Below are 144,179 nucleotides of genomic sequence, written 5' to 3' on the forward strand. Positions count from 1 at the left end.
GTGATACACGTGACATTTCGGTGTATTTTCAGTGTAATTCGGATTACACTAAGTTAACACTGAAACCCACGGTGGAAACGGATCCGCCAGGGCAATTTTTATTAAACTGAATATTCTGTGGGTATATCGTTCGTTTCAAAATTATTTATCTGGACATGAAGTTTATTTTTATAAACAATTTAGTAGTATTATGGTCATAGGATAAATGATTCTAAAAGAATGAAAATTTATTTTTTCTAATAAATTCAATTCTCCTAATTTTGTTACAGGATATTCTTCATTTGTCGACAATGAATAATTTTACCCGGCTTTGCGAGACGTAAAACATTTCAATAACCTCAAATTATGGGCATTTAACGTTTCTTTATGATACTGAAGTTAGCAGACGCTTAATAATTTTTGGATTTTTTTAAAAATGATAAATTATAGAAAAAAAGTATTCGAAAAAATTGCACCTATGGTTTTTTTAATTTTCTACATGTGCGTATTTTGAATCCAAAGAAATGAGTTATTTATTCAAAAGGAAAAAATTATAATACTTTTGGAATCTGATGTGATATTATAACTTATAAAGTTAAATTAATAAATCATAAATTTTATATATACTGTAACATGAGGAAAATTCGACATCGACCCGTGGTTTGAAAATTATTTGAATTAATAAATAATTATCCGGTGAGCAAATTTTAGTGACCTCTAGCATCGAAAATTCCGACTGTGACCGAGCAAACGATCCAACGCATTGATTGTCACGGGAGATCCGGGAGAGACGCCGTACTAAACGGCCACGTTTTTTTTGTATTTGAACAATTCGACTCCGACCAATTTCGATCCCGACGATTGAACAACGCGATTTACGACTAAAACGACCAATCCGAGTTTTGATCAACGACTAGTTAAATTAATTGATCACGACAATTAATTTCGACCGACAATAACCGACTCCGTGAACAAGTGAACAAGCCGAAGCCTCGGCCCGAAAACTGAACAACGTGTTCTAGTGAATTTAGTAGTGAACAAGTGAACCGCGTTCGTGTAATAATTATTAATTAATAATTAATTACGCGTAAAAATTATATGATCGTGCAATTTAACGTGTTACCGAAATAAAATATTATTTTATATTTTATTTTATTTCAATCGAGTAATTCTGAGAATCACGGATTATCTGTGTCTCATTCGCAACAGCAGTCTTGTCACCTCGACGTGTAAGAATACTCTGACGTCATTCGTCAAGTATTTCGTTAATACTTCCGCTGTATGTGTGTCTCCGGACAATAAACGTATTTTATTTTATTTCGATAACCGACTGTGTTTTCTCTGAGCAATGAACTGAATTGTGTTTCGATCAACTACGATTTTTTTTTTATAGTTTCGTTTATATCGAGTCAAGCCGACAACGGCATTTATATTTTTTTGTAACCGATAATAATTTTGTGATACCGATCAATTATTTTGTGTTCAATATACGACTAATTATTTTGTGTTAATTCTGATTAATTATTTATCGTAATCTTAAGTGCCTGACCTTTCCCCGATCCGCCACCCTGAGTCGACATTTTTGATAATTGTTTATTTGGTGATTATAAAATCACCTGGCGCCCAACTTAATTATTTTTGAACAAGGTAGCCAAAAACAGTAAGTGTATTCGGACTTCACTCCGGTAGATCCCCGGTGGTGAAAAACCCGTTACATACAAAAAAAATATATTTGAAAAAATATTAAATAAATGTTTTATTATTACTACTTCAACATGTTTTATTTTTATTTCGAGATTATGTTTTCTTTCTCAATTTAACTGTTAAAAAAAAAAAAAAATTCCAAATGATAAATTTTTCTTTTTTATTATTTATATAAGTTCTACTTTCTTAAGAAAATATATTTTACTCCATTGACTTCTAATTATTATTTTATATTTAAAGAAATTCTACATTACCGACTCATTCATTTTACGATAGTTGTATTAGAATTTATGTACGGAGGGTAGAGGTACCTCTACCCTCCATAAATTTATGTTAACAGAACTTGTATAATTTACTCTATAGTATCTGATTTTTTCTTTCTGGTAGTAGTATAAATTATAAAATAAAAATTACGATAGTCTATTGTAAAAATTATTATTAAAAACTTATAGTCCAGCGTTACAATACTATATAATAAAAATTACGATAGTTGAATCGTAAAAAATCCGTGAATTTTATAAAAACAATTAATTTAAAATTGAACTGATTTGTTATATTTTAAAATAAAAGTATTTTTTATTTTACATTAATGTATAATTAAACATTAGTTTTAAAATGAGTTTTTTATTTTTTTAATCTAAAATGAATTGTTTTAAGATAAAATCTACATTTCTTTTGAACTAAATGTTTTCAAATCTTCAAATAAATTAATTTTTACTTGGAGTAAGTTAAATGTGACTCCGTTTAATAACTCGATGTACCGAAATGAATCGATATCGACTACATTCGAGAGAACGATGTTTTTAGAATGAGTTGGTATCTTCTGAAACCAAGAGCTAAATTTTCTTGAGCCAACTAAGTTATTTTCTTGTTCGGAGAAACTAAAAACATTTAAAGCAAAAATTTGTATTTTTAAATCAAGATTAAATTTCTTTATTGGAGAGTTTTATATATTTTAATTAAAAAAAAAAATTTTTTACCAAGAGAAATTTTTTTCAAACAAGAAAATAGGATATTTTAATTTAAGAATTTATTTTTGGAAACGATTTTTTTCTTGACCCAAGAATTCCTTTTTTTCTGTGTGTGATAAATGTGGATCAAGACAAATAATTTTTCTTCTGTTTCTAAATATTTTCCGGTAATGATATAAGCTCAATTTCGAGAAATTTTTAAAAATAAAAGAATCAAATGCAAAACAGAAGGTATTCGTGTTTATTAGTCTAATATTTCTATTGTTTTTTTGATCAGGTTTACTTTAAATTGTCTGGTAAGTGTTTTCAAAAAATTATCCTTATGCATGTATTAATAAATAATAATTTCGACAATCTGATAACTATTTATTGAATAATATGTAAATTATTAGTTATTAATTAACTACTATTTATAGTAGGGCGAAAACACATAATCATGCCGAAATAGTATTAAAAATATATGATAATTTAGTTAATATTTGTTTATTTGTAGTATACGTTCTTATACTTCATATCGATCATATCTTCTTACATTACGATAACTTAAGCTTAATTTTATTATATCTAATAGAATTATTACTATCACTATTAAATAATATTCGATTAATTTGTCGGATATCCCTCGCAGATTTGAATCACGGTGGAAACACGGTGGGTTTGTTGCATTTTACCACTGTGATTACGCGGTGTATCCACCGTGATTCCACGGTGGCTTGACCACTGTGTATACACGGTGTTTCCACTGTGATTACGCAGTGGATACACCGTGGAACCACGGTGGTGAAATAGCACAAAGCCACCGTGGAATCATGGTGGATACACCGCGTAATCACAGTAGAAACACCGTGTATACACAGTGGTCAAGCCACCGTGGAATCACGGTGGATACACCGCGTAATCACAGTGTTTCCACCGTGATTCAAATCTGCGAGGGTATTTTTTTTATCACTTTTCAACCATATTAAAAAAAAACATTTATTATTATTTTTATTACCAAAATAATATTTACAAATGATTATTAATCATGGTTAAAATAAAGCACTTGATTCGTGCTCTTGCATTTTCCGGCAGTCGACGAACTTGTGGTTGTAAGTTTTGTAAAAACCGGTTTATTTCATTTCTAATAGGTAAAAGAGTGTTTCGAGTACGAGCAGTCATCACTCTACGTTCAGTTTTTCGTCTTCCACAATTAGACTGTTGTCGTTCTTTCTCATTTGTTTTTTGTTGTTGTCCATTATTTTCAACAATCGTATTGAATACAAACTGGTTATGTAAATCGATTTCTTCATTAACAACGTCAGCATTATCAATTTCTAAGATTTCTTCTGCATTTTTTTCTCGCCCTCCTTGTTCTTCTTCCAAACTCTCATCATGGTAGTTCTCATCAATTGTTTCAATTATAACTTCATCCGTAATGTCATTTTCTAAAAGTGCTTCGTCATCTTCATTCGTCTCTTTTGTCAGCGTCAACAATTCTTCTAAGTTATGATTAAGTGTTTCAGGTTGTTGTTCATTTACAATGTTCACGATTCGATTTTGCATTTTACGTTTGCGTCCTCGTTTACATTTCTGCAATACCACCATCGATTGATCATCATTATTATCTATTTTTTCACGTTTTTGCGGTTTGACATTATTCACATGTGTATTATTCGTTTCAGGAAAATCAATTTTTATTAATAAACCCGGTGGAATACTTTCTAAACTTGATACAGGAATAGGTTTACCTAAATTTGAAATATTACCCGCAAATGGTAGTATAACTTTTTTAACATTCGTCGCATGAACATTAGTTAATGGTGTTATATTATTAGCAATTGTTATCGGTTGTATTTGGTTAGGTTGGATTTGTGTGAATTTCCATAAATCACAATTATTTGATGCCGGTGGTAATGGTAATTTACGTAATACACGGTTATCAATCATCATTTGTGGTGATGGTTGTAATGATGGTGGTGGTGGTTTTGGAATAGTAATTAACGTAGGTCGTTTAGATTTACCACGTTTTTTAGCTAATGGCATAGGTTTATTCGCGATAAACGGTTTTTTACTAGATACTATGGATGCCTCTTTTTTTTTTTTACGTTTATCACTATCAGCAAGCACACATTCACTGTTTAAATGACCTGGATTTTCATTAATTAATTCACTTGCTGACGATTGCTTAATTTTTTGATCCATATAATCCCCAGAGTCAATAGGCATTGTTATTTCTTCAAAATCTTTAATAGTGGGTACAGCATCACATGGTCCGATTTTTTGAAATGATTGACCAGATAAAAAATGCTTTGAGCACAATACAAGTTTACGAATTTGATTAGGTGACATTCTTAATAAATCTTCACGACCCAAAAATTGACACCATCTTAAACAACGACCTATCTCATAAGCAGGAAACGGATGAAATTTGTATTTTTCTACACGGTTCATTGGGTCAGAACGAGATCGCCCGCATGCTGCACATGCCTGGCTTTCTAATACTTCTGGTGGTAATGGTTCAAATTTCTTTATTTTCTCACTAGTTGGTTTGATTATATTGGCAGGTGGTAATTCAACAACTAATTCATAGTCTATCGAATCAGGATTACGGATCACCGGTACGGCATTATCGATAAGACGATTACGGTAACCCGGTAAAAATTGTGATTTTATAAAATGATGAGAACAAATATAACAATATAAAATTTCTTTCCGTGTCAAACGATAATAAGAATCAATTCCAACGAAATCTAGCCATTTGAGACAGCGAAATTCTTCACCTGGAAAATGATGAAACGTTGTGCCATCATAATCCGGGTCTGGCGGATCTTTACGATACCTTCCACACAATACACAAGTAATATTATATAAACTTTGTTTAGGATCGTATATAGTCGGTACAGCGGTACAATTTAAACGATCCAAATATTCATTGAGAAAGTCTTTTTCTTGAAAGTGTTTAGAACACACCATACGTTGAAGTAATTGTTTTTTTGTTAATTTATAAAGATCTTCACGGCCACAAAATTCAAGCCACTTTTTGCAACGATCATCATAATTTACAGGAAAACCAAAAAACATATATTCTTCTTCTCGGTTATTTGGATTCATCCGAGAACGCCCACATACCACACATGGATGAGGCATTTTTTAATGACTTTATGTATACTCCATATTTACGGTGCATCAGTCATGAGTTTTTGAAATCTATCGAAAAGAAAAGAAACAAGTACAGGAATTAGTAAATATATTTTTTTGTACATATGTATATGGGTCATTCCATATCAATTCAACGACATTGCGACGGTGACCCTCTTAAATTTTTTTGATTATTTAATATGTTTTCATGCATGTAGACAGAAGTCTTCAGCTAAATTTTTAGCTCTTTATCTCCACCCACTCCGGAGTTATCATTTTTGCTCAAAAATGATATATTTTTTACTATAGTTATGATAATCTCACTTTATGGGGGGTCATTTTTTTTATTTTCAACGCTCTTTCTGGAAAAAAATTTCAAAACTGAAAAAAAAAATTTTTTTATACTTTTTCAGTCACTTGTAGTCAAAAAGTAGTTTTTCGTTGAATGGGACACGTTTGATTTTTTTCAAAAAAATTAAAAAAATTCTATGTTGGAAATCAAAATTTTTGAACCACCACCCAAGATGGGCATCAAATAACTTCGAGTAAAAAAAATTAAGAAAACAATTTTTTTATGTAATTTTGGTTTATTTTTCTTTTAAGATCACGTGATTTCTTCAGATATATATCTAGTCTAGATATAAATTGACAAAAGTAACATCAAATCATGCAATTTTCCAAAATAAATTTTTCTAATGAATATAGGTAATTTTATATAATACTGTAAGACGGACGGTGGTGATAGAAAGGTCTAACTAAGAGTTTAAAATAATTTGAACTCTTGTAATAGTGAAAATTGGCATATTTTTGTTAATTTAATACTATAAAGGTGTACAATTGCTCACCTCACACTAGGCTTGTTCAGAAACACACTCTGAAAGAGAAAATATTCAACTCCTGTGTTCAGAAATATCCTCTGGTCGAACCAGAGATGCGATTTAACATTACAAAGGTACTAATCACACCTAGATGGGTAATTTTTCACCTCCAGAGTGTATTTCTGAACACGCCCACTTTGTTGCAAGTAGTTTGAAGGGTATCCGTCTTCCCTTGCTAGTATAGTGTTTGACTGAAGCCCGATACACAGTTTTACGCCGGCGCGTACTAGTTAGAGATGTAGTCTAAGGCAAGAGTGTGTTAACATAGCCTTACTGACGAGTCCGTTAACGTACTCAGGACGAAACTACAAAAATCATGCAAGTAGGCATATACTTTGAGTTATGGTGGTTGATTTATGAGTCAATACACTGAATGACAAGTAATATATGTAAAATAGTGCAGTGTAGCACGGAACAAGTGCATAGTATAAGGATAGCCAGTGAAAAACAAGCATTGTCCAAAAAACGGGTAATTACCCGGAGATTGGCAGCACTGTTCTGGTATTATTTCGGTATTTTCAAAACCGCGAGGGATTTGAATCGTTTCTTTCAATCAGGGGAGACACGGTCGTGTCTTGCACTAACAAGGAAACATTTCCAGATGTCCCCCTCCGATTTCGATATAACTGATATGTTATTCTCCGTCGAAATCTAAGAGACACGTATTTTTTTTTTTATTATCGGCAGAAAAACCTATTTAGGAGGTAAAGCCACCCGTCAAAGTTTAGGCTCCAAAGGGGTGTTTTGCAAGTTTTGCAGACTTGCAGTTTGAATAATCGAATGGGAACAACGGCATCGTTTTCAGGGTAAAAAATGATGATAAGTTCCATTGGTGTTATAATAAAAGAATAAATAGAACAAAAGTTATAAGGGTTGAAATTTACAAAACTTTTATTAAAAAAAAACTTTTCGATGAATTTAACTAAACCAACGGCGATCGAAAGAGGAAAAAAAAGTAGAGGGTACGACTTTTTGGGTTTTTTCGAAAAATCAAGTTTAGGGGATGATAAACCCTTAAGTCCATCTACATTGACCGACAAAAAAGTAACAATATTTTTATGAGCTTTGGTTTTAATTCGTCCAAAATTATTTTTTCTTATATTTTTAACGGTGGAGGCATCATAATATAGTTATTTTCGATAAGTATGCGGAACGGTAGGGATTCTGACAGCTTGTCACACAAGATTAAATGGAGACGGATTAAATGTACGTATATGTTGAAGTCGTTTACAAGATTCGACTGTCACAAAGATTTTTAAGTCGTGTAGGAATGTACAGAAAGATAGAGAGAGAGAAAAGTTACTTTTTGATACAAGTTAGAGGAAAGTTAACTAAACTATAGATTGCCAGAAATCGTATAGTTTGCGCCATCTGCATGTTGCTCGAAAATCCAACTTTCGCGGTTGATATGACAAAAATATTATTTTTTAATATTTTACCTACCTCTTTACTTTAAATTCCAGACTTGATTGCTTGCATCAGGATGTCAAGGATCGTAGGTATTAACATATCTTAATTTCAAGGTACATTTATAATTTTTAACTTCCCGCCACGAAAATCGATGATTTTCAAAAAGTTCGGGAAGTTATTGTTTTCACCCCGATTTTCGAAGATCGAGTTTTCACCAGATGCCGACGTTTTAAGGTCCTAGGAAGCTATTCTGACTATTTTCAGAATGATGTCCAAGTGTCTGTTTGTATGTATGTATATATATGTGTGTGTGCGGCTGTGTGTGTGTGGATGTGAAAGCTTTATAACTTTTTAACTAATGAACCGATTTCGATGGTTAAAATAGCAATCAAAAGAGCTTGTTGACCATCAACTTTCCTAAAAATTTCAGATCATTTGATCAAGTAGACTCGAAAATATTTGCAAACTACGAAAAAAAATTTGTTTCTTTAGTTTTTTGTTTATTTCTTAGAAACGAGTCAAACGATCGACTTCAAAATCAAATCAGCTCTCGAACTTTATAAAACGCGTCTATCGCCGCCTTAACCATTTCAATCGGTTAATTTGTTCGAGACATATCGTTGGAAAAAAAAATGGTGAAAAACGGGTTTTTCGAAATATTTTTGAAACGACGGCTGAACCGATCGATTTCAAATTTTTATCGGCTCTAGAATTCAAAAAAACGCGTCGATTACCGCCTCAAACGTCTAAATCGGTTTATTAGTTCAAAAGATATCGGCGCTGAAAAGTTAAAAAAATAATAAAAAATGGTGTTTTTTCAGGATAAATCAAAATATAACGTACTAAAAACATACCAACTCTTCCTCTTTATAGTCTTCTTCAATCATAATATAATGTCATCTAACTTGTTGTTTAGTTTAAATCATATTATCAGCGAAAAATTGAAAAAACAGTTTTTAAAATTTTTCTCGGATATTTCATATATTATTGCTCTGACCTAAGTTAAAACTTATTTAAATCTTGATTTTGATCACTGACATTGATTTCTGCCTCAATACATTTATTTCATTAAACATAATCGGGAATAAAAATTTAAAAACCGCTTCTTCATTAATGATTTTCGATTCTTAACTTTTCAAACTCTAGCATAGAACGTAACTTGTTAGAGCTTGAAAAGCTCATAAAAAAATGATTGCATGTAATAGCATATTCGAGCTCGAAAACAGCGAGAAGTTTTGGGGCTGGCCCGCAGGGCCAACCGATGCCCAGATTTTTTTTCAGTTTTGAAATTTTTGTTTAGAAAGAGCGTTGAAAATAAAAAAAAATTACCCCCCATGAAGTGAGATTATCATAATTGTAGGCAAAGATATATCATTTTTAAGCAAAAATGATAACTCCGTAATGGGTGGAGATATTAAGCTAAAAATTTAGCTGAAGACTTCTTCACTGAGAGAAATCCCAGTAGTTGCCACAACTAAAAAGAGATAAATATTTTAATTAAGTTGGTGCAACAAATTTAAATAGTTATTATAACTATTTATTGATTAGATGACTTTAAAAAAATAGTTGAAGTAACTAAAATTTTTTTCTTATTTATTTTTAGTTATTGCTAATTTAAAAGTCTAGTAGTCACAATAAAAATTAAGTAGTAAAATCAACTATTATTAGGAGCTAAATCTAACTAATAACAGTTTGTAGCAATAACTATATTTTCTTAACTATTTTCAAATAGTTGATTCAACGATTTTTTTATTTGTCTCCGTATATCACTATAATTTTGCTGTTGATGCAACAATTTTTAGATAGTAGTGGTAAAACATTTTATATAGTTGTAACCAACCATTTTTATTTAGTTGGTGTGACAAATTTGAATAGTTATGATAACTATTCATTGTTCAGATGACTTTAAGAAAATAGTTGAAGTAACTAAAATTACTTTGTTATTTATTTTTAGTTACCCGATGAAAAAAGATTTTATACAATTGTATAGAATTATATATCAATTATATATGGACTATATATAATTATATATAGACTATATATAATTGGATAGAACGTTTGGCCCGATCAAATTGTATACAATTTGGATAGAAATTGTATACAAATCTATACAAATTGTATACAATTCTATATAATTATATACAATTCTACATATTGCAATTATATAGAATTGTATATAATTATATAGAATTGTATATAATTTGTATAAAATTGTATATAATTATATAGACTTGTATAGAATTGTATACAATTTCTATATACACTTATCCAAAAAATTAAAGGAACAAGAAAATTTTATAAATTTTTTAGTGATTTTTGGAAGGCCGTATTGTAACGGGGTAAAAAATTGAATTTACCGCGTTCAAATTTAATTTAAATAAAATCTATTGTTCGCACTGTCGGTATAGTTGAACACCACCCAGGGTTATCCGGGTAGGTTGCGACTAGTCGACCGGGGAGTGGAAATTGGAGGCTCGTCTGTCAGTCCCCAATTAGAATTAAGTAGGAGTGTCGGAAGTCCGAAGATTCCCGAAGCCACGCGGGGGGTAGGATATTATAATCGGGAAGACGGAAGCGAGACGACACTTGTTACCGGAACGACCACACGGAGAGACGCAGAAAATTGAGTTCAACGGACGCCATTTCAATTATAAAGGTAATTAATTAATTTTGGGACTTGGTACATAGTGTGGAACCAAGCGATAAATTGTTCAAATTTATTAACAATTACCAGGCAGATAGCCGGTAATTATTTTGAAAGATTACTGATTTTAATTGAAAAGCAGGTGAAGGAGAGAACGCGAGTTTTGACGAGAGAAAGAGAGTGAGGAGACAAAGACCGGACAAAGCGAGACGGAAACACTGAGGAGAAGACAAAAGAATTACATAAGGACCCAGGACCAGATACCAGACGAAAACGACGAGGACAGAAAACAGCGGAAAATTAATTTGCGTACAGGTATTTATATAAATTTATTCCAGGCCGAAAGCCGGAAAAATTTATTAAATATTTAGTCATATATCAGGTATCGTCGCGTCGAAATTAATCTGGGAAATAAAAATTAAGAAATTGGCTAGAATCAAAATATATAAATTAATTAAATTAATTGACTCCAGGCAGGTTGCCGGAGCTATCGCGTAGGAAAATATTTCCAGGCAGTTCGCCGGAAATATTCTAGAACTTTCCAGGTAGATCGTGTAACCCACGCACCGGAAGTTATCGGGTCTAGTCCATATTCTAGTCGAGAAAATTATTAATTAATTATTGAAGTAAATTATCCAAAATAAAACAGACTTAAGAAAATTACATTTATTAAAATAAAAGAATGTCTCGGGAAAATTGAGGATAAATTCTGTCGTCAAGGTCACCGGTCGTGACAAGTAAAATTTTTAATTAAGAAAATTAATATAAATAAAATAATTAATGAAATAAATAAATGAATTGAGTGAAGTAAATAAATAGATAAACGGGAAAAGGAAATTTAGGAAATTAACGCGTGAATAAAATAGTTAAAGACTGGAGGAAGGAGATAAGAGTAAAAGTTGAGAAAAGGTGACCGACTCATAAAATTATTAGAACGGAAAATAAAATATGTAAAAGAATTAAGGGAGGAATTAAAACCAGATAATTAATTAATTGAATTAATCTCTAAAATTTAAATATTTAATTAATTAATTATTTATTAAAGTGTAAAAGTTGTGGTGGGAGAACTAGTCTATGGCGGGAAGCCAATTGGTTAGAAAATATATAAAATTGTGTGTGTGTAGATTATAGTCCAGGGGACTGAGTAAATGAGTGTGTGAGTTAAAGAAATAAATAATTGCGGGTTAATTATTATTGTTATATTGAGAGAGTGTGTGTTAAAGCCAAAGGTAACGGCTATATTTTATTATTGCGGGTTATTAAATTTGGTTAAATAAATATTGCGGGTCATTAATAAAATATGGTTTATATAATAAGGTTTAAAATAAAGGGTTTATAATAAAGATTTAAAATAAAAGGTTTATAATAAAAGGTTTAAAATAAAAGGTTTATATAAAAGGTTAAAATAAAAAGGGTTATAATAAAGGATAAAATAAAAAGGTTTATATAAAATAAGGTTTATAAAAGGTTATAAGGTTTATTAAGATATATAGTTATAAGGTTTAAAAGGTTTATAAGGTACAAAGGTTATAAGAGAAAAAGTTAAAAGGGTTAATTAAATAAAAGGTATAAAAGTGAAACGTCAAACTATATTAATTTATTTATAAATTATCCTTCCTCATCCTTCTCTTACAATTAAATAAAAATTACACCGACCCTGACGATCAAAGATCCGGCTCTGGGAGGCCGTTATTACTTCCAGTGGCGCCCTTAGTAAGGACGACCAGAGTAACAGCTTAGCCCTGTTATATTTGGCGCCCAACTTTTGAAAAACCCCGTAATTAATTGTAAGAGTGGTTGAGGAAATAATTTATGAATAAAAGTCGCGTGATAAGCAAATGGTAAATAAGTGTGGCGTGGACACTAGTAAATTTTAAAGTAGTGTGGCGTGGAGATTGAAAAAAAATTATTTTGGAAAATAAATTTGTCAAAAAAATTTTTTGAAAAACGGTAAATTTTGAATTAAATTTTTATTGATAAAATTGGGTGGAAAAATAATTGAAAGTAATGATAAATTTTGAAGGTAAATAAATTGTTGAAAATATTAAGACTGATTATTGTGATTAAACTAAAATTAATTATCATAAAATAAATCATAAGTAAATAATTTATTAGTACTAATTACAATTATTTCACTAAAATAAAATTTATACATAAAATAATTTTACACGAAAAATAAAATCGAGTAAAATAAAATCGGCTTAAAATTTACCGGACGCGTCAATATTCTATAAATAGAATAATCCTCAAAACTTAAGACTGAAAAATAAAAAGATTAAAATTTAGTCACATTTAATATTGTAAACACAAAGACTAAATTTTACTTGGACATAAAATATCACAAACAAAAAAAAAAATTAAGTTTTCTGTCGAGAATAAAACTTAAAATAAATTTTTCAACAAATTTGGTTGTGTGATAAATTATTATTATTATTATTACAAATATTCTAACGAATAAATTATAAATGGTAATTATGTTCGATCAAGTAGAAGATCTTGAAATGGCAGAAGCACGTAGATTGTCAGCAGGTAGGGGACATAACCGCTTGACAACCACGTCTACTCCTGGTGCACCATTAAGATTATCAACAGTCACAACAGTAACCACGTCAACCAGAACAACGCCAACAGTAACTACAACCACTAGCATGGTTACAAATTCAATATTACCAAATTCATTATCACTGGATCTACCACCACCGTATCCAGTACCAACAAATACGTTACCAGGTAGCCACGGGATGATCGGAGCCGCTGATGGATGGAATTTTCCACCCAGAACGCAGGCTGGAGATCCCCGTAGGCTGTTACCTGAACAGGATGGAGCTATTAATAGTCAATTGGATTTTGCTGGCAGTCTTAATCACCTACAAGACAATATACCACCAGATATGCAGCGAATATTTCACCGAATGGACAGCAGCACTCAACAATTACGTCAACTGTCATCCAATCAGAGAAATATCAACGGCGAGAATGCTGCTACAATTAATCAATTGTCCCAGATGATGGTAGAACTTTTGGATCGTCAACGAGAAATGGAAAACAGATTTGTTTCACGGGAAAATTCATGGCGGTCAAACTCACCAGTGGACTGGAGAGCAGCTGAACTCCAGCTGAATAATGCAAACATTGGCCCGGTGGGTCAACGTTTGGCGAGGGGGGAGTGCCCAGCTGCTCATAGACCTCAGAGCTTGGGTCCCCAACAACATCTACACCAGCCACAAGCGCAGCAAGATAATCACCGTGATTCTAATGGCCAGAATGTACCAGTTGCAGACCGTATTAACTATCTACAAGAACAATTACGTCAGCTACAGATGGGACAACAAGGCCGGATTCCAGTGCCTAATAACGATCATCAAGGAGGACGGGCAGGGAGTTACTCCCAGGCAGAAGGTCGTTTTCACGATTTGCCGGGAGTACCCGCTCAGAACCCGGTATTTCAACCGAATCCAGGCAGATATCAAGATGACAGACGGTGGAAAGACATTCTGCATAGTCTGAAAATGGGAAATTTACATTTTCCTCAAGAAAACATGACCGTCAATGATTTCCTGTACGCTGCCGAGGCTAGAGCTCACCGAGAAGGCTGGTCCGAATGGGATTTACTCAAAGCGATGAGTTATATACTCCAAGGAGCTGCAGCCCGATGGTTCGATGCTAACTACTTACGGTGGGAAAATTACATCCAATTTAAAACGGAATTCAGAAAAGCTTTTGGCAGCTCGGCTACTGACCACCAAATCATCATGGAGGTCAGCAAGATGCGGATGAAACCTGGGGAAAATGTGACGGAGTTTGTACTAAAGATCCAACAGAAGTATCAGGCAATGCAGATACCACCACCAGTGCCAGAACAAGTCGCTTCCATCCGTAATCATCTGACAGATGAATTACGAACTCTAGTATTTGCCAGATCAGTTTACACATATGAAGATCTGCTAAATGCTTTGCACGAGGCCACCCGGTGTATAGAAGAGGCTCAACAACCTGCTACTGCCGTGAACAAAACCGTGAAGTTCCAAGATAAAACTAGATTCGGTATAATACAATCTCCAGTAGATGAGGTGATATACGAAGACGATGAATTGGAACCTTCGAGATGCAATTTGATGGTTGCACCACCACAGACAACATATAACAACAAATATGGCGTGCCAATGAGGAATAATAATAATTATTATCGACCTCAAAATTACCAATACAACAACAGACAACAACAATTCAGACCTCGGTTGAATCAAGAGCCAGGGAGGTTATCCGGCTTCAATCAAAACCCAGCAGTTGCTCCAAGATATAACAGACCATGTTACAACTGCGGAGTTCCAGGACACACGTTCGAGGTATGTCAAAATCCCAGACAGGAAGTCTGCAATATTTGCTATGAAGTTGGACACACTCGTGATAACTGCAATTTAGTAGTTTATGCTAATGATAATGTACCAACTACTCCAACTTCATCTGACAGTCAATCTCCAGCCCGTCAGGAGAATAACAAAGTACCTGCAGACAATCGAAAAAACGATTAAAACCTGGACCGAATTCCCCGTCGGCTCAGGATAATTTTGGAGTAACTAAGGGGTTAAATAAACCTGAACAAGATATTACAAATAGCCGGTTGGTAATTGGGCAGGCAGGTTCGCCGCCCTATTCTCAACCAGGCAGTGAATCTCAACCCGTTAGCCGGTCTGAGGCTTTGCAGGCAGGTTTGCCGCAAAGTTCTCAACCAGGCAGTGAATCTCAACCCGTTAGCCGGTCTGAGATTGGGCAGGCAGGTTCGCCGCCCTATTCTCAACCAGGCAGAGCATCTCTACCTGAAAGCCGGAATGTAGTGTCGCAGGCAGGTACGCCGCAACATTTCATTCCAGGCAGGAAAATACAGCTGGCTACCATGTCCGTGAACACGATTTACGTCGAAGATATTATTAAATTTACTCAAGCAAACCTGTCAAGTGATTCTATAGAAATCATTAATCAAGTAATTAAATTTTTAGAAGATCCAAATTGTACTGTGGAGGATCTCGATCAACCAGATGAAAATATTAATATTTATTCAATTACATCTATTGAAGAATCAGATGACGATGAACCTGAAACTCAATGGGAGGATGAATTTCAACCTGGATTGGAACCAGAAGATCTCGAGCTTAATGTATCTTCACCGCGTTCTCTGGAACTAGGCAGTTCTGTTCGCCAGTCTTCAGACTCGCAGGTAGTAGATACAGTGACAACATCTACATCCCGAGAAGCTTTCATTCCTAGAATCCTTCAAAATAAACCATTGTCAGCTGCTCAAAAATATCGTCTGGCTGAAAGAAAAATTTTTGTACACGGTCCAGGTCCACAACCACCAGAAATTACAGCAAGAATACCAGTATCGCTCTGGATTTTTGGTATAAAATTAAATGGTATCCTGGATACTGGCAGCGAGAGGTCCTATATTAATGCCAAAGTATATGAAGACATCAAGGAGTATGCTTCGGGCGATTTAAGACCTGACGAGACTCAAAAACGGGGTGTTTTACTTGCTAATCACACTCTGTGTAAAAGCCTCGGAGGTGCTCCATTTATTATTCAGATAGGATCAGTCGCTGGTGAACAATATCTGAGTGTACTTGAAGACCTTGGACATTCCGTAGTCCTAGGAATGGATTTTGCTTTACAATTTGGAGTCATCATAAATAGCAAAGAGAGAACTTGGCAGTTCAGTGGACATCCTGAAATACATCAATTTGAGCTAATCTTATGTAAAGAAAATTCGTCGAGGTGTTCATCAATGACAACTGATGAAGAATCAGACTTCAGAAATTTTATCAAACTTGAAATGAAAAAATTTGAAGCGATGCCGAATCAAGGACTTACTAACATCCTCGAGCACGAGATTGTCTTGAGACCTGATGCTAGACCAGTCAGAATTAAACCGTATAGACGAAGTCCTGTGATAAATGAAGAATTAAACAGGCAGATCGACGAATTACTTGAAAAGAAATTTATAAGACCAAGTTACAGTGTGTGGTCATGTTCACCGGTCATGGTAGCCAAACCCAACAACACCTGGAGATTTTGTGTAGATTATCGGCCTATTAATCGAGTTACAATACCACCAGCTCACCCGTTACCTAATATGCTACGCATATTGAGCGCATTACACGGTGCAGTCTATATAAGTACTATGGATTTAAAAGAAGCTTTCCATCAGATCCGCATGGCAATTGCGTCGATTCCTCTCACCGCTTTTTCTGTGGAAGGACGAGGGCAATTCGAATGGTTACGGATGCCGTATGGATTAGTCGGTGCTCCTAGTACTTTCCAAAAAGCTATGGACGAGCTGAAGGAAAGATTCCATAAAATTCTAGTCGACCGAGAATTACCGATGAAGTGGGCTGATCAAGTTTTCGCATACTTGGATGACTGGATAGTCATCAGTGAAACCATAGAAGAACACAAAAGAATTCTAAGTTTGGTGTTTGAAGTCTTCAGAGATGCTGGGTTACTCATAAATCCAGATAAGTGTAAATTTTGTCGACCTGAAGTTAAATTCTTGGGATTTATAGTAAATAAAGATGGTTTACACACTGATCCAGACAAAATAGCTCCAATAATAAATTACCCACGGCCAACTAATAGAAAACAGCTACGCAGTTTCCTTGGATTAGTCAACTGGTATCATAGACATCTACAGGACGTCGCAAAGGCTCAGGGTCCTTTAAACAAATTGACTGGAGTCAACACGGAGTGGAAGTGGGGAGACATAGAAGAAGAATCGTTCCAGAATTTAAAACGGGCGTTAATTGATGCTCAGCCGTTATCAGTACCTAAAGTGGGACTCCCGTATTATCTATACACAGATGCCTGTGATACGGGACTGGGAGCATTTTTAGTACAGCGAGATCCAGAGACCCAGAAGGAATTTCTGTTAATATGTCTTAGTCGTCAACTAAAAGGTGCTGAGACTCGCTATACTACAACTGAAAAAGAGTGTCTAGCTGTCGTCTGGGCGGTTCGAAAATTACGTTGCTATCTTGAAGGCACCCCTTTCACTGTCATCACAGACCATGCTGCGTTAAAATGGTTGCATTCACTGAGAGACCCTAATGGCCGATTAGCCCGTTGGGCAATGGAGTTATTATCACATCAAATAACCATTGAACACCGAAAAGGGACAGAAAATGAAGGTCCTGATGCACTGTCTCGAATTTATGAAGATCAAGTTCCAGAAGATTGGCTGGAAATTAAAGAACAACTCGGATCGGATAATTGTCTACATTTACAAGTCTCAAACTGGTATACTGTAAAATTTAACAACGTGCGACGCAATCCAGGGCGGTATCCGGATTGGCGCATTGTTGAAGATAAACTTGAATATTATCGTCCAGACCCGTTAAAATCAATCGTTGGAGATGACAGCGCGTGGAAAACTGTTTTACGAGATCCTGAAATCCATCAAATACTCCAAAAACATCATGAAGACCCAGATGCTGCGCATCTAGGGAGGGAAAAAATGTATGAACGTTTGAAAGTTCAATTTTATTGGCCCGGTATGTACCACGACGTTGAAAGTTACGTGGAAGCTTGTGAAATTTGTAAACAAGCTAAATACAAGCAATCATCATCTAAAGCTCCATTTCAAACCCGACAACCGATAAGACCTTGGGCTATTGTCGCGGCAGACGTAACTGGACCTTTCACTCGATCCAGAAAAGGTCACCAGTATATTCTAGTCATACAAGATTTGTACACTAGATTCATTGAACTATATCCATTACGTCGACATACCGGAGCTGCTGTTTTGGAAGCTTTCAAACGTACATTTTCTTTGAGGTCTTACCCGCTGTTCCTGGTAACAGACAATGGCAGGGAGTTTATCAATGAGACCGTACAAGAATATTTAAAATCTGTTGGAGTAAAATTTACACCGTTGGCTGTCGCACATCCACAAGCCAATCCAGTGGAAAGGATAAATCGTACTCTAAAACCGATGATAAGAGCATACATTAATAAAGACCAAACCAGATGGGATGACCATCTAGGTGAATTTCAACTGGCCTACAACAGCTCTTATCATGCGGCATTAAAATTGTCTCCATATTTCCTGGTACATGGACAGGAACCCAGGCTGTCCGATAAACTGACAGAGCTGGAGATGGAAGATTTTCTTCCTGACAATGAAGAATGGAAACAGCGCGTCCAACGATTAGACGAACTCCGTCATAAAGTTGAGAGTATAATGCGGGCTGAAAATGAAAGACAATCTAACAATAAAAATTTAGAACTTAAGATACCGGAAGTAAATTTAGGCGATAAGGTTTTCTATCCTAATCGTAAATTAAGTAGTAAAAGCCAAAAATATAGCGCAAGCTTGGGCATGAAATATCTCGGGCCGGTAACAATCAGTAAAATCATAAGTCCACTCGTCGTAGAGCTTAAAAATGACTCCGGTAAATCTCTTGGTACACATTACATACCTGACTTAAAAATACCGCGTCGTAGTAGTCGTTTAGCTGTAAAAAGTTTCTCAATAAATTAAGCAACGATCTAAACCCGAACATATGACTAACCCGTTTATATTTCAGATGGAACATCGGAGACGTAGATCTCGAGAGGGAGTTCGGGGTTATACCGAGATGACCCGGAGAAATTACCGGCAGAACACGTGGGCAGGCAGACCCTATGGACCTCCAGGTAGGCATCCACATCGCCGTGTAGTAACTAGTTTACGAGGTCGATTGTGGACACCGGAGGAACAATCACCGGGGGCACCACGCCAGTCTGCACTCCAGCGACTAGGCCCAGTGGTGTCGGGGGACCGACCACCTGTCCCCAGCCGCCCCGTGGAAGCCGAGGAAGCGGTGGCGAGTCCGTCGACGAGCAAGACCAACTGCTCAGTTAGTTGCACCACAGCTAAGGAACCCACTCATCAGGGTGCTGCAAGCTTACCAACATCAGCAGCGATGAGTGTGGTTAAGCCAACCTCGACTGAAACATCTGGACCTATTCGCCATGTAGCGACGCAGACCCCAGTAGTGCTCAGTGTCGAAGAGAGACGTCGGTCGAAAAATGTTAAACGTAAAGAACAACGGAAGGCCAAGCTGGCAAAGATTTTGGAACTGCCAGACGAGTCAATTATGAAGGAAGGCCTGAAGAAGCTGTCACTCCACTCTGAGTCGACCTGGCAGGTGGCGAAATGGAGAAGAGAGGGAGTGGATATTCCTGACGTATTAATGTCATCACGTCCATCCAAGGCCGAGGAGGGTATCCAGAGTACCCCCTCTTTAGCAGCCGAGTCAACATCTTCAAGACCCTTGGAAAATCCAGCTCCTATGGTAGTCGACCGGTCATCTGTCACGATTGCACCTGTCAGGCCTGCTGTAACACCTTGGCAGGATGAGGCAAGGGCTTTATCCCCGACAGCAGCTTCAACATCATCAGTAATTCCATCATCTGAGCCAGCAAAACCAAAATCAGCTAAAAATAAAGTGGCTAGACCATCTAAGCCAACGCCAGCGGTTCCATCAACGTCAAAGCCGTCTACATCATCCGCATCAACATCGGCATCAACATCGGCATCAACATCGGCCAAAATAACAAAACCAGCAGTAGCCAAGGGCCTAGCCGGCCGACGAGTCTTAACCCGACCCGTCGACCAGGCTGGTGGTTCCGCAGCTCAAGCGACTGGCCCCGAGAAGAAGAAAAAGAAGCCGAAGAAAAAGAAGCGAGGACCGAATGGGCCCCATATGGCTCATATGGATTGGGTCGAGCCAGAGAACTGGGAACGTGCCCGGTACGGCAGAGGGTACATGTCCGCGGACTCTGGATGTGAGGAGGAAACGCCAGCATTTGACGACAGGGGCATAGGTTGATGAAGAGTTCCTGGAGTTACAGGTCAACTCAGATGATGACCTAGTCTTCAATGACCCCGATAAAGATATGGACCTGTAAAAGTTCCTTAATAAAAAGTTCATTTTCTATTTGGTAAAATCATATTAACATCATTCGTTCCAGTTGTTGTTCCTGTATCCTCGGACGACGAGCATCTGCAATTTTCACCCACCGGGCGACAGTCTGGCAGGGGGGAGTGTAACGGGGTAAAAAATTGAATTTACCGCGTTCAAATTTAATTTAAATAAAATCTATTGTTCGCACTGTCGGTATAGTTGAACACCACCCAGGGTTATCCGGGTAGGTTGCGACTAGTCGACCGGGGAGTGGAAATTGGAGGCTCGTCTGTCAGTCCCCAATTAGAATTAAGTAGGAGTGTCGGAAGTCCGAAGATTCCCGAAGCCACGCGGGGGGTAGGATATTATAATCGGGAAGACGGAAGCGAGACGACACTTGTTACCGGAACGACCACACGGAGAGACGCAGAAAATTGAGTTCAACGGACGCCATTTCAATTATAAAGGTAATTAATTAATTTTGGGACTTGGTACATAGTGTGGAACCAAGCGATAAATTGTTCAAATTTATTAACAATTACCAGGCAGATAGCCGGTAATTATTTTGAAAGATTACTGATTTTAATTGAAAAGCAGGTGAAGGAGAGAACGCGAGTTTTGACGAGAGAAAGAGAGTGAGGAGACAAAGACCGGACAAAGCGAGACGGAAACACTGAGGAGAAGACAAAAGAATTACATAAGGACCCAGGACCAGATACCAGACGAAAACGACGAGGACAGAAAACAGCGGAAAATTAATTTGCGTACAGGTATTTATATAAATTTATTCCAGGCCGAAAGCCGGAAAAATTTATTAAATATTTAGTCATATATCAGGTATCGTCGCGTCGAAATTAATCTGGGAAATAAAAATTAAGAAATTGGCTAGAATCAAAATATATAAATTAATTAAATTAATTGACTCCAGGCAGGTTGCCGGAGCTATCGCGTAGGAAAATATTTCCAGGCAGTTCGCCGGAAATATTCTAGAACTTTCCAGGTAGATCGTGTAACCCACGCACCGGAAGTTATCGGGTCTAGTCCATATTCTAGTCGAGAAAATTATTAATTAATTATTGAAGTAAATTATCCAAAATAAAACAGACTTAAGAAAATTACATTTATTAAAATAAAAGAATGTCTCGGGAAAATTGAGGATAAATTCTGTCGTCAAGGTCACCGGTCGTGACAAGTAAAATTTTTAATTAAGAAAATTAATATAAATAAAATAATTAATGAAATAAATAAATGAATTGAGTGAAGTAAATAAATAGATAAACGGGAAAAGGAAATTTAGGAAATTAACGCGTGAATAAAATAGTTAAAGACTGGAGGAAGGAGATAAGAGTAAAAGTTGAGAAAAGGTGACCGACTCATAAAATTATTAGAACGGAAAATAAAATATGTAAAAGAATTAAGGGAGGAATTAAAACCAGATAATTAATTAATTGAATTAATCTCTAAAATTTAAATATTTAATTAATTAATTATTTATTAAAGTGTAAAAGTTGTGGTGGGAGAACTAGTCTATGGCGGGAAGCCAATTGGTTAGAAAATATATAAAATTGTGTGTGTGTAGATTATAGTCCAGGGGACTGAGTAAATGAGTGTGTGAGTTAAAGAAATAAATAATTGCGGGTTAATTATTATTGTTATATTGAGAGAGTGTGTGTTAAAGCCAAAGGTAACGGCTATATTTTATTATTGCGGGTTATTAAATTTGGTTAAATAAATATTGCGGGTCATTAATAAAATATGGTTTATATAATAAGGTTTAAAATAAAGGGTTTATAATAAAGATTTAAAATAAAAGGTTTATAATAAAAGGTTTAAAATAAAAGGTTTATATAAAAGGTTAAAATAAAAAGGGTTATAATAAAGGATAAAATAAAAAGGTTTATATAAAATAAGGTTTATAAAAGGTTATAAGGTTTATTAAGATATATAGTTATAAGGTTTAAAAGGTTTATAAGGTACAAAGGTTATAAGAGAAAAAGTTAAAAGGGTTAATTAAATAAAAGGTATAAAAGTGAAACGTCAAACTATATTAATTTATTTATAAATTATCCTTCCTCATCCTTCTCTTACAATTAAATAAAAATTACACCGACCCTGACGATCAAAGATCCGGCTCTGGGAGGCCGTTATTACTTCCAGTGGCGCCCTTAGTAAGGACGACCAGAGTAACAGCTTAGCCCTGTTATAGTATTTTGGTGAAAAATGATCGCATCGAAAAAACAAAAAAAGCAAATTGAAGCTTGAAATCTCTAGTTTGAAGATCTTCCAGCAAAATATTTTTTTGAGCCACGGTTTTTACGGAATCATAAGAAAAAAGTCGAGACAAAATTTTTCTAAATTTTTTAGTTTTGTTTTTTAGGTCTACGGGGCCGGGAAAAATTTTTTCAAAAAAACGAATTCATAGCTCGTTTAGGAAATTTATTCAGCCACAATTTGCTTTTTTTTGTTTCTCTGTACGACAATTTGCTGCTGAGATATCAGCCTTTAAATGAAAAAGGAGCCTTTTGTCTTTGATTATTGATATCTCAGCAAGTAATGGTCACACAGTAATTTAAAGGGCAGTTTAATAAACTTGAATAAATTCCCTACAAGCTACATTTTCGATTTTTTCAAAAAAAAATTTTTTTTCATCCTTGATATCCATTTGAAAAACCCACAAAAAATGACCATTTTCTGGTTTTTTAGTCAACTCATCGCTACTCTGCAAATATTGATAAAAAAAATAATGTTGCCAGGTAATTTTATAGCTAAATGTACCCCCAAAAACCCTGGAAATTTTCAGATTGATCCATTGAACCGTTTGTCCGGTCCGATTGCTCAAAGTTTTGCAAAACAATTAAAGGAACAAGTTTTGTTCCTTAAATTGTGTAATCATTACCAAAATGAAAAAATTAATTTTTTTCGGATTTTCTTTCATTTTTGCGTTAGTTATTCAGTAAATGTAAGGTCAAGAGGAAAAAAAAAAATTTTTTTCCGAAAAACGAAAAAAAAAAATAACCCCCCGAATGAAACGTAAAAAAAAAAAATGTAAAAAAATTCTTGTTTGGTCTCGTTTTTTGGAAATTTTTTTTTTTCCTCTTGACCCTACATTTACTGAATAACTAACGCAAAAATGAAAGAAAATCCGAAAAAAATTAATTTTTTCATTTTGGTAATGATTACACAATTTAAGGAACAAAACTTGTTCCTTTAATTGTTTTGCAAAACTTTGAGCAATCGGACCAGACAAACGGTTCAATGGATCAATCTGAAAATTTCCAGGGTTTTTAGGGGTTCACTAAGCTGTAAAATTACCGGGCAACATTATTTTTTTTATCAATATTTGCTGAGTAGCGATGAGTTGACTAAAAAACCAGAAAATGGTCATTTTTTGTGGGTTTTTCAAATGGATATCAAGGATGAAAAAAAATTTTTTTTTGAAAAAATCGAAAATGTAGCTTGTAGGGAATTTATTCAAGTTTATTAAACTGCCCTTTAAATTACTGTGTGACCATTACTTGCTGAGATATCAATAATCAAAGACAAAAGGCTCCTTTTTCATTTAAAGGCTGATATCTCAGCAGCAAATTGTCGTACAGAGAAACAAAAAAAAGCAAATTGTGGCTGAATAAATTTCCTAAACGAGCTATGAATTCGTTTTTTTGAAAAAATTTTTCCCGGCCCCGTAGACCTAAAAAACAAAACTAAAAAATTTAGAAAAATTTTGTTTCGACTTTTTTCTTATGATTCCGCAAAAACCGTGGCTCAAAAAAATATTTTGCTGGAAGATCTTCATACTAGAGATTTCAAGCTTCAATTTGCTTTTTTTTATTTTTTCGATGCGATCATTTTTCACCAAAATACGGCCTTCCAAAAATCACTAAAAAATTTATAAAATTTTCTTGTTCCTTTAATTTTTTGGATAAGTGTAGTTGTATACAATTTCTATATAGTTGTATACAATTGGATCGGGCCATTTTTTGTATATAATTTTATACAATTGTATAAAATCTTTTTTCATCGGGTATCGCTACAATAAAAGTTTAGTAGTCACAACAAATACTAACTAGTTGAATCAAATATCATTTGGTACTTAATCAAACTAAAATCGGAACTTAGAAAAAATTTCGGTGTCAAAATAATACATTCTTCGATATGATCTACATTTAAATCGTTAAATTTGCGTTAGAAAAGTGTTTCTTTAACTTCCCACTAAGAAAATCGACGATTTTCTAAAAATGCGGGAAGTTATTGTTTTCACCCCGATTTTCGAAAATCGAGTGTGTGTGTGTGTGTAAACTCTTTGTAACTTTTTAACTTATGAATCGATTTGGATGGTTAAGGCGGCAATCGAAAGAGTTTGTTGGCCGTCAACTTTTGTGAACATTTCAGATCATTTGATCAAGTAGACTCGAAAATATTGGCGAATTACGAAAAAAAAAAATTTTATTTTTTTTATTTTTTAGTGATTCTTCAGAAACGACTTGAAAGATCGATTCCAAAATCTAATCAGCTCTAGAATTTGATAAAACGCGTCGATTGCCGCCTTAGCCATCTCAATCGGTTAATTTGTTCGAGAGATATCGTGGGAAAAGAAATGGTAAAAAACAGTTATTTGCGAATTTCTTTGAGACAACTCAACCAAACAATTCCAAAATCTGATCAGTTTTAGAGTTTATAAAGACGCGTTGATTGCCACCTCAACCATCAAAATCGGTTCATTTGTCTAAGAAGTATCGTGGAAAGAAGAAATGGTGAAAAACAGTTTTTTGCATATATCTTTGAAATAACTGAACCAAATGATTTTGAAATCTGAGCAGCTTTAGACTTCATCAAAACGGGTTGATTGCCACTTCAAACATAAAAATCAGATCATTTTTCAAAGAAATATCGTGGGAGAAAAAAATGCTAAAAATCGGTTTTTCCAAATATCTTTGAAACGACTGAACCAATCGATTTAAAATTTCAATCAGCTCTACAATTCAACAAAACGCGTCGATTGCAACATTAAACGCTAGAATCGGTTGATTAGTTGAAAAGACATCGGCGTCGAAATGTTTAAAACATAACATTTTATATTTTATTGCTCTGATCTGCGTCAAAACTCATGTAAATCTCAATTTTTATTACTGAAATTGATTTCTACCTCAATTTATTTATTTTATTGAACATAATCGGGACTAAAAATTTAAAAACCGCATGTTTATTAATGATTTTCGATTCTTAAATTCTCAAACTTTAACATAAAACGTAACTTGTTAGAACTTAAAAGGCTTTTAAAAAACAATTGCATGTAAAAGCATTTTCGAGCTCGAAAATGTAGTCACACTAATGTTTTCGAGCTTTTTGAGCTCGTAAACAGCGGGAAGTTTTGGGGCTTGCCCGCAGGGCCAACCGACGCCCAGATTTTTTTTTTTTTTTTCGAGCACCGAAATCTTTTCAGTCTCGAAACCCAAAATTTTTCTAAGTCTGAAAAGTCTAGATTGTTCCAAGTTCCTGAGCCCAAAATTTATAGGACAAAAAAATTTGACTAAAATTTGTGTATGTCAGTCGATTCGGAGTTTCGTGACATAAATTTCTGTTGCATAATCAAAACATATTTTTTTTTGGCGTGATATGTGAATTTTTTGAAGTCCTGAAGTTGAATTTGTGAGCGAAAACAATGGTTGCCGTAATGAAATTAATTTTGTTGTAACCAAGTGAGTACTTGTAGGCTTGGCTTATAAGTTCAGTAAGGTCGATGGCTACTCATTGGCCACGTGGCGTAGCGGTACATCGTCGGTCTTGAGTGCGTAGGGTACTAGGTTCGAATCCTTGTTACGCTGAGAGAAAAAATAGGTTTTCGGAACTAGGAAAACGTAGTAAAAAAAAGTGTGTGTGTCAGCTCCGACGCACGATTGGAGTTTACTCCTTCAGATCGACTGTCTAAATAGGCACAGAATTAAAGGCTTACTAGACTAAGAGAAAGGTTAATACCATATCAAATGGTAAATAAACGAATCAATGAAGATACCTAAATAATGTATTTTTATTCTATTTTAGTCTAATCGAGAAGTTGACTTCCTGCGAAAAATAGTTACAGGTCTCCTAAAAATATAGTTGATAGCTTAAACGATCCGGGCTGGCGTCTAGAAAAAGACGTTTTTTGGATTTTTTTTGGAAAAATAAAATTACAATTGTTATGAACAAAAAACCGTTAAAAAAATTAGCTGTCCAGTTTTTTGGCAAAATCTCAAAAAGTATAATTGATAGCTCAAATATTAAAAAAGTTTCTGAAAGAGCAGAAAATTTTAGTAAAAAAGTTCTTGACTCCTCGAATTGTAACTCCAATATTGATAATTTTAATTTAAGATTGAAAATCAGCTTTTGCGCGGCAGTCTCGGCATGCGTGCGCCGCCACTCTAGTGAGCGTAGTTTTTAAATAATTTTTTTTTATCATTCATGCGATATAAGTGTTATCTTAGCGCACGCTCTTTTGTTCGCCGAATAGTTGCCCATTCAACTGTTTCCACGACATTTGTGTGCGTTATACGACTATCTGCGTTTGCAATTTTCTTGCCATTTGTTTATAATTTTTTTATAAACAAATGGATTAATTAAACATTTTTAAAAAATTTTTTTTCACCATATTGTTACCGTAAGGAAATAATGATTTAAAAAAAAAAATATTCTGAAAATCAATATCTTATTGTTTATAATCGTTTTTTTCATATTTTGATTATTTAAATAAATCATTAAGAAATTGTTTTTTTTTTAATCATAATTTGCATTTCTAAATATAATGGCAAAAAAAAAATTTTTTTTATCAACAATTTATTCATTTGTATGTTTAACAATTTTTTTTTTTATTTTAATTTCTTTCTAGAACATAAAAAAATTACAAAAACAGCAACCTGCAACAATATGGCAAATAAAAATTTTTTCAATTTTTTAAAAAACATCTGGATTTTGGAGTACGACAAAGTCCAAGCACTGACTCAATTTGTCAACAAACAAATTGCTGTGACTTTGCAACTATTGCCGATACAGTTTTCGACCTTCGAGTCGTTTTTATACAGTATGAGTTAAGCTTTCTTATAAATTTTAAACCTAACGTTTATCTGTAATAGTTCTCTAACAACACGCATTTATTTATAAAAATTATAAATGCGTTTTAAAGAAAAATTTTTTTTTTTTTAAATTATTATTTCTTTACGCTAACAATATGGTGAACAAAAATTTTCCAAAAATATTTAATTAATCCATTTGTTTGTAAAAAGATTATAAAGTTTATAAAATGGCATTTTAAAAAAATTTGAAAATCATATAATGCCTAACAAGAATATGAAATCAGTAATAGCTTAAAATTAAAAAAAACACTTGAGAATACAAAACAATAATGCTCACTGTGCGTATCATGAGAGTACGACTGATATCCCTGATTAAAAAAAATGATTAAAAATGATTTCACACGTTAAATGTCCATAAGAGACAGGATTAGAAATGATTTGAAGGATTAAAAAGTATTTAAAATGATTAAAAAACAAATCATTTTAAATACTTTTTAATCATTTTTTTTAATCAGGGATACTATATATATATATTTATCATTTCAAGACGCCGTAGAGTATATAATTAGACTGTGCCAAATGAAATCGATATTTTTTTTTTCGGTCCCATACGAAAATTAGGCTGTCTCACTAAAAAAAAAAATCCTGAAAAAATTTCAGCTCGATATGGCTATTTTTCAGTTAGCGCTCGCGTAAATAAGAATTTTCTAATAAAATTGTTTTTTATCCCAACTTAATATTTTACAACTCATTAAATATAGATGATTAAAAAATGGCCAAGGTGCTATTTTGTAGGGAATTCAATTCTCTACAAAAGGAACTTTTGATCGAATGAAAAACATCAGCCAATTTTTTTTTGCAGCCATTTGAACCTAATTTTTTTTCAAAATTTACATTTATATTTACTATTAAACGCTTAGAAAACTATGTTGCTATGGATGAAACTTATTAAATTCGATTTCTCTAGGAACCTTTATGATCCCAAGGAATAGTTTTCATACTTAAAGTAATAAAACTAACATCAAACTATTGATATTATCGATATTTCTAACAAGACTTTTTCTTCGTTTTGACATTTTTCGCATTTAATCTTTCTAGTGATTTTTTTCTGCATTATAATATCGTTCGTAATTGTGATTTTGAGATTCTCATACTGCTTATCAAAAATTATTACTTTATTGATAAAAACGTACATTGTTTATAATAATAAAATACCCATAAAAATGTAAACAAAGGAAAAAGTGATGTTCTAATTATGCAGAAAAGTTTTTATCGATTCTGTTACTAGTTTTTAAGAGCTTATGATTTGTCAAGAGAACCTATTGCAAACAATCTGAAAGTTGCCTACAATGAGCAGCAACAACTTGTAGTAGAAATTATTTAATTTATCCCTTTATTGATTAATTAACTTATTAATTAATTAGTTTGGAGCAAGCACAGTTTATATTCGTAATAGGGTCTCCTGACATATCATAAACTCTTAAAAACTAGTAACAGAATTGAAAGAAAATTTTCTGCACATTAGAACATCAATTTTTTCATTAATTGAATTTTTATGGGTATTTTATTATTATAAACAATGTACGTTTTTATCAATAAAGTAATAATTTTTGATAAGCAGTATGAGAATCTCAAAATCACAATTACGAACGATATTCTAATGCAGAAAAAAATCACTAGAAAGATTAAATGCGAAAAATGTCAAAACGAAGAAAAAGTCTTGTTAGAAATATCGATAATATCAATAGTTTAATGTTAGTTTTATTACTTTAAGTATGAAAACTATTCCTTGGGATCATAAAGGTTCCTAGAGAAATCGAATTCAATAAGTTTCATTCATAGCAATATAGTTTTCTAAGCGTTTAATAGTAAATATAAATGTAAATTTTGAAAAAAAATTAGGTTCAAATGGCTGCAAAAAAAAATTGGCTGATGTTTTTCATTCGATCAAAAGTTTCTTTTGTAGAGAATTGAATTCCCTACAAAATGGCACCTTGGCCATTTTTGAATCAGTTATATTTAATGAGTTGTAAAATATTAAGTTGGGAAAAAAACAATTTTATTAGAAAATTCTTATTTACGCGAGCGCTAACTGAAAAATAGCCATATCGAGCTGAAATTTTTTCAGGATTTTTTTTTTTAGTGAGACAGCCTAATTTTCGTATGGGAGCGAAAAAAAAAAATAGATTTCATTTGGCACAGTCTAAGTATATATATATACACTATATAGGTATATTGTATACATACAACGCATTCGTACGGTGCCCCGTAGGATACCCTATACACTCACCCCTGAAAAGTGAAAGTCATAACGAGGTCATTCGTTGAGTAGATTTTACACCTCATATTTCTTCCATACCGGGCTCCTTATATGAAAATTGATTCTTAAAGAGTAAACTCCAAAAATTTTTTTTTTCTTTTCCGTCAAGTTATGACCTCCAAAATATTATCATATTTTAGGTCAATATGTAATGTATAAGGGAAAATGGGCCACTCGAAAAAAAAAATTTTTTTATGCTTTTTTGGGGGAGGGGGCCGTCGTGCCCCAGGAAAAAAAAATTTCATCCTTTCATTTTTTTTTTTTCGAGTGGTCCATTTCGCCTCCACATATCACATATTGGCCTACGATATGATAAAAACATTGTAGAGGTCATAACTTGACGAAAAATAAAAAAAAAATTTTTTTTCAATTTTTTGCAAAGTTTCGACTGATTCGTCCGAAATAGACGAAAAATATACGAATTTGATGGTTAAAAGTCACAAAAAAATCAGCTTTACGGGACCGTCGTGCCCCAAGCACCCCTAATTCAAAAAATTTTCATTTTTAATGATAATTCCTTTAACAAAATTATTTTTGAAAAAAATTTCATTTTTTAAGTATTTAACAATTTAATTATAATAATTTTTAATTAATAAACAAATTAAAAAACGAGCTCAAAAAGCTCGTAAACATTAGTGTGAATACATTTTCGAGCTCGAAAATGGTTTACATGCAATTGTTTTTTATGAGCCTTTTGAGCTCTGACAAGTTACGTTTTATGTTGAAGTTTGAAAATTTAAGAATTGAAAATCATTGATGAACATGCGGTTTTTGAATTTTTAGTCCTGATTATGTTTAATAAAATAAATAAATTGAGGTAGAAATCAATGCAAGTAATAAAAATAAATATTTAAATGAGTTTTGACTTAGATCAGAGCAATAATATATAAAATATCCGCGAAAAATATTAAAAACTGTGTTTTTTAAATTTTTTTGTTGATAATATGATTCAAACTAAAGAACGAGTTAGATGAAATTATATGGGGATTGAAAGAGACCATAAAGACGAGTTGGTATGATTTTGGACATATTGTAGTACATTATATGATGACATCCGGAAAAATAACATAAAATGTTATTTTTTTAATATTTTGACGCAATCGACGACGTTTTGTTAAACTCTACAGCTGATTGAAATTTGAAATCGATTGGTTCAGGCGTTTCAAAGATATTTGGAAAAACCGATTTTTAGCATTTCTTTCTCCCACGATATTCCTTTGACAAATGATCTGATTTTTATGATTGAAGTGGCAATATTCCCGTATTGATAAAGTCTAAAGCTGATCAGATTTGGAAATCATTCGGTTCAGTTATTTTAAAAATATTTGCAAAAAACCGTTTTTCACCATTTTTTTTTTCCACGATACTTCTTAGACAAATGACCCGATCTTGATGGTTAAGGTGGCAATCGACGCGTTTTAATAAATTCTAAAGCTGATCAGATTTTGGGATTGTTTAGTTCAGTTGTTTCAAAGATATTAGCAAAAAACCGTTTTTTACCATTTCTTTCTCCCGCGATAACTCTCGAACGAATTATCCGATAGAGATGGCCAATGTGGCAATCGACGCGTTTTATTAAGTTCTAGAGCTGATTAGATTTTGAAATCGATCGCATAAGTTGTGTCTGAGAAATCAATAAAAAACTAAAAATTTAAAAAAAAATTTATTTCGCAATTCGTCAATATTTTCGAGTCTACTTGATCAAATGATCTGAAATTTCCAGAAAAGTTGATGGCTAACAAGATCTTTCGATTGCTACCTTAACCATCCAAATTGATTCAGTAGTTAAAAAGTTATAGCCCGGTCACACACACACACACACATACAGACACTCGGACATCATTCTGAAAATAGTCAGAATAGCTTCCTAGGACCTCAAAACGTCGACGTCTGATGAAATTTCGATTTTCGCAAATCGGAGTGAAACCAATCTTTCCGAATTTTTCGAAAACCGTCGATTTTCTTAGCGGGAAGTTAAAAAATCATAATTTTTTTATTCTTGATTAATCAAAAATTTCTTAATTTATATTATGTTGACTAAAATAATTAAAAAATGGCAAATGAGAATTTTTTTTTGCCGATCTCTGCTATGATCTCGCTTGAGAATAGAATTATAATTTAGAACTATTTAAAACAGTAAACGGAGAAAAATGAGACGGCCCTAGCAGACCTGAGTTACCGTAAATTTACGGCATTTTTACCGTAAATCTACGGTAGAATACCGCAAATTTACGGTATTTTTACCGTAAATCTACGGTATTCTACCGTAAATTACGGTAAATCTACCGTATTTTACGGTAAATCGGTACTTTACGGTGGATTACCGTAAATTACGGCGGGTATACCGTAAATTACGGCGGGTATACTGTAAATTTACCGTCGAATACGATAAATCTACCGTAAAAAAATTCGGGTGGATTACCGAATTACCGTAATTTACGGTGGATTACCGTATTTCCGTATTTTACGGTAAATCCACCGTAAATTACGGAAAAACCACCGTAAATTACGGTAAGACCACCGTAAATTACGGTAAATCCACCATTTACGGAAAATCGGTATTTTAAGGTGGATTACCGTAATTTACGGTAGGTTTACCGTAATTTACCGTAATTTGGGTCCGTTAGGGGGAGATAAATACACAAAATAGCAATAGAAAATACATCAAATTTCATAATGCTAGTCTACCTAACTTGAAACAGACCACTTTTTTTTTGTATTAAGATAATCTTGTAACAGAGAGCTTCCTAACTTGTTTAATCTGGTCACCTCTTTAATAACATAATTTTATTAATTTAATTTCAATTCAAATTCATTAATATTGACAATTTTTTTAATTTTAGTGTGCACGTAAAAATTTTGTCTCCTCGAATTTTATTCTTTAATAGCTTATCAGCCCCGTGGACTTTATTTCCTCAAAAATAACGTGCCCCCTGGCCTTGATTTTTTTACAACTAATGAGTCCCCTGGACTTTATATTCAGGACAACTTGTTGGATCCTCTAGATCTTTTTGCACACCTCAAGCGCGAAAGCGCAGGTGCGCTTTATGGACGGTTTTTTTAATTCGACTATTTTACTCAGATAAAAATCTTTCTACATTATTTTTATTCCGCCAAGATAGGTAAAATTGTATACTAGCATATAGAGAATATTTTAAGGAACAATTTAAATCCAATTTTAAGATGATTCATCATTTTATTCGTTTAAAATGAATTATTTTAACTCAAGAAACCAGTGCTGTCAATTGTTCCGTATGAAACTCCGTAAACACGATAACTCTCGATAGACACCATTAATCGGCCGAACTTTGTTTTTATTGTCTTTGTATTAATTATCACAAGAACCCTTATGAAAATTACGATCTGAATTCTTTTTAGTTTAATTGTAATTCATTAACGACTTAAAACTGGTTATTCGTGAAAAATTTAGCTGCTATTTTTAACTTCCCGCTAAGAAAGATTTTCGAAAAATTGGGAAGTTATTGTTTTCACCCCGATTTTCGAAAGTCCAGTTTTTATCAGATGTCGACGTTTTGAGGTCCTAGGAAGCTATTCTGACTATTTTCAGAATGATGTCCGTGTGTGTGTGTGTGTGTGTGTGTGTGTGTGTGCGTGTGTGTGTGTGTGTGTGTGTGTGTGTGTGTGTGTGTGTGTGTGTGTGTGTGTGTGTGTGTGTGTGTGTGTGTGTGTGTGTGTGTGTGTGTAAACTCTTTGTAACTTTTTAACTAATGAATCGATTTGGATGTTTGAGGTGGCAATCGAAAGAGCTTGTTGTCAGATCATTTGATCAAGCAGACTCGAAAATATTGGCGAATTACGAAAAAAAAAAAATTTTCTTTTTTAGTTTTTTAGTGATTTCTCAGAAAAAACGCGTCGATTGCCACCTCAAACGTCAAAATCGGTTGATTAGTTCAAAAGATATCAGCGCTGAAAAGTTAAAAAAATAGCATTGTATGTTATTTTTTCCACACTGATCGAAAGGTTATCTTGGTTCAAAGAGAATTATCTTGAGTCAAGAGAATATTTAGGAAAATGGAATAAATCTTGGTTGAAGAAAATTTTCTCTTAATTTTGATTATTTTGATTCAAAAAGTTATGTTTTCGACCCAAATGGGTTAAAGTTTTAAGTTAAAAATATATGATTTTAGTTCAAAAAGAAAAAATATTTAAAGAAAGTAAATTGTTTTTTGAATTAATATTTTGAATTTCTTCATTCATGTATATTGAATATTTTATTCTATGAAATTTAACTTCTCTACGTAAGGAGTCAGATTTCTTAAACCAACTAGTGGCTATTGCTTGAAACAAAAATAAAAAAAATTCAAGTCAAGAAAATCAAGCTCTTGGTTTTTTTCCATAGCAGCATTCGGATAACAGGAGCACTCGAGTCTATGCAGCTTCTCTACTTCGGACACTACTTTGTGTATGCACGTAGACGCCCGAAGATCCCAAAAAAATGAAACGAGTCTGTTCAGCGCTGGCGCCGCATATGTGCAATTATATGTATATTACACACCAATATTCTAATAGTATTAGTTTATTAATTATACAATTAACTAATTCATATACATAAATTGTTTTGAATTGAAGTGTTCGGTAAAAATGTAAGTTATTGTAGTTATTAGTCATTATATCTGGTGTTTTTCCTGATTCACGTTAAGTTAAATGGTGTCGTTTCAATCACAAAAAAGTAAGTTAATTATTATTTATGCTGTTTTTAATCATATCAGATACTCAAGTTTGTTATCATTTCTGATCCTAAATTTATATAAAATTGTTTCCTTTTTAGTGTGGTATATATCATGCAGTTGATGCTGTCGATGGAGCTAGGATAAATAACCTAACCTTTCATTTATTTTTGTAACAAAAAAAAAAATTTTTATTGTAATAAAGAATCAAAATATATTTTGATGATTAATTGTATATACTCTGAAAATTGAATTTTTAATAAAAACAATTAATTTAAAATTGAACTGAATTATTGTATTTTAAAATAAAAGTATTTTTTATTTTACGTTAATGTATAATTTAGTTTTAAAATGAGTTTTTTATTTTTTTAATCTAAAATTAATTGTTTTCAGATAAAGTCTACATTTATGTTGAACTAAATGTTATCAAATCTTTAAATAAATTAATTTTTACTTGGAGTAAGTTAAATGTGCCTCCGTTTAAAAACTCGATGTATCGAAATGAATCGATATCGACTACATTCGAGAGAACGATGTTTTTAGAATGAGTTGGTATCTTCTAAAACCAAGAGCTAAATTTTCTTGAGCCAACCAAGTTGTTTTCTTGTTCGGAGAAACTAAAAACATTTAAAGCAAAAATTTATATTTTTAAATCAAAATTGAATTTCTTTATTGAAGAGCTTTATATACTCTAATTAAAAAAAAAAAATTTTTTTACCAAGAGAAAATTTTTTCAAACAAGAAAAGAGGATATTTTAATTTAAGAATTTATTTTTGGAAACGATTTTCTTCTTGACCCAAGAATTCCTTTTTTTGTGTGCAGATAAATCAAAATATGATGTGCTAAAATGTGTCTGCAATCATACCAACTCTTTCTCTTTATAGTCTCTTCCGATCATCAGAAAATGTCATATAACTTGTTCCTTAGTTTTAAACATATTGTCAGCAAAAAATTGAAAAACCCAGTCTTTAATGTTTTTTTCGGATATTCCATATATTATCGCTCTGACCCAAGTCAAAACTCATTCAAATCTTGATTTTGTTCACTGACATTGATTTCTGCCTCAACACATTTATTTCAGAGAACATAATCGATAATAAAAATTTAAAAGCCGCTTCATTCATTAATGATTCACGATTCTTAACTTTTCAAACTCTAGCATAAAATGTAACTTGTTAGAGCTTGAAAAGCTCATAAAATAATGATTCCATGTAATAGCATTTTCGAGCTCGAAAATATATTTACACTGATGTTTTCAAGCTTTTTGAGCTCGAAAACAGCGGGAAGTTTTGGGGCTGGCCCGCAGGGTCAACCGACGCCCAGATTTTTTTTTACTGTTGTTATTATTTTTTTTATTATTTCTCTCTATTAACTACTGGTGCGGGTGAGACCTACCCTTTTGACTGTCTTAAAATTCTAAGGTATACAAGCCCGTACAGAATACTATCACAAGCTATAGTTAGCAAATGATAATCACTTGGGGATGACGGTAGAGGGCAATCTTTATTAGTTGCCGTCCTACGATCCAAGTGGGATAATGTGGAAGAAACCCTTTTAGGGTAATGAGTTATGTTGCAACTCACCACTTATCTGCAGCCTGTAGACCAATACAGGGAATTGGTACCATGGGGGCCCCGTTCCAAGCCCCATTTCGGCCAGAGTCTCTTTATTTCCTGGGATGGAAGGAGTGGGGGGCCGAGTGAGGTAAGACTCGTGGTGGCTGTGGTTAGATACCACACGCAATGGGGATTTTTGATTATACCCCCGGTAAATGTCCACTCTTGGTTTCGACTGGGAGTGTCGTCTGGGTAGAAGAGATGGGATTACGCAACGCGAGTATGCCCAAAAGGGCGAGGCCTCGGCTTCCGGTCGGCGGAAGCGGACTTAGGTCCACGTTACATTAATTAATTAATTATCAACTACTGGTGGCAGCACTAGCGTATCAAAATGTTTTTAAAAAAAGCGACATCTAAGACAAAAGGCAGGATATTTAAAAAAAATGTTAGTAAGAAAATATTAAACTGAAAATAAGAAATAAAAAAATCAAATTGATATCTTGTAAGTTGAATAAAAGTTCATAATGAAAAAACTACATTTATATTATATAATAAAAGTAGTGATTAAAAATAAAATGAGCGATTGAGATGTGCACTTTTGGATTTTCCAACATTTTTATTTAATTGTCCTCTCGACTGTTGTTATTAAAATGGAGTCCCCTGGGCTTGACTCAAACACATGCATTTTATAAAAACGCTAGTGCTGCTGCCAGTAGTTGATGAAAAGAAAAAATGAAAAAAATAAGAACAGTAAAAAAAAATGGCAGCCAAATTTTTTGTGAATAATAAATTTTTCCGTTTCTTATTGATTGCAGTTAAACAAAAAGGATTCAGATAGAGATTTCCGAAAGGGTTCTCATGATAAAAAATTGAGTCGATAAGAAGTGTATTTTGAAAGTTATCGTGTTTAGACGAGTCCGAACACCACAATTGACACACTGGGGGCTTCGGACTAAATCTATTTTGTTTAATTAATCTCTTTATGAATTAAATAAACATTATATTGAGAAGTATTCCTTAATAAATCACCTTTAAAATGGTAAATACTTTTAACAACTTTGGTGTACTATAAAGAAGGTAGAGATGATTTAAAGTCAGTGAAAGGGCCGAGCGCGAAAGAGTGACAGCAAAGCACACTCAACGCTTTCGCGATTGAGGTGTGAAAAATTTCAATTCAAATGAAGTTAAGTTCAAAAACGAGAAGAACGTTGTATCAATTCTGTATGTGCAGATATCCTTAAGTCTCAACTGAGTCGAAAATCTCTTATAGTTGCTACTGTTTAATGGTACTAATTTATGACAAAAATGCGGAAAATCAAAAGTACACCGAGAAAAATGACGATCAAAAGTGTATTATGCTGTCAATCAAACTTGAAACAGGCCGATGATCCTTGCGACAATATTTATGCTATTTAAAACTTTTTTAGCAGTTGAACTTTTTTATCCACGTGGAGCGATTTTTTAATTTACTAAATTTATGATTTAATTTACGAAAAGTTGCCCAAAATTATTAAAAAAAGATTAAATTTTAAGCAAAACAAAAAATGCATGTCATTTTAATAAAAATCTAAATATTTAGTTTGTTTTCACGAAAACCGAAAGATGTAGTTTGATTTGAAAATAAGAAAAGAAATTCCTAGTTTCAAAAGTATTCGAAAGCATTAGAAATTTCAAATACTGGTTAAATTTATTTAAATCCTAAAAAGATAACGAAATATAAAAATTATTTCAGGATTAAAAAGTATTCGGTAGCATAAAAAATTTTAAATACTGGTGAAATTCTTCTATATCCTGAAAAGGTTATGAAATAAAAATATTATTTTAGGATTAAAAAGTATTCGGTAGCATTAGAAATTTCAAATGCTAGTTGAATCCTTTTATATCCTAAAAAGATATTAAAATAAAAACTTTATTTCAGGATCAAAAAGTATTCGATAGCATTAGAAATTTTAAATGCTAGTTGAATCCTTTTAAATGCTAAAAAGATAACGAAATAAAAACATTCGCGTGCTTAAAGGTAAAAGGGCTTATAACAATTTATGCGTCCTTTTACCTTTGCAAAGGTAAAAGGGCGCATATATTTTTTTTTTATTGCCAATCGAGTAGTAGACACATTCTACGCTTAAAATTGAAAAAAAAAAAAATTGAAAGATAAAAGGGCGTGTCTTTAATTATACGCCCTTTTACTTTTAAGAATTCGAAATTTTGGTGATCTAAAGGTGAAAGAGCGTATCACTTTTTTTTCGACCAGCGCACAAAAGAACATATTCGCAGTTTAAAAATTCGTAGTTCTGCAGAACCAAAAGGGCGTATAAAAAAAATGTTTTGATGCAATCAATGTAAAAATGTTGAAAACATTAAAATCTATGGAAAAAACGAAAAAAAAAAATTTTTTTGTTATACGCCTTTTTGGTTTTAAGAAAAAATTTTAAGTCATAAGGGCGTATCTTGTTTTTTCGATTTAGTATCAGTTATAGATCAGAGTAAGAAAAAAAAATGCCACTCGACAATTTAATTTATAAGAATAAATATTTATTCAAGTGAAAAAAAGAATGAAAAATGAAGAAAAAATAAATTCATCCGGGTATTGGTCCTATGCCATCGCCATCGTCAGGATCATCTGTACCTAAGATTATAAAAAAAAAAATTTTTTAATTTTTTTTTAGAACATAACTTGGTAATAATAGAAAAATTTATAAACTATTATCATTGCTGAAAATTGGACTTTGATAATACCGATGAAAAAAAAAAAAACAAACAGAAAATAGAAAATAGAACCTTGATTGAAAAATGAAAAAATGCACCTTTGAAAAATTAAAAAATCTAAAAGTACTTTTTTTAATTTGGTTAAATCAAATTTCACTGCACTCATAGAATTTATAATTTTTTAAATGCATTTTTTTTATTCTCGAATTATACATATTTTTTACATTAATTGTTGAATCAAAAAAATTATAACAAACTTAAGATTCGATCAAAATTAAATAAAGAAATTTGGTTTTTTACTTAAATAAATATTTGTTCAGATGAATTAAGTTATGGAGTGATAATTTTTATTACCCTTGCAATTTTTGTTCTTACTCTGATCTATAAATGATAACAACCGAAAAAACAGGATACGCCCTTATGACTTTAAAAATTTTTTTTCTTAAAACCAAAAGGGCGTATAACAAAAAAAATTTTTTTTTTTGTTTTTTCCATAGATTTCAATCGTTTGAACATTTTTCATTGATTGGAGCAAAAAAATTTTTTTTTATACGCCATTTTGTTTCTAGTAACGCGTTATGTAACATTTGGTATAAAAAATACAATTTTTTTTATGCGCCCTTTTACCTTTAAGTAGTACTTTTCTTAAAGGTAAAAGGGCGTATGTCTTGAGATACGCCCTTTCAGCTTTAGGATACCAACTTTTTTTTTTTCACAGATTTTTATGTTTCAGACAATTTAAAACCGAATGGCAAAAAAAATTTTTTTATACGCCCTTTCACCACAAATCCCTATTAACCCTTAGCTATAAGCCCTTTTACCTTTAAGCACGCGCATTATTTCAGGATTGAAAAGTATTCGGTAGCATTAGAAATTTTTAATGCTAGTTGAATCCTTTTATATCCTAAAAAGATAACGAAATAAAAACATTATTTCAGGATTAAAAAGTATTCGAAAGCATTAGAAATTTCAAATACTGGTTAAATTTATTTAAATCCTAAAAAGATAACGAAATATAAAAATTATTTCAGGATTAAAAAGTATTCGGTAGCATAAAAAATTTTAAATACTGGTGAAATTCTTTTATATCCTAAAAAGATAACGAAATAAAAATATTATTTCAGGATTAAAAAGTATTCGGTAGCATTGGAAATTTTAAATGCTAGTTGAATCCTTTTATATCCTAAAAAGATAACGAAATAAAAATATTATTTCAGGATTAAAAAGTATTTAATAGCATTAGAAATTTTAAATGCTAGTTGAATCCTTTTATATCCTAAAAAGATAACGAAATAAAAATATTATTTCAGGATTAAAAAGTATTTAATAGCATTAGAAATTTTAAATGCTAGTTGAATCCTTTTATATCCTAAAAAGATAACGAAATAAAAATATTATTTCAGGATTAAAAAGTATTCGGTAGCATTGGAAATTTTAAATGCTAGTTGAATCCTTTTATATCCTAAAAAGATAACGAAATAAAAATATTATTTCAGGATTAAAAAGTATTTAATAGCATTAGAAATTTTAAATGCTAGTTGAATCCTTTTATATCCTAAAAAGATAACGAAATAAAAATATTATTTCAGGATTAAAAAGTATTCGGTAGCATTAGAAATTTTAAATGCTAGTTGAATCCTTTCAAATCCTTCTACTCTTTTCGATTATTTTAGTATTAAAAAGTATTTAATATGATTAATCGTGAATTTTAAAAAAGGATTTACAGTATTTAGAAGGATTTGAAAGTATTAAAATTTTAATCCTTTTTAATCCTGTCAAATACATTTTTTTAATCAGGGTGTTCTCATAATTTTTCATCGTAGCTCGTTGTTATTTTTTTTTAAAACTCTTGAATAAAAAAACAATAAAAAAATTAATTTTGTCATAATAACAATATTATTCAACTAAAAGAGTCATAAAAATTTAATTACTATCGAAATTGACATTATTTTTACAATAATTTCATCACTCCAAGAATATGTACTTTCAAGATCTAATTATGATCGTTTATTGTTAAAAATGAATATTAAATGTTAATTTATCACTGCATTATGAATAATAGTAGAAAATAATTTAAGAAAATTATAAATATTGCTATTTTTACATTTTATAGACAAGTAATCAAACAGATAACCTGGCTCGCGTAAGTTATAATTTTAGGGTCAACAACTCCGCCATACCTTTAAAAATGAGCCTAGTTATTGACCCTCAAATTTCAACAACAAAACTCATTTCAATATGTTTTATAAATGTATTAAAATAAATTTTAATCAAATATCGATCTATGCACCTATTTTTAATTAAATTTTTTTACTTACATGATAATTAGTTCACAGATTCAATCGTCGTACCTCCTAACGTAAACTGTTTAAACTTTATTTAAAAAATGGGTTCCTCAGCCACTTATGGCTAAAATATTTGTATTTATTCAGTTAATATTTTCTGTTTTTTAAATTGCCATTAATTAGGCTCAAAATAAATTACAATAAATTAAGAAAAAAATTTATTTTCTATTTAAAGTTATAGTTTTTTAAGTAAGTAAGAAAAAAGTTGAAAAGCTCAGAAAGTGGGCCAGGGTCAATAACTGGGTCTTTTACCTTGTGCGTTTTTTGTCACTAATGTCTAAGTTACAAAAAAACTGAAAAGACAACTCTAGACAGCCAGCACCATTATAAAAATTGGTAGGTATTTTATTCTTATTTTTCTCTATGAAGCCTGTCAGAAGCTTAATATTTTGAGATAAAATACCTCATTCATTCAGCTAGGTTTCTCAAAAATGAGCTCTATCCAAAAAGATTTTTTTATTTCTTTCATTTTCAAACAACCCTATTACTGAATCAAAATTTTATCTTTCGAAAATTTCAAATAATAATAGTAGTAATCTTTATTTAGCAAAGTTGCTATCTTTCTTTCATTACAATAAACTATAAAAATAAATCAATTTCACAATCAAATTAAAAGTTTCCCAAATGCAATATGAAATATGTCATTTAAATAGATTTTTTTACACATTCCCGATGAAAAAAGATTTTATATAACTGTATACAGTTATATATGAATTACATACAATTGGATAGAGGTGATGCATAATTATATAAAATTTTTATACAATTATATACAATTATATACAATCGTGTATAATTCTATATAAAAATGCAAAAAAGAACAATAAAATTATGTACAAATGTATATATTTGTATACAATTTGTATACGATTGTATATGATTGTATACAATTGGATCGGACCATTTTTTCTATCCAATTTATATATACTTTTATACAATTGTATAAAATCTTTTTTCATCGGGTTCTTTCAATTGTCTTTTAAAGTATGGAAGTCTTCATTTTTTCTATTTTTCGGAAGCTTATTGTACATTTCAAAACCTTTGTACACTAAAAATTTCTCTGATGAGCATATTTGAGTGTGATTAATGTTTAACAAAGATCGATATCTTGTATCATAATTATGACCGTTTTCAATTCTAGTTATTAGTTCATCGATGTTATGTCAAGTCAATAAAATTAAAAAAATACTTTACCGTAGGAACAAAAAAAAACAGCTCCTGTAGTAAAATATGCGATCGAAAACTTTCTCAATTATAAATATAATCGTGCATTTTTTCAATAATTTAATGAAAATTCTATAAACATATTATTAATCGAGATAAAATATTATAATTAATAGTGAACCAATTGTACCGGATAACAAAAAAAAACAATGAAACAATGAAAATTAAAACTAGCAGATTCCATGATTCAGAAAGCATTCTATTTTATTTGATTGTCAAGCAACTTTAATCTTTATTAAATTATTTTAATCGACAGTCCTCTTATAAATAGTTTGGATCATTTGCTTCTCTCTAAATATTTGCTATGTGAAGTATAAATAAAATTTTTACTTACTTTACTAAAGTACTTTAAATTTGAATTAATATTCTAATTCATTGGAGACTGAATTTCTGCAGTCAATTTATAAATGACCAATACTCATTATTTAATAATTTTTCGTAATTAAATAAAATTTTTATTTACTACAATGGTTTAATTAAAATATAGAATATTTTTATTGCGTAGACAATAGAACAATAACAATCTTTTGTTAGGTTATGTTTTACGAAAAAAACGAGAGTTGATAAAATTACTTCCTCAATATATTTTTGTGATGCTATGGTGTTGTTATTATAATACAGAAAATATTAATTTTTTACTTACATACTCTCTTACGCTACGTGCTAAAGAGAATATCCTATAGAGGGCATCGTAGTAGAGAGGGTGTTGCGGGAAAAAAATTAATTTGAAAAGCAATGATGTGTTATAGAAATCTATTATTTAAGCTTAGTTTTCTATTTTGGTTTTTCTTGAAATGTCAAATAATGTAGTGTTAACTCTAAAAAATATAGAGAAAAGGTATCTTTCATAATAGTAATAATCTATGCAGAAGTAACATTTCGAACCAATCTCTTTTTACTAGAGTTACATAATGCATAATTGAAAAAATGTATGAGTTACACTCGTTGTCATTAATGCCTGGCCCCCTGCCTATTTTAGATTTAGTAGTTTGGGGGCCAGGCATTATGTTTAGAAAAATGTTTTTTTAACTTCCCGCTAAGAAAACTGGAAATTTTCAAAAATTCGGGAAGTTATTGTTTTCGGTACGATTTCCTAAAATCGAATTTCTATCAAATCTTGACGTTTTGAGGTTCTAGAAAGCTATTCTGACTAATTTCACAATGATGTCCGAGTGCATGTGTGTACGTCGGTACGTATGTATGTAAATACCTGTATCTTTTGAACAGATAAACCGATTTTGATCTTTAAGGTGTCATTCGACGCGGCTTGTTAATATTTAGAAGCTGTGAAAAATTGAGCTTGATCGATTAAGTGCGTTTGGAGATATTCCAAAAATAAAATTTTTTTAAAAATGTTTTTTTTAGATAACTTTTAGTGGGCTCAATGGATCGATTCTAAAATCTAATCAGCTCTAAAACTTTATAAGCCGCGTCGAATGCCACCCCAACCATCAAGTCGGTTCATTCGTTCAAGAGAAACCAAAAACGAAAGAATTAAAAAAAAACTTTTTTTTTGGTTTTTTTGAAATTTCTCAAAAACGACTGGATAAATCAATTTCAAAATTTGATGAGCTTTCGAACTTGATAAAACGCGTCGATTGCTACCTCAACCATCTCAATCGGTCAATTCGTTTGAGAGATATCGTTGGAGAAAAAATGGTAAAAAACGATTTTTTTCGACAACAACGGCATCCACAAGTATTTTCGAGCTCAAAGAGCTTGAAAATGTATTCACAACAATGTTTTCGAGTTCAAGGAGCTCGAAAATAGCGGCAAGTTTTAGGACTGGCCCGCAGGGTCAACCGATAGACCGATTTTTCAAATAACTTCTTACTTACTCCGTGGATTGATTTCAAAATCAAATCAGCTTTAAAGCTCTAAAAGTCGTGTCGAATGCCATCTCAACCATCAAAATTTAATAATTTGTTCGAGAGATATCGTTAACGAAAAAATTTTGGGGAAGTGTTTTTTTCGAATAAAATCAAAAACGTTTAATTGATTATTTTAAAAAAATTTTCAGTATTAGAGACTAAAAAACTGCGTCGATTGCCACCTCAAACGTCAAAATCGGTCTATTAGTTCAACACGGAAGAAAAATTCTATGCAAATTTACTATACAAGTATCGTAATCCTGGATCCGACTAGTTTTACCGTAAACTATCAAATATTTTATATGAAAACTTACTGTTAACAAAAGAGTTTTTACAATTTACTATATATAACATTTAACACTGTACACAGAAAAAACAGATATCTTGAGTCAAGAAAATATTTTTGAAGATAAACGTTTTCGGGAACCAAGTCAAGATTTTCTTGAGCCAAGAGAATTCGTCTTGGTTGGAGATGATTTCTACTTGATCTGAGAAAATTTAGGTCTTCAAAAAAATTTTCTTGAATCAAGAATATTTACCTTCAGTCGAGAATTTTTTTTTTGTGTGTATCATTTTATCATTTATCATACTGTCAATGATGTTCAGTTCAGTCACAAGTTTTATTTACTTTATATTATTGAGGAAATAAAAACTTAACAATAATAAAGTCTGATGTACACCGCTCACAATACTCACAGATATCATATATTTCACTACACAATCCTTGATTACTGAACGCGCAGCACGTCACGCGCAGAAATTGCATATACAAGCATTTGAATTTTCAAATAAGTATTATGAAATTTCAAATGGAATGATTAAAATTCAATATGTCTTAGAATTTTCAATACTTATAGTTTGAAAATTTAAAAAACAAGTATAAATTTTAAGTACGTTTATTAAAATTCATATTTTTTGTCTTAATTTTAAATACCAGCTTGATTATTAAATTACGTATATTAAATTTGAAGCTTTTTTTATTGGAATTATAATTCAAATATCTAGTTATGCAAATTTAATTCCTTTTGTATTGTGGTATTCAAATTATTTTTAACAGTGTATCGTAATTTTACCAAAAGATTGTTGTATTAAGTTCAGTTAAAAAAAATACAATACTGGTATCGTAAAAAGTATAAGGATGAAAAATAAGTTATAAAAACATAATTAATCTTGTATTTTTTTTTTAACTTTCCAATGCTGCTTCTGTATCTTTCCAATGTAAGTAACAAATTTTACGATACTAGTTCAAATAGGAGTATTTCTAAATTGATGTGTTATGTCCTCCATCTATCGGGAGGTTGATTAATTAATTTACTATAAATAAATTATCTATACTGGGTTACTTCGCCCGGGAGTATTTGAATACTCAGCTTCGGTAGATCGATTTTAGATTGGGGAAGGATTTTTCAATGAAAAATAAAGCTTGCCTTGTAATTGAACAATTAGTGTGGGAATGTATTTTAACTTAACACAAGATGCGACAGTCTCGCTCGAGCTTGTGGCTTATTCTGCCTTACAAAATTTATCTTAAAATTACTCTAACTCTGTTTGAAGGGGCGTCATCCTTGGAGACCATGGCGGGGTAAGTTTTCCTTATTGGCTGCTATGGGGACGTAGTCGGGGTCTCATGACGTCACAGAGACTGTCTCCGCCTCTCGAAGTTGAATCTTCCGTTCCGCCGCTAAGTCGACCTAGCCAAGTGGCCAAATGTTAATTTTTTTGTATCGAAAAAGTTAACAAAAAAAACGTATTTGTTAAAAAAAATTTGCCTTTTTACGTCACAAAATAAATGTTAACAAATATCACTACTAATGTCCAGCAAAATGTTAACCTTTTTCTGTCTCAAAAAGATAACTTTTTGGTGACAAATTGTTAACTATTTATTGACATTTTCATAACTTAATGTTGACATTTTTCAACTTTTTGTTAACAAATCACAATGTATTTCATGTTACTAAAAACATAACAAATTGTTAACTTTTCATTGGCAACAAATTGGTGGAAAAAAGTTGACTTTAATTTAACAAATTCGTCTTATTTTAGTTGATTTAATGTTAACAATTTTAAGGATCATTAGAGGTTAGGGGTAGTATAAGCCGCGCGAAATTTGAAAATTTACAAAGAAACAAACATAAATTCTAAAAATATTCGATCATGAAATGAAATATTTATTTTTTCTTGTTTAATATATTGAATCAACTAAACAATAACAAACAAATATTTATTTCATGATCGAACATTTTTAAAATTGTGTTTATATTTATTTGTAAATTGTAATCACCCCATACAAAGAACGGTGATCGGTTGATCATCGGGCTATGATAGCCGTCCGATCCTCGAGCATCGGCTGAGGATCGGAATATGTGTAGGAACTAGACTCGCTGGGCCTCGGATGTTAACATCAGCGCGAGGCTGCCGATTGAGCATCGGCCGAGGATAGTAACCGAGCATCGGCCGAGGATAGTAACCGAGTATTGGCCGAGGATAGGATACGAAGATTGTCCTACTGTAGCTGCCTAGGATCGGCTCATCGTCGTAATTTTGTCTCGGCCAAGGATATTGACCGACTGCTGACCAAGCGTGGTTTAAATGAAATTTCCAAAAAAATTATATCGTATCAATATTTATAGAAACAATAATTTATTTTAGATAAACATTAGAAATATAACAATAAAATAGAATAAGTTTTTGAATTTTTGATATTATTATAATAGTATTTTAGTATTAATATAGTTATAATAGTAGTAATGATATAATAATATAATATAGTAGTAATGATAGAATAATAATAATAGCAATAATAAAAGTTACAATATTAATAATAACAGTTATAATGGAAAAATATTTATAAGTTTAATAGTTTACGCCCGTTTTTTTTTTTACTGCCATCTCTGTCTGCAAAATTAGCCAAAAATGACCCAACGCTTGACCTTAAATTTTTAATTTGTTCCGAGTCACCGAATTTTTTTAGTAAAACATCTGAAATATAAAATATATATTGTAAATAAATAAATACATCGCGTGACAACTGCCAAAAAAGCGTATAAAAAAAGTTTTTTTTGTCATTTAGATCAAAATCACTCAAAACGTCAAGATCAATATAAAATAATTTATACACCGTTTTGTCATTTGTCACGCGCAATATTATAGGATTTAAGGGTATTCTCAGACAGTACCCCCCACTTTTTAAAAACATCTAATGACTTTCAACTGTTATAACCGCATTAAAATTTAATTAATTAATTAAAAAATAATTAAAACTTTAATTGAAAAAAGAACAACGTAGAAGTAATTCCACCGAGGTATAGAATTTAAAAAAAATTACTTACAGTTGATATCAATTGGAAGTTAATCAAAATTTTTTGAATAAATTTCAATAAAATTTTCATTTTAATTTTATAATTCGAATTTTTAAATTTTTTAAGCTAAAATTTATTCAACAAATTACGTTTAACTTCCAATTAATATCAACTATAATTAATTTTTTTTAAATTCTATATCTCGTCGAAATGACTTCTACGTTGCCTTTTTTTCAATTAAAGTTTAAAATTTTTTTTAATTAATTAATTAAATTTTGTACGCTTATGACAATCGAAAGTCATTGAAAATTTTTAAAAAGTGGGGGACACTATCTGAGTATGGCCTTAAAAAAATGATTAAATAAAACTAACCTGATAAACAAACATATGTTTTAGTGGCGCTAAAATTTAGTTTGCTCTCTCCACGAATTTTACGTCCAGCTCCAGAGTAGTGCTGTTGCACTGCTGGAGCAATAACTTCAGACAGCGTCTTTCTAATGCAAGCGTTAAGATCCTTTTCACCATAGGTTAATACTTCAAATAAGCTTTTTAAATTATTCCTTTCACTTTCATCATTTAACTTATCATCAAAGTTTTTGAAATTATGAAGGTCATTAAAGGGAAATATCTCTTTATAAACTTCTTTCACTTCACTCAACGACTTATTAGGAGCCTTACTTGATGATGAATTCATTATTACTTGGGATTGTATATTACTGCCTTGCTTCTGTACTTCATATAAAAGACTGAACTTCATTTTATCTAGCTTTTTAAATAACTCAGTAAATTTTGAGTCAATATATTCTTTTGATAAGCCTGAAATTATAACCAATAGTAGAATATCAGTAGACGTTGCAAATAGATGATGTGATAAATCTTTAATAATTCAGAATACCCAAAAAGTGTCAAATTAAATAAAATCACAAAATTTATAGAACATGTCAGGAGAAAAACCTAACATTAATCAAATCGTCTAATTTAAAACATTATAAATTTAAATTACAAACGATAAATAAAGAAAAAAAAATCAAAAACTAATTATAACCACTTACCACAATTGCTACAAGCACCCTCGTTAGTTTTATCTGAATTTATCACGGTTAGTCTTTTCCAGCCATCTGAAGAATAAATGCCATTATTGAATAAATTGTAATGGAGAAATTTGAAATTAAAATAATAATAATAAATGTACTTTTAGGTTCTTTTGAATTGTTACTTTCAGTAACTCGAGGATAATTACTATTTTTAAGTAACAACGATGACACGGAGTCAGTATCATAGTCGGTCAAAACATAAGATGTACCACTGACGGGATCTAAATTAAACCAAAAATTTTATTAACTATAACCTACTATTTTAATTATTTTAAAATAATATTTATTACGTAGTAATGAATAAACCTTTTTTGTTTGATGATTTTTTGGTTGCAATCTTTTCACCAGCAACTATTTTTGGTTCATTCCTCGATGAAAATGAATCCATACCCTCTACATCATCTAGTTCTCGACTTATACCTGCAGATGAGAGTTGTAAACAGTCGGGGAATCAGCTCGTCCCGGCTCGTCACTGTTGACGTTCATCGTGATTTCGGCACGTTTTAAGTGTCGCTTTCCTCTTTCTAAAGTATCTGGAAATAAGTTTAATATCATGTATAAAACCATAGTTAGAAAAAAATCAATACCAAATAATCAATTTTAGCAATTTACCAGTACTCGAGATTATTTCGACTTCACAAAGTGTCCAGTTTTTCTTTGGTCGAGATTTTTTCTCTAAATATTTGTCTCTTTTATTTAAATCTTTTTTTGTATTCGGATAATAGCAATATAATTTTTCTTCCACAATGTCAATCCATGAATATGGGACCAAATCAATTTCATCGTCACCAGGACCTCGTCTTGGTAAAAAGCACACAACTGCATATTCACTTGGTCCTTCGTTATCGGAATTTTGAACACTCATCTAATATTTAACAAATTAACATGAATACAATTAAAGTAAAACTAACCTATCAAAGGCATTCAAAAGAAATTAACTAGAAATTTATCAATCACACTTAAAACGGGTAAAACAATTGTTTATCTATCCGAAAAATAACAATTTTGTTATAATAAATTTAAATAAATAAAATAAAGTAAAATTTTAAAGATTTTTTAGTTGTTAAAAAGAAATTACTTACGTTGAACGTTTGCTTTAGCGATCCTTCTATTGTTTCACGTGTTTACGCTCACGTGCTACACTTGTTTTTGAATTCTCAACAAAAGCAGAGCATACGCGCACACACATAGACGCAACTAACTTCTTACTCACGCACACAAGACAGTGCCCCACCTAAAATTCAATCTATACAGTATACATAGACGCAGTCAACCAGTCGATGCGAGTTTGTCACGGATATACGCACACAACTGCAAATACATAATTGCAAATAAATAATTTAGTGCGCATGCGCAAAAGAAAATTTATCATATCGTCGACCGAGGATCGGCTGATGATCGGATTTCATCGTTATTACTATAGTTCGGTTACCGATGGTGTCCCAGCCATAGGCTGATAATAGAGCACTGACGCTCGACCGAGCATTGGTAGCCGATCGTCGGTCGATCCTAGATTTTTTTCGAGCATCGGCGACTTCGTATGGGACTCGCAGTTTATTAAAACTTACTTACATTTACTTGAATTTATTAAAAATTTCTTTACATCACAAAATGGCTTATTCTATGTCAGGCACTATTTTTTTGTAAGCCATCAATTTTGATGTAGAGGAATAAATTTGAAGGTAATGAAGTTAACGTGGAAGTATCAAGATGAAAAATCTTCTTATGTTTGCTGAATACCATATAGTAAATAAGTCTACCATTAGTACCTATGTCAATTACATTCAACTTGTTTCGAGATGTGCTCGCGATTGTGCGTACTGAAATAGGAATTTTTTCATGACCACTAGGGTGGGTTGAAAAAAAACTTTTTTTTTGTTTTTCTTAGCATGGGGGTAGAATTTGTACTTTATAGAAAAAAAAAATTTTAAGGAAAAAAAAATTTTTTTACTCAACATTCTGAGGTGGCCCAATCTTTTTTAAAATAAATAATTGTTCAATCGGGGTAGTCCCAACGAAAAAAATCTGTCTATCGGTTGACCCTGCGGGCCAGCCCCAAAACTTCCTGCTGTTTTCGAGCTCCTCGAAAATTCTTTAGTGTGCCATTGTTTTAAAAAAAACCGATTTTACCATTTCTTTCTCCCACGATATCTCAGGAATGAATTGACCGATTTCGATAATTGCGGCGGCAATCGGCGTATTTTATTGAGTTCTAGAGCTGATGAAATTTTGAAATTGTTTGGTTCAGTTGTTTCGAAGATATTCGCAAAAAACCGTTTTTTACTATTTCTTTTGCCGATAACTCTCGAACGAATTATCCGATTGAGATGGCTAAGGCGGCAATCGACGCGTTTTATCAAGTTTTAGAGCTGATTAGATTTTGGAGTTGATCGTATCAGTCGTTTCTGAGAAATCAATAAAAAACTAAAAAAAAAAATTTTTTCTTCGTAATTCGCCAATATTATCGAGTCTACTTGATCAAATAATCTGAAATTTTCAGAAAAGTTGATGGCCAACAAGCTCTTTCGATTGCCGCCTCAACCATCCAAATCGGTTCATTAGTTAAAAAGTTATAGACCAGTCACATACATACACACACACACACACACACACACACACATACAGACACTCGGACATCATTCTGAAAAAGTCAGAATAGCTTCCTAGGACCTCAAAACGTCGACATCTGATAAAAACTCGACTTTCGAAAATCGGGGTGAAAACAATAACTTCCCAATTTTTCGAAAATCGTCGATTTTCTTAGCGGGAAGTTAATAATTACATGGTGTTCTAGAATCTGTAAGGTGTCCCCTTGAAAGCTAATTGAAAGTCGGGAGTTGAAAAAATTTTTTTCCTATTATTTTTGTAATTTAAGTAAAAAATTCAAAAATGAAAAGCATTTTCTTATGAATTAAAATGAAAGTGAAGTAAAAAAAAATCACATTCGACAAATATTAGATGTTTTCCACGATTTTGGACAAAAAAAAATTTTTTTCGTTGAAACTACCTCGTTTAATCAATTATTTATTTTAAAAAAGAGTGGGCCACCTCAAAATGTTAAGTAAAAAAATTTTTTTTTTCTTGAAAAATTTTTTTTTTTATAAGGTACAAATTCTACCCCCCATGCTAAGAAAAACAAAAAAAAGTTTTTTTTCAACCCACCCTAATGACCACAGGATTGAAGTTTGCGTAAAAGTTCGTCAGTCGCTTCACGCTTCGATTCTATGTTTAGCATGCCACCCTTTTATAAACTCAATAAGAATTGCATCATTATCACCACTAGCGATTTGATTGTTTACATGGAATTTTTAAGTAACTGATACTTTGATCGAGTTACTGGTTGGTCAAAAAAGATAATAAGCCCATCAATCAATGGCAAAGGCTCATCATTACCTTGATCGACAGCTCCTAAAAAACGGCTAGGATCATCTGAAACATCTGAATCGCGGCTACTGCTATCGTCGTCGGCCTCGAAAAAGACCTCGGAAAAGTCCGGAGTTGACGGACATTTGATAAAAAATTCAAGGAAACTTTTGTAAGCAAACTTTCGCTAATTGTTGCAAACTGTGCTATTAGGGCAATATAAGCTGATTGCCTTATGGAAAATTTTTGGCTCAATTTGCCTTCACTTTCTGTTAGTAGATTGTTGCCAACTTTCTGGGAAAGTTGAAGATAACTTGTTGTCATCAGTTGCAAAGTGACAAGTTGCTGAAAAATTGACGTCAAGTTAATTGCAACTAACTGACACCAACTTCCTGGCGAGAAACGTGTTATGTCCTGGGAGGTTACTAGGATCGGAGCTGACGCCACCTCCTGGACAGTGGGCAGTTGGTTGTCACGCGGGACCAATTTAGAATTTGAAAACAGTGATAAATTTATTGTTGACTATGATGATGATAATTATGATTACTATTTAATGAAATAATGAAGTTATGGATAAGGATAGATATTATTGATAAAATAACTTTTATCTGAAGACTGAGTTTTATTATAAAGTGTAGATAAGATTTGATCAGTAATAACAGTAGTGCTCGTTAATAGTTCTCGGAGAGAAGTGAAGTTACGTCAGACGGCAGAAAGATCTCCGCAGTCATGACTCTCCACCACTGATCTCTATACTAACTTAGTTAGTTAGTATAGAGATCAGTGGGTTAACCGATAGACCGATTTTTTTTTTAGCTTTAAGTATCTTTAACTCTTCAACAAAGCAATAGGTCAAATAGACTAATATATATTTTTGTAGAAAATTTAACGCTCTACAAAAAAGGTCTTGTATCATTTTTCGATAAATCCTTTTGTTCAAAAGTTATTGGAGCTCGAAACTATCAGACTTATCACAAAATGTTGTAGAGGCTTTTTTGTTGACAATTTTATTTTCTACAAATTATTATTTGTAAAGTTTTTTCAAATTCCGCATCGTTTTCTAGTTATTTCTATTTTTATTTCAAGCTCTTAAAAAAGTGGTTCTGATCGATTTCAAGAGCTTGACATTAAAATGGAAATAACTAGAAAACAATGCGGAATTTGAAAAAACTTTGCGAATAATAATTTGTAGAGAATAAAATTGTCAACAAAAAAGACCTTATAAAATTTTGTGATAAGTCTGATAGTTTCGCCGGAAAAGTGAAAAGATCTCCAACTTAACTTTGAGCTCCAATAACTTTTGAACAGATGGATTTATCGAAAAATAATAGGAGACTTTTTTTGTAAAGCGTTCGATTTCCTACAAAAATATGTATTAGTCAATTCGATCTATTACTTTGTTAAAGATTTAACAATACTTAAAACTGAAAAAAAAAATTTTCCTATGTTCTTTAAATGGGAAAATTAAATTTTTGAATGAGCTAGGTCTGTAATCGAGATAGAATTTTTTTTCTTACGCGAATATTTTTTTTTTTTGTGTTGAACTATGATTTTTTCCACATGCATTTAAAAAAAAAAAATGTTGCTCCGAAATGACGCACCCTAATATATATATATATATATATATATATATATATATGTACCAACAATATTAGTTGAGTTCTTATGATATGGTTTTTATTTATACACAGAAAAAAAAATTATTTGGCTCAAAGAAATTTTTCTTAAGCCAAGAAACTTTTGAGGGTATGGAATGAAAACCGAGATTTTCTTGACGCAAGTAAAAAAATTCCTTGGATTTTAAATCTTGAACGAAAAAAAAACTTTTGACTCAAAACATTTTCAAAGATTGATTCAACAGTTGAGTTACTTAATTTAATAATTAAAATTTCTTGATTTAATAAATATTGTTCCTTACTGTAATATATTTGTTACTTTAACCAAAAAATATAAATGTTCAGTACAAGAAAGCTACAACATTGAATAAAGTAATGCGATGTTTTTTAAGTCAATAAACAGTAATAACTTGAACTAAAATACAAATCTCGAACCAAGAGCACTGCGAGCTTAAGCCAAGTAAGTTTTCTCTTGGATTCACGAAGAGGTTCTCCCACTCTTTTCTCAGTACTCTATCTTTGTCGCTCCTACACAAGAAATGAATATATTGTCCACGCTATAAGGTTTAGTAGATAAAATTTAAAAAGCAAGATAATAATAATTATTTCATATATGTTATAATTATTTGTAAGTTTAGCAAGTACATATTTTAATTATTATAAATTCAGCTATTTTCGGAATTTCCGAGTGAAACTATATTTGTTTTATTCTAATTTAAAATAAAATATTCTTAAATTAAGAAAACTTGATGGTTTACAAATAAAGGCAAAATTTTTTTTATTATTATTCATTAAAGGAATTTTTTTTAGCTTAGTCTTAAATATATATAATACTGAATAGCTTTAAGTAAAAGAATAAATTTTTACTTTCAAATGCGTGTGGTGGCCGAGTGGTCTAAAGCACATGACTCAAACTGGATCTCTATCTAAGGGTCGGCGGTTCGAGTCCCATCATACGTCAAAAAAATTAAAACTCCTTCTTTACCGATGGTAAAAAAATGACATTTAACCTATTCCAGGGAGGAATAAATAAATCGTACAGAGTTAAATAATTTTTTTAAACAGGAAAAATTATTTCTTGAAAAACCAAGAGAAAAAAATACTTGGGCTGAGAATCAAATCACTTTAAACCAAGAAAAAAAATACTTGGGCTAAGAATCAAATCTCTTTAAACCAAGAAAAAAAAATAATTGAGTCGAAAATTAAATTATATTAAGCCAAGAAAAAATACTGGAATCAAAAATCTAAATACTTTAAACCGAATAAAAAAATACTTGAGATAAGTCTGAAATGTTTTTAAACAAAAACAAAAGTTTTTCAAGCTGAATAATTTTATTCTGGAATCGAGATAGTTATTTATTCAATAAAGAAATTAGCTTCTAAATCCAAATTTTGTTGTTATTTGAATCAAAAACAAAATGTAAGCTTGATTCAAGAAAAAATTTGGGAAGAACGTAAATTCCTTAGTTCAAGTAATCCTTTTTTTCTGTGTAAGTAACATATATTTATTAAATGATTCCTTTTCTTATTTGTTTATAGAGTATGCATTTGTTTCTAACCATATTTACTGTTTACTATGGAACGTGGGTCTATTCATGATTTTTATGCGTGTGTTTTTTTTAGGTTTTAAGTATCGGGTGACAGGAAACGTTCCAAGACTACTCAAACTGTATTTATATTTCTCTGAATACAAAATAAAGATTTATTTATCTATTTACCCAGTGAACACATGACCTTATTTTGACGTCATACGTAGGTCATAGCAATGTCGCGACATCTTATGTAAATTTGATGTCAATCTGACGTTCTACATGACTTTAATATGATGTAAAGCTTGTGACATCATATTGATGTAAGCATGATTCTTGTACGATGTCACAGTTATGACTTATGTATTACTTACGTTTGACATAGAATCTACATCACATTGTTATGTAGTAATAAAGTCATTATCCGTATATCATAATGACGTAATTTTAAAATCATACATTTATGTCAGTAGCAAAGTCACGGTTATACGTAATGTGGATGTCACTCTTAAATCATATCTTTACATCAGTGACAAGTCAGTATTTTACGCAATGCTGATGTAATATCCGAGTCATAGTTTTTTATCATCTATTTATTGAAATAAAACAATCATAGAATGAATTTTCAAACATGTGTAAATGTGTAAAAATAACAATTAAACGTCGAACATTTTTGTGGTCAAAGTAATCGATAAACTCGATAATAGATCATTCAGACGTTTTAGATTAAAACATTAGCGTGAGCATAAAAAAATTAACTTTATTTTTTTAAATGATATATCGAAAATATCATTTAGGATGACAAAGAAAATGTAACGACAGTTTGAACTCTTTTGCTATTATGATTTTAAAGTTTAGTATCACAATTTTTTAATCGATTGAATTTCATACGATTTTGTGAAATTATTTAATGTTTCGCAAAATTTTATATAAGATTTTTTAAATTTCACATCACAACAAAAAATTAAAAAATTTGATGAAACTTAATGAAATTTTATATAATTATCATCAAGGTCGACAAATATTGCTTCTATAAAATTTCATTTAAGCTCATGGAGTTTTTTAAATTTTGTAAAAATCCATTACGAAAACTTATTAACTCTGTCTTTTCCGGCATTTCACTCTAAATACATCAATTAAGCACGAGATTTGAACTCTCGTGATGTGGACCAGTGAGCAACGTTCAGGACTACCAGCCAAGAGGAGCCGTGTACGAACCCAGCAGACGCCCAGGATTTTTTCATCATTTAACGTTATCTAATCTTGTTTCAGAATTCACAATGCGTTCGCGCGATAATAATCAAATCAAAAATTCGGTATTTCATTTTATTTTTTTCTTTTTCAAAATATTTTTTCCGAATTTGATAATTTTGACATCACCCATATGTCATATTGACGTCATAGAAGGTCACACAGACATCACATTTACATCATGCATACGTCATTAGTTTTACATCAGTATCTTACGTAAAAAAGTGGGAAATAATGAGTCACACCTGACTCATTCGTGACTTATATTTTACGTATATGATGACATAGCGTAACGTCACTCTGACGTCAAATTTACGTCAATGTGTTTACTGGGATATTTAAAGTTTCTTATAATCTAAATATTTAATTTAATAAGTATGTGCCACGACGATTTATTATTTAAATCATTGACCAAATGTTGATAAGACCCCTATCAAAATAAAAATACTGTTTATGAACGGTTTTTTTTCGGTTTAAGTGTTTTACTGTTCATTTTCAGTTTTTCAACAGTAAAATAATTACAATTTTATGGTTACAATGTGCGCAAAACAAACTTATCTTATACCCACTAAAAGCTGTTAGTTTGCAGAGATTTTTCAGTCATTATCGGAAATTTCGACTGTAAAAAGACATATAAAAATACCAAAACTTATAACTAAATACTCCTTGAGTGAACTATTTATAAACTGTCATACAACTACCTTAGAATCATATGTCTATGGTAATACAGCTCAAGTTCTGATCTTACCAACCAAGTTAAAACCATAAAAAAATGGCCGAAAAACTGATATTTGATAGCTCGAACTCAGTAAAATCGAAAATTCGATAATTTTTTTTAAATGATTATCAAAAAATAATTTTTTGATTATTTTTCAGTAAGACTGAATTTTTTATCAAATTATCTTAATTAAATTTAATTTTAATCAAAGATTTTATATTAATAACAATTATTCATTTTTATTATTTCTTTATATATAATTAACATGAAATCGTTTTGAAAAACATAATATATAAATATAACACTAAAAAATTTTCATAGAGAAGCAAATTCAATTTTTTCACTATACGTAAGTATTAATAAAATTAGAAAAAAAAACTAAATATCATTTTCTTGCAACAAATGCTTTTATCATATTTTTTTTAATTAGCAAATTCAGCAAGTAAAAACTATATAAAATTATCGTAATTTTATCTCATCTTTCTCATAAACCGCTAATAAGAGCCAAAAAGAAAACCTGCGTAACATTATACAGCTTTCACTGTACTTTAAACTGAGTCTTAAAAAAAATAAATCGATAACAGATCAACACCTTTTTCTATCGATGAAAGTGATGGTATTCTTATAGTTCTAATGACAATTTTTTTACAGTTTATTTACAGTTTACTTGATATAAGTTGGAAAACCGTTATAAAACCATTTAGTTAGCGCACATTGTAACCACTAAACAACTATCAATTTATAGTTATTAAACAAGTTTTCATTTTTGATAGGGACGCAATAAGTGTTGTAAGATAATAAGACAATAAGATCTTAATATATAATTTCAAATCAAATTTAAATGCGCGCCTATTTATGTATCTTAAGTTCACTAATTAATTAACAGGTGGAGGCACCTGAGGCCCTTGAGGACATAACAAACGCTTCCTATCATAATTCCTGAGCAACCCTGGCTATTTATGATTCTGAAGTTAGCAGACAATTAACAATTTTCGAATTTTTTTCTTCAACAATTTAATTTAAGCAAAAAAAAAACTACAAATATGCACAGGTAAAAAATTAATAAAATTACAGGTGCAATTATTTGAAATATTTTTTTTTTAATTTATCGTTTTTAAAAAAATCAAAAAATTATTAGACGTCGGCTAATTTCAGTATCATGGCTATTTGGGTTATTGTAAATCAGCCTTCTATTCCCAAGTATCGCTACTGTCGCAAATATATTTTTAGCACATCTTATACATTATCATGCTAGTTTATACTTTATAAGATATTTAATATTGAAGGGTGTATAGAGATCACTGATTGGTTGCATGCGATGACTACGGCTGGAAAAGTTAGGATAAGTGAACGTGGTGATCACATGTGACAGTAGTGTGTTTCGTGGTGTTTTTTTATTTTTAATAATGGTTAATAACGTATAATAGACAAGTTATTTAATAATAGATAATAGATTACTATAAGTAAGTGTTTTTAATTTCTTATTTTTATTGTAATTACATTGTTTTCTATTTGTTTATTATTGTCTAACAAATAGAAGGTTATTTATATGTTCAAGTAGAAGATGAATATGTAAGCAAGCAGATTGTGGTTAGTGAGCATTTTTAAACCACCCCATTTTCGTAATTTACTGTTAAAATATCATTATCGTTAATTATAGATGACAATACTATTTCAAATAGAAGTTTTGTTTATATTTTGTTATCGTCCATGGTGTATAGATGTTACTTATTTATTCTAGTAAATATATAAGCTAATATGAAAGGTGTGGCGTCTCTTGAGTAGAGTAAATTTGAAATCTTAAAAGCGAAAATTTAATAATATAACAAGTTATTTACTTATTGCGATAAATACTTTCTCATTTACATATAATATTACATCCTAATTTTTTCTTGTTCCACTGCTTTTGTTTATTCTACAGTCATTTTAGTTATAGAGTAGATTTAAATACAATACAACGTGGTATTGATAACAAATAGTGAGGTTAGAATAGAAACGCTCATTAGTTTAGAATCAAAGATATAAAGTAGAAAATACAATTATTGTTATTAATGTTGATAATAGATCATTTATTCGAATTAATTTTCCATGTCGATGTTTCTTTCAATTAAATCAATTGTTTCAATTGTTAATTCATTAGATTTTTTAATAGATGAAAATTATTATAAATAATGCTGTTCATTTATATTTCTTTTTTTGATTCGTTTAATGAGTTAGCAGTACTTGTGTTAGAGTTTCAACAATTCAAACATGTATATAAAAATGTAATAATCAACCAAACCACTGATTTATTATGTGCCTGAAAATCAGAACGTTTTTCGTGGAACAAAAATAAAAAAAACGAAATGAAAATTAAAAAATTGGACTAAATTTCTGAAATGTTTCGCACGTTAGCAGATAATTGCAGGACACCCCGAACTACCCCTTGAATCACCTTTAGAGTCAAATTACATTAATTGATTTAATTTTCGTTGTGTGAAAAACGTTCCGATCTTTAAGTACATGATTTATTATGATACTGAAATTAGCCGACGTTTAATAATTTTTTGATTTTTTCAAAAACGATAAATTAAAAAAAAAAATATTTCACAAAATTGCACCTACAATTCTTTTAATTTTCTACAGATGCATAATTTTTTTTTTTAAATTAAATTGTTGAAAAAACAAAACTTAGAAAATTTTAATTGTTTGCTAATTTCTGGGTCATGATTTATTACTTTTCATTTCCCCTAAACTTTTTTAAATTTTAAAGTATAAATCTAAATAATAATTATTATAAAAATATATTTCTAACTTTGAAAGGTGTTGAAAGAAGTTGACAAAAAATTTTAGTAATTGGAATTTGAAATTTACTCTTGTATTTGTTTAGATATATGTAATAAGGTTTAAACCAGTAAATTTCAAATATACGAAGACTGAAAAATTATGCTTTAATCTCAAGTGGCACAAAAAGAAAAAAATTGGCAGACTTTTATTTTTATTCAAGTTAAATCTTAGTTAGTATTTAGATTTTATTATTCAATTCTTATTTTGTTAAGTGCAAGTAATTTTTGAGACATTTTCATTTTTTATGTGGCCAGAAAATATTAAAATTCCTTTATGAAATTTTCACCCTTACCAGTTTGTAATTAAAAGAATGCTTATAACTATGGCTGGAATTATTATCTTTTATTAAATTTATGGTTCATTTTACAATTGCTAGAATAGTAAAAAGCACTACGAATGTTATGACAGTAAAAAAATTGATTTTTTTTTCATCAATTATACTCCCACTTGTATTAAAAACGATTCTATCCATAGAATCTCAAAAATTTATGTATATGATCCATAATTGCTTATAGTACTTTCACATAGAACTCATTTATTCTCATAAAATCACTACGAAAATATACGAAAATCTCTGCATACTTTTTCCCAATTTTTTATTCTTTTTTTTTTTTTTTACTTCGTTTGCAATTATTAATAGTATATTGTGTGACAAGGGATGAAACAAGACGATTTCAGACTAGGGTGAGGTTGGCTGCCCGAGCCACAGGCGAGATTGTGTTTTATCATGAGTCACACACTATATTTTTCATGATTATCTGCATCGGAACTTGAAGATTCAGTGTCAGCAGCCAGTAAGAAACAAGTTAATTTCAAGCCGATGATGCGGAAAACTGTTAGAGAATGAGAAATCTGTGATTTACAGTCACTTATTAAATAGTAAATAATCCAAAAATATTATTTTCACTCATTTTTTATTAATTTTATTTGGTTAATTAAAACTGTCCCTTGAAAAATAAAATGAGTAAACTGAAGTGACAAGTAAACAAATGAGAGTAACAAGGCTGTAAATTAATATTTTCTATAACTAGCACAGGGCAGAAACAATTGTGTTTCTTCCCAAGGGATGAAACACGCATGTTTCTGCCTGCTGTGAAGGGATTTGTGAATTACGAATTTGCTAGCAGTTGTTTGCAGCATCGGCTTGAAATTAGCTTGTTTTGACGGGCTGTAGAGACACTGAAACTTCAAGTTTTGATGCTGGTATCATGAAAAAAAAGTTTTTATCACGTTATTACCTTTTTCTTTCATGCTTACATTTTACTATGAAATAGTTTGTTCTTCAATACTTCGAAACTTTCTTCTCTTTTATCAGATATTTCTTTAATTATTAAATTGATTTCAGCTTTAATAAATAGGTAATTTTTACAAGTAATTATTTTTGAAACTTATGAACTGTAAATTAATACTTAGACTCATGAAATTCTTGATATATTAATCATTAATGATCTGTCGAGTTGGTTTTCTGTCGATTAATGTTTTGTAATGCAGAATATTAGAGTCGAATAAATTAAATACTCCAAATATGTATCTATAATTGATAATCTATTAAAAATATAATTTTGGTTTTCTCGTATAGTACTTTAGTAAGCATCATTAATTTTTTTACAGACTTCTCTTGACTACGATAATATTTCTTTAAAATTTCATTGTTGTCATGGAAACCGATTATTTAAATTTTCACGATGAAGAACACTTTCCTGAATTTTCCCTCAATCTTGATCAGGTAAAATAATAATAATAATCATAATAACCATTATAATAATATTAATAATAATGTTTTTCTAGTATAACTTTTCTGCTGATTCTCATAAACTACACATGGTTATTGACGATGACTTCGATTATATCCAGAGTCAACGAGCACCTGAAAGTTTTTGGGAGGTTGAACAAGAGTAAGATATTGAAATTTTTTTTTTTGTATTCTTAATTGCGTGTAGTAGAAAAATTGCAGGAATACATTGTTGACATGTTTTAATTCTATTGAAGCATAATTTAAATTTTTGTGATTAATTGAATATATTCAAAAATGATATATAGGGCAGGGCGGGGCTAGTTGATCATAGGGGCAAGTTGTGCAATTGAAATATCTTGAAAACTAAACAACTTACAACAAAAGTTTAAATGGTTAAAAGAAAGGGTTACGGCAGAAGAACACATTGCATGATTATCAATTGCCATCCGGTGCTCAGACTAATTAACAAATAGCTTTGTTTTTTTTTGCGTCAAAAAAAAAACAGGTTTTCAGAATTTTTCTCCTATACTCGTATAAAAATACTTTTTCGTGATCACGTAAATATTCAAAGATAATTTAGTTATTGCTCTTTCGATTATATATGGTTATTTATTTTTAACTCTTATCGTTTTTTTATAATTGAACTTTTACTTTGTTGCCTCCTTTGGGGCTAGTTGAGCATGGTGCGCTCATTGCATTAAATGCGTGCAGAGCGTCGATCTAACCTATATCGCGTTACAAATGCCATAAGGGCGTATCAGCCTATTATACGCCCTTATGGCACCCGGGTACCAACCGGGAGCCATAAGGGCGAACTAAAAAATTTTTTTTTCGGGAAACAAGTACTTTTACTTGAAACGCGTAGAAATGACGAAAAAAAAATTTTTTCAAATTTGGAATTTTTTGGTACGCCCTTATGGCACCCGGGGTACCCACTGGGAGCCATAAGGGCGTACAAAAAAAAAAAATTTTTGGGAAACGACGTATTTTTACTTTAAATGCAGAGAAATGATGAAAAAATTTTTTTTTTAAATTTGAAATTAACTTTGATCAAAATTTTTTGGAATACTTTTATTCAAAATGATCACTCTCAATCACAAATAAAGTGATCAAAGTTAATTTCAAATTTGAAAAAAAATTTTTTCATCATTTCTATGCATTCAAAGTAAAAATACGTCGTTTCCCACAAATTTTTTTTTTTTTGTACGCCCTTATGGCTCCCGGTAGGTACCCTGGGTGCCATAAGGGCGTACCAAAATTTTTTTTTGCATTTCTGCCAGTTTCAGGCATAACTACGTCGATTCCCGGAAAAAAATTTTTTATACGCCCTTATGCCTTTTCAAGGGTATTTTTTTCGGGATACGCCCTTATGGCATCAGTAACGCGATATGTTTGTATACATGCAATTGTGATGGTGACAAAAATGATTTAATGATTTTGGGATTATTAATCATCTAGCAATATTTTTGCTAGACACACACACACACACACACACACACACACACACACACATACCCACACACATCTACATACATACAGACACTTGGACATCATCGTAAAAATAGTCAGAATAGCTTCCTAGGACCTCAAAACGTCGACGTCTGATGAAATTTTGATTTTCGCAAATCGGGGTGAAAACAATAACTTCCCGAATTTTTCGAAAATCGTCGATTTTCTTGGCGGGAAGTTAAAAATCGGTCTATCGGTTAACCCTGCAGGCCAGCCCCAAAACTTCCCGCTCGTTGAGCTCGAAAACATTGTTGTGAATACATTTTCGAGCTCTTCAAGCTCGAAAATACTTTTGTATGTCATTGTTTTTTAAAAAAACATTTTTTAGCATTTCTTTCTCCCACGATATCTTGCGAACGAATTAACCGATTTTGATGGTTGAGGTGGCAATTGACGCGTTTTATTAAGTTCTAGAGCTGATAAGATTTTGAAATCGAATGATCCAATTTTTTTGTAGATATCCGAAAAAAAACGTTTCTCACTATTTTTTTAATCAACGATATCTCGTAAACGAATTGACCGATTAAGACGGTTTCGGTGGCAATCGACGTGTTTTATCAAGTTCTGAAACTGATCAAATTTTGAAATTGATTTATCTTGTCGTTTTTGAGAAATTTCAAAAAAACCAAAAAAAACTTTTTTTGAATTCTTTCGTCAACGGTTTCTCTTCAACGAATGAACCGATTTTGATGGTTGTGGTGGCATTCGACGTGGCTTATAAAGTTTTAGAGCTGATTAGATTTTGGAATCAATCCATTGAACAAATTAAAAGTTATCCCAATAAAACATTTTAAAAAAAATTTTATTTTTTAAATATCTCTGAACGCACCTTACCGATTTAGCTCAAATTTTTACAGCTTCAAGATATTAACAAGCCGCGTCGAATGACACCTTAAAAATCAAACTCGGTTCATCCGTTTAAGAGTTATGAATATTTCCACACATACGTACGTACGTACGTACACACATACATACACTTGGACATCATCGTGAAATTAGTCAGGATAGCTTCCTAGAACCTTAAAACGTCAAAATCTGATAAAAATTCGGTTTTTGCAAATCGGACCGAAACCAATACCTTCCCGAATTTTTGAAAATTTTCAATTTTTTTAGCGGGAAGTTAAAAAGTTAGAGCTACTCAATGCTAGAATATTTTATTTTTGTGAGAGACTATATCCAATACATTTTAGTTTTAAACATACAGATTCACACTCATACAATCACACTGATGAGTATAATAAATGTGGTAACCCTAGCAGACCTGAGTTACCGTAAATTCACGGTATTTTTACCGTAAATCTACCGTAGAATACCGTAAAATTCGAGTAAATTTACCGTAAATTACGGTAAATCCACCGTAAATTACAGTAAATTCACTGTAAATTACGGTAAACCCATCGTAAATTGCGGTAAATCCACCGTAATTTACGGTAAATCGGTACTTTACGGTGGATTACCGTAAATTACGGCGGGCATACCGTAAATTAACCGTCGAATACGATAAATCTACCGTAAAAAATTCGGGTGGATTACCGAATTACCGTAATTTACGGTGGATTACCGTATTTCCGTATTTTACGGTAGATCCACCGTAAATTACGGAAAATCCACCGTAAATTACGGTAATTTACGGTAAATCGGTATTTTACGGTGGATTACCGTAATTTACGGTGGGTTTACCGTAATTTACCGTAATTTGGGTCCGTTAGGGAATGCTGTTAATATTAATATTAAATAGTTTGTAGATTAAACGGATATAGGTAGCAATCTTTATACAGTGTGAGTTTAATATACATAGATAGATAGATAGATAGATAATAAATTTTATTCGACCATGAGATCTTGATCACCTGTGGCCGTTCAAAAAACAATATTTACATTAGTTTTGCATGTATAATTATAATATAAACAATAAAAATAAAAATAAAAATAAAAATAAGAATATATAGTTTGTTATTGTTGTCAATCACAAATTTTGGATAAAATAAATCTTTGTGCATATTGCATGCCTTAAGCGCAAGCGTACGTATGCTCTACTCCCGCCTAAAAATTAAAAAACTGGGTTCCGTCAGAGTTTTTTAAAATAAATAATAATACAGTGGTTAAAGTAGGTCAGCCTTCATACCACAATAAAAGAAAACATCAATGGTCATTTTTCTAAACAATAAACAGCTGGTCCAACCCACAATTTAGATAAAAAATGAATTTTTCAGAAAAAAATCCTGTAAAGTACATGTAACACTCTTCTTGTAATCTCCATAACTTTCGAAAAACAAAACTAATTCTTTTAAATTTTATTTCAATATATCCGTAAATTCATTGTGACAAACTGATTAAAAATCCACAACTTTATTATTATTCGTTTGATTATAAAATAATAAAATGTGTACTGTCGAAGCTAAAAAATTTACATCTCAGGCTGCCATATATAAAAAAAATATATAAACAGAGTTAGTGAAGACCTGCCTCTTCTATCGGAGCGTGCTAGATGGCGTTAGCAAAGATTTCCATTCTATCCGCGGGAATTTTTTAATATTTTCTATAATAATTTTCTATTATAATAAATTAGTTTAATAGTTCCTTAAATGTAAGCAAAAAAAAAAAATCTAGGCGTCGGTTGGCCCTGCGGGCCAGCCCCAAAACTTCCCGCTGTTCTCGAGCTCAAGGAGCTTGAAAACATCACTGTGAATATATTTCCGAGCTCTTCGAGCTCGTAAATGCTGTTACATGCAATCATTTTATTATGAGCCTTTTAAGCTGTAACAAGTTACGTTTTAAGCTAGAGTTTGAAATGTTAAGAATCGAAAATCATTAATGAAGAAGCGGCTTTTAAATTTTTATTATCGATTATGTTTTCTGAAATAAATGTATTGAGGCAGAAACCAATGTCAGTGATCAAAATCGTGATTTGAATAAGTTTTGATTTAGGTCAAAGCAATAATAGATAGAATATCCGAGAAAAACATTAACGACTGGGTTTTTTCAATTTTTTGCTGACGATATCTTTAAAACTAAGGAACAAGTTATATGACATTATCTGATGATCGGAAGAGACTATAAAGAGAAAGAGTTGGTATTATTTCAGACACATTTTAGCACATTATATTTTGATTTATCTGGAAAAAATAACATGAAATGTTATTTTTGTCACTTTTCAGCGCCGATATCTTTTGAACTAATCAACCGATTTTGACGTTTGAGGTGGCAATCGGCGCGTTTGCTTGAATTCTAGAGCTGATTTAATTTTGAAATTGATCGGATGAGTCACTTCAAAGATAATCGAAAAAAAAACGTTTTTTACCATTTCTTTCGCCATCGATATCTCTCGAACAAATTAACCGATTGAGATGGTTAAGGTGGCATTCGACGCGGCTTATAAAGTTCTAGAGCTGATTAGATTTTGAAATCAATCGTTCGAGTCGTTTCTTAGAAATCACTAAAAAACTAAAAAAAAAAATTTTTTTTTTCATTAATTCGCTAATATCTTCGAGTCTACTTAATCAAATGAAATTTTCAGGAAAGTTGCGGGCCAACAAGCTCTTTCGATTGCCACCTCAACCATCCAAATCGATTCTTTAGTTAAAAAGTTACAAAGAGTTTACACACACACACACACACACACACACACACACACACACACACACACACACACACACACACACTCGGACGTCATTCTGAAAATAGTCAGAATAGCTTCCTAGGACCTCAAAACGTCGACATCTGATGAAAACTCGACTTTCGAAAATCGGGGTGAAAACAATAACTTCCCAATTTTTCGAAAATCGTCGATTTTCTTAGCGGGAAGTTAAAAAAATAATTAATTATAAAAAGTAACCCCGATAGCCAGAGTTTCTGATCAGAAAGTTGGTGTACCTGAGTTGCGACCAACTCGACGACAGCTTTTAGCTTGTGTAACTGTTGACTACAAGTTGGCTACAAGTTGCTGATAAACTTGGCGACAATCTACGGCCGCAACCTGTCACCAAGTTTTGAGCAACTTGTAGACAAGTTTTCGGCAACAGTTACACAAGCTGAAAGTTGTCGACAAGTTTCTCGGAAAGTTGCCGTCAACTTATGGAAATACCAACTTTCGCGGATAACTTGGCGACGGGTTGCGGCAGTAGATTGTCAATTCCCAACAAGTTGCGGCCAACTTGGCTATCAGGGAAGCGGCCCTGATAGCTACACCTTTGCTCAGCAAGTTCTGCAGTGAAACGTACGTTTTCGGACTTTTTGAAATTAGTGATTCGATTTGCACTTGGAATTAGTGAATATTCACTTATTTTCACTTATCCATGTTTAGAGAGTAGTTAAAAATGAAATGAAACAAAATGTTATAAAAATTCGTATGTGTATAATTCATTTTTGCAGAACGCGTTATTACAGTCTAAAGCAGAGTACGTTATGAATAACGTGCTTAGGACGAAACTGTAGCATACTAAACCATGATTTTTTCCGAATACGTGGTTAGTTACTTTTTCTTTTTTTAATTAAATCTTTTCATATTTAAAAGCAGTCTGTTACTAATTACGTCAAAATGCTTTACTGATGAGTCCGATTACGCATTGACAAAAATTTTATGAAATTTTTTTATGTTTAGCATTGTTTCTCGACTAAAATTACGTAATTTTTATTGGTAATAATCACTTTTATCTGAAGCAGATTTCATTGCATATTTTCGAAAAGTAAAATGATCGCTGAGCTTATCAAAATTTTTTTTTTTACCCATTAATTACTTTTTTGTATAAAAAAAAAAACATTAAATAAGAGGGAATGAGCGTATTGAAAATCATAGCTGAATATACTACCGTTTATCTGTAATTAAATTTTTTTAATGGCAATTATACTCAAATTCTTTATATTTAGATCCGCCATTTTTTTAAATTAAATATCTTAATTCTCGATGAAAAAAGATTTTATACAATTATATATAGACTATACATAATTATATATAGACTATACATAATTATATATAGACTATACATAATTGGATAGAAAAAATGGACCGATCCAATTGTATACAATTCTATACAAATTGTAAACAATTCTATATAATTATATACAATTCTATATATTTCAATGATATAGAATTGTATATAATTATATAAAATTCTATATAATTATATAAAATTGTATATAATTATATATAATTGTATACCATTTTTATACAGTTGTATACAATTGGATCGGGCCATTTTTTGTATATAATTTTAGACATTTGTACAATTTTATACATTTATACAATTGTATAAAATCTTTTTTCATCGGGTTAGAGGTTGATATTAAACATAAAGTTGTTTAGTATCGAATATCTCAAAATGTTGCGGCCTCCGATTTCCGATTGGTGAAAACAAAAGCGCACGCGCAGCAAACAGTTCAAATTTCTAGTTTTTCAGAGGTTGGAAACAGCTGTAAGAAAAATTAAAAAAAAAAAAAGAATAGGAGTCTTTATGAAAAAATTAACAAATCGTAACGTAAATATTTAATCTAAATAATTCGTGTATGACACGCGCGCTTGAGGCATGCTCATTTGGATTTTCCAAACTTTTTTAATAATTTTTTCTCTACTTACAAGTAAATCGCATTTAAATCACTGAAATTGTCCGATGTGTGCTACTTTCGATGTCATAATTTTTTAGAATTCTAAAGCTATTAGAAAAGCCATCATTAATATAAGTTAATATCAAAAAATAATTTTTTTGTTGGTTTAATATTATTGAATAAATGTTTAATATTCATAAAAATTATTTCGAAAAATTTTCAAATAATTTTTTAACCTCAAATACTTTTATGTTCAAAACTCAACCTAACTAACTGACATTTGGATTTCCGTGGGTTAAGTATGACGACTGCAACGTTGCCGAGTTGTGAATACTGTACCCCACCACAACATTTTCTGTGTAAAATCGCGCGAAGTACACGTTCAAAATTTTTTAAAAGTAAAAATAAGTATTTCTCACAAAAAAAATGCCATCTGGCAGCCAGAATGGAAGGTAGATTAGTCGAAAATTTTCAGCACCTCCCTGACTTTTCGCTAGCTTGCGATTAGTTCAAAACGAAGGCGGCTCTTTTTCAATTTTACTAAGGTTGACAACCAGTTTTTCAATCCGAGATTCTTACGGACGTTTCCAAGTCCATCGAGCAGTCGTGCTCAACTTTAATGACGATTCTCCCTATGTTAAGTACTATTAATATAATGAAAACTAGTGGAAGTACATTGCACTTTTTCGCTTGCTCTCAAATGCGCAGAAGTCCAAAAATATTCTCATTGCGTCGATTCTCCGATTTGGCAACGTGGTTTTCTTTTTTCTGTTTATTCTTATGTGGAGACGCGTGTCGTAGAATTTAAATGTTTTGAAAAATTTTTAGAGGTTACTTTTATATTGGTGATTGTAAATAAATATTTATTATAAAAAAGATTGATGCTAAAATGACCAAAGCCTTAACAAGTATGTCTGAGGCTAAAAGAAAAAAAATCTGTCTATCGGTTGACCCTGCGGGCCAGCCCCAAAACTTCCCGCTGCTTTCGAGCTCCTCGAGCTCGAAAACATTGTTGTGGATACATTTTCGAAGTCTTCAAGCTCGAAAATACTTTAGTGTGCCATTGTTTTAAAAAAAAAACCTTAGTGTGCCATTGTTTAAAAAAAAATACTTTAGTGTGCCATTGTTTTAAAAAAAATACTTGAGTGTGCCATTGTTTTAATAAAAAACCGATTTTAGCATTTCTTTCTCCCACGATATCTCAGGAATGAATTGACCGATTTTGATAGTTGCGGCGGCAATCGGCGTATTTTATTGAGTTCTAGAGCTGATAAAATTTTGAAGCTGTTTGGTTCAGTTGTTTCAGTTGTTTCGAAGATATTCGCAAAAAACTGTTTTTTAGCATTTCTTTCTCCCGCGATAACTCTCGAACGAATTATCTGATTTTGATGATTGAGGCGGCAATCGACGTGTTTTATTGACTTCTAGAGCTGATTAGATTTTGAAGTTGATCGTATAAGTCGTTTCTGAGAAATCAATAAAAAACTAAAATAAAAAAAAAATTTTAATTCTTATTCTTTGTATAACTTGTAAACTTCATGACCGATTTACCCCAAAATCTAATCAAGACTAAGTTTTGGTGAACTCTTTCGATCGCCACCAAGTACGTTCAAATCGGTTCATCCGTTCCAAAGATATCGTCGGACAAAAAAAAAGTTCACACACACACACACACACACACACACACACACACACACACACACACACACACACACACACACACACACACACACACACACACACACACACACACACACACACACACACGCACACACACACACACACGCGGACGGACGGACGGACGGACGTCCACCCGGAAATAGTCAGAATAGTTTCCTAGGACCTCAAAACGTCGACATCTGATGAAAACTCGATTTTCGAAAATCGGACCGAAACCAATAACTTCCCTTTTTTGAAAATTTGCAATTTTCTTAGCGGGAAGTTAAAAATCAAGAAAAAATTCATGAAACCGATCAACGTGAAATTCCAGATTTAAAACGTCCCGCCCAGTGCAACGTTGCCAAGTCGCTATCTCTCACGATTCAAGCAACGAAAAAAAATTCGAAAACTGTTAATAATAGCTAACTTTTAGCATTTTTTACAATAAAAAAAATACCGCTTGTTTTTCTTATTTTTACAGAAACTTTTGCAAAATTTCTACGCATAAAGGATACTTCAAAGTATGTGTATTCAAAATTTCAGGGAGATTGTAAAAAAAGTGATTTCGGTGGGAACGTCCTTAATCCGCGATTCAAATATTGTTAATATCCATATATATTTATATATAAATGTACGAACAATACATCGTTAATTGCGTATTATTAAAATGTCGGATTGGTAAACTGACTTTGAGTAAACATGGTTAGAAACGAAAATATACATGTGTAATAAAATATTTAATGATGAAAACTTACACAATTCATCAATAATTCGAGATTTATAAATTCATTAAAATTATCAAAAACGGCGCAAGCAAATATTTAGAAACTTCATGAAGCTGAAGCTAGCGGCCGTAATAAGTAGCGGCCAGGTAAAAAATTTCTGGCCGCTACTTATTACGGCCGCTAGCTTCAGCTTCATAGAAACTTCGAAATGAAAACTCCAATATTAAGCTCAAAGATTTCTCATGGAATTGGTAGACAATAATGATAGATTAATAAACAAATAAGTAAATAACAGTTAAAATTTATATTTATTTATTATTATAATAAATTTGAATACGAGAGGTTAAACCGGCATATGACATCGGTATAGAGACACAGTTGACTGGCGCTGCCACGTTCACATATTTATATATGTAGACTCGAAATTATAAAATAGTTGTAAAGTTTACAGATTATTTTGTTCACAACGAAATAGAACTGACAAAATTAGATTATAATGGCAAATACATAAGTTATCCGGAATCAAAACCATATTTTCTAATTTTCTTGATGATGTTCAAACTTTCAAGGCTATCAAATTACTGGAAGAAATAGTCGAAACATAAAGTCAAAGGTCAAAAATTAAGACTTATTAAACAAGCTTTAAGATATTTTTTGCAAAAATTGCTTATCAGTTTTAGTTTTAAAGTCATATAAACTTTAACAGTGAATAAAAACTAATTTTTTCAAAAAATTGTGAAGATTTCGAACAACCATAACTTTTAAACTAATAGACCGATTTAGCCCATCTTCGAAATTGATCAAGATAATCGCCTATAGAATAAATGTAAAAAATTTCATCAGGATCCGATAACAATTGTAGGCGCTATCATGATGACGAGACCAGTTATAATTATCCTACCAAAAACAGATTCTCTGTATAAAATCGCGCCAAGTACATGTTTAAAATTATTTACAATTAAGAAAAGATTCTTTTTACAAAAAAAATAAATCAAATCGGAAAAATACCAAGTACCTAATATAATTCGGAATCATGAAAATCATTTTCATAGAATTGAAAAAAAAAAATTTCAATGTACTTGGTGTGCATTACTAAATTGATTCAAGCAAAATTAATTTCGAGAATTGATTTCGCATATAAATTATTTTCTAATAAAATTGAATTTCCTTTTTTTTCCAGTTTATAGGCACACCAAGTACATTGAAAATTTTTTTTTTCAATTTTTTTTTCAATTCTATGAAAATGTTTTTCATGATTCCGACTTATATTAGGTACTTGGTATTTTTTCGATTTGATTTTTTTTTTTTTTGTAAAAAGAATCTTTTCTTAATTGTAAAAAATTTTAAACATGTACTGGGCGCGATTTTATACAGAGAATCTGTTTTTGGGAGGATTTGTCTTTTTTTTGTCATGTTGATTGTTAATGATTTTGATATACACTATTAGAAATCGATTTATAATTTAAGACAAGTGAGCCTATATTGTTTATAGTATTATCTTGTAGAAACAATAAAATTGTTTGTTAACAATTGTAGTAATTTTGTACTGCTAACTCTATCCGAAAATTCCCATAGAATCCACTCAACTGCGACAAAAACCGCATAGAAACCAATACAGTCTATAGGATTCTATGCGGTTTTTGTCGCAGTTGAGTGGATTCTAAGGAAATTCTTGGATAGGGAAATATCATAACCTGATTAATTAATTTTTATGTATAAATTCGCTTATCTTCAGCAATGGTAAGAACGAACATGACAGACTTTTTTTTTATAGTAAAAATTAACCTTTAAATTAAGGAAAAATTAACCGCAAATTTTTCTTTCCAATTTTTGCTGTCAAAATGTCAGCAAATTCAGGAAATTTCAATGTCAAATTTCTGTCAATTTCAAGCTAAAGTGGTTATTAGGGAAGTACCCTGATAGCCACCATAACCGCAAGTGAACTTCGAGCCACTGCCATATTCTGAAGCCAACTTGAAGGAAAATGTTGGAAAGCAAAGTTACGGTTAAAATGACAGTAAATTGTCTGTAACTTGTATTCAACTTGACTACAAGTGTTACCGTCAGACAATGACATTAAGTTGATTTTTCCAACTTTTGCTTTCAAATTGTCGGCGTATTTGGGCAGCGAATTTCGGTAATTTCAATTGTCAAATAACTGTCAGTCCCAAGCTAAAGTGGCTATTACACTGTAAAAAAAGATTCCTGACGTCAAACCAGATTCGTTTGGCTCAAGTACTCCGTGCGTTTGGATACAGCCAAGCGCGTTAAGCGATTGAGTCTACCGCCCTCTACGTTTGACAGTATATTTTGCTCCAACTGAGAGTTTCTTGAGGCAAGGCCCCGATTCGTTTGAACTAACTCTATAGTATTCGATATAACTCAATAGCTTTTTTCATTTAAAGAAAAATAGGAATTAGTTCAAGTCGTGAATGCTGTTGATACAATAATGATTTTCGTTTTACATAAAACAATCAAAAATTTCACTCAAAGTAATTTGTAAGGTCATTGAAGGTACGAAGAATTTTCAGTTGAGTCATAATTTTATTAAAGCAAATGAATTTTAGTGTTAAAGGTAATATTTTTTTAGGTCCGTAGAAACTCTCCTTGCAATTGATTCAATAAAAAATCGAATTATTTCAAATTGCTGTATTGCATTGATCCAAAAAAAAAGTAATCTGAACCAAGTGAATATTGCCTTTAATTATTTCATCAATAATTAATTAAAAAAAAATTTTTTTTTTGCATTTTTTTTATTTTTGATTTTACTTTTATCGTTATTATTATTTATTTATTTTTTTTTTTATCAAGTATTGGGACAATTACATTATATTATTATTATTATTATTACATTATTTATATTAACACTTTACAAATAATTCTGACACACTCAGTTTTTAGTGAAAAATTAAATAATCGTAGAATTGGTATCCGGAGAATTCGAACCCAGTACCCTACGCATGAGAGTCAGACGCTTTACCGCTACGCTACGGAACCTGTAGGAAATTTTTAGTTTAGTTGTGCTTCTAGTACTTTGTTTTCATATTGAATGGATATATACAGTCAATTGCTTATACATTGATCTAAACGAGATAAATATGTGACTCTTTTTATAAATAAATTTTTCTATTTAATCGATAATATAAAGACTTTCAGTCAAATATAATTCAATATTTTGTAACGAATACATTTATATTCTTGTCGAATATTTTTCAGTTTTCATGTGAGTGCGTCAAATTACTCCAACAACCTCATCGGATTCTCTCCCCAAGAAACTTTTCGGTTGACACGACACGTTCGGTATTATAGGAAACTACTTTTGTTTCATTGAAACAAGTGAAGTTGTCAAATTAAACGTTTCAAGAGTTTCAGTTAAATTTCTAAAAATTGAAGAGTTTGCGTTAACAAGTTTTTATTTTTAAATCAAGTACATCCAAAATTTAATTAAAATATATTTTACTATTCAATTAAATTTTACTTTAATTACGGTCAAACTTAAAAACTTTTAACATAAACGCTTAAGCAATTTCTCATAATCGAGTAGAGATTTTCATTCAATAAAAATGATTTTCTTGAGACAAACTAGTTTTCGTTGGTTCAAACGAATTTGGTTTCACTGAAGATGAAATTTGTCAAACTCTTAGGGAGTTTGATGTCAGTACCTTATTTTTTACAGTGTAGAATATATATATAATTTCAATTGTCAAATAACTGTCGGTCCCAAGCTAAAGCTGTTTCCCATTCTTTTCGTTTTTAAATGTAGTTTGCAGAAAAAAATACAAAAAAATTATTCAGAAGGTCCTTCTATTTTTAAACTTAATTTTTCGAACGAAATTCAAATTATTTCGAGGATCACCATTTAAATTTTTTGTTTTTATTTTTTTTTCCAAATTTGAAAGTTTTCTGAGCACTCTCAAAAATTTTAAGCATGGTGTTATGAGAAATAAGGTTAGTTATAAAAAATTTTATTTTTCAATTGGAAAAAAAAATATAAATCGAAAAAGCATCACTCTGAAAAAATTTGAGGATCTGCAGAAAATGTCAAAGTTTTATATAAAAAAAAAAAATCAAAAAAAAAATGGTAAACATCGAAAAATTTTTGATTGTTTCTAAAAATCTACAAAAAAACAATGAAGATAGGTTGCAGTAATTTTTTTGTATTTTTTTTCGAAAAGTTCATGTAAAAACAAAAATTTTGAAAATAAAAACGTCCCAATCAGACGAATTTTGAAAAAGTTATAGCTATTTAAAATAAAAAAAGCCATTTTTTTCAAAAATTCATAACTTTTTTTCGGTTGGGTGAAAAAATTTGAAAAAATTATGAGAAACGTTTTTGATGGGGTAGAAAAAGAGAAACAATTTTCAGCCAAATCTAAAGGGGTCGGGTTCAAAAGTGGTCGGTTTGGCGTGGAATGCCCCATATATATTAAGGTGTGCCATTTTGAGGCTTTTTTTTTTCAAAAAAAAAAACAGGCTGGAACTCGAGGAAAGGTGAGAAAAGAAGTCTGTTAAAAGCGGAGCTCTTAATATTAATATTTAGAGGTGCTTATTTCTAATTTTTCATTTCCCTTTTAAATAACATGGGAAAAAAAAATTTTTATTTTTCTAGCTCGGCATTTACACCTCATATAAATAAGTCCATAACATATTCTTGTAGAGAATTTAACGCTCCACAAAAAAGGTCGCCCTTATCATTTTTTAATAAATCCATCCATTCGAAAGTTATTGGAGCTGGAAGTCAAATCTATAATAAATTTCCAGATCTTTTTACTTTTTTTGCAAAACTATCAGACATATCAAAAAATGTCACAGGATCTTTTTTATAGACAATTTTATTCCCTACAGATTATTTTCAATGAAGTTTTCTGAACCTCCGCATTGTTTTCTAGTTATTTTCATTTTAATGCCAAGCTCGTAAAAATAATAGTCTACTAATCTATTTTGTGAACTTTACATTAAAATGAAAATAACTAGAAGGCAATGCGGAATTTGAATGAACTTTATTACAAATAATTTGTAGGGAGTAAAATTGTCTATAAAAAAGATCTTATGACATTTTTTGATAAGTCAGATAGTTTTACTGGAAAAGTAAAAAGATCTGGAAATTTATTATAGATTTGACTTCCAGCTCCAATAACTTTCGAATGGATGGATTTATTAAAAAATGATAAGGGAGACCTTTTTTGTGGAGCGTTAAATTCTCTACAAGAATATGTTATGGACTTATTTATATGAGGTGTAAATGCCGAGCTAGAAAAATAAAAAAATAAAAAATTTTTTTTCCCATGTTATTTAAATGGGAAGTGGAAAAATAGAAATAGGCATCTCTAAATATTAATATTGAGAGCTTCGCTTTTAACAGGCTTCTTTCCTCAGCTTTCCTCGAGTTTTCAGCCAGTTTTTTTGTTGAAAAAAAAGTCGCCTCAAAATGGCACACCCTAATATATATATATATATATATATATATTAGGGTGTGCCAAAAAAAATCGATAATTTTTTTTTTGACTCTCCCACGAAAAATTTGTTTGTCAGCCCTTAAAAAAAAAATTCAGTTAAATTTTCAGCCCTTAATTTCAATTTTAAGAGGTCCATCATCGATCTCAAAGTTTCCCCATTTAAATAACATGGGAAAACCATTTTTTTATATTATTTATGGCTGCAAACTGTGAAGATTTTTTTTTTTTGACATTATTGATCAGTGAACCTTCTTAAGCAATAAATTGTCTAAAAATAAGTCCGTAGAATCAAATCTGTGCACTCAATATTTCGTCTATTAATGACGTTAGAATATGCGAATTTTACGAAAATTCGTTATTTTTACATCTGGAGACTAAACTGTCGGTTGTAGAAAAAAAAGTTAAATAGTAATTTTGTAGTACATTTGATTCTCTACAAAATTGCCATTGAAAACTTTTTTGTATTATGAACAGATCAATAGTTAAGAGCTCTCGAAGTCTTATTATTCAAATTATTTACTTATAACAATTAAAATATTGACTATAAAAAAAAAGTTGAATGGTCATTTTGTAGTACATTTGATTTTCTACAAAATTGTCCTTATGAACTCCTCCTTATGAAACAAAAAGATTTTTTAATTTTTTCTAGGGAGTATTCTAGCTGCTGGTAGCTCATTCTTCGATAAATTCAAATTTAAATTTATATAACCCACTGAGAAATTTGTTATTTTCGAAAGTTAAATTAACTGTCATAGAATAATTTAGAAGTCTGAGTTAGTGAAAAGTAGAAAAAATACACAAAGCAATTCAAATGTAAAATTATTAACTTTTGGTAAACTTCCGCAATAATTACCTTTAAATAATGAAAAAATATTTAATAGCATACGTTAGTAATATTTAAGTGTCGGATACTCCAAAGAAAAACTAAAAAATCTTTTTGTTTTTTAATTAAAACAAAAATAAATTTTATTTTATTAGATTTTTGCAATCAAGGAATAGAAATAGTAAATAAACAATCAACTATTAATGATATGATGGACTTTTTACGAGTTTTTTTTATAAATTTAAAATAGTGCTAAAGAATCTTGATTCAAAATATTTTCAACAGATAATAGGTTAAACTGATAATTTAAATAAATCTATAATTGAGACTTTTGGAGCTCGAATTTATTGAGTCGTTGAAGATAAAATTTCCGCGTATATACGTAGTATATTGGATTTTTTACCGGATTTTTAAATAACTGTTGTCTCTATACTTAATACTTTAATTGTTATAAGTAAATAATTCAAATAATGAGACTTCACGAGCTTCGTAACTATTGAACTGTTCATCATACAGAAGAGTTCATAAGGACAATTTTGTAGAAAATCAAATGTACTACAAAATGACCATTCAACTTTTTTTTTATAGTCAATATTTTAATTGTTATAAGTAAATAATTTGAATAATAAGACTTCGAGAGCTCTTAACTATTGATCTGTTCATAATACAAAAAAGTTTTCAATGGCAATTTTGTAGAGAATCAAATGTACTACAAAATTACTATTTAACTTTTTTTTCTACAACCGACAGTTTAGTCTGCAGATGTAAAAATAACGAATTTTCGTAAAATTCGCATATTCTAACGTCATTAATAGACGAAATATTGAGTGCACAGATTTGATTCTACGGACTTATTTATAGACAATTTATTGCTTAAGAAGGTTCACTGATCAATAATGTCAAAAAAAAAAAATCTTCACAGTTTGCAGCCATAAATAATATAAAAAAATGGTTTTCCCATGTTATTTAAATGGGGAAACTTTGAGATCGATGATGGACCTCTTAAAATTGAAATTAAGGGCTGAAAATTTAACTGAATTTTTTTTTTTAGGGCTGACAAACAAATTTTTCGTGGGAGAGTCAAAAAAAAAATTATCGATTTGTTTTGGCACACCCTAATATATATATATATATATATATATATATATATATATATATATATATATATATATATATATATATTTATATATATATATATATATATATATAAATTTTTGTAACGAGTGGTATTTTTGAACCCTACTCAATAGGGTGGGTTGAAAAAAAACTTTTTTCTTATTTTTCTTAGCATGGGGGTAGAATTTGTACCGTTTAAAAAAAAAAAATTTTTCAAGAAAAAAAAAATTTTTTTACTCAACATTTTGAGGTGGCCCACTCGTTTTTTAAATAAATAATTGATTAAACGGGGTAGTTCCAACGAAAAAAATTTTTTTTTGTCCAAAATCGTGGAAAACGTCTAATAATTGTCGAATGTGAATGTTTTTTACTTTACTTTCATTTTAATTCAAAAGAAAATGCTTTTCATTTTTGGATTTTTTACTTAAATTACAAAAATAATAGGAAAAAAATTTTTTTAACTTCTGACTTTCAATTAGCTTTCAAGGGGACACCCTACAGATTCTAGAACGCCATGTAATTTTTTTCGTTGGGGCTACCCCATTTGATCAATTATTTATCTTAAAAACGAGTGGGCCACCTCAAAATGTTGAGTAAAAAAATTTTTTTTTTCTTGAAAAATTTATTTTTTTTATAAGGTACAAATTCTACCCCCATGGTAAGAAAAACAAAAATAAAGTTTTTTTTCTACCCACCCTACTACTCAACCAATTATGATAGGTTATGACCAAATTTCTTGAAAAATCGACCATGAGAACAAATAAAATAGTTAGATTTAAAAAAAAATCTACCTAAAAAACAAAAAATAAAAGTCAAATTGAAAAGATACCAAGTACCTAACGTAATTTAAAATCTTGGAAAATATTTTTATTAAATTAAAAAAAAATTGAATAACAAAATTTCAATGTACTTCGTGTGCGTTACTAATTTTATTCAAGCAAAATTAACTTCTAAAATTAATTTCTAATAAAATCAAAAGATGTTCCTTTTTGTTTTGTTTTGTAAATTCACTAAGTACATTGAAGTTTTGTTATCCAATTTTTTTTTTAATTTTATAAAAATCTTTTCCATGATTTTAAATTATATCAGGTACTTGGTATTTTTTCGATTTGACTTTTATTTTTTTTGTGAAAAATACTTTTTTTTTATTTTAAAAAAATTTTAAACGTGTACTCGGCGCGATTTTATACAGATAATCTATTTTTAGTAGGATTTTTTTTAACTTCCCGCTAAGAAATTCGACGATTTTCGAAAGTCGAGTTTTCATCAGATGTCGACGTTTTGAGGTCCTAGGAAGCTATTTTGACTATTTTCAGAATGATGTTCGAGTGTATGTGTGTGTGTGTGTGTGTGTGTGTGTGTGTGTGTGTGTGTGTGTGTGTGTGTGTGTGTGTGTGTGTGTGTGTGTGTAAACCCTTTGTAACTTTTTAACTAATGAATCGATTTGGATGGTTGAGCTGGCAATCGAAAAAGCTTGTTGGCCCCCAACTTTCCTGAAAATTTCAGATCATTTGATTAAGTAGACTCGAAGATATTGGCGAATTAATGAAAAAAAAAAATTTTTTTTTTTTTGGTTTTTTAGTGATTTCTCAGAAACGACTTGAACGATCGACTTCAAAATCTAATCAGCTCTAGAACTTTATAAGCCGCGTCGAATGCCACCTCAACCATCTCAATCTGTTAATTTGTTCAAGAGATATCGGCGCTGAAAAGTTGAAAAAATAACATTTTATGTTATTTTTTCCGGATAAATCAAAATATAATGTGCTAAAATGTGTCTGAAATAATACCAACTCTTTTTCAATATAGTCTCTTTCGATCATCAGATAATGTCATGTAACTTGTTCCTTTATTTTAATCATATTGTCAGCAAAAAATTGAAGAAACCCAGTCTTTAATGTTTTTCTCGGATATTCCACATATTATTGCTCTGACCTAAGTCAAAACTCATTCAAATCTTGATTTTGATCACTGACATTGATTTTTGCCTCAATACATGTACTTCAGAGAACATAATCGAAAATAAAAATTTAAAAGTGATTGCATGTAATAGCATTTTCGAGCTCGAAAATATATTCACAGTGATGTTTTCAAGCTCCTTGAGCTCGAAAACAGCGGGAAGTTTTGGGGCTGGCCCACAGGGCCAACCGATGCCCAGATTTTTTTTTTGTAATGTTATTACATTTTTTAATTTTTGGTATTATTATTGTTGATCAATAATAATGCATTAATTAGAGATAGCTGTATGTATTCTCAACGCAATTACTAAATAGAAATTCTACTTTAATTGATCAATATATATAGCACCAAATTTCATGATTTTTCCTGATTGCCAGACTTTCTGGTTAGAAAGCTGGTGTCGGTGAAATGCGATTAAGTCACTTTAGCTAGCGCCTGTTCTCATTATTTTCCATCGTAGCTCGTTGTCTTTTTTTTAAATTCTTGAATAAAAAAACAATAAAAAAATTAATTTTGTCATAATAAAAATATTATTCAACCAAAAGAGTCATAACAATTTAAATACTATCGAAACTGACATTATTTTTACAATAATTTTATCCCTCCAAGAATATGTACTTTCAAGATCTAATTATGATCTTCCATTTATAAAAATGAATATCAAACGTTAATTTATTACTGCATTATGAATAATAGTAGGAAATAATTTCAGAAAATTATAAATATTGCTATTTTTACATTTTATAGACATGTTATTAAACAGATAACCTCGCTCGTAGTAAGTTATAATTTTAGGGTCAACAACTCCATCATACCTTTAAAATTGAGTCTAGTTATTGACTCTCAAATTTCAACACCAAAACACATTTTAATATGTTTTATAAATGTATTAAAATAAATTTTAATCAAATATCGAGCTATGCACTTATTTTTAATTAAATTTTTTTACTTACATGATAATTAGTTCACAGATTCAATCGTCGTACCTCCTAACGTAAACTGTTTAACCTTTACTTAAAAAATAGGTTCCTCAGCCACTTATGGCTAAAATATATGTTTTTATTCAGTTGATTTTTTCTATGTTTTTCAAATTACCATTAATTAGGCTCAGAATAAATTACAATAAATTAAAGAAAAATTGATTTTCTTTTTAAAGTTATATTTTTTTAAGTAAGTAAGAAAAAAGTTGAAAAAGTCAAAAACTGGGTCAGGGTCAATAACTGGGTCTTTTACCTTACTTGTTTTTAATTATTTATAATAATTTAATTTACCAAAATAATTTTTTTTTTTTTAATATTTCAAGACTCAACGGAGATATGGCTGTACTACCTGCATCAGGAGTATCTTCAGTTATGCCGAAAATTGAGAATATGAAAGAAGATTTTGTCAAAGTTTTCACAGATTGGCATGAACACATTGGTTACCTAGAGGTGAATTTTCACTGCCACTCATTAAAACGCAAAAAAAAAAAAAAATTAAACTAAATAAGAATCCAATATTGTTAATTAAAAGATTGTAAACATTTTTTTCTATTTTTTAGGAATGCGATATCAATGATGATTTAATTGCACTCAACAATAATTTACCGGAAAATTTAAATATCAGTCTTTCTGACATGTTTACTGATGACAATATCGATATTCATACATCTCCAATTAAAACTACCCAAAAAACTGTAAAAATAATTGCAAGTCCTATTAAAAATCCCGTCGAATTTCCATCGTCATACCTGTTATCTCCTGCTAAAGAAAGTTCAGTTGTGAAAAAATTAAAATTAGATTTAGAAGTAAATCAGCAATCAATTGTAGTGAAAGAAAATGATGATGATTCGGTAGAAAAAGAAGAAGGATGCATTGATGTAGAAACAGTATCAGAATATCAACCGGTGTTGGAAGCTTGTGATGTTAAAAGTTTATTAGAACAGTTTGAAGCTTCGGAAGCTAATTTTGATCGCATAAATCAAATTCCTAATAAAATAATTCCTGATAATATCCAAAAACCGTGTGAAATCGATAAGGTGGAAGCTCGGAAAGACATGTTAAAATTATTAAAATCAACAGAACCACAAGTATCAGAGCGACACAAAAATATCCGTGACTCGCTTCCAAAAGAAGTTATTGACAGGATAAACGCGTCTGCACGTAAGAAAGTTATTTCAGTTATTCCAGCATTGTCAACTAATACAAAAATTAGTAATCGTACTAGTGCCCGCACACCTAAATCCACTACTGTTACATGTAACAAATCATCAAAAGCGATTAACGAAAATGCGTGTCTTCCATCTGATACTGTCATTCTGAATGATCACACTTACTGTACCAACACGGCCGGCAATAGTAATTCTGTTTACGTGAGTAATTATAATTTCACTGGAAATGTAACAAAGACTATTAAAGGAAAACATGGTGCAAAAAAAAATGTCAATCTAAAAGTTAATACCCCGACACATCATCGGCGCCGTAGTATAATTAAACGCATAGATAGCTGGATTGATAGTAGCTCAAAAAAAGACAGTGGATTAGAGTCAGGTGATGTGAGTGATGCTGGCGACGAACTAGCTACTGTTTCAGCTACAAAAATTTCCGCAACTTCTAATGATCAACAAGTTATTAATCAATTAATTGATAAACGATGCAAAGTTAATAATTCTGTACCTGCAAATACAATGATAAGTGTTGATAATAAACTAAATCAATCGAAACCGATTCCTGGAATAAAAATACATTCAGCGTTAGCTACGAGTATATTACAAATGAGAAATGGTGTTTTAACTAAAACAAAATCAGTAGATGAAAGTATTCTTAAAGGTAAAATGATTTCTGTATTAAAAAAACCACCCATTAATAAATTAATTGGATTAAATGAGAGTATAATAACAACAAAAAATAGTCTAAATGATGATGTTCAAAATATTATTGTACAAGATACTGCCTCAACTCAGGCATTGTCGTCCTCGTCTTCGTTGTCACTTGTTAATGTAAACGAAAAAAAACCACCGCGACGAAAATTAAATTTAGCTGAATACAGAAGTAGGCGTGATCAGAAAAGTGATAGCAGTAGGACAAGTTCACCAATACAACCGATGTCATTAATTTACATTCATCATGCATCAACGACAACTGAACCTATCAAGGATGATCCAGATAATCCTATATGGTCAGAACGTGAAATTGTTTCAATGTTAAAACCGAAAAATATGATTGATGAACCGCGCATAAAACCTATTACACGTGATGTGACTGTACAGACGTATGAAACTGTTTTTGATAATCCTAAAAGTTCTCATGTAAAAATTAACAAACCAGAAGAAGAAGAAAATAACATAGATATAGAACCAATAAAAGATGATAAAGTTCATACAGTTGAAGGAAATCAAGTGTATGAGAAAAAACACTATTATCGGCAACGTAGGGTTTCATTAAGTTGCAGTCGGTCACGATCTAGAAGTCGTAGTAAAAGTAGTAACAGTACTCGAAGTCGTAGTAGAAAAAAAAGTAGAATTGTGAGTTGTAAGAGAGTTAGTCGAAGCCGAAGTCGCAACAAATGTAGAACTAGCAGAAGCCGTAGTTGTAGTCGAAGTCGAAGTCGAAGTTTATCAAGTAAGCGAAATATCAGACGTAGGAAAATTAGTCATCGTCGGAGTAGCGTTAGTTCTAATAGCAGTTGGTCTTCGCGATCACGATCAAGATCTACTTACAGATCAAGATCATTCTCCAGATCATCTCGATCACGATCAAGATCTAGATCTAGATCTAGATCTAGGTCTAGATCTAGATCTCGTCACTCATGTAGTACAAGGTAAGTTTTAGAAAACACAATTATATTATTTTATTGATTAATTTATAAAGTAAACATAGAATTAATTACGATATATGACGACCATATATTTTATTAAAAAATTGAAAAAAAATGATGAGGTAGTTTTTAAATTTGATTGAATGATGAAAATTAAATGCTATAATAGAAATATAATAGAGAAAGTCAAATGATTGTAGGTATTTTAAATATAAATCGGAAAGGAATAAAAGATCGGGTCAACGAAAACGATCACGGAGGCGGAGAACGAGTTATGATAGGTGCAGTCGTTACTCGTCGGAACGTAGTTATAATTCTTATAACGGACGAAGGTAAAGAAAAAAACGTTTAATTAGTTTTCATAAATATGTTTTAAACTAGTTTATCCATTACAATGATTGTTAATTCATTAATTTGAAAAATAAGAATTACATTAAATAGATTGTATGTCTAATTCATTCTATGTGCTTATTATTTGTTTATTACATGATTTCAATGGATTAATATAAAAAAATATTTTTTATAATAATATTTCAAAATTGATTTCATTATACTTTTTATACACAATTTTTCATTGGCATAAATATATTGAAAAGTTTGAAAAATAATTTATTGTTATTAGATCTCCTAGCTACACAAGATATTCTTACAATACAAACACATGGCACAATCATGAAAAAACGAGACAAGTCGAAGAACGAAGAGTCATATATGTTGGCCGCATTGATGAAGGAATTACTAAAGCTGATTTACGTAAAAGATTTGAAGCTTTTGGACCGGTTTTAGATATTAGTTTACATTTTCGTGAGCACGGGTAATAACTTATTTATTGATTTGTTAACAATCGTTAATAAATTTTAAATAATGATATGGTAATTTTTTGTAGAGATAATTATGGATTTGTAACATTCGCCCACAAGAATGATGCGTATGAAGCTGTGGAACATGGTAATGATGATCCTAATTTACCAAGATATGATCTGAGTTTTGGTGGACGAAGAGCATTTTGTAAAGTTAAATATGCGGATTTAGGTAATTATATAGTTTAATTAATTTTCATTGTTTTTATTTAGAAAATTAAGGTTATAGTTCACAATTATCAATGTTAGGCAAATAATAAATTGTCTAACAATTGTTAAACAATTGACGTTAATTGATCATCGAAAAACGAATCCCGGTAAAAATAGCCCCGGAAAAAATAGACCGGGAAAAATACTATTGATTTAAAATATTCTATTCTTTACTATAAATACAATAGTGACTATCAAATTATTGAAAAATTACCTAATGATTAATTGATATACAAACATTTTTATTTTTTATATTACAATCAATAATATAACAATTTAGTAATGACAAAACACAACGAAGTAATATTTAAATTCCTTACAAAAACGGAAAAGCCCGAAGTTGACGGACATATGACGAAAAATTTAAGGAAACTTTTATTACGGTTTTTTCCTAGTAAAAAAAGTTTCCTCTAAACCGAGGAAAAATTAACCGCAAATTTTTCGTTCCAACTTTTGCTGTCAAATTGTCGGCAAATTTCGGTAATTTCAATTCTCAAATTACTATCAATTTCAAGCTCAAGTGGCTATCAAAAATACTACCAATGTTGCCAACGTGTTGAATTAATTTTTTCCCATATATTCTAACTACTTACGAAATTCAGTTATTGAAATTTTTTTTATATAAAGTAGTATTAAACAATTATAATAAAAGATAATATTATTGTTGTAAATAATTTTATTTTAATAATAAAACTCGGTTCATTGATTGAAATAATTAATTTTTTCAGTATTCAACTTCAATTGTTTTAATTATGTTGAGAAACTTTTAATATATATTAAATTTCCATATGGATTTATTTGATAGGCCCGGGAAAGAATCAAAATGCATGATCATGCATGATTCAGGCAAGACCAAGCGTGGTCAAGCATGGATCATTCATGAGTCATGCACGATCAAACATCAAATAGTATATTACGTCCCTAAGTCAGAAAGTTGGATTTCTTTTCCATCATATCACATACACTAGGGCATCCAACTTTTTGGCTGTGGGTCGTATACTATTTTTCTTGATCCTCCGCCGAAATTACGTTTAACAATAAAGTTAATTATAATTATAATACAGTACCTGCGTATTTTACAAAACCGAGGGCTTTGCAAACAGTGGGGAGGGGAGGCGCACCCGACTTTTGCAAAACCGAGGCGAAGCCGAGGTTTTTCTGGTCGGGGCGCGCATCAAAAACTAATGAAAATTGTACTCCACGAAGGACGATAATATAATTTAGAGTAAAAAATTTTTAAAATTCACCGTTCAAATAAAACTTTATAATTGTATTTATAATACTCATAACATAAATTGTCAGTAACTTTGGCATAACATTGCTCGTCGGTAGAACCTTCAGACGAAGAGTCATTCATTTTTGTTGTGATTACTTTCTTTTATTCAAGTTGAATTATAGTGATAAATTCTTGGAATATATATTTTATATAGGGAAAGAGCACCACTACCCAGCCCCAAACCAGTAGCCAGTCACCGCATGTTAAATTATATCTATATACATTTTGAGCCAATGTTAAAGTATGTGACCGGCTGGCTACTGGTTAGGGGCTGGGTACTGGTGCTCTTACCCTATATTGTTATATTTTATATCATATATATATATCTTATGAGTTATATTTTACTTATTGATATGCTGTTATATTATTTATTATGAGAATAATTATATTTTGAGGTTGTGTTTTTGTACACAAACCCCGGTACGACACTGAATACTGCTATGCTAGTATAGAGATTACTGTACAACCGGCCCGAAAATCACGTAGCCCGACAGAGCGCGCTACAATTCGAGCAGGCCATAAAAAGGCGCTCTTTCTAGCGTTAAATGCGACCAGAAAGACCGTACATTCGGCGGGTGGAGCAAGAAAAATATTTTAAATAATAAATTAATCAATATCCATTACTAAAAACTCCGATTGAATATGAATAAAATTCGATCGAGCCTCAATCGGATTTAATTGAAGTTTTTAATCAGGGATAATGATATATTTTTGATAAAAAAAAAATTAAAATAACTAAACATTTATTTTCATTTCAACGACAGTAGCTAAGTTATTATTTTTTTTATCGAAGTTTAAAATATATTTAATTTATCATTTTTTGTTAAATTAATAATTAAAATTAATCTCTTTTTTTCCAAAAAATCATTTAAATAAATTTGATTAAAAATTTTTTTTCGAATTAATTGAAGAATCAAATCAATAAATTCTTGCCAAATTGATAATGATGATATAATGGCTTTTTTAAAGTAATAATTATGATTAATGTAATTTTTAAATTCACTAATAATTTACTGTTTTTTTTTTTTTTTTTTTTATTATTAATTTTAACTACAATCTGTTAATTAACATTAAGTCATTTTTATGGTACATATATTACAGGTTTTAGAGGTAAACTCTATGGCTTGCGAGGTATTTAATTAGTTGAAACGGTTTTTCAGATCTGACGCTTTATATCTTTTGAATCTTCTGCTAATTTGTTCGACGTTCAGTAGGTTTGTTGCTAGAGTGTTGGGGTGATACATTAGTCTAGTCTCATAGTTGATGTTGAATTGTTGTATTTCAGATTTTACCTTTGGAATTCCGAGATCTCTGTGAATTATCTCGTTTGACACAAACCATGGCGCGTTAGCTATAGTTCTTAGTGTTTTAGACTGGAATCGCTGGAGTATTTCAATATTGAAATTGCTGGCAGTTCCCCATAGCTGTATGCCGTAAGTCCAGATCGGCTTTATGATTATCTTGTATATGTTTACTTTGTTGTGAAGTGATAGTTGGGATTTTTTGCCAATGAGCCAATATATATATATATATCTCATTTTAAGTTCGTTTCTTTTCGTTTTAATGTGCTTAGCCCATGTCAACCTCCTGTCCAGATGCATTCCCAGATACTTGACCTCTCTTACTGGAGTAAGAGGATTGTTGTACAACGTGACCGTAGGACAGTCGTCTCTCTTGTTGGTGAAGGTGATGTGTACTGATTTATTTGGGCTAGCTCTCAGTCGCCATTTATCCAACCAAGTTTGTATTTCGTCCAGTCCTTTTTGAAGCAGAGTGGAGGCCGTAGCCGGATGGCTATGCACTGATAACAGTGCTGTGTCATCTGCAAAAGTTGCGGCTGTGACATCGTTTCTGGTAGGAAGGTCAGCTGTGTAGAGAGAATACAGGAAGGGACCTAAGCCACTACCTTGTGGTACTCCTGATTGGATTGAGAAACAGGACGAGATGTTCAGGCCTTGTCGTACTTGAAACTTTCTATCACTTAAATACGATTTTAGGATGAGGAAATATTGTGGTAGGCTCTGTTTTATTTTATACAGGAGTCCAGTGTGCCAGACTTTGTCAAAAGCTTGCTGTATATCAAGAAATGCAGCCGAGCAGTATTTTTTTTCCTCTATAGCGTTTGAGATAATATTGTAAACCCTGTTTACTTGCTCTATGGTGGAGTGTTTGTTCCTGAAGCCAAACTGGTGGCTTGGAATGAGCTCTTCTTTGTTTGCTACTATTTTTATTCACACCAGCAGCAGCTTCTCAAATAGTTTAGACATAACTGGCAGTAGACTTACAGGTCTGTACAAAGTTACCTCATTGGGAGGTTTGCCTGGTTTTGGAACCATGATTATTTGGGCCAATTTCCACTGAGTGGGAATATGTGAGTTTCTAAGGATGGCATTAAAGAGTGTACTGATGTACGCAAGCGCTTTTGACGGCAGTTCCTTTAGCATTTTTCCTGTGATATGATCATAGCCAGGGGCTTTGCTGCTAGCAATTGCTTTACATACGGCCCCATGCACTTCTCTGGGAGAAAAGTGACTAATTGGCAACATCATTGGAAGAGGACAATCCAAATATTCAATAATTTCTTCCTTTCCCAGGTTCGAAGAAATAGGTTTAAATACTTCCGCGAGATGCTGAGCGAACACTTCAGCTTTTTCGGCATCACTTCTTGCCCAGTTGTTGGAAACTTTTATTGGAGGGTTTGGATTTTGCGGTTGCTTGAGCCGTTTGGTGACTTTCCATAACGAGTAGTCAGTGCTGGCGTTGTTTGCCAAAATTCGGAGATTGTGCTGAATGGTATCATTCTGAAAATCGCTAATAAGTTTTTTAAGTTCTCGTGCTGATCTATTGAAAACTGTTTCATCGTCTGAGTTATGAGATAGTTGCCATTTCCTACGAAGTCGTCTCTTCTGGCTGATTTTATCATGTAATTTATAGTTAGAATTATTTTCATTCATTTACCATTATTTAAAAAAAATTTAATAACCAAATCAAGATTGAATTCAAATAATATTTTATTTTTGACAACCCTACATTTTCAAAAGATGTTGGGGGGGGGGGGGGGGGTAAAGGTTAAAGCGTGAAAAAAACGCTTTTTTATAATTTTTTTTAAGGCGTATGGATGGAGCTAATTTATTGGAACCTTTTGAACACTATGAAGTATAGATTCAACAACATTAAGTGATTTTTTTATGCAAAAGTATCCGCAAACAAGCCGGTAAAGGAGCTTTTCCCAGAACGTCTTTTAAAATAGACGATTTGCGGTGAGCAGTGTATCTCAGCTGGAAATTATTTGAAATAAAAAACCACTACAATTTAGTCAAGGCATTATTGAATCCTCCCCTCAACAATCTCTGATTATTTTTTTTCCATTTTTCAATTTTTAGTGGTCATTTAAATTAAAAACTGCTATTTTTTACGAAAATTTGCGCCATATTGTTGCTGAAAAACCCTCTTATTGTAAAAAAAAGTCTAAAACTTATCGTTGGGGGGAGGTCTTTTATACGGAGAAAGTGTGTACCAAGTTTGAAATGAATCGGTAATGTAGTTTTTAAATAGCAGTGCTCACGGACTTTGAAAAAGTAGTTTAGCGGAAAATGCGTTTAAAGTTTTAGATTTTAAAAAAGTAAAAAAAAATCGGTCTATCGGTTGACCCTACGGGCCAACCCCAAAACCCCGCTGTTTTCGAGCTCCTAGAGCCCGAAAAAATTGTTGTGAGAACATTTTCGAGCTCTTCGAGCTCGAAAATACTTTTGTATGCCGTTCTTTTCGAAACAAAATGTTTTTTACCATTTTTTCTCCAACGATATCTCTCAAACGAATTGACTGATTGAGACGGTTATGGTGGCCATCGACGCGTTGTATTGAATTATAAATCTGATCAGAGTTTGGAATTGATTTATCTAGTCATTTTTTAAATATTTCAAAAAAACTAAAAAAAATTTTTTTTTTTATTTCTATCGACAACGGTTTCTCTTGAACGAATGAACCGATTTTGATGGTTGAGGTGGCATTCAACGCGGCTTTTAAAATTTTATAGCCCAGTTGATTTCGGAATCAATCCATCGAACACATTACAAGTTATCCAAAAAAAACATTTTTGAAAAAATTTTATTTTTGGAATATCTCTAAACGAGCCCTACCGATCAAGCTCAATTTTTTACGGCTTTCAGGTATTAACAAGCCGCGTCGAATGACACCTTAACGATCAAAATCGGTTAATCCGTTCAAAAGTTATAGATATGTACGTATGTACATACACACATATATACACTCGGACATCATCGTGAAATTAGTCAGAATAGCTTCCTAGAACTTCAAACCGTCAAAATCTGATAGAAATCCGGTTTTCGAAAATCGAAGCGAAACCAATTACTTCCCGAATTTTTGAAAATTTTTTATTTTCTTAGCAGGAAGTTAAAAAACAATTTTTTTTTCAACTTACACAAAAATTTTTCAAAACAGAACAATATAGGTAAGAACGATCACCAAGTGAATAAACTGTATACCAGGTCACCAGCTACGCAATCCCTTTCGACCGCCCGCAGCTATCGAAGCTACAGTTTTAAAGAAGACCAACTAGTTAATAAATTCGAGAATTTTGCTCTGATCGACTTCAAATTTGGAGACTATATTCTTAAAATGTTTAACTACAAAAAAAAAAAAAAAAAAAAAAAATCCGACTTTTCAAAAATGCTAACCTTTACCCCCTCCCCCCACCTGCCCTAAGAATCTTCGTGAACTGAATGAGACAGGTCAGCCTAGCGGACAGTGGACGTGCTTCATAACATGACGGTGGGTTCGAGACCCGTCACGAGTGAAATTTTAAAAGTACTTTTCAGCCAGTAAACATTGACCATACAATAATACTAAATAAATAAGTTAATTTAAAATTGAATTATCATTATTTTTATTTTTTTAAAAATAATTTTAGGGATTTTCCTTGCTCGGGCCTGATCATATCTGAATATTGGTCAACCATGAGCATGCGTGATCATGCCTGATCAAGCATGATTACGCATGCTCATGGCTGGTCAATATTCAGGTATGGTCATTAGGGTGGGTCAAAAAAATCAACAATTTTTTTTTTTTACAAGTGACACGGAAAAATGGGTTGCTAGACACCTTAAAAAAATTCTCACCAAATTTGAGCTCTTAATTTTAATAGGAAGATGGTGCTCTTCGTAGTTTTTTATTTTTTTCTCAGTCCAATCGAAAAAAATTCATACCTCATCATTCATTGATTCTACAGAAAAATGTTCTGGAAAAATTTTGTAGGAAATTAATGCTCTACAAGAAAGGTATCTTATATTTTTTCCGTAAACCTCACCATTTGAATGATATTGAAGATTTAAGTTTGATTATTTTAAGACAAATTTTATTTTTGTTTATGAATTTTATAACTCGACAGTATATAACTATTATAAAATGCGCAATACAAATTTTTGTAGGAAATTAACTGCTCTATAAAAATGGTATCTTATGTTTTGGCGATTAAATTAAGCGTTCCAAAGATATTCATCATCAAACTTTCATGTGTGCTGATTTTAAGATTTTTTGAGTAGATAATCTGAAAATTTCAATTTAATTTATGAATTTCATACGAATTCAATTTTTTGTCATTAATATGAGTATTATTTGACATTTATTTTCAAAATTTTTGAAAATCTTTTTGGAATAATTTCAAACATTTTATTTTGAATTATTAGAAATCACGATTTTTTTTTTTTTCGAAAACGTCTCCAAAACGGCTTTAAAAATTTTTCCACTAGAGCTGGATATTGTCCCAGGGAAAATTTCTTCTCTAGAGAATTTTCGTTTTGTATTTCATTTTTTATTGCAAGTTGTTAAAGAGCATCGAAAAAATTACCCTACTCACAACAAAAATGGTTTCAAAATTAATAACTCAGTTGAAAATTTAAATAAAAAACTTTTTCATCACTAATTGGACATTTTTTTTATCTGAAACTGAAACATGTCATAATATCTTTATACTGAAAACTTCGCTTTTTTTATTAACAAATAGTAAACTAAGCGATAAATAATGTAAAATTAATTTTTTTAAATGTAGACAAAGATACTTACACATAAAAGAAAACTTAAAAATATTTTGAAGTTTCTCAGTTGATAAAAACTAAAATTCGTGTAAATTTTCTCAAAACATAAATTAAATTGATATTTTTCGAATATCCAATCAAAAACTCTTAAAATCAGTACACATGAAAGTTTGATGATGAATATCTTTGGAACGCTGAATTTAATCGCCAAAACATAAGATACCATTTTTATAGAGCAGTTAATTTCCTACAAATATTTGTATTGCGCATTTTATAATAGTTATATATTGTCGAGTTATAAAATTCATAAACAAAAATAAAATTTGTCTTAAAATAATCAAACTTAAATCTTCAATATCATTCAAATGGTGAGGTTTACGGAAAAAATATAAGATACCTTTCTTGTAGAGCATTAATTTCCTACAAAATTTTTCCAGAACATTTTTCTGTAGAATCAATGAATGATGAGGTATGAATTTTTTTCGATTGGACTGAGAAAAAAATAAAAAACTACGAAGAGCACCATCTTCCTATTAAAATTAAGAGCTCATATTTGGTGAGAATTTTTTTAAGGATTCTAGCAACCCATTTTTCCGTGTCACTTGAAAAAAAAAAAATTGTTGATTTTTTTGGCCCACCCTAATGATCATGCATGAGATTAACACATGATCATGCATGATCAGGTCTGATGATTTTTTCCCAGTATCCTTTAATCTTTTCAACGATGTTTTATGAAATCTACTTAATCGACGGCTGATTAATATACTTTCGCGAACAATTAGATACTTTGAAAGATGTTTATTAAAATTAATGGTAATATAGTCATTTGAACCCTTAAGTAACTCAACACAATTTGCCTAAATGAATCGACGAAAATATGCCATAATAACTTATTAACAGTATAACTTACAAAATTTTTTGTATAGTTTGATTAACTTATGCTCTAAACATAATTTTGTGCTAGTTTTCCAATAAGTTTTCCAAACAAAATATCTCCGAAAAATATCCTAAGACAGAATATTCGGGTTACAAAATATTCTGACGATGAAATATCTCAGAACAAAAATTCCCAGCGGTTTTAAAAATTTTTGGAAACGTCTCTTGGTAGAATAATTAAAAATAAGTCAACATATTTACTTAAAATCGTTATATGCCTTTTTTCACACATTTTGTGCATGAGTAATTACAAAAATAGATCAACACATTTACTTGCAATTGTCATATGCCCTTTTTCCATACATCATGATTATGTGTAACTACGAAAATAGGTTAAATGTATACTAGCTTACAATCAGGTACTGTGATAAAATATGTTAATAATTCAACAGAACAGAGCAGAATGATATCAAGTAAGTTCTCAGAATAAATTAAATAAGTTTATAAACTATGCATTCATAAAACATCAGGAAGTAATATGAAAAAAAATTCATGCTGCGTCGATTGCTTCTGTCTATTTTTTCCGGATCTATTTTTTCCCGATCTATTTTTTCCGATTACCTTAAAAAATGGACTACCGGTAATTTTTAGATAAAATTCTTACAGAATTATGCCCATTAAACTGAGTTTCATGTCATAACTTTGAGAAAATATTGCCATCATATGTCTTATTGCATCAAATAAAGTCGAAAAATACCATTGACTCGAAAGTTTATAAATGCGTGTATGTTATAACAAAAAATTTTATTATCATCAAAACCTTATAAACCACGTGAACTGGAACTCGCTCAATAGTACTATTCACACTAGCGCACAGCGTTGTCAGATTGTCTCTGTCTAATTCACCGACATGCATATTTTTTCAGTTATTGTTAAACTTGGCGTTGCTATATCTCAACAATAAGATGGTGAATACTTTTTTTTTTAAATCCAGGATAAATTCATTTATTTTCTGCACGGAGAAAAAAATATTATTCCTCGAACGATCTAAAGTATAGCAACTCGTAGATCGTTACCACAACAATAGGTATACTTATGTTAACAATACCGTATCGTTCCTGTAACTATCTATTAGAAAGCTGTGAGCCCTATATAGTCTAGTCAACATGTGCCTTTTGGGTCAAAGTTTTTTATTCGCCTCGGAAAATTATTATCGAGGGGTCATTCGATTCGTCATCGCATCTAGAAACTTTTTAAAAAATTTGGAGTGGGGCGCGAAAAAATTAAAAAAGTTATAAACAATTTAGTAAAAAAAAAAAAATGGGGTTTTGTTTTTTGCGAATATCTCAAAAAGTATTCAAAATTTTTGAAATTTGAAAAAAGATCCAAAAAGAGGAAGAAATTTCCTAAAAAAAAGTCCATGTTGATGATTCAAACTTTGATTATAAATATCTCGAACTTTATTGCGTGGGTTAGTAGTCTTGATTTGGAGCCACTGATGACTGCATTGTTTCTTTTCAATAGCTTAGTTTGAGCCTTAATAAGTTTGTTCAGCTGCTTCATAACATCATTTTTCTTGTTTTTTTTGCGCAAGTTTTTGAAATCACTTTCCATGTTATCTAGTCTAGAAACAATAGAGTCGTTAGGGCTGTCCATAAAATACGTCACCCAAAATTTTACCTTAGTGTGTGTGGGTATGCAGCTGTGTGGGTGTGTGAACTTACTATAACTTTTCAATTAATTAACTGATCGAAACAGTTCTTTCGGCTATTGAAAGAGCTTGTTGGCCGTCAACTTTCCTGGAAATTTTAGATATATCGATCGATCGATTAGACTCTAAGATATAGAAGAAATACGAAAAAAAAATTTTTTCTTTTAGCTTTTTTGAAACTTCTCAGAAATAATTCGATCGATTGATTCCAAAATCTAATCAGCTCTCGAACTCAATGAAAGGCGCCGATTTCCACCTCGAATATCAAAATCGGTTCATTAATTCGAGAAATATCGTTGGGAAAACAAATGCTAAAAAGCGGTTTGTTTTTAAATATCTTTGAAACGACTAAACCGATCCATTACAAATTTTAATCAACTCTGGGATTCAATCCAACCTGTCAATTGCCGTCTCAACCATTTCTATCGGTTCATACGTTGAAAGGTTATCGTTAGAAAAATAAATGGCGAAAAACGGTTTTTAGGTAGATTTTTTTAAAAATCTAGGTATTGTATTTGTCCTCATGGTCGATTTTTCAAGGAATTTTGTCATAACCTATCATAATTAGTTGAGTAGAGTTCAAAAATACTATTCGTTGAAAAATTTATGTATATATATATACATAAATTTTTAGTGGAAACCTAAACAAAAAAATCGAAGATTTTCGAAAAATTGGGAAGTTATTGTTTTCACCCCGATTTTCGCAAGTCGAGTTTTCATCAGATGTCGACGTTTTGAGGTGCTAGGAAGCTATTCTGACTATTTTCAGAATGATGTCCGAGTGTATGTATGTATGCGTGTGTGTGTGTGTGTGTGTGTGTGTAAACTCTTTGTGACTTTTTATCTAATGAATCGATTTGGATGCTTGAGGTGGCAATCGAAAGAGCTTGTTGGCCCTCAACTTTCCTGAAAATTTCAGATCATTTGATCGAGCAGACTCGAAAATATTGGCGAATAACGAAAAAAAAAAATTTTTTTTTTTAGTTTTTTAGCGATTTCGTAGAAACGACTCCACCGATCGACTTCAAAATCTAATCAGCGTTAGAACTTTATAAGCCGCGTCGAATGCCACCTTAACCATCTCAATCGGTTAATTTGTTCGAGAGATATCGATGGCGAAAGAAATGGTAAAAAACGTTTTTTTTTCGATTATCTTTGAAGTGACTCATCCGATCAATTTCAAAATTAAATCAGCTCTAGAATTCAAGCAAACGCGCCGATTGCCACCTCAAACGTCAAAATCGGTTGATTAGTTCAAAAGATATCGGCGCTGAAAAGTGACAAAAATAACATTTCATGTTATTTTTTCCAGATAAATCAAAATATAATGTGCTAAAATGTGTCTGAAATAATACCAACTCTTTCTCTTTATAGTCTCTTCCGATCATCAGATAATGTCATATAACTTGTTCCTTAGTTTTAAAGATATCGTCAGCAAAAAATTGAAAAAACCCAGTCGTTAATGTTTTTCTCGGATATTCTATCTATTATTGCTCTGATCTAAGTCAAAACTTATTCAAATCACGATTTTGATCACTGACATTGGTTTCTGCCTCAATACATTTATTTCAGAAAACATAATCGATAATAAAAATTTAAAAGCCGCTCCTTCATTAATGATTTTCGATTCTTAACTTTTCAAATTCTAGCATAAAACGTAACTTGTTAGAGCTTGAAAAGCTCATAAAAAAATGAATCCATGTAATAGCATTTTCGAGCTCGAAAAGCTCGAAAATATATTCACAGTGATGTTTTCAAGCTCCTTGCGCTCGAAAACAGCGGGAAGTTTTGGGGCTGGCCCGCAGGGTCAACCGACGCCCAGATTTTTTTTTATTTTTCATTTTTATTGCATCAAAAATTTTTTTTACCGCTGTAACTGCATCTGCTTTAAATGTCAACTTAACAAACATACGCTTTGGGTAACGCTAATGCCGGCGGTAAAAAAAATTGAGGAATTTTTTTTGACAATGATAAATCATTGCAGATACAACAAAAAAAAAATTTTTTTTTAAATATTTTTTTCAAAATTTTTTTTTTTTCAATTTTTTTCGATAATCTATCTTTTTGATCAAAGAAATTAAGATTATCGGTAAAAAAAAATTTTCAAATTGAAAAAATAAAAAAAACCGAGAAATACCAATTATGGTGATTTTTGACAAAATCAATAAATTTAAAGCTTCGGGACACTAAGAAAGAAAAATCGCAGCGATTTGAAATTTTCAGGGTTTTTTCAGGACACTTTGAGGTTAAGAAAAAAACGAAGATATTCGTTATATCCAAAGTTGTAGCAAGATTTCCGAATATCCTTAAATTTTCGAATTTTGACCTGTTTTTTACTAAACAATATCACTTTAAAAAAAATTTTTCTATCAAAAGCCACTAATTTTGCCTTATAGAGAATGATTTCCAGTTTTCAAAACCCTGCTTTCATTCTCTGTACGACCAATATGTCCGGAGTTATTAATTATCAAAGCCAAAATGGACTTTTTTGCTTCGATCAATGATAACTCGGCGCCAAATCGTCGTAGAGACTTTTTCAGGCCGCCAAATTAAAGGGCATAAAATTTCCTAGAAAAGGCATATGGTCGGATTATTCAAAAAAATTTATTGACGCCCATAGAGGTATTGAAAGACCAGCAAAAATTTTGAAAATTTTTTTTTCGTTGGTTTTCTTATGATTACTCCGGAGCCGTACACGATAAAAAATTTTGAGGTCCAGATCTGAAAACTAGAAACTTGAGGCTACAATTTGCTTTTTTTAATTTTCCTATACGACCATTTTTCACCGAGATACAGCATGTTGAAAATCACCTAAAAATTTCGGATTTTTTTTCTATCCCATAATTTTTGTGACCAGTGCATATTTTTTTTTGGGACACCCTAATATATATATATTAGGGTGATCCAAAAAATAACAAACTTTTTTTTTTTCTTCCAAACAGGTTCAAAAGTTTCATTTAGATAAAAAAAGACGCCTGTGAAAATTAGAGCTCTTAATATTAACATTAAGAGGTTCCTCATCGCACTTTTCTATTTTCCATAAGAATAACATGGGAAAAATTTTTTTTACGTCTTCTGATTTTTATAAGTAGCTAACGATGCGTCATAGGAATAAATGGCAGGCATATTTTTGTAGGGAATTGAATGCTCTACAAAAAAAGATTCTTATCATTTTTTGAGGAATCTATTTGTTCAAAAGTTATTTGAGGTTGAAGTCGAATTCATATTAAATTTTGAGATTTTCTACTTTTCCGGTGAAACTATCAGACTTATTACAAAACATCATCAGACCTTTTTTGTAGACAATTTTATTCCCTAAAAGTTATTTCTAATAAAGTTTTTCCGAATTCCGCATTGTTTTCTAGTTATTTTTATTTTAATGTCAAGCTCTTAAAATCGATCAGAAGACTATTTTTTTATGAGCATCACATTAAAATAAAAATAACTAGAAAACAATGCGGAATTCGAAAAAACTTTATTCGAAATAACTTTTAGGGAATAAAATTGTCTACAAAAAAGGTCCAATGGTATTTTGTAATAAGTCTGATAGTTTCACCGGAAAAGTAGAAAATCTCAAAATTTAATATGAATTCGACTTCAACCTCAAATAACTTTTGAACAAATAGATTCCTCAAAAAATGATAAGAATCTTTTTTTGTAGAGCATTCAATTCCCTACAAAAATATGCCTGCCATTTATTCCTATGACGCATCGTTAGCTACTTATAAAAATCAGAAGACGTAAAAAAAATTTTTCCCATGTTATTCTTATGGAAAATAGAAAAGTGCGATGAGGAACCTCTTAATGTTAATATTAAGAGCTCTAATTTTCACAGGCGTCTTTTTTTATCTAAATGAAACTTTTGAACCTGTTTGGAAGAAAAAAAAAAAAATTTGTTATTTTTTGGATCACCCTAATATATATATATATATATATATATACATATATAGGATAGAACCGACTTTTGAGGACACGATTGCGTCTACAATTCTTATCCGATCTTAATGAAATTTTCTACACTTATTATATGTGTAATTACTGCGGTTAAGTTCGAAGATGGGCTGAATTGGTCGATTAGTTTAGAAGTAATGGCTGTTCAAAATTTTCACGATTTTTCGAAAAAAACAGTTTTTATTTACTGTTGAAGTTCATATAACATTAAAACTAAAACTGATAAAAAATTTCAGTAAAAAATATCTTAAAGCTTGTTTAGTAACAGTGCTGCCAGATCGTGCGATATTTTTACGCCCTCCTGCCATTACACTCAATGCTATTTCACCTCGGGAAGGGGTAAAAATATCGCATGATCTGGCAGCACTGTTTAGTAAGCTTTAATTTATGACCTTAAACTTTATATTTTGACCATTTTTTCTGATAATTTAATAGTCTTGAATATTTAAATGGAATTAAAAAAATGTTGAAAATATGGTTTTCATTCCATGTAACTCATGCATTTCTGATTATAGTCCAATTTCGTCAGTTCACAGTAAAAAATACTGTGTATCTGTGTTAAAAACGGTCCGTGTTAAATTTTTTGTGTTGATTATTTTGTGTCAAATCAACACAATTCACACAATTCAATCAACACAATAACACAATTCTTTGTGTTACTTTAAAATTTTTAATCGATCTTCTATTCAACACTTTAAAATTGTTACCTAGTACAAAAATCGATATTATCAATATTTTTCAAATCTTTTTTCTTAATCAGAGTTTAGTCGGACTTGAAAAAAACAAGTTGACAAAGTTCATGATTCGTAAAGTTTGAAAAAAAAAAATATTTAAAAAATTACATCTGTAGCCTTTTTATTTTTCTACATGCACATATTTTTATTTTTTATTTTTTTTTTTTTTCGTAATCGATTTCTTTGTTGATAAAAAAATTCAAAAATTGTTAACTGTCTGCTAACTTTAGGATCATGTTTACTATCACAATGTTGAATAATAGTTGTTGACACTTTTTATAACCTAAAAATAATCCGTGGTACAAAAATAAAAGTTAACATTTTTTTTGTGTCATCATTAACATTTAAAAAGTGTTGGAGTTACTTCTTATATTACTCGAATTTTGTGTTGAAATTTTAACACAAATTTTGTGTTGAAATTCAACACAAATAGTCTGTGTTGACAAATAACACAAATATTGTGTGGACCGTTTCTAACATACCGATTGTGTTGATTTTAACACAATATTTTTTACTGTGTTTTCCTGTAATTATAACTGATCTTGCCATCGTAATAGCGATTATAATTATGGTCTCATACTAATTAAATTTTTTATATTTTGTTTATGTGAAGGTTAGTTTGATACATTACCTATATAATGTTTTGTCAAATCAACTATCTGAAGTTCTCTATCGAAAATAGTCGTCGTCTTTTTTTACCCTCATTTTTAGAAAATGAGCCTAATTTCATATCATGACTATACACTAGGGTGGGTTGAAAAAAAAACTTTTTTTTGTTTTTCTTAGCATGGGGGTAGAATTCGTACCGTTAAAAAAAAAAAATTTTTCAAGAAAAAAAAAATTTTTTTACTCAACATTTTGAGGTGGCCCACTCGTTTTTAAAATAAATAATTGATCAAATGGGGTAGCCCCAACGAAAAAAATTACATGGCGTTCTAGAATCTGTAGGGTGTCCCCTTGAAAGCTAATTGAAAGTCAGAAGTTAAAAAAATTTTTTTCCTATTATTTTTATAATTTAAGTAAAAAATCCAAAAATGAAAAGCATTTTCCTTTGAATTAAAATTAAAGTGAAGTAAAAAAAAATCACATTCGACAATTATTAGATGTTTTCCACGATTTTGGACAAAAAATTTTTTTTTTCGTTGGAACTACCCCGTTTAATCAATTATTTATTTAAAAAACAAGTGGGCCACCTCAAAATGTTGAGTAAAACAATTTTTTTTTTCTTGAAAATTTTTTTTTTTTTATAAGGTACAAATTCTACCCCCATGCTAAGAAAAACAAAAAAAAAGTTTTTTTTCAACCCACCCTACTATACACTAACATGAATCACAAGATATGTATGTATGAAACTTCTTATATAGATTAATTGGAAAATCTATCTTCCATTTCGGCTGCCGAATGGCCTTTTATTTTCAATTATCTTTGAAGTGACTTATCTGATCAATTCCTAAATCAAGTCAGCTCTAGAACTCAATAAAACGCGTCAATTGCTACATTGAACGTCAAAATCGGTTGGTTAGTTCCAAAGATGTCGACATCGAAAAGTCTAAAAACTAACATTTTATGTTATTTCTCGTGGATAAATAATGCGATGTACTAAAATGTGTTCAAAATCATACCAATTGTTCGTCTTCATGGTCTCTTTCGATTACCACATCATGTAATGTTCTTTAAATAATATCATCAACAATAAAATTTAAAAAACACTGTTTTTAATATTTTTCTCGAATATTTGATATATTAACACTCTGATCTTAACGTCAAAACTTATTAAAATCCTTATTTTAATCATTTACATTGATTTCTGCCTGAATACATTTATTTTCTTGAATAAAATCGTGAATGAAAATTTAAAAAAAGCTTGTTCATTAATTATTCTCGATTCTTAAATTTCCAAATTTTAACATGTAATGTCACTTTTTTGAGCTCGAAAAGCTCATAAATAAACGATCCTATTCAAGAGTATTTTTGAGTTCCTTGAGTTTGAAAGCAGCGGAAAGTTTTGGGGCTGGCCCGCATGGCCAACCGTTGCCCAGATTTTTTCAAATAGATAAAGATAGAAATAAAAGTTATTGATTTGAAAATACAAAAAAACAAATGCCATCTGGCAGCCAGAGTGGAAGATAGATTTTTCGAAAATTTTCAACACTGCCCTGATTTTTTCTCAAGCCCGCTCTAAGTTTAAAACGAAGGCAACCCTTGTTCATTTTTACTAGCGTTGAACTAATTTTTGAAGGTCAGTTTTTCAATCCGAGATTCGTAATCCGCGATTCAAAAATTGTTAGTATACTTATACACTTATCCCAAAAATTAAAGGAACAAGAAAATTTTATAAATTTTTTAGTGATTTTTAGAAGGCTGTATTTTCGTGAAAAATGATCGCATCGAAAAAATTAAAAAAGCAAATTGAAGCTTGAAATCTCTAGTTTGAAGATCTTCCAGCAAAATATTTTTTTGAGCCACGGTTTTTGCGGAATTATAAGAAAAAAGTCGAGACAAAATTTTTCTAAATTTTTTGGTTTTGTTTTTTAGGTCTACGGGGCCGGGAAAAATTTTTTCAAAAAACGAATTCATGGCTCGTTTAGGAAATTTATTCAGCTACAATTTGCTTTTTTTGTTTCTCTGTACGACAATTTGCTGCTGAGATATCAGCCTTTAAATGAAAAAGGAGCCTTTTGTCTTTGATTATTGATATCTCAGCAAGTAATGGTCACACAGTAATTTAAAGGGCAGTTTAATAAACTTGAATAAATTCCCTACAAGCTCCATTTTCGATTTTTTCAAAAAAAAAATTTTTTTTCATCCTTGATATCCATTTGAAAAACCCACAAAAAATGGCCATTTTCTGGTTTTTTAGTCAACTCATCGCTACTCTGCAAATATCGATAAAAAAAATAATGTTGCCAGGTAATTTTACAGCTTAATGTACCTCCAAAAACCCTGGAAATTTTCAGATTGATCCATTGAACCGTTGGTCCGGTTCGATTGCTCAAAGTTTTGCAAAACAATTAAAGGAACAAGTTTTGTTCCTTTAATTGTGTAATCATTACCAAAATGAAAAAATTAATTTTTTTCGGATTTTCTTTCATTTTTGCGTTAGTTATTCAGTAAATGTAAGGTAAAGAGGAAAAAAAAAAAAAATTTTCCGAAAAACGAAAAAAAAAAAAACCCCCGAATGAAACGTAAAAAAAAAAAATGTAAAAAAATTCTTGTTTGGTCTCGTTGTGTACATGGGTCATTCCACCAAATAAAATAATTTTTACGGGGCGACCCTCGTCGATTTGGTTCAAACTTTGTGGAGTCGTTCTATATATTAAAAAAAAATTCTCTGAAAATTTAAGCCTTTTATATGCAGCTGTTTCAAAGTTATGATTTTTGAATTTTTAAAAAATTTTTGTTTTCAACTTTTTCATTAATTTTTTTGAAGGAAAAAATTTTTTAAAAAAAAATAGCACATAACAGTTTTTTGTAGGAAAAATTCTCAGCTTTCCAATAAAAATATCCTTTTTTTATTTTATGTTACATAAGACCTTTTAAAATTCGATTAAAGAGGAAAAAACGATTTTTATGACTGTGCGGCGCTTGATACATCTAATTTGATATTTTTTTCTGAAAGCTAAGACTTTTTCTCATACTATATGTAATTTTCACGATGTGCATATTTTTTGTTTGAACAAAATTCAATAAAATATAAACTCTCTATGTTAAATAGACTTTAATTATTATTTTTTTTTGAGGATGTTGATACATTTTTAACACAAATATATTCTAAGCTATCAACAATAGGTGAGATAGGGTGCACTGCTTGTGTTTCTTTCACCGTATTTGACTCCAAGTATCGTACGTCTAAAACATTTATTTTCTATGAAAAGTCATCATTCCCTGATTAAACGAAACGATCCGAAACGATTTGTAATGTTAAATGCCCATAAAAAGGGTGATTCAAAAGTATTCAAAAGCATTAAAAAGTATTTAAAATTTTTTTTCCAATCGTTTTAAGTCGTTTCTTTTAATAAGGGTTGGTTATAACAGTGAAATCAACGCTGGTAAAATTTTGAATATCCCGGATATATAAATTTTGCGGTGTGAGGATATGTTTTCTGGTATGTATCTGCAGTAAAGCTCTGAAAACAAAAATTATAAAACTATTTTTCATAATACAGGATCAATGTTTCAAGTGTAGGAATTAGTAATTTTAACTTTGATTTTTGTGTTTTGTTCAATAGTGATTTCAGACTATTGATGTCATCTGCGTTAATGACAGTTCTGACTTTGTAATCAAGTTTTATAAAAATTTATGTAAATAATAAATAGTATTTATGGTTTCTGTTTAATTATAAATTGCAAATCATAAGTTACGCGTACACTAATGGTTGATCACACCATTGGTCTTGAATTAACTTGATTCTAACTGGCTGCTGACACTGAAAATAATTTTCAATGCAGGTAATTATGAAAAAATAGTGTGTAACACGAGATGAAACACGACTTCAGATTGCAGTTAATGTCAACTTTTGCCTATGGCTCGGGCAGCCTACTTTACTCTCGTCTGACATCGTTTTGTTTCATCTCTTGCCACACAATAAACTATTACAGTTTGTTAAAACCATAAAATCAAAGACTTGCATTTAAATAATTATTGATTATGTTTAAACAAAAAATATGTTGAAAAAGTCTCAGCTTTCAGAAAAAAATATCAAATTAGATGTATCAAGCGCCGCACAGTCATAAAAATCCTTTTTTCCTCTTTAATAGAACTTTAAAAGGTCTTCTGTAACATAAAATGAAAAATGGATATTTTCATTGGAAAGCTGAGAATTTTTCCTACAAAAAACTGTTATGTGTTAATTTTTTTAAAAAAATTTTTTCCTTCAAAAAAATTAATGAAAAAGTTGAAAACAAAAATTTTTAAAAAATTCAAAAAATCATAACTTGAAAACAGCTGCATATAAAAGGCTCAAATTTTCAGAGAATTTTTTTTTTAATATATAGAACGACTCCACATAGTTTGAACTAAATCGACGAGGGTTGCCCCGTAAAAATAATTTTTTTTGGTGGAATGACCCATATTTATATATACACATGTACGAGTGATACTAATTTAATTACATATTACTAAAATCTCGGATTGATAAACTAGCTTCGAGTAAGCGTGATTATATCTATAGACCGAGTTATTGATATTACATTTAAAGTCTGCTTAATGTTTGTGTACATTTATATGCTGAAAAACGAAAATATACATACATAATAAAATGTATCACAAGACGAGTTATAATCATGGGGCGTAAGGTACATTTAAAACATCATAAGTAATGAAAGAAATACTTTTAAAATATAAAATAGCTGTGAAATTGATAGATTATCTTGCTTACAATAAAATACAACTGACAAAATTGGATTATAACGGGAAATAAATAATTTATGAAAAATGAAAACCATAGTTTCAAAATTTTTTGATTTCATCTAAACTTTCAAGGCTATCAAATTATTGAAAGAAATGGTCAAACCATAAAGTTTAAGGTCATGAATTGAAGCTTTTAGATAAGCTTTAAGATACTTTTTAGTAGATTTCATAAAAATCTAACTATTGTATTTGCCCTCATGATGGAATTTTCGAAAAATTTTGCTACCTCTAAACTCAGCTCGACGAGCTGAGTCAGAAAATACATTTGGTTCAAAAGTTTATATATCCTGAGAAAAACGAATTATATATGGTCATATATAACTTGATATGACTATATATAACTTGACCTGACGATGTATAGAAATTGACAATATATGGGCATAAATATTTTGATATGACTATATCTAGTTTGATATGGCCATATATGACTTGATATGACTATGTATAAGAATTTTAACTGAATTAAAAGATTTTTTTTTTTTTTAATTATTTTCGCAACGCAAAGATTATCAGACCTGCGAATAATTGAATTCCTAATCGAATTAGAAATTTTAATTCAGAGAAAAAACGCTAGACTTATTAATGACCGCACCCGCTTCAGTAGGATTCGAACCCGGAACCTTCCGTACGAGAGACCGAAGCTTTGACGACTAGGCTATGCGACTGACAGTTACAACGAAGTTTAGTTGTGCTACTTAAGATTGAAAGAATATAATCACTTTTAAACAAGCAAAACATAATGATATTGGTTAATTGATTATTATTATTACAGTAAAAATTGGTTGATTGATATTCGATGTGTATGATATCGAGATGTAAGAAATTTTCATGTTCACTTTTATGTATGACCATATATTACTATATATACCTGTATATAGTTTTATATATTCATATACAATAATAATCGAAAACTATATATTCCCATGTATTGTTATATATGTCCGAATAAAGTAACATATGGTCATATATAGAATTTGAGATGTATGAAATTTCCATGTTCACTTTTATGTATGATCATATATTACTATATATATATATATATATATATATATATATATATATAATATATATATATATATATATATATATATATATATATATATATATATATATATATATATATATATATACCTGTATATAGTTATATATATTCATATCGCAAGAAATACTAAGATAGAAAAGTCGCCAAAGTCATAGTATCATGTAACAAAATGTCAATAGTTAATATATATAGAAACGGGAGAGGTGAAACGGGCCCATTAAAAATTTTGATGCCTCGGGAAATTTGAAGCAAAAGGAGCCTTCAAAATAATTGTTACACAAAAATAATCAGAGAATAAGGAACCCATGAGAAGTGTCTAGAATTCTGCTCTACTTCCAACTCGTTCAAGTCCAATTTTCATGAACTCAAACTTGTAATTAATTTTGATTCTTGAAAGTTCAAAAATATTCTAATATAATTATTTATTAAGAACTGTATAATTTATTTAAGTTTATATAATTTGAAAATAACATGCACAACCTGAATAAAAAAAGAATAAATTTTAAAATTAACGTATGGCATTATATATCAGTTAACTTTTAAGAGGAAATAAAACAAGAGAAACTACAACACTGTCGCTCAAATCAAAGTACAACATCAAAAAATATATTCAAAGTCAAATATTTATCGCACATGTACCCGAAATCGATGTATAACATTTAGATTTTTGAGATGGTAAGAGCTATATATTAGATGTCCTCAAAGTCGGACTATATCATAAAAATCAAAAATATGACGGAAATACCAAAAATTAGATTAACCTAAAATTAGTTATTGTAATTTTAATAATATGAAAAATAAAATATAAAAAAAAACAATTACAATTGATATTTTATTTTTCAAATTATTAAAATTACTATAACTCGGAAACCATGGACTTGAGCGACTTGACTCATAGAACTCATTTTGAAGGAAATAAAATTTCCTAAAAAATTTCCATTAGCATTTTTAATGTACTTTCATTGGTTTACGTTCTGCAAGCCAATAAAGGTCAATTTCATAGGAAAAATAACTTTCGCAACGAACACAAGTAAAACAGCTGGAATCAAAGCTAAGTAACTATGGGCACTTTTGAAAAACACCAAATGCCCTACAATTCGCGACCAAAACCGCGTCGATATCATAAAACGTAGCTGAGTATTAGAAAGTTGAAAAAAAAGTAATTTAATTTACGTGTATTTTAAATGGGAAATCTTTGAAATCAAATGGAATGTACTTAGGATTGGAATTAAGAGCTCAAACTTGGCAGGAATTTTTGTTTCAGCATAAAAAACAACATTTTGTTTGATGAGCAACGAAAAAAATACTTTCGCCGGAAACGAAGCACCCTAATATATATATATATATATATATATATATATATATATATATATATATATTTCCATTTTAATGCCAAGCTTCTAAAAACGTAGTGTTCTGATCGATTTTAAGAGCTTGGTATTAAAATGGAAACAACTAGAAAACAATGCAGAATTTGAAAAAAATTTATCAATGATAATTTGCAAGAAATAAAATTGTCTACAAATAAGATCTCATGACATTTTATGATAAGTCCGATAGTTTCGCCGGAAAAGTAAAAAGATCTCGAAATTTACTCTAACTTCGAGCTAACTTCGAGCTCCAATAACTTTTGAACAGATGGATTTATCAAAAAATGAAAAGAGACTTTTTCTGTAGAGCGTTCAATTCCCTACAAAATTATATCCTGAACTTATCTGTTCAAATTAATTAATGTTACGTGGACCTAAGTCCGCTTCCGCCAACCGGAAGCCGAGGCCTCGCCCTTTTGGGCATACTCGCGTTGCGTAATCCCATCTCTTCCACCCAGACGACACTCTCAGTCGGAACCAAAAGTGGACATTTACCGGGGGTATAATCAAAAATCCCCATTGCGTGTGGTATCTAACCACAGCCACCACGAGTCCTACCTCACTCGGCCCCCCACTCCTTCCATCTCAGGAAATAAAGAGACTCTGGCCGAAATGGGGCTTGGAACGGGGCCCTCATGGTACCAATTCCCTGTATTGGTCTACAGGCTGCAGATAAGTGGTGAGTTGCAGCATAACTCATTACCCTAAAAGGGTTTCTTCCACATTATCCCACTTGAATCGTAGGACGGCAACTAATAAAGATTGCCCTCTACCGTCATCCCCAAGTGATTATCATTTGCTAACTATAGCTTGTGATAATATTCTGTACGGGCTTGTATACCTTAGAAGTTTAAGACAGTCAATTAATTAATGTAACGGGACCTAAGTCCGCCTCCGCCGACCGGAAGCCGATACCTCACCCTTTTAGGCATACTCGCGTTGCGTGTGGTCCCTATTTTTGACACTACCATATATTATAAAAGCGAAATGTGAGCATAAGCTCACATTAACTTACCCATTAGGCATGCATTGCATGTGGGTGTCTCACCAACAACCACCACGAGTCCGACCTCATTCGGACCCAAACACTTCTCCCATTTCTGGTCAAAGCGGGGCTTGGAATGGATCCCCCATGGTACCAGACTTCAGCTCTGGTGAACCGCTTGCATAGGTTAAGTGGTGGGGCGCGCAAGTTCTTCCCCAACCCATAAGGGCTACCTCCACTTAGGAATATAATCACCAAGATTTCAGATACGCCATTATAAACACATACCCTCATCCATCACTCAGTGATCTCTAATCTACGAGTTTTTTGTGGACGCCATGATGTTTTGAGGCACAAAATGGCGGAGATCTTCCACTCGCCGTTTAAGACAGTCAAAAGGGTAGGTCTCACCCGCGGGTAGGCCTCACCCGCAACTTATCTGTTCAATTAATTAATGTAACGGGACCTAAGTCCACCTCCGCCGACCGGAAGCCGATTCCTCGCCCTTTTGGGCATACTCGCGTTGCGTGTGGTCCCTATTTTTATAATCAACTCCACCATATATTATAAAAGCGAAATATGAGCATAAGCTCACATTAACTTACCCATTAGGCATGCATTGCATGTGGGTGTCTCACCAACAGCCACCACGAGTCCTACCTCACTCGGCCCCCCATTCCTGCCATCCCAGGAAATAAAGAGACTCTGACCGAAATGGGGCTTGGAAATGGGGCCCCCATGGTACTAGACTTCAGCTCTGGTGAACCGCTTGCATAGATTAGTGGTGGGACGCAAGTTCTCCCCATACCCTATGTAAAGGGCCACTCCACTTGTTTCTTTCGGGTTCCCACAAGCAATTATCCGCTTGTTTCGAAACGTCCCCTCTAAGATTTTCTACTTTCCCCAAGCTAGATAGCACACTAATTATTCAAGCCAAATTAAAGTTGGGCAGCTTGGGGAAAAATTATCTGTTCAATAAGCTATCGCCGAGGTATAAAATTCCAAAATTAAAATTTTTTTTTTCCCACGTTATTTAAATGGAAAATAGAAAATCGTGAATCGCCACCTTTAAATATTAATATTAAGGTCTCATATTTTAACAGGGTCTTTGTCTAGAGATACTCTGTCGATTTTTCAATGTTCTTCAAGAAAAAAAAAAAATCGATTTTTTGAGACACTCTAATATATATATATATATATATATATATATATATATATATATATATATATATATATATATATATATATATATATATATATATATCATACAACGCGCCGTTCTCCAACGATAGCGTCCGCAATTCTACACCGATCTAAATGAAACTTAGTATACTTATTCTATGGACGATTACCTTGGATGAGTTCGAAGATGAGCCAATTCCGCCAATAAGTTTAGAAGTTATGGTTAATTGAAATTTTGTAAAATTTCCAAAAAAAATTTGTTTACTTATTTAACTGGATGTAACTTTCAAACGGAAAGAGATAGCTTATTTTTGTTTGTTCTATGTAAAGGCTCGTTCGATTGCCTACAACTTTGACTATACAGCTCATTGATTTGACCATTTTTTCTAATAGATAAATGGTTTTGAACATTTACAAAATATTATAAAAACTGATTTTATGCAAGTTTTCACTTTGATTATAGCCACAATTTCAAACCGATCGCCTTGAAACTTAGTATACGTATTTTGTGGGTGACTACCTTGTTCGAGTTTGAAAATGAGCTCAATCGGTCGATTAGTTTAGAAGTTATAGCATTCCAAAATTTTCAAAATGTCCAAAATTCATATTTTTACTTATTCTGTCCACAATATCTTTTGAATGTGATAACTTATCGACTTTATATCAAATTCATCTGAAAGCTTTTCAAATAAGCTTTAATTTGCTTGCCTATATATGTGCCTAGACCAATGAAATTACTTATTTTGCTATTCATCTAATGAAATTTTGCTATTACATTAGTTCTCCTACTTCTTAGTAAATTCATGGAGCTACTTAAATTTATATTATTGCAGTGTGACACTTATAAAATCCAAACATGTCAATTCAGTGGGTATATACAATTTTGTTTTATCGACAGTGTATAAAGGATATGATACATCAATAACAAGATTAACATTAGTTATGATGATATTATTCTCTATATCTACTCCTCGTTTGATATTCTAATAGGCTTTTTATTTCAAATATTAGTACTAATTTCAAGTATGACACTTTGATATATCACAATCAAATTTTAATCTTAGATTATTTTATTAGTGGATTTTATCGAAAGCAAATTATTGCCTTTGTCCTTATGGTAGAATTTTCGAGGAATAAAACCATAATCTATCATAATTCTTCGAATAGGATCCGAAATACCATTGGTCCGATAGTTTTAATATACCCGGGAAAAAATGTTCAGGCCTGATCAGACATGAGCAGGCATGAGTCTTCAGGCCTGATCAGACATGAAAAATGGCCATGCCTGATCAGGCATGCTCAGGTCTGATCAGGTCTGTTCATGCCTGTTCATGCCCATTCTGGTAAAACAATTGTATATAAAAAATGGTCCTATATAATTATATATAATTATGCATAACTATATACAATTATATATAATTATTTCTATAAAAATGAAAAAAAAAATAAAAAATATGGGAGTGTCTAGGATTCGAACCGTGGACCTTGCGCTTGAAAGTTCGCCTCGTTACCTGTTGACCTAAGAGATTGAGTTGAAAAATAGGTCTCGTACGAACTTCAAGTACTGAAAGTCTTAAGACTCATGCCTGTTCATGTCTGATCAGGTCTGATCCTTTTTTCCCGGGTTATACGTGATAGATTCTTGGTCAAGAAACTTTTATATCTGTGAACAGACATGAACAAACATAACCAGGCATGAACAGGCCTGATCAGGCCTGAGCTTATTCAACGCTTCAGACATGAACAAACATGACCAGGCATGGGCAGGTATGATCAGTCCTGAGCGTAGTTAACGCTTCAGACATGAACAACCATGAACAGACATGATCAGGCCTGAACAGGCATGATCAGACCTGACTGTATTTAACGCTTCCGACATGAACAGACATGACCAGGCATGGACACGTATCATCAGGCCTGACTGTATTTAACACTTCAGACATGAACAGACATGAACATGCATGAACAGACATGGACAGGCATGAACAGACATGGACAGGTATGATCAGGCCTGAACGCATATAACGCTTCAGACATGAACAGCCATGAACAGGCCTGAGTGTATTTAACGTCTCAGACATGAACAGGCATGGACAGGTATGATCAGGCCTGATCATGTCTAATTTCAGGCCTGATCATACATGAACAGGCATGATCAGGTCTAATTTCAGGCCTGATCATACATGAACAGGCATGGTCAGGCCTGATCATTTTTTCCCGGGTATGCATAGGTATCTTTAAGTAACGTCAAATCAAAACATATAGTGCATTATCATCAAAAATTCTTCTGAAGCTTATTTAGTTAGCTTCAATTTTTGGCATAATACTTTAAATTTTTTGATTTTTTTTGTTTTATCATCTTGAGAATTTTTAAGAAAATGTAAAGAAAAATTTTATTTCGTTATTAACTTTTATTCGAAAGGTGAAAAAAATTAAATAATAAGAAATCTACTTCCAATTCGGCTGCCGAATGGCCTTTTTTCTGAAATTGACAGGAAAATCGACGGCCAACAAGCTCTTTCGATTGGCGCAAGAACCATTCTGATCGGTTCATTAGTTGAAAAGTTGTAGCAAGTTTAGACACACACGTACACACACTCACTCAAACATCATTCTAAATATGATCAGAATAGCTTCCTAGGACTTTAAAACGTTGACATCTGATGAAAACTCGATTTTCGAAAATCGGAGTGAAAACAATAACTTTCCGAATTTTCGAAAATTTACAAGTTTCTTAACGGAAAGTTTAAAATTAAATTGATAGATCGGTTTTTTCTACAATTAGTAGACCATTATTTGCATCCGTTTCCTAAAATTACTTGAATGGCTTTCAAATCATCCAAAAACGAGAAAAAATTACTCTGACACTCTTACAAAAAATATGAAATGAACATTTTACTTGAAGTATGATATTCCAAATTATTTAAAATATTCATATAAAATGATAATATTATGAAAATTTTTTTTTATTAAAGTCTTTTCAATTTTTGTTTAGATGGAGCACCAAACAGTTCATATACTTCTGGTCGGAGTTCATTGAAGTCCAATAATGACGATGACTCATTCGATCTTTTATTAAAAGAGGCTAAAGCGAAACTACGTAACCGAAAGGTTTGACACACGTATATTTTATTAGTTTTTAATTTTATTCAATATATATATATACCTATATATATATATATATATAAATTCTTTTTTTAAATTGACGGTGCCAGAACTTGAGCAGAAAAAATGATTTACGATCAAGACATTGACTGTAATTTTTAATGTCGATAATGCAAACAATTATCGAGAAAACGATGAATTAATTCTTCTCAAAACTCAATTATTACATTAATATATATAAATTAACAAATAACTACAACTATTAGAAGGAATGTTAGATCCATAATAATTAATCATGCATTCGAAAGTTTCAGTTATTTTCAGCCTAACAAATATATATATATATATATATATATATACACACACTTATACTAGTAATCAATTTTTTTTTACTTCTCTAAAGTAGACTCGATGTCTTAATCACTAATTACTATTCAACTTGCTTCAATTTTTTTATTTTATCATTAATTTCTAGCTATAAATTAAAAAAAAAAAAAAAAAAAAAACTTTTTTGATAAAATTGTAATGACTTATTACAAAGGAAAAAAAAATTTTTTTAACATTTTTATTTTTTTATGCGTAGAATATGCTCTTTTTAAATATTAATATATGTAAACACGCAAAATTGTATATCAACGATAATTAAAAACATTCATTAAAAATAAAAACAGCCAAAATCATTATTTCTTATTTAGTCTTATTGTAGCATTATATGGCTTATTAAAAATGGATTGAATAATGCTGTCATGTTTGTATTTTAGGATATTAATATTTAATAATAAAAATATTGTTATTTTTTTATAATCATCAACTGTAACTCATGTAACATTTAATTTACTAATTTTGTACGTTCAAAAGATACTTTTTTTTAGGATAATAATTAAAGCAAAATCCCTCAAATATAATAAAAATAAGCGGATTTATCTTTTTTAAATAAATAGATATATTTACCCTTTATCAAATTTGTTACAGTTGTGTAATATGTAGGAATATACATAGAATATAAAAAAGGAAGGAAAGTAAGAAAAAAATATTATTGACCAATTATTTTATATTAAATAAACATATCCCGAAGAGAGGAAGCGATTACTCTGGAATTCACTAAAAGTTTGACTTGTTGAAAATTACTTGTCACATCTTTTATATGAAATTGCTGAAATTTTAACGAATAGAGTGTGAAAGGACTGCTAGAGGTATGACTGCTCAAACCGTTCGGCCAGCTAAGGAAACTCCTTAAGTCACTCACTACTAATCATCAATACATCTTTTTCTCTCCCGGTTCACGAAGATTCTGAAAGAAGCCCGCGTGTGAGTATTCCCAACATTACAGCTGTCGGCTTGGATGAGTTCACGTGAATTACCCCTTCTGAGATTTGAGGTATGTAAGGGCAAGCGAGCGTCAGCACAGGGACCCCAACCAGCAATGAGAGTGGAAATATAGAGGATAGCTAAGGACGCCTAGTGGGGCCCTTATTTTGCATTCTCGAACCCACTTCATACTTTTATTCCTACACGGAAATAATTTTTTGATAAGAATTACTCTGTAATTTCGAGTAATCCTGAGCCGTTGCAAAAAATTGGTATTTTTTGTTTTAAATTTAATTTTTTTTGTTTAAATATTAACGTTGCTAGACTATGTTTTACTCTATTATTGAGTAATTTTTTAATAGCAGATAAAGTGGTATGATTATATGATTTCATGTCCTGTTTAAGTCCTATATGTAATCGATTATTGTGAATATCTCATCTTAATCTATTAATTTTTACTCCCCAATATACCATTCTTTTAAACTCATTAATTTTATGATGAAAAACTGCTTATAACTCGAATAAATTTTCTTATCTATGGAAGTAATTTTTACTCTAAATTGCAGAGTAATATTTCAGTAGTCTTCGTTAATCTTCGGTTAATATCGGCTTCGATTAAATGTCTTTTATTTTTCTCGCGACTACTTACATGTTACGCACACAAACGTAGGCTTGGAAAAAAGACGATCTCTTTATCGCTCTATAATTTGATATTTATTTTAAAATTAAAAAAAAAATTGTACCTTTTCTTTTTCAACACAATACGAGTAATTTTTTTTCTTATTCTTTTTCAAAATATTTATTTTAAGTCATATTCTAAGGCAATTAGATGGTTTTTAGATATCCCAGCAAACGGGATCGGATTGAGTCGGATTCAACATCCTATCCGCTTTAACACGATTCAATGCAGTTTTTGAAATCTCCGTTTTTCAATCTGTTTTAATACGATCAGACCCGACACGTTAGTATTGGATAACTACAGAAAATTTTGTTACCAACTTGTTACCAAGTTCTTATATTGAAAATTATAAAGGTAAAATTTCAAAAAATCGACAAAAATTCGTATATACCATTCAATTCAGAATTTCGCGAGATGAATTTCTGTCGTATCAAAAAAAATATTTTTTGTTTTTAATTGTTGATAAATTTCAAAATGGGTTTTTTTATGAAAAAAAATTTTTTTTTAACTGTCATTACCCGTAATTGTTTGGGTAATGGTTCAAACAAAATTATCCATTAGGCCATTCTATTTATTTTTCATTTTTTCTATTTTTTATTTAACAAAAAGTGATTTTTACTTTTTTAAAATTTTAAATTCGAAAAAATTTTTTTGGAAGTTACCAAATTTTTTTGTGGTTGATATATGATTTACTAAGAGAATAAAAAAAAAATTGTATAAATATCGATTTGCTGCCGAGTTACACTCTTTTGTTTATCCGCGCGCGGACGAAATGACGCGCCTTTTCGTTTTTCGCGCTTTAATAATTTTTATCTCAGCAACTATACGTCATAGAGACTTCGTTCACAATTCATTTTGTTCGTTATTAAATCCCAAAAACAATGATACTAGTTTGTCTCGACAACTTCTCAATACTTTCAGAGATATTTCATTTTACATCTAATTTTTTTATAAAAAAAATATGATCCACCTCCAAATTTATGGTAACTTTTTTCCTTATATTTTTTCTAGTATTTTAAAAAAAAATTTTTTCAAAATCGATCTTTACCCACCGAAAAAATGATCTTTGACTATTTTTTCGTGCGCATCGACTGGACTACCGACTTGGTCGGTAAGTTGAACTCTGCCTCGAATTTATTCTATCCGATTCAATGCGTTTTAACACGAAACACTGTTTTAAAAAATCGCATTGAATCGGGTTGGTTCGTATTGGACTTCAATCCGACTTCGTTTGCTGGGATATTATAGAAATTTCAGCCTATTAATTGTAATTCAATATAAATTTTATAAATTGAATCACCAACTTTATATCATAACCTAAGAGTAAAAATTGAATTAGAGAGAATTTATTTAGACAGTTGCTAGGTGTAATTTTTACTCGTAATTGTGAGTAAAAATTAATCTGATTGATTTTTACTCACTGAAAGAGGAAAATTTCGATATTCAAAATTATATCTACGTCTCTGAAATCGCTCATTCATTTAGGATATAAATAAACACGTAGTCGATACTCATAAATACGTTTTAAATACTAATCAAATTTGAAACGGGATTTGAATACGATTTTTCTTCGTATTTAGTAAACTTTTTATTGGCGCACGACCATAATACGTGTTTTACTAAATAGAAATAAATTTTATTACTATGAAATAAAAACGTCTCTCAGCTATCGTTGCAGGGACTGGCAATAGCCTATCGGACGAAGTACTTGCTTATCAAAGCGTTGGACCAGATTCGATTCTGGCATGCACCAATTAATTTTATTTTCACAATAATATTCATTTGCATTACATTGGCAGCCCCTTGGTGGTAGAATACTGACAATTTTTCGAGCGAGTTGAAGTGGCGCCGACTTCATTACAAAATGATAGCGGAACACAAAAACTCGATCGAATCTGCAGGGTTCTGCTGCCTCAATGACTGGGCTGGCAGGTGGGGTTTCTTATAAAAAAAGAACACCTGTTTCGGCCGAGTATTGGTGGCGGCAGAGGCCCAAAACATTCGCAGAACCCTCTAGTTTTGGTGTAAGCCAACGTGTCAAAGCAATAATAGAGGGAGTCCTCCACCACCAATTTTGCCCTTGGATAACAGGCATCCTCCATTGTATCAGTGCCTCATCGTACACAGTGGGCTCTGTAGGATGGACCATAAAACACCCACATTAACTTCTTAGGAGACATAATTTAGGTTGGCAATACCTCCCGATGACAAGGACACGACGTAAGATGGTCGCGGTAGCTGAAGACTAGGACTCATAGCGACGGGAGAACGACGGTGGGCTTAGCTAACGCTAGATCTCGGTTCTTCTTGAACTAGTGGGGACTGCTGACAGCGGCTGTGCCCCGCGACGTGTTTCATTGGACTCAAGGACGGGGAATCATTGTAATAAAAGCTATGTCTTCACCCATAAACTCACAAATAATATTATCTAGAATAGTCAAATTATAAATAGTCGTCGAAAGGACAGTGGGCTTGCTAAGTTTGTCTTTAGGTGGACCAGCAAAAAGTAAGGCCTAATAACGATGATCGCCAGGAACGCGATCCTCTCCGATAACTATTAAATTGTCCTCAGTAAGCCCGGATACAATTGCTAACACTAGCTGAGTGCCCGGTAAAAACTCACTTGATTCAATTCAATTCAGCTATAGTTGCCACAGTATCACTTTGAAGTATAGAAATAAAATCTGATAAATAAAGTCATTAATATAATAAAGAAATTTATTAATTAAAACAAAGTAAATTATCCTCAACCATCATTATTCCTGAACCAAGTCGTGACTGTACTAGGTAGAAGAACCTGGGAGCTCGTTCATCTGAGATGCTAAACACAGAGAGGTCAGCTAAACTCACCCATAGGTGAATTATACCCAACCTTTACAAGAATAAACTAAAAGAGTGACCGGTCAAAATAACTCAGACAAAAGAACTCGATCACTTCGATCCTGGATCAACTAGCGTTCAGACGTCTTTATTATAGTTATTTAGTATCGATCATTAATCAGGCAATGGTACTTGCAATATTCACATATTCTATATTCTGTAAACTTCATATTCATTTCTGGCAATCAACTTGCAAAGTAATATTTTTATTGTTTATTAGGTAGTGATTATAATTAAATTTAAGTATATTGAAAACATTATACGTTACCGGCGATATACTCGCGGCAATAATACTAGAATTAAGAAATAAAGTCAGTGTATTAATTGGCGTTATTCCACGTGGTCACTGATTGACTACCCAGCTCTCAAACCAGGACCATTATTGTACTTTGCGGAAACTTCACTGTTAGTAAATGAACTTTTGTTACGATTGGCAATAAACTTGCGCAATTCTAAACAGTAAATCCTTTATATTATGCATTGCCTTTCGTCCTATCCTTATCCTAAAATACTGGTAAGACTACCGAATAGTGTGAATTAATAATTATAAATTAAGTTACAAGTAGTGACTCGACTATTCATAAGTATAATCTATAATTTCATAATAAGCCGTGAGGTAGGTTAATAGACTTTTTTTATACGTTGCCGAGTTTGGACAAGTGCGGGTTCTTACTTTGCAAGGACCCAAGCCCGTTGCTCTGTCTTATAATTACAAATTTCGTAGAGGCCAGCCTAAGCCAGGGTTCAACCCGCGAATCCTGGTGGCTGCTGGTTAGAATCGCCAAGAGAACAGGCGATTTGTCTCAATACTAATGCCACGATATAAAATAGAATATACTATGTTACCATCAAAAAAGGTACTTATCACTCTGTCAAATAACAGAGGAGTACTCGTGCCAAAATTGCTTCCAGCATTGGAATATAACAGTTCTGAAATGAGTTTCTTACCAGGGACACTACAACTGGTGGGCGCGATCTCGTGGCGAAAGAAAAATTTTAATTCAAGATAATTATTTACTAGGTGCAAGCAAATTTTAATTTTCCGAATCGTTAAAAAAAATTTCTTGTATTAAGACGCGTTTTCATTTGTTTCTCTATTTGCACTCAAGTGGATAAACGGTACTATCTTTGTTGCACTTGTACAGTAAATGGAAACTTTGTCCAAGCTTTTCTCGTAAACAAATGGAAGTTGTCAAAAAATTGAAGTGCACTTCGCTAGTTCATAGAGTAAAGCATCGTGTCTGTGTCTTTATTTAGCGTTTAGAGTTTTTATCTCAGAGAAAAGCTTGGACAAAATTATCTGAAAACGGTTCTTAAGATTAATTTTCTGGGTTCAAGTGAACAGTATTACTTTGTGAAAAATAAGTTGTAGGAAGTAAAATGATTTTCACAAAAGACTTTATCACATTTTAAGATAAGTCTGATAGTTTCGCCGAAAAAGTCAAATATTACTAAAATTTACTATGAATTCAACTTTGACATCGAATTATCTTGCACCAAGTAAATAATTATCTTGATATTTTTATCTTAGGTCAAAAAGTCTTTTTTTCAAATCGACATTTTTTTATCCTTAAATTACAAAATTTTAATTGCTTTAAGTGTTTTTATTTCTTAGTATGAGAGATATTTTTTTGAAAAAAGTTTTTCGTTAAAAGTGAAAATGAATTGTATTTTTTAATCGAACAATTGAAGCAAAACATAGTAAAATGACGAGTTATTTGAAAATTCAAGTTGTGGTAAAACACATGTTACTATTATAGAATCTGAAGATTACTTGTTAATTATAAATAACCATATATAATTATGTAAGATTACATATAACCATGTAATATTTTTAGTGATATTATATATAATTATATATTATTCTGTATAATTATATATAATTATATACACTAGGGTGTCCGTTATTTACCGAATTAGATTTTTTTACTTGGGTATGATATAAATCATATATTTGTGATCCAAAAATGATAAAAAAAAATAAAAAAGTTTATTCTAATGCCGTTTAACCCTGCCTAAGTAATGATACATTCTTATTTCAGTACAATGAGAAAAATGTAATTACTTGCTTAAAAATGAGTGCACAGTAATGACTAATACATATTTTTGTAGGAAATTTCCGGCTCTTCAAAAAAGGTCTCTTATGTTTTTTTCGTGAATCTAACTGTTTAAGAGATATTGAAGGTCAAAGTTAGATTTGTTTAAAAAAATTTGCATTTTTGTTTGAAATTTTATAACTCTCTAACACCTAGACATAAAATTAAGCGCTGTAAACTTTCTTGTAGGAAATTTATTGCTCTTCAAAAAAGGTACCCAACACTTTTTCCCTACATCCAACCATTTGAGTGATATCGAAGCTCAAAGTTGATAGATTTAAAAATGAATGTTTTTCGATTAAAATTCTATAACTCTCCAGCAAACGAATATTTACGTAGGCTTTTAACAGTTTTCCGTCGGAAATTTACCGCTCTACAAAAAAGGATTCTTTGATTTTTTGGATAAACTCAACCGTTTAAGAAATATTTAAGCTTTAAGTTGAAAGAAAAGTTTCACAAACCAACACAAAATTTTGCTCTGATGATATAAAAAATTTCTTTTTTTTCGAGCTTAAATATCTCTTAAACGGTTGAGTTTATCAAAAAAAATATAGAGACTTTTTTTGTAGAGCGGTAAATTTCCGACGAAAAACTGTTAAAAGCCTACGTAAATATTCGTTTGCTGGAGAGTTATAGAATTTTAATCGAAAAACATTCATTTTTAAATCTATCAACTTTGAGCTTCGATATCACTCAAATGGTTGGATTTAGGGAAAAAGTATTGGGTACCTTTTTTGAAGAGCAATAAATTTCCTACAAGAAAGTTTACAGTGCTTAATTTTATGTCTAGGTGTTAGAGAGTTATAAAATTTCAAACAAAAATGCAAATTTTTTTAAACAAATCTAACTTTGACCTTCAATATCTCTTAAACAGTTAGATTCACGAAAGAAACATAAGAGACCTTTTTTGAAGAGCCGGAAATTTCCTACAAAAATATGTATCAGTCATTACTGTGCACTCATTTTTAAGCAAGTAATTACATTTTTCTCATTGTACTGAAATGAGAATGTATCATTACTTAGGCGGGGTTAAACGGCATTAGAATAAACTTTTTTATTTTTTTTTATCATTTTTGGATCACAAATATATGATTTATATCATACCCAAGTAAAAAAATCTTATTTGGTAAATAACGGACACCCTAATATACACTGGTCACAAAAATTGAGGGATAGAAAAAAAATCCGAAATTTTTAGGTGATTTTCAACATGCTTTAACTCGGTGAAAAATGGTCGCAGAAAAAAAATAAAAAATGTAAATTGTAGCTTCAAGTTTCTAGTTTACAGATCTGGATCTCAAATTTTTTTATCACGCACGGTTCCGGAGTAATCATAAGAAAACCGACGAAAACAAAATTTACAAAATTTTTGCTGGTCTTTCAATAGCTCTATGGGCGTCAATAAATTTTTTTGAATAATCCGACCTTATGAGTCTTTTAGGAAATTTTATGCCCTTTAATTTGGTGGCCTGAAAAAGTCTCTACGACGATTTGGCGCCGAGTTATCATTGATCGAAGCAAAAAAGTCCATTTTGGCTTTGATAATTAATAACTCCGGACATATTGGTCGTACAGAGAATGAAAGCAGGGTTTTGAAAACTGGAAATCATTCTCTATAAGGCAAAATTAGTGGCTTTTGATAGAAAAATTTTTTTTAAAGTGATATTGTTTAGTAAAAAACAGGTCAAAATTCGAAAATTTAAGGATATTCGGAAATCTTGCTACAACTTTGGATATAACGAATATCTTCGTTTTTTTCTTAACCTCAAAGTGTCCTGAAAAAACCCTGAAAATTTCAAATCGCTGCGATTTTTCTTTCTTAGTGTCCCGAAGCTTTAAATTTATTGATTTTGTCAAAAATCACCATAATTGGTATTTCTCGGTTTTTGTTCATTTTTTCGATTTAAAAATGTGTTTTTCACCGACAGCCTTCATTTCCTTGATCAAAAAGATAGATTGTCGAAAAAAATTGGAAAAAAAAAATGAAACTGAATTGTATTTTTTAATCGAACAATTGAAAGCAGAATATAGTAAAATGACGAGTTTGTTATGTCCGCCGCTTAATTTTTAATTATTTATCCGGGATTTCTCCCTTTGGTAGCGATAGTAATTTTGGACTAGTGGGTTGGAGGGTGCGGACAACAATAAAGAATACGAGAAAGAAACTATCATCCTATAATTTATTATTTATAGTGGATCTTTTCGAAAATTAAGAACCCAAACGTCTCCGAAGAGACTGGTGCTCTTGTTTAAGCCAAAAGTATTTTATGAATGATAGAAAAATAGTTCTTTCACCTACCTTTCGATGTCAATTCTTCTAGTATGGCAGCTATTATCTCTCCAGAACTAAACAGCTCACTCGGCCTTCCAGTAGGGTTGGTAGAATGGGTGTGGCTGGGTTGGTAGGATGATATCTTATGTACTACTTTCGAATAAAACCGCAAGGTTGGAGTGATGAACCTGATCTTTTATTAGGTATTTCAAATTACAACGTCTTTACTGAACGTCACTTGTTCACTCTAGTGTTTCACAATTTTATACTTAATTTATATTATAGGATTATTTATCCTTAACAGATATTTTAATACGATTTTGATTTATATTTAATGCGTCCTTTTTCACACTCGAAAAGTGGTTTTATGCGCAAAAAATGGCTCGAGATGGACTCACAAATTCACGTGAATTTGTGTCACTGATTCGATTGAACCGGATGGATTTTAAAATCCGACAAATATTGTACTAGACGAACGATTACTGCAGTTGCGTCAGATCGAATTTTAGATCAATATTTGAGGATTTTTAATAAAAAAAGTTTAAATCCGTTACTGAATTTTCGACGCCTAGGGCGGATTCCTGCAGAAAGGTTAATAGAATTTAGCAATCTTTGACTATTTCTTATTGACTTTTCGACGCAGATGCGGATTCCTGCAATAGGGTTTAAGGTAAATATTATTAATAATCCTCTTATTGACTTTTCAACGGTGACACGCGTTTTGATCCCCAGACAAAATATCCCTAGATAAAATATCCCCAAGACAGAATATCCCCAAGACAAAATATCCCCGGACAAAATATTCCCGGACAAATTATACTCATGACAAAATAATAAAAAAAAAAGAAAAATTATTATTATTTTTTGTTATGATTATTTATTCAATATTTAAACATTGTGATAAGTTTATGAATAAGAATTGTATTAAATTTAATTTTATTGAATTTAAACATTTACTTTAATATATTAATTTAATAATTTTCATTATAGAGTCAATTTTTGATAAAATTTTAAATTCATATCAGTTATTCCATTAATTGAATTTTGGCGCGAAACTCTCGTGTATTGAAGTTCCATCTAGTGTTTGATTATTGACTCACATCTTGTTGTGGTTATGGTTTCTCATCTCAGGTATTTTGTACATATATTTGACGCTTCGCTGCTTACATTAATATTTTCGCTTGTGATATAATAAATCATTAATCATTACTGATAATCAATCAGTCACTTGTTTCTGTAATAATAAAATGCCTTTAAAATTTGTGACGTCCCAAAAAGGTAATAATTTATTATTATATGAGGGATATTTATAATCTCGAAAAAAAGTTAATAAAAATTCAATCTCATGGCGTTATGCTTCTAATGTAAAATGTAATGTTCTAATACACACAGATACTGAAAAAAAAACAGGTTTGTTATTATTTTTTAATTAATGGTTTTATATTGATTGAGTAATTTATTTAGTTTCATTGTTATATGTACATTTACATCAGTCAGATGTTATTTTATATATTTGTAATAATAATATTTGTTTTATATAGGCAATATAGTTGGCGTGATACCAATCCACGAACATGCTAGAAATTCAGTTTTAATTGAAACTAAAATTATAAAAAATAAAATAGTGACGAAGTCCAAAAACAATGACGCAAAACCTGCTAATATTGTGTCAAATGCATTACGTGGTGTTTTATCACCTGTTTCCGCTTTATTGCCCAAACCTATATCACTCGCCCGGACTGTCAATCGTGTTCGAGCGATAGAAAATCCGCAGATGATTGACCCACCGTCTCGAGGGGAACTAGAATTGCCAGATGTTTTTAAAACTACACAAAATGGTGAATTATTCTTCCTACATGATAGCGGTGGTAATAAAAAACGATTTTTAGTGTTCACAACACTTAAAAATTTGAATTTCTTAGCTAAATGTGAACACTGGCTTGGTGATGGAACCTTTAAGTCTGCCCTCGCGGACTTGGAATCACTGTAAAATCACGGTGAAATCCCAGTGAGATTATAGTAAAAACATTGTGAAACCATGGTGAAATTGCGGTGAAATCACTGTGATTTTGTGCCATTCGGTCACTGTAGTTTTATGGTTATGTCACAGAGATTCGATAGTGATTTAACAGTGATCTTATTATGTTATCACAGACGTTTCATAGTTACCTCACAGCAGTTTTACCATCGAATGATAATCATTTTATGGTTATCTCACAGTGGTATTGCAGTGAGTTTAGTGGGGTACCGCAGCAAATTCACAGTGAATTTACAGTGAATTTCCAGTGAACGTACAGTAAATTCACAGTGAATATACAGTAAATTGACCGTGAATTTTTGGTAAAGTCACAGTAAATATACAGTAAATTGGCAGTGAATTTTCTGTGAATTCACAGTGAATATGCAGTGGATTTCCTGTGAATTTCTGACTATTTTATTCGTAAACTTTAAAACTGGAAATATTAATAAAAATAAGAATAACAATAAAAATATTAATTTTATTAATAATAATAATAATAATAATAATAATAATAATAATAATAATAATAACAATAACGAGCCATCTGCAGTCACTACGTGACTGCCCTTGTGGAAAAATTTATCTGTAGGAACTGAAAATAATTATTTATAAGTCTGCATAACAGTTCTTAAATTTTTACTTTTTCTTAAAAAGTTTGAAAAAGTCTTATAAATTCGTAATAACTTTTAATTTGACGTATAAAGTCAGAGTGTTGTAATAATAATAAAATAAATGCGTGCCAGGACTGGTTGGTGGTTAGGATGTTGGAAAAATACGCATATTTAAAAATATAACAATATTTTTATTTGTCACAGCACAAAATATCACTGGGTTACAAAATTAAATCGTTGATTTAATTTGTCAATACTGTTAATTGTCTGAGCTCATGAATACGTAATTAAATGAATGCAAATTGTAAAATTGAGCGCGAGTAATCAATTTAAATAATTGGAGTAATTAATTTGAGTTTGATTGAACACTGATTTGATTGTAAAAATGTCATGATAATAAGTAACATGATGTTAGAGGTTACTGAGCGAAGTAAATTATTGAACACGTAAATTACTATTTTTAATAGCACTGAATACATAAATGATTTAGTTATTGAGTTTCAATAATAATGATCACTTAATTGAATTGAATTTAATGAGCTCATAATAAATTACACTGATTCTAATTTATTTGTTGAACACGTGGTAGCATGATTGCAGAGGCTACTGAGCGAAAAATAACTTCTAAATTATTTATTTATTTATTTATTTATTTATTCAATAGACAAACGCCTATCGGCTATTTACATTATTATGATTATGTATTAATATAATAAAATATTGCTGATGGGGACTCTAAGTCAATATACATTAATTATTATGGTTATTGCACTATAAGAGTATTAAAAGAAAGTGAAAGTGGGCCAGGTACATAATGAATAAGATTTAGAGACAATAAATACTAGTGGTGGCTTAGTGATTATGTTTGTGTTAATTATTTAATTTTATATTTTTAATTTTCGAGTTAAAAGTTTGCAGAGAGTCCTCTAAGAAGTTGATAACAGAGCAGTGATCGTTGACTAGATTGGAGATTCTATTTCTAGGCCCATGGTGGACATAGCTCTTAGAAGTCTTAGCTGTGACTAAGAGCCTGGTGTTTCTTAACCCTAGCCTTGGTTTGTTGAACATAAATTGTTCTTTTATTTCTGGTGATAGTATTAGGCCGTTAATTACTTTATAAAAGAATGTTATATCAGCAACTTGGCGCCGACAGAGTAGACTATTAATTTTGAAGTGGTTGTAGACATCTTCGGTACTCATATGAGAACCCTGTGTGTACATATAGTACGTTATAAATTTACAAAATTTCCTTTGGATTTTTTTCCACTCTATCAACTTGTGCCTGGGTATGAGGTGACCATATTATGCTGCAGTACTCCAGGATCGGGCGAACAAGGGAGGCAAATAGGTGGAGAATTGTGCGTACATCGCTGAATTCCCGACCTGTTCTCAGTATAAATCCAAGCGATTTAAACGCTTTTGATGTTATTTTACTTATATGCTCAGTAAAGTTAAGTTTGTTATCGACGACGACACCGAGATCTTTCGCTGAAGAAACTTCTGTTAGTTGGTGATGCCCTGGTTAAAAAAGTGAATTAAAAAGGATTAAAAAAGCACACATACTTAATACTTCTTAATACTCTTTAATACTCTTAATTCTCCGGAGAATTCAGATCGAACATAAAATGAATCCTTTTTAATTCTCCATCATCTAGCGACAAAATTATTATCGTTTTAGGATTAAAAAGAATAAAAAAGGATTAAATATTTTTAATCCTAACTTATCCTTTTTAATTCTTAAATAATATTGCAATTTCTGATCGCGCGAAGGATTCAAAAGTATAAAAGAGAATTGGAAAAAGTTTAATTCTAACTAATCCTTTTTAATTCTAAATTAATATTAAATTTCTGTTCCCGTGGAGGATTCGAGAGAATAAAAGAGGATACAAAAAAGTTTAATCCTAACTAATTCTTTTTAATGCTAAAATAATATTTAATTTCTGTTCCCGTGGAGGATTCAAGAGAATAAAAGAGTATTCAAAAAAGTTTAATCCTAACTAATTCTTTTTAATTCTAAAATAACTTTGAATTTCTGTTCTCGCGGAGGATTCAAGAGAATAAAAGAGGATTCAAAAAAGTTTAATCCTAAATAATTCTTTTTAATTCTTAAATAATATTTAATTTCTGTTCCCGTAGAGGATTCATAAGAATAAAAGAGGATTGGAAAAAGTTTAATTCTAACTAATCCTTTTTAAATCCAAGTTAATATTAAATTTCTGTTCCCGTGGAGGATTCGAGAGAATAAAAGAGGATTCAAAAAAGTTTAATCCTAACTAATTCTTTTTAATTCTAAAATAATATTTAATTTCTGTTCTCGCGGAGGATTCAAGAGAATAAAAGAGAATAGGAAAAAGTTTAATTCTAACTAATCCTTTTTAATTCTAAATTAATATTTAATTTCTGTTCCCGTGGAGGATTCAAGAAAATAAAAGAGGATTCACAATAGTTTAATCCTAACTAATTCTTTTTAATTCTAAAATAATATTTAATTTCTGTTCCCGTGGAGGATTCAAGAGAATAAAAGAGGATTCTAAAAAGTTTAATCCTAACTAATTCTTTTTAATTCTAAAATAATATTTAATTTCTGTTCCCGTGGAGGATTCAAGAGAATAAAAGAGGATTGGAAAAAGTTTAATTCTAACTAATCCTTTTTAAATCCAAGTTAATATTAAATTTCTGTTCCCGTGGAGGATTCGAGAGAATAAAAGAGGATTCAAAAAAGTTTAATCCTAACTAATTCTTTTTAATTCTAAAATAATATTTAATTTCTGTTCTCGCGGAGGATTCAAGAGAATAAAAGAGAATAGGAAAAAGTTTAATTCTAACTAATCCTTTTTAATTCTAAATTAACATTTAATTTCTGTTCCCGTGGAGGATTCAAGAAAATAAAAGAGGATTCACAATAGTTTAATCCTAACTAATTCTTTTTAATTCTAAAATAATATTTAATTTCTGTTCCCGTGGAGGATTCAAGAAAATAAAAGAGGATTCACAATAGTTTAATCCTAACTAATTCTTTTTAATTCTAAAATAATATTTAATTTCTATTCCCGTGGAGGATTCAAGAGAATAAAAGAGGATTGGAAAAAGTTAAATTCTAACTAATCCTTTTTAAATCCAAATCAATATTAAATTTCTGTTCCCGTGGAGGATTCGAGAGAATAAAAGAGGATTCAAAAAAGTTTAATCCTAACTAATTCGTTTTAATTCTTAAATAATATTTAATTTCTGTTCCCGTGGAGGATTCAAGAGAATAAAAGAGGATTGGAAAAAGTTTAATCCTAACTAATTCTTTTTAATTCTTAAATAATATTTAATTCCTGTTCCCGTGGAGGATTCAAGAGAATAAAAGAGGATTGAAAAAAGTTTAATTCTAACTAATCCGTTTTAAATCCAAATTAATATTAAATTTCTGTTCCCGTGGAGGATTCGAGAGAATAAAAGAGGATTCAAAAAAGTTTAATCCTAACTAATTCTTTTTAATTCTAAAATAATATTTAATTTCTGTTCCCGTGGAGGATTCAAGGGAATAAAAGAGGATTGGAAAAAGTTTAATTCTAACTAATCCTTTTTAATTCTAAAATAATCTTAAAATTCTGTTCCCGAGGAGGATTCAAGAGAATAATAGAGGATTCTAAAAAGTTTAATCTTAACTAATTCTTTTTAATTCTAAAATAACTTTGAATTTCTGTCCTCGCGGAGGATTCAAGAGAATAAAAGAGGATTCATAATAGTTTAATCCTAACTTATTCTTTTTAATTCTAAAATAACTTTCATTTTCTGTTCTCGCGGAGGATTCGAGAGAATAAAAGAGGATTAAAAAAAGTTTAATCCTAACTAATTCTTTTTAATTCTAAAATAACTTTCAATTTCTGTTCTCGCGGAGGATTCAAGAGAATTAAAGAGGATTCAAAAAAGTTTAATCCTAACTAATCCTTTTTAATTCTAAATTAATATTAAATTTTTGTTCCCGAGGAGGATTCAAGAGAACTCGGCGGGAGAGAGTAAGTGAGCGAAAGTTAGTTCTGCGCTCACCGCTAGAGCGTGCGAGCTTCTTGGATATGGACACTTATAGTAGAAGTGTTAAAAGCAAATGCAGCGGACGTTAATCGTCAGTCTTTACTCTACTGCTACCAAGTGAACTTTGCGTAGCAGATTGGGAAGTACCTACTGGTAGTGGCGCAGTATACCCTGCACCACGTCCTATATATATATATCTGGTATAGATAATATATTATTTTTGGTATAACCAGTGGTCTTCCCCATGGACAATTCGGGATATCCATCCCAGTTCGGGCTCTCTATATTTTTCTTGAGAATAGTTCTTTATTCTTTTCGATTAATATGAAGAGAATTAAAAAGTATTAAAAATTTCAAAATATGAATTCTCCTCAATTCGATTTAATTCTCTGAAGAGAATTAAAAAGTATTAAAAATTACAAAATATGAATTCTCCTCAATTCTATTTGATTCTCTGAAGAGAATTTAAAAGTATTAAAAATTTAAAAATATGAATTCTCCTCAATTCTATTTAATTCTCTGAAGAGAATTTAAAAGAATTAAAAATTTAAAAATATGAATTCTCCTTAATTCTATTCAATTCTCTGAAGAGAATTTAAAAGTATTAAAAATTTCAAAATATGAATTCTCCTTAATTCTATTTAATTCTCTGAAGAGAATTTAAAAGTATTAAAAATTTCTAAATATGAATTCTTCTTAATTCTATTTAATTCTCCAAAGAGAATTTAAAAGTACTAAAAATTTCAAAATATGAATTCTTCTTAATTCTATTTAATTCTCCAAAGAGAATTTAAAAGTATTGGAAATTTCAAAATATGAATTCTCCTTAATTCTATTTAATTCTCTAAAGAGAATTTAAAAGTACTAAAAATTTCAAAATATGAATCCTCCTTAATTCTATTTAATTCTCTGAAGAGAATTTAAAAGTATTGAAAATTTCAAAATATGAATTCTTCTTAATTCTATTTAATTCTCTAAAGAGAATTTAAAAGTACTAAAAATTTCAAAATATGAATTCTTCTTAATTCTATTTAATTCTCTGAAAATAATTTAAAAGTATTGAAAATTTCAAAATATGAATGCTCCTTAATTCTCTAAAGAGAATTTAAAAGTACTCAAAATTTCAAAATATGAATTCTCCTTAATTCTATTTAATTCTCTAAAGAGAATTTAAAAGTATTAAAAATTTCAAAGTATGAATTCTCCTTAATTCTATTTAATCCTCTGAAGAGAATTTAGAAGTATTAAAAATTTCTAAATATGAATTCTCCTTAATTCTATTTAATTCTCTGAAGAGAATTAAAAAGGATTCGATTCATTTTTAATCCTCTTTAATTCTCTTTTTTAACCAGGGTGATCGAGATTATATTTTGGTGGGTGCTGGAGGTTTGAGCGAGAAAGACATAGTGTGACACATTTATTCCTGTTTAGGTTAAGCTTATTCGTTACGCACCAGTTATGAAGTTCATTAATTAAGAAATTGAGCATAATGATAATTAAATAAATAATAAAACTGAGTCTTTTAATTATTTGAGCACTGATAGCAAGTAAAAATTTTAATAAAAAATGCACCTGTTGCTTTCTCGATGAAATAACCTTGTGGTCGATGATCACTGATTTTGTTTAGTCCTTTATTAATTTATAACTGAGTTCTGATGTTAGCAATTATAAAAATAATTATATTTTTATGAAGCTTACTGATCACTTATTGCTTTTGATTAATTACTTTTAATTAATTACTCGTGATAAGTGCAAAAAGAATAGATTATATAAAACACGTGGTGTCACTTGAAATTATATAAAAAGATAGATAATGGCGTCGGTCTTCTCAACACGAGGCAGGAAAAATCGATGCGCATGCGTCGCACTGCACTAGTCAAGTTTGAATTGCTAGACACTAGGCCCCAGTAGGAGCTGCCTCTATTTGCCGGAAGTGCAACTACATTCAAATTTGAATGCATCCATGCTCGCATGAATTGCGAGGCATCCGAGAAGCCATGGATCTCGGTGGTTGAGCACGTGTATGAGTGGATCTATCTTGAAATTTTGATTTCAGATATGAGTTTGAGTTCATTCTTGAAGATTCTCCATTTATGCCGATGATTAGCTGCCAATGGAGTGTCCCAGCTGAGCTTTTCGAGCCAAAGCTCCTGAGGAATACCTTGGCTCGAATTATGAGTGGTGCATGAAATCTAAGAGGATCAAATATTTGAGCAATCTCTGATAGGATGATCCTTTTGGTAAATTTTTGAGTAGAGCATGGTGGTGAGTATGTGAAGTAAAATTGATCTTAGTGTGAAGATCCGTACATACCCAGAATCTTGGTGCTGGAGTCTGTATCCTCGAATTTGTGATTCTTGATCGCTTCCACATGATTAAGTTGTTGTAATTTTGGATGATTGCTTGTCCATTTAGCAAGCGGGAATCCGCCCGCCTTGCAGAGTGCTTCAAATTGATCAGCAACTTGTTGTAATGATTCATGTCATCAGCACCACCGAAGATATGGTCAACGTATTTTCCGTGTGTGAGCGGAATGATCGCCAAAGGAAATCGATATCCTTCATCTTCAACCAGTTAAAGTAGAGCACGAACGGCCAAATATGGAGCTGGTCTGGTCTCGTAGGTGACCGTGGTGAGTTTGTATGGAGTGATTTGGCCTTGTTCGTTGAACCAGAGTATTTATTGAAGTGTTTGATCGCGTTCGTCGACCAAAATCTGTCTAAACATCTTCGTGATATCTGTTATGAAGATGAGCTTATTAGTGCGAACTCCTATGAGTACGTCAAAGCTGTCTAGTTGCAGTTTTGGACAGGTGTGAAGCTCATCGTTGAGTAAAAGACTTGAGCTGGTGGGCTTTGAATCGTTGAAGACTAATCGCAGCTTGGTTGTAATGCTGCTCTCCCGTAATACTCCATGATGAGCGAGATCGTAGGCTGGTTCACTAGTTGTTGATTGATTTGATTCCACCATGTGGTTGAGTTCTTTGTATTCCCTCAGAAAATCAAGGTAGAGTGCCTTCAGACGTTCGTCATAGTCTAGACGACGTTTGAGATGAATATGACACAGCGGTATGCTTCTGAGTACGAATTTCCCAGTTGTTGAGGTGACGATTTAACTGTCAGTCGGTCTATGTACCGTCCTGAACTTTCTCGTCGATAAGTTTCTTGAAAATGCGCTTCACATGCCTCTTCATCTGGGTTGAGTTCCTTGATTTTGCTGACTGGAATTTCTTCTTGAGTCCAGAATCGTGATAGCAGGTCTTGAAGTTGTTGAGTTGACTGCTTGACAGTAGCATGATAGGTAATAGATGGTCGATGAGTGTATTAAGTGACTGGACCGAGTAAGATCTACCCGAAGATGGTATCTTGAGCGATTGGCAGGCCTCCAGACCTTTTGATAAGTGCATCTTTAATGATAAGACCATAATAATCGGCACCAATGATGATATCAATTGGTTCTGGTCTCATAAATGCTGGATCTTCCAATTGTAGTTGGTGGTATTGATCCCAGCTGAGTGTGTTGAGTGCAACAGATGGTAGTTGAGTAGTGAGACCACCTAGTATGTGAGTACTGATGATGACTGAGTCGTTTGAATGCCTAGATGAAAGCTTGAGTGCGACTTGACCTTTAGTTCTACCAGCATTGGCTACACCAATACCAATGATCGGTATAGTTGAGTGAGTGCGTTCAAGTTTGAGTGAGTTTACCAAGGAATCTGAAACAAACGATAATTCAGACCCTGGGTCCAGCAAGATGCGTACTGGATGAGTACTTAGCTTGGTGATCAAGTCCACTAGGCAAGGTGCGAGTAAGATCGCTGGGCGATGAGTGCGAGTAGGATGAGTGCCAGACGTGTTGAGTGCAGATGAGTTCAATTGAGCGTCGCTTGAGTCGTCATCTGGAAGCAGACGGTTTTATTAAGTGCGTTAAGCGGCTGAACTAGATGTTTTCTGATTGCTTTTGAGTCCCGGGTGTATCATGGTGTGGTGTTTCTGTTGACACACCTTACTCTTGAACGGTGAGATGCAAGCATCAGGTAGACGATAAAAAAAAACAAAAACATTATTTAACTTATTGAATCTTTAATTTAGAATTGAGAAAAGCAAGAGCATTCGATAATTTCGAGTTGGGTTCGAACCCAAGCTCTCAAAGACCGATACCTTTACGGTGCATAAGAGTACCCTACCTGGTACCTTACGAAGCAATTTTCACACAGCCGCTTGTCAATAACGACTTGAGTACGTTAAGCATTATTGAGTCCCGAGAACTGAGTACATCTCACAATAAAATGATCTCCCTTGCACAAATCACAAGGATGTTGTGCAGGAGGGAACACCTTCTTGGGAGGCTTCGTGAGGGCAGCAGATGATTAAGTGGCTGGAGGTTGAGCATTGGATGACGAGTTAGAAACAGCTGCAGCAGCGTATGAAGCTGTTTTACCAGATGAGCGCGGTGGTTTCGACGAAGACGCTTGTTCCACTCGTTCTTGAGCATGAGCACGACTGACCAAGAATCCATTGAGCGATTAGAGTGTTGGGAATTCCGTGGAAGAGCCCATTTTGTTCTCCCAGAGCTCCCGGTTGTATGAATCCAGCTTGAATATGATCAACTGCGTAAGCAGCGGATTCATATCTGAGTTCATTTGCACACCTAGTGCTTTGAGTGCGTTGATTACCTCTGAAACGGTGTTGATGAGGTAATTGAGCTGCTCAGATGAGCGTGATGTAAGTGCATGCATAGTTAGGAGTCTGTCCAATTGAGCACTGATGAGCAGACGAGGGTTGTTGTACCTCTCGTTCAGCTGGTTCCAAGCAGGTACAAATTGGTCGTCGTACATTTGTACACTGGCAAGGCTAAGAGCGGCCTGTTCCTGAAGACAGCTTTTTAAGTACTGAAGACGTTGAAGTGGAGCGAGTTCTTCAGCATTGATAACCATGGAGGTAAATGAGTCTCTGACGGATGAGGATCCGGGGTGGCGCCTTCCGGAACCCTTGAGTGCTGGTTATTCTTTGGAGGATCCTCCTTTTCCTCATCATCCCCCATGTTGAGCTCCGTGACCTGTAATGGTTGACTATGAATGCAGCTGTCCACTTATGATGCTACCGACACAACAAACCAACTACCCAGTTCGAAGGACCATGAAATGTTGTAATAATAATTAAATAAATACATGCCGGGACTGGCTGGTGGTTGGAATGTTGGAAAAATACGCATATTGAAAAATATAACAATAGTTTTATTTGTCACAGCACATAATATCACGGTATATCTTTGTTGCATTAATACAGTTATCAGGAACTTTACATTAGTGTGCAGTAAAGTGTTCCTTAAAAGGATTTTTTAATTTATTACGATCACCTCACAAACGGTTTCAATTACGGCAGAAAAAAATTCTCTCAAAGATTGAGCTCTTAATTCCAACGGGACCACGTGTCGCAAGTTTTGTTTTTGTGATTTTTTAAGTTTATTATATTTATTTATAAAAGAGATCTATTTTATTAATAATTTATTATAGTAAGACAATTTTAAACAAATAATTATTTCGACATTATAATACACAAAACTATCAACTTTTTGTTTATTATTTATTGTTTACATCAGTGGCAAATACAGGGGCTGGAGGGTATCAGTACAGACAAGTCTACAACTCTGTTCCTGCTGTATGTAGATGACATAGTCATGCTCACTCGTTCAGAAGCCCACCTACGCAAAGGTCTCCAAATTTTAGAGGAGTACTGCAAGTCAAAAGGCATATTGATCAACGTAGACAAAACAAAAGCGATGAGAGTCAGTTCAACAGGCAAAGGTGGCTGCAAGCACTCGACGTTCCACTTCAATGAAAAAGTAATAGAGTTAGTCAAATCCTACACTTACTTGAGTGTGGTTGTATGCTCTAACATCATAGATACTGAGTCGATAAATTACACCATAAGCAAAAGCAGGCCAGCTTCGAATACCGTTCTATCCATTCTGGCAAAGCTAAAGGCTGAATCGTGGGTGGGTAAGCTTCAAATATACAACAGCATGTCTCGCAGCTAGTATGTCCGCCGTTTAATTATTAATTATTTCTCCCTTTAGTAGCGATAGTAATTTTGGACAAGCGGGTTGAAGGGTGCGGACAACAATAAAGAATACGAGGAAGAAATTATCTTCCTATAATTTATTATTTATAGTGGATCTTTTCGACAATTAAGAACCCAAACGTCTTCGAAGAGACTGGTGCTCTTGTTTAAGCCAAAAGTATTTTAAGTATGGTAAAATAATAGTTCTTTTACCTACCTTTCGATGTCAATTCTTCTAGTGCGGCAGCTATTATCCCTCCAGAACTAAACAGCTCACTCGACCTTCCTGTAGGGTTGGTAGAATAGGTGCGGCTGGGTTGGTAGGATGATATCTTATGTACTACTTTCGAATGAAAACCGCAAGGTTGGAGTGATGAACTCGATCTTTTATTAAGTATTTCAAATTACAACGTTTTTATTGAACGTCACTTGTTCACTCTAGTTTTTCACAACTTTATATTCAATTTATATTATCGGATTATTTATCCTTAACAGATATTTTTATGAGATTTTTGTTTATATTTAATGTGTCCTTTTACACACCCGAAAAGTGGTTTTATGCGCAAATCAACTCGGCACGAGATGGAATCGCAAATTCACGTGATTTGCGTCACTGGTTCTATCGTACCGGATGGTTTTTAAAATCCGACAAATATTGTACTAGACGCGTTATTATACGGTTGCGTCAGATCGAATTTTAGATCAATATTTGAGGATTTTTAATATAAAATTTAAATCCCTTACTGACTTTTCGACGCCTAGGGCGGATTCCTGCAGTGAGGTTAATGGGATTTATCAATCTTTGACTATTTCTTATTGACTTTTAGATGCAGATGCAGATTCCTGCAATAGGGTTTAAGTTAAATATTATTAAAAATCCTCGTATTGAATTTTCAACGCCTAGGGCGGATTCCTGCAATAAGAGTACACGAAAATTCGACGTTCGAATATTCGCGGACCGTAAGTTTTAAGAACCGACTAGCCCTGAGCTATGGGTGCTCAGGCTTTTTATGAACTTTGGTTGGTGACTTGATGGGGAATTTATAATTATTGTCATTGGTGGAAAGTGACGACAGTTTATTCGTTAAACTTATTGCAGGAGTCTTTCCACCATTTTTTGCCGCATAAAAAGGTGAAAAAGCTGACGCTGCGTTTTCGCGCGCTTTGTGAAGAGAAGCTCAAAAATAATTATTTTAAATAATTATTAAAATAAAAAAAAATTTATTTGGACATAACAATCCCCCGGAAAGTAAGAGGGTTGCGAAACTCTCTTGTTTTCCTAAACATATGTCCCCTCTTTCGGAAAGCTTGTGATAACGCTTACAAGTAAACTTGAAAATATTTTACGACTAATATACAATATATAGAATATAAAATTATATAAGAAGTTTATGAGATTATCCCCCTTTTTTTTTTGTTTTATATTAATATAACTATTTGTACAGTTTTCTTCTAAAATCTACTATTTCCCATCACCAAAAATAAAAATAATACTTAGATGAAGGTACGTATTATGATCACTAAATATTAAGATTAATTTGTATTATTACTTAAAATTTTGTTACAATTGTTTAATTTATCTTTCCACATGCATATGATGCATACACATATGCATAAATGCGACCTTGAGAAAACCAAGGCAAAGAAATAAGCTGGAGAGAACAGCTCGCAATTTGTGCAAATCTGCATTGACCCGACATCTACCGATGTTTCATTGCCAGTTAGATTTTGCCGCGTCTGCACCAGCGAATTTGATCTCTGGTTACCTCTTATCTCGGTACACATTCCGGTTGATGATGAAAGCTATTCTCAGTGTACAATTGAACTTCATCAGTGTACAGTGTAAGAATAAAAAAAAACAAAAATTTTTGTAAAATGTACGCCACTGATGAACACATCCAGGGCTTTTCATCCTGGATGCAATATGTAATACACCGCGGCGGATCAAGGGTAAGTGTGGCTCTATTTATTAATAGTATTTATCCGTTTTCTTCTGTCAGTTGCTCTATTTAAACTTTCTTTTCCTTTTCAGACAATTTTGCACATGGGCGTGATGATCGGGAGTTTGGTCGGGTTTATAAACCCGACCAATGCTATCGAGGTGATCGATAGCGTGTGGTTGATGGCTGCGGGGCATCTTCCACCGGAATTAATCGCAGCCCGCTGGTTTTTTGAAGGTGCCCTAAAGTCTACGGGACCATTTGAAGTGGTTATGGCCCCCAACCACGAAGAGATCGAAACGCTATCGGTCTGCCTCATGGAGACGGCCGAAAGCCTGCTACGGTAAGAATTAAAATTCATCTGAATTTAATTATTTAATTCTGGAATAATTTTTATTAATGTTTCTTTCTTCCCACCTTTTTTTTTCAGTGACTGGACGCGGGACCTGATGAGGCTCCGGTAGGATCCGGCGGGAGTCGCAACGTCCACCCAGCGAGGGACGATCAGGAGGAAAAAAAAGAGAGAAGGAAAAAAACAGAAACTATAAAAAAAAATGATTAAAAATTTGGAAATTTTTGTAAAAAGAAAATGTAAGATTTTTTTTTTTGTACGAATTTCCGTGTGTGGCGTTGTTTTTTTTTATATAAAATTTTCCTATAAAAATTTCCTTTATTATTTTTAGTTTATAAGTTTTAATTAAAAATTTAATTTAGTTTTTACTATTTATTATTAAGGTTAGTTTATTAGTTATATTAAATTAAATGTAAGCTTAGTTTTAGATTTTAAATTCAATTTAAAGATAATTTTCCCCCTTTTTGTAATAATTAATAATTAGTAATAGTTTATAATTAGGTCAATTAGTTGTAATTTAATTAGGTTAAGCCGTTTATTTTATTATTTGTTTAAGTTTTAAGATTTAGTTTAGTCTATAAATTTAATTTAAAAAGAATTTTCCTTCTCCTTTTAAATGGTAATTTATTTAGTTTATTATTAGTTAGTAATAATTAATGAAATATATTTATTGACCGCATAGGATGGTCGTGTAAGAGTGAGAGAGCACGAGATTCGAAGTTCGCTCGGGCGTGCAAGAGAGAAAGTTGCACAACAGAGAGCAACAGCTGTCTAATCGGTCTCTTCTTTGCCCGCGTTCGCAACTTACGCTATGTCATCACTTACGTAAGTTATAAGTCACGAATGAGTCAGGTGTGACTCATTGTTTCACACTTTTTTACGTAAGATTATGATGTAAAACTAATGACGTATGCATGATATAAATGTGATGTCTGTGTGACCTTCTATGGAGTCAATATGACATATGGGTGATGTCAGAATTATCAATTCGGAAAAAATATTTTTGAAAAAAAAAAAAAAAAAAATGAAATACCGATTTTTTTATTTGATTATTACCGCGCAAACGCATTGTGAATTCTGAAACAAGATTAGATAACGTTAAATGATGAAAAAATCCTGGGCATCTGCTGGGTTCGAACACGGATCCTCTTGGCTGGTGGTCCTGAACGTTGCTCACTGGTCCACATCACGAGAGTTGAAATCTCGTGCTTAATTGATATATTTAGAGTGAAATGCCGGAAAAGACAGAGTTAATAAGTTTTCGTGATGGATTTTTACAAAATTTAAAAAACTCCATGAACTTATATGAAATTTTATAGAAGCAATATTTGTTGGCCTCGATGATAATTGTATGAAATTTCATTAAGTTTCATCAAATTTTTTAATTTTTTGTTGTGATGTGGAATTTAAAAAATCTTATATAAAATTTTGCGAAACATTAAATAATTTCACAAAATTGTATGAAATTTAATCGATTGAAAAATTGTGATACTAAACTTTAAAATCATAATAGTAAAAGAGTTCAAACTGTCGTTACATTTTCTTTGTCATCCTAAATGATATTTTCGGTATATCATTTAAAAAAATAAAGTTAATTTTTTTATGCTCACGCTAATGTTCTAATCTAAAACGTCTGAATGATCTATTATCGAGTTTATCGATTACTTTGACCCCAAAAATGTTCGACGTTTAGTTGTTATTTTTACACATTTACACATATTTGAAAATTCATTCTATGATTGTTTTATTTCAATAAATAGATGATAAAAAACTATGACTCGGAAATTACATCAGCATTGCGTAAAATACTGACTTGTCACTGATGTAAAGATATGATTTAAGAGTGACATCCATATTACGTATAACCGCGACTTTGCTACTGACATAAATGTATGATTTTAAAATTACGTCATTATGATATACGGACAATGACTTTATTACTACATAACAATGTGATGTAGATTCTATGTCAAACGTACGTAATACATAAGTCATAACTGTGACGTCGTACAAGAGTCATACTTACATCAATATGATGTCACAAGCTTTACATCATATTAAAGTCATGTAGAACGTCAGATTGACATCAAATTTACATCAGATGTCGTGACATTGCTATGACCTACATATGACGTCAAAATAAGGTCAAGTGTTCACTGGGAAAGGCGTTAATGTTTTAAACTCAAAAGAATAAATTTTGAGTGGATTTTAAGATGCATGTTATTTATTTCAATAGTGTTTAAGATTCAATATTTTCATTATTTTATTCTTAAGTTTAGTTTTGTGTGATTTTAATAAACACTCTCACAGCTAGCGCGTCTTATTTCCGCTGACGCTGCGTTTATGCGTTAAGTCGGGCATTCAGTCATCTGATTTGAATCTAGCACAATGTGCGCGTCTTACGGTCAAAAGTATAACCTTGGGGATCCCATTTATTATTTTATAAGATCTTATTCCGAATTTATTTATGTTCGGAAGATTTTTGCAATATGGGACCCCAGCATTCATACTTGTAAGTGCTATTATATGTGTGGTGTGCGCAATAATTTGTTACACGTAAGTTTTAGAGTGTTAAGCCAAATTAAATTGTGATTGTGGTGTTACTTAATCTGTTTGTTCGTCCAGTATTATTTAAGTTGGGGTTCTCTACCGGACTGTCCATCCCGGCTAAAGCGTGAGCTTTTCCTGGCATGGAGTAAACATCTTTGGAGGGAAAAGGACGAGGACTTGGATGATTGGATGGAAGATTGGAAATCTATTTCCTGGCTCTTTCGGGAAGATGCAGAAGATGAGCCAGAAGAGGATGAATTGGACGAAGTGGAGGAAAATGGAGCAGTTCGGCCATCACCAGCTTGCGCTGGGTAACCAAGGTGATGTTACCACTTGCAAGTCAAGTTTAGCTGTCAGTTTTCTTCTTTAATAAAGAGAAAATGAGCTCGAAGATCGTGTGTTCCTTCTTTTAACCCGAAAATCCACCCATTCCTTTAAACAGATGTATACTATTTGGATAAGGTTAAATCTGCAAATGTATACATAGAGAAAACTTAGTTTCCCCTTCCGCTCTAGATTTAACGATTTTATTCTTATTATTACGGCGCAGTTATTAATTCGCCAGGTAAGTGTATTCAACTTATTGCGGAACACGCGACTAGACTGAGGTGAGTAACATTTTGGAGTTAATTTTGGAAGAAAGCTTATTTCTATTTACTGCTTCCATTTTCTTGTTATCGGTGGTGAAAAGGGAGTATTTTAAGGAGGTTTTTTATGGAGTTTTTTATGGAGTTTATTCTTAAAAGGAGAATTTGGCAGAGAATGACGTCCTGTAAGAAAATTTTGTCAAGGCTGTAATAATATTTGTCAGCGGCTATCATCTGCGTTCGGATTCGCTCATGCGCTGTGAAAGGCAAACGTTTAAATAATTTGCTTTAGTTTGAAAAGTGATTTCGCGGTTTTTAACAGGAATTTACCAATTATCCTGTTTCCTCGAATTTTCAGGTGATTTTTAATTTCTTTAATAATTTAAATATAAGAATCTGTTAATAGATTTTCTTTCTTTTACCAAAATTTATCATATAAACTTAAGTCTAGTAAATGTTTATTAGTTAATTTTTCTGTTTCTCTTTTTAAAAATAAAGTGGTGGTAAAATAGGAATCCTCTTCAAAGATAACCATAGATATGGTTAAATGAATACAAAAATTTGTAAATGTTTTCCAAAATAGCCCCAAAAATTACTTCGGGGTCAGTTTCTCAATAATTAGAAGAGGATTGCTATTTTTACCACGCGAATTTTTTTGTTTGATTATACATTATTTTTATCTTGTTAGGTTGATTATATTGGCGCGTTAAAGTCGGAGAGACGGATACCTCTAGAAGTACGAGTGGGAGTTGTTCCTCTATTTGCAGAGAAGATGACACGAGTTGGAATTTGCGGAGGTTCCTGAAGTTCGATGACCTCTGGTTGGTCCTTAATTTGGACGAGCTTAGGCTTGGAGTCAGAGGTACGTTTGGTTTCTATTATTGTCTTGTGAAGTACCTCGACTGGCTGCTTGTTTTTCTTGTAGGTAAAGCAGCGCCTTTTGCTTGAGCAAATACAACATTTGAAGACAACTGGAACGATGAGGATGAAACACAAGATGACGAGCGCGGACATATTTCCCGCCGTCATCGTTCGGTGTATCTCGTCTTCCTGATGATGAAGTGAGATTTCGGACATCCGGTTTTCTGTTTCTTCCAGCCCTGCTCCCCAGGGTTGGAACTTGTCGACTGTGTTCAATGGGTCGATGTTCTTCTTGAAGAGAAATCCCGAGACCTTAGGCTCGGTCGTTAAATTTGACGATAAAGCTTCCAAGGTCAGGTTCAGTCTTGGGAGAGTGATATTCAAATGAGTGATCTCTTCATCTATGCTTTTGATCGTATACTTCCCAGTTTTGATTTTACACTTACCCCGGATGTGAATCATTCCTGTACCGTTGATGTAATAATCTTTTTCAACTAAGTCTAAGCATTTGAGACTTAGTTTTTCCTCTTTGCAAGTCGAGTACGCCCAGGAATTTAGTTGGTTGAGTTTTATCCACGTGGTTTTACACTCGGGGATGATCCGGATGTTGCAGGATCTTGAGCTGTTTTCTGTTGATTTCAGAAGCAGTTCCATTTTACAATCAACCTCTTCCGGAACTTCAAATGAAATCACCTACTTTAAAGGTTCTGGCATGTATGTGTCGATCATAACGAATTTTGGAATCTTGTTTTGCCTCATTGAGACAATCAGCAGCGATTTCTCTAACTTCTGACAATCTTCCCATAACGTCAGCGAGATAATCAGAATAAGTTTCGATTCTGGAATAGTCAAGGAATTGGGTTGGCAATCGAGCTCTTCGACTAAACATCAACTCAAATGGAGTGAATTTGGTAGAAGTGTGCACGTTTGTATTATAACTCAACGCAGCAAGACCTACATATCGATCCCAGTTCGGATACTTATCTGAAATTACTCTTAAAAAGTCTATCAGTGGTTGATGGCTCTTTTCTAAGGATCCATTTGACTGGGGGTAATAACCCGAAGTCGTTAATCTTTGTATTTTTAAAGCTTTTGCAAGCTGTTGTATTATTTTCGAGGTAAATGACGTACCTTTGTCTGAGAGGATGACTCTCGGACACCCATAATAACACATATATCGATCAACAAGGGCTTCAGCCACTGTTGTCGATCGGATATCGGGTATTGGGATCGCGGTTACGGCTTTCGAAAAGTTATCCTGGATCGTCAGGATATGGACATTTCCACTTCTGGTCATAGGAAGTGGTCCAACGGTATCGATGGAAATTTTCTCGACGGGCTCGAAGGAAGTATCGGTTATCATAATTGGTTGTTTAGTTTTAATTCGCGTGAGTTTGTTCTTCTAGCAAATTTCGCATTTTTGGATAAATCTGTAGATCTTTTCCTTCATGCCGGGCCAGTAGAATCTCTCGCGGATTCGCCAATAAGTTTTCATGACGCCCTTGTGACCTGCTATAGGGCTGCAGTGGTTTTCTTCGATGATTTTATCGCGTAATTCTTCAGTGGGAACTTCTATATTTCCTTCGCAAAGAGTTACCTCGATAGGACAATCGCCCAATTCTTGTATGAGATAAGGCTTTATGTTCAAATCATCGAAGTCATCCCCCTGTTTCGCTATGCGGAACGTATAAATCTCATGTTTGAACATGGACGCTCTCAGGTTTCGTAATCCTTTGATTAAATTTGTTAAGTCGATTTTTTCAAAATGATTTTTCTTGACGAAGACGGTAAAGATGGAGCATTGACCCAATTTTGTGACAAGTACGTCACCCAATTTTGGTCTAGCCGCTTTCAGATCTTCTCGATTGATGAAAGTGAGATCTCTCAACAGCCTTGAAACTGGTTTTATCATTTCACAATCCAGAGACAGGAAATGCACCATGTGATCTCTCACATACGTGATTCCATCTCGACTGTCTTTGAATTTAATTTGATTTTTAGGCAGTTTCTGAGGTCTGTCAGATTCAGAGCCAGATGAAGAAGAAACTTCAGGCGGTGAATAGTTTTGACCACTCAAATATTCGGCTATGTCCGAAGATGGAGGGTCGAAGACGCACCATGGAGCTTGATTCGGAAATTTAGGTGGCAAATCGTCATTCACAGCCGGCTCATCCCCCAGTTGTTCGTCAACAACTTCCGGATGTGTCACATGACGAGGATCAGATTCGTTTGCCTGCTCATTTCCGTCGTCTTGTTCTTGGTGTACCTCTTCTTGAATCACCGTGGCTTCGTCATATTGTGTGGTCTCTGATTTGTCTGATTGAGAAGAGCTCTCTACCCTTCTCGTACGATCATTTGTAGAATTTTTATTTGGTGATTTGGGTTGCTGGCTTTCGTTCAGCAACGTTTTTTCATTATCGTTAGGTTTTGGAGAAATTTCCCCCATTCGCTTGGGAGTTTCTGGGTGTGCTATACTGGAAGATGCAGCTGGAAAATCTTCAGTGTTTAAGGTTTGACAAGTAGAAGGTCTTGCTATGATGGTAGAATTTGGATTATCTGCTTCTACCTCATCATTCTAATAGAAAGTTTTGGAATGGTCATCGTATTCTAGTCCTTTGTAATTTTTCTGTGCAGCTTTCAGAACCGTGTGCTTCCACATGGGAGTGGATGGACTTTTACCTGCAGTGAAATATTTTTCACGAATTTCACCAGCGCTCGGAGCTTGTGGAGTTGCTGGAGTTATTTCAACTTGGACTTCTGGTTC

At 31.6% G+C, this 144,179-nt stretch overlaps 3 protein-coding genes across 9 annotated transcripts; 1 reads left to right on the top strand and 2 right to left on the bottom strand.

The window, feature by feature from the left end:
• Positions 1-3,497: 3,497 nt before the first annotated feature.
• On the bottom strand, positions 3,498-43,106 carry LOC130677128 (uncharacterized). The gene is made up of 2 exons (XM_057483754.1): positions 42,862-43,106; positions 3,498-5,840 (listed from the first exon to the last, which is right to left on the bottom strand). Exon 2 carries the CDS (start codon positions 5,778-5,780, stop codon positions 3,660-3,662), a length of 2,121 nt encoding a protein of 706 aa, XP_057339737.1. The 5' UTR covers positions 5,781-5,840; positions 42,862-43,106; the 3' UTR covers positions 3,498-3,659.
• A 4,015-nt stretch (positions 43,107-47,121) lies between these two features.
• Positions 47,122-50,010, bottom strand: LOC130677348 (uncharacterized). Its single transcript, XM_057484084.1, has 7 exons — positions 49,874-50,010; positions 49,404-49,656; positions 49,098-49,324; positions 48,890-49,012; positions 48,750-48,815; positions 48,070-48,513; positions 47,122-47,377 (listed from the first exon to the last, which is right to left on the bottom strand). Exons 3-7 carry the CDS (start codon positions 49,177-49,179, stop codon positions 47,244-47,246), a joined length of 849 nt encoding a protein of 282 aa, XP_057340067.1. The 5' UTR covers positions 49,180-49,324; positions 49,404-49,656; positions 49,874-50,010; the 3' UTR covers positions 47,122-47,243.
• An 8,559-nt stretch (positions 50,011-58,569) lies between these two features.
• LOC130677396 (uncharacterized) lies at positions 58,570-113,642 on the top strand. Of its 7 annotated transcripts, none has more exons than XM_057484143.1 (10): positions 58,570-58,731; positions 61,706-61,820; positions 61,883-61,989; positions 81,921-82,047; positions 82,158-84,342; positions 84,385-84,415; positions 84,613-84,744; positions 85,035-85,226; positions 85,299-85,444; positions 113,068-113,642. In XM_057484143.1, exons 2-10 carry the CDS (start codon positions 61,752-61,754, stop codon positions 113,187-113,189), a joined length of 3,111 nt encoding a protein of 1,036 aa, XP_057340126.1. In that variant the 5' UTR covers positions 58,570-58,731; positions 61,706-61,751; the 3' UTR covers positions 113,190-113,642. The 7 variants fall into 7 exon arrangements, with proteins under 7 accessions (XP_057340126.1, XP_057340127.1, XP_057340129.1 ...); XM_057484144.1 differs by having other exon boundaries at positions 82,158-84,337; positions 84,386-84,415; XM_057484146.1 differs by lacking the exon at positions 84,613-84,744.
• Positions 113,643-144,179: the final 30,537 nt, after the last annotated feature.

Source organism: Microplitis mediator, chromosome 11, assembly GCF_029852145.1.
Source record: "Microplitis mediator isolate UGA2020A chromosome 11, iyMicMedi2.1, whole genome shotgun sequence".
Lineage (NCBI taxonomy): Eukaryota > Metazoa > Arthropoda > Insecta > Hymenoptera > Braconidae > Microplitis > Microplitis mediator.

Excerpts from the sequence above, each read along its gene's own strand:
- LOC130677396 (XM_057484141.1), top strand. The coding sequence starts at position 61,752 with ATGGAAACCGATTATTTAAATTTTCACGATGAAGAACACTTTCCTGAA. Across the intron at positions 61,821-61,882 it reads TTTCCCTCAATCTTGATCAG|TATAACTTTTCTGCTGATTC; the intron begins GTAAAATAATAA and ends ATGTTTTTCTAG. Across the intron at positions 84,745-85,034 it reads AATTCTTATAACGGACGAAG|ATCTCCTAGCTACACAAGAT; the intron begins GTAAAGAAAAAA and ends TATTGTTATTAG.
- LOC130677348 (XM_057484084.1), bottom strand. The coding sequence starts at position 49,179 with ATGGATTCATTTTCATCGAGGAATGAACCAAAAATAGTTGCTGGTGAA. Across the intron at positions 48,816-48,889 it reads CAATTCAAAAGAACCTAAAA|ATGGCTGGAAAAGACTAACC; the intron begins GTACATTTATTA and ends TTTATTCTTCAG. Across the intron at positions 47,378-48,069 it reads AACATATGTTTGTTTATCAG|ATGTTTTACTAAAAAAATTC; the intron begins GTTAGTTTTATT and ends TTTATATTTCAG.
- LOC130677128 (XM_057483754.1), bottom strand. The coding sequence starts at position 5,780 with ATGCCTCATCCATGTGTGGTATGTGGGCGTTCTCGGATGAATCCAAAT.